Source organism: Amphibalanus amphitrite, unplaced genomic scaffold (assembly GCF_019059575.1).
Source record: "Amphibalanus amphitrite isolate SeventyFive unplaced genomic scaffold, NRLGWU_Aamphi_draft 001116F_arrow, whole genome shotgun sequence".
Taxonomy (NCBI): domain Eukaryota; kingdom Metazoa; phylum Arthropoda; class Thecostraca; order Balanomorpha; family Balanidae; genus Amphibalanus; species Amphibalanus amphitrite.
Window position 1 is genome coordinate 14,960 of NW_024882610.1, and position 122,958 is coordinate 137,917.

Consider the following 122,958-nt stretch of genomic DNA (forward strand, 5'->3'; position numbering starts at 1 on the left):
CCTCTCCACTCAGCAGAGCAATGTCGCTCGAGACCTCCAATAACCTGCCAACGCTACGCCCAATTGCTAGAGCTTTTTAACCCTCGCCCTGGCAGGGGGGGGGTCGATGCGACCCCCCCCTAAGGTTTTTCGAAGATAGCGTAAAAACGGCGGCGCGCAGCGCCGCCAAATTTGGCACAGCCTATGGGGCAACCTTTTTACATATGACCTGAAAATTTCAGGTCCAAGTGACCTTGGGTCAGGTCACCAGGTCAGAAAAACCGGTACAAGGTCATGGTCAAATTTCAATTTTCTTTTTGCACCTGTCCAACTCACAGTTTTCGACTGATTTCTTTCAAACTTTCAGGATGTGCTAAGTTCACCGAGTTGTATAACATATATTCCGGCTTTTTTGAGGTCACTGACCTGAGGTCAGTTAGAGGTCATTACGTCGTAATGTTAAGCCTATGGGAAAATACTAAATTCGGAAAATACTGGAGATATCCGCTTCGTTCTATCACTTTTGTGCTTTGAAACCACGTTACTTAACAGCAGGTCACTTGGTGCTTCGTTTTTTGGTGTACTTATCCATGGGTCAGGTCAAATGAGGTCAAGTGAGGTCAAATGACGTTTTTGCCAATAACTTGGCACATAATGACGCTAGAGCTTAAAAAATGGTACCATTGTGTTCCTGGTGATCAGCCGAATCGAATGATATGCGATATGATGCAGTTTGGTTAACTTGAACTTAATTTATTAATTTAAGTTTACTTAAAATTTAAGAAAAACTTTAAGTACACTTAAGCAAGCTAAAAAGTATATCATTCGACGCGCCTTGACGTGCTGAGTTCACTGGTGCTTTTCTTTTTTCTCTATCTTTATTAGATCAAAAGTTGTAAGCGAAAAACTTTTGGCCTGTTTTTAGCGAAATTTTTACATTTATACCCCCCAAAACCCCCCTAAATATTGACCTAGAGCAACCAAATTTGCACAGGGGCGAGAACTCCAGGGGGCCCACCTACCTACCAAATTTGGTGTTTCTAGGTGCCATAGGAGCCAATCGCGAGGGGGGGGGGGTCGCATCGACCCCCCCCCCCCCCTGCCAGGCCGTGTTATGAAAAATGCCCTGCCAGGGCGAGGGTTAAAGCATTACTGTCGGATAGTTATCGCACCAAGATAACTGAGGCTAAGGTCACGAGGTTATGAAAATGGATGTATTTTTTGTGTAATTAAAAGACTTAAAAAAGTCTAGGTATATAAAGACTTTATGAAGACTTCAAGGGCTTGGAATTTGTGTGTTTCAAAAATATCGTTATCGATTTTCGTATCCGCACCGCACTTGAATTAACTGGTCGACTCGTCTTGCTGAATTATTTCATTCATTCGCCATTCATATTCGTTCATCTCATCTCGTCGTTTCGTAATCGTATCACGCATCAATTATATTGGTCATCTCGCTCAAATGTTTCCAGCAAATATAAATATCCATCATCGCTAATCGTTTCACCGAACATTTTTGGTCCTCCGGCTCGTCGATTCGCTGTAACACTGCACATAACGCATAACGAATACATGTATATAACAAATATTATAAGGAGGATATACAGTAACATGAATCCCTAAACCCGGAAGCTACATTCTGCTTACCCGCCCAATTACATCATACGAGGTGCGCCCCAGGTGTGCTGAATTCCGATCTAGCACAATGATATTCAACGTCACGCGGCACGTCACTCCCGATACTCTCCAGTCTCCCCTCGTTTCGCCGTGCCAGCATTGGACATTGAATCGCAGTTGAAACGGTTGATACTAAAACGGAAATAATTGCCGGTTTTTGGAGATAATTTTCGAGCAAAATAAGTTTAAAATGATCCGCAAAATGATCCGCCGTTGAACTAATCAATATTTTGCCATGCAACGCTTCTTCCAATCCAAGGTCACGTTGCATAGGAACTGAAGTTTTCAAGAAAAGGTGATGATGCCAGCACCTGAGAAACACGGACGTGAAATCCCCCGAAATGACAACATTTATGAGTTTCTTCTCGGCGTTCCGTACTAACCGCTTGCTGATAATTTAGGCATTTGAAACGGCTCAGGAGTAGCTGGATACTGATACGGTACTATTTCAAGCTCGTGTAAAGAAGCACACTGCACAATGGCCACCTCACCTATACATGCTAATATTATGTTGCTTACTTTGAACACCGTTCGGTTATTGTCACAAATAGTTAACTAGGTGACTAGGTGACTAGGTGCACGTTACATGAGTACATGCTCTGTGATGACATCCACGCTGACACACCAATCGTTTACACTGTGAATATCATTAGTGAGCATTAATTTCATCCATCAAAACAGCTGATTACACCCTCTCATAGGGGTTGCTGAATCCAGCGATACGAACGATACGCTGGGTTACCATGAAAAGTCAACACCAAGTGGTCACACATGCGGCCAAACATGCTTCCTCCCACGTGCGCGAGGACTTCCAGGGCAGAGCAGAAGACCGTCGGCGCCCTCTGAACCCCCACAGACACTGACCTGGCTCTGCCTTCAGTCCCAGCAGCAGCAGCACCAGCAGCAGTGCCGTGCGGAACATCACGAGCGCGCTCAGAGCCGCGCGCATTTCGGGGCTCCTCGGCGGCCCACTCGCGCCAACCGCGCCCCGCGCACCGCCGGCCGACACTGAACGCCGAGACGGGGCCGATGGGTGGCTGGGACCGGAGTCGGACCGTGGCCCTGAGAGCCGGGCAGTGCTGGCTCCGTCGGCCGCCGCCTCCCGGGCGGCACCCAAGCGACTGGTGCGACCTCTTGTACGGAGACAGGTGGCCTGAAAACGCCACCTGCCGCTCCACTGCAGGGATTTTGTCCCTCCTAACGATTACGCGACAAAACATTATAAGACAAAAGATCGTATGGAAAAGATCGTAGGAAAATGATCGCAAAATGAAGATCATATGCTGTAAAAGATCGTACGACAAAAGATAGTACGTAAAAGATCTTAAAGAAAATGATCGTGTGAAAGGATATGGTAGGAAAATAACCGTAAGATAAAGATCGTGTGTCGCAAAAGATCGTACCACTAAAGATCATAAGCAAAGGGTCGTATGACAAAAGATAGTTTGGAAAATATCGCAGGAAAAAGATCGTAACTCAAATATAGTATGTCGCAAAAGATCGTACGACCAAAGATCGTAAGCCAAAGACCGTAAAGCAAAGGATCGAACGAAAAAGATCGTGGGTAAATGATTGTAAGATAAATAATTATGTTGTAAAATGTCTTACGACAAATGATCGTAACGCAAAACTACCGCAAAACAACCGCACAGGTGATCTGAATTTATGGCTAATAAACATGATTATCATGGAACGGTTTGCTTATGAACATCGGTTTCTGGCTTTATTCCTCTTCATTTTGCATTTCCCAGCTTTAGAAAATAACAATGCAATAACAAAACTTGGCAACAAATCAGATGTGCCCTTTCGGCTTATACATGAAAACGGCTGCACATACCTACATTCTTTTATTCGGTACATATAAAGCGCGCTGCTTTTAGGTGCCTGTATAACACAACATAAATGTATGATCGAGCTTACGACGGCCACTTACGACGCGAACACAGAAATTGATAAGCTTTGTATGCGCTGGAGTTGGGTTGCACCATGTGAATACCATATATTGACTAAACGATCTTTATCTCATACGATCATTTGGCGTGCGATCATTTACCTTGACGATCTTTTGCGAATACGATATTTCGTCCATAGGAACTTTATACTGTACGATCTTTATCACATACGATCTTTTGGTACACAATCATTTACACTGGCGATCTTTTACGCACACGATCTTTTGTCCATACGATCATTATGCCGCACGATACTTATCCCAATGCGACTTTTGACATACGATCATTTACCTTGACGATCTTTAGCGAAAACAATCTTTTGCCCATACGAACATTATATCGTACGATCTTTATCCATTATGATCTTTTGCATACGATCAACTTCCTATGATCTTCTGCCTTACGATCTTCTGCTTTACGATATTTTGTCCGATTACCCTCCTAGCATGGATTTACGAGCATTCACATCTCGTACTGCGCTACTCTTTTCAGTGATTTCACCCTTGCCCGTATTGGTGTTTTGCCAGCGTCTAAAGAATAAGGGGAGGGGGGGGAGGAGTTGGACCTCTGCCGTTCGGTCCTTGATCGAACTAAAGAAAAAGAAGGTGTTGCCCGTGATGAGAGGAAGGTGATGATTACGGAGCGAGCGAAGCGAGCGTAGTCTTTCCTTAGATTAACGGAAATTTCTGAGTATGAGCGGCCGGCCGGCCGGCCGGCCGTGCGGACGCTTTTGCGAGGCTTATATCTCAGCAACCACTTGACCGATTTACACGGGGTAATTTTTGTAGGGTAGCTTCATTCCTTCTACCAAGTATTGGACTATTTCCGATGCATGTGGGTGACCCCTTATGCACGTGCCACGCGCAAAACGAAGAGGTGCCAGTTTTGTAATTGTTGCAATATCTCGGTAACTACTTGGCCGATTGCGCTGAAAGTTGGCATGTAGGTGGCACCCACTAGGCACTGCATATCCATGTGCCAGAGTTGGGGTGCTGCTGCACATGCGCACGTGCAGGGGTCGTTTCCAGATCTCGAGAACGGCTGGACCGATGGCGCTCAAATTTGGTACACGGTTAGGGACAAGTTAGTAGGGTGCCATGCACAAGTCAGTTGGGACCCATTCTGCACGTGCGCACGTGCAGGGTGCCGCTTCCAGATCTCGAGAATGGCTGGGGTGCTCAAATTTGGCACATCGCTAGAGACCGGTTAGTAGGGTGCCGTGCACAAGTCAGTTGGAGGTACCCCCTCGAAATTTCGCACGTGCAAGGCTCACCCTCTCGCTCGCTCCGTTAGTCGCCCCAAAAGGCGCTATACTGGTACCTAATTTTAACCCGGCAGTTCCTGGGGTATTTCGCCACCCACCGTTTGCTGGGGGGGGGGGCGTTAAACGCCCTCAGCCGATAACTCGAGAGCCAATAGGCGCAGCGAAACGCACGAGGCGGCAAACGAAAGAATGCGACGAGACGCTCCAGATGAGTACTTTAAAGTTGAATTTTGAGGTCACAGGTCGGGTCAAGACTCAAGGTCAGGTCAAACACCTGAAATTGGGCTTTCAGTAGCATGGACTTCAGGACTTCGCAATGGGCGCCTCTCGTCATAAACTCTGTCAAAACGGTGCACAATCCTTCATATAAGGCCTACAAGAGTGTCAGCTCCATGTAGGGGTCAGTCAAGCATAGGTCAGGGTCAAGGTCAGGTCAACCGGGTAGGCACATATCCCCGAAAATCAAAACTGATATTCGCAGCCTGTGACACATGTTTTATGGGCAATTTTGGGCGTAGAACACGATGGTGACATTAATTTTATCATATGTGTACGTGTTTGGCTCAAAAAGTTCAATTTTAGAAATGCATGCATCATGGTCGTAAAGTAGTCACGAGAAATTGCCAAGATTCAGTTCAAGATTTTGGAAAAGCGGAACGATAATCAATAATCGAAGATAGCCATTTGATTTTTCATGGTATTGACAGTCTAAAGGCGTTTACGGCATGTCTGTGTCTATTCTATGATTTTATATGTTTTTTGAGCATATGCCGTGCCGTTTTTGGTCGAAAACTCAAAAATCATGACGTCACTAAAACCTCGATATCTCTAAAATTTTCCGACCGATTTTTTTTAAAACTTTGTCACAATAAACTTCAATCAATTCCCTACAGGTACCCAAATTTTGGCGCGCCTGCGGCGCCCCGTTTTTATGCTATTGCGCGGCGAAAAAAGTGGGGGCGTTTAACGCCCCCCCCCCCCCACCAAGTCGCGGGTTAATGTCGTAAGTCATTGGTTGATCTTCTAAAGTCAGGTCGATGACCAAAAATCGGGAAAATTAGGACCTGCTAGAACTTTGTAAATTTAGGTTAGTAACTTTTTCGGGATGCTGATCACGAATTTCATGTTAGTTTTGATCACAGGTAATGAAGATCGTAGGAAGTTGATCGTGTGCAAAAAATCGTAATGGATAAAGATCGTACGATATATGTAATGTTCGTATGGGCAAAATATCGTTTTCGCTATAGATCGTCAAGGTAAATGATCGTATGCCAAAAGTGGCATGGGATAAGTATCGTGCGGCATAATGATAGTATGGACAAAAGATCGTATGCGCAAAAGATCGCCAGTGTAAATGATCGCATGCCAAAAGATCATATGTGATATAAAGATCGTACAATATCATATGTGATAAGATCGTACAATATAAAGTTCCTATGAACGAAATATTGTATTCGCAAAAGATCGTCAAGGTAAATGATCGCACGCCAAATGATCGTTTGAGATAAAGATCGCACAGTCAACATATGGTATTCACAAATCACAAGGTGCAACCCAACTCCAGCGCATACAAAGCTTATCAATTACTGTGTTTGCGTCGTAAGTGGCCGTCATAAGCTCGACCATACATTGATGTTGTGCTATACAGGCACCTAAAAGCAGCGCGTTTTATATGTACCGAATAAAATCAGGCGTGAGAGGTGACAGCTATGATAAAAAGTAAAAACTGATGCCAAAAAGTTGTCGAAACGATAATTTTTTTTTTTAATTTTGAAAGAAACGATTGAAAATATAACCGTATCGGCGCATACGTTCATAATCATATAGGTATATCTAGTCGGTTATACATTAACCGTCGCATGTGTAGGGGGGGGGGGGTTCGGATGGACCCCCCATGGTTTTTCGCAAATAACTCGCGTAAAAAGCGGCCGATCGCGATGAAACTTTCAGTACCCTCGCATTGATTAATTTTACACCTACCCTGAAAATTTCATGACCCTGACCCAAATGACCTTTGACCTGTGACCTATTTTCCGAGACCATGTTTGGCCGGAATCGCGATTTCGCGTATATCGGCTCGCATTAGCCGCGCGTTTGCAAGCTTTTCGTGGTTTCAAACGTTCAAACATGTGATTTGATGTTTCTCCCATACATAAGGGAGGGTGTCAAGGTCACCTGAAGGTCAGGTCAGGTCATTGACCTTTGGTGACCTCGTGTGACCTCGGCTCACTTTTTCGAGTATTACATGTTTCTAGGCTAGTTTTTGGAGCTGAATTCGAATTTAGCAACCATTTGAACATTTACGAAGTAGTTTTGGTGACTTCGTAACATGTTACGAAGCTGTCAGAGGCGGTTGACACGTACTACGAATACCCGTCACGACGCGTACTGGTTGACCTGACCTGACCTGACCCGACCTGGTCTAAATGCTTAAAGACATCATCTGTGATAAAAACTAACACGATATTCGTGATCAGCACCCCGAAAACCCCCTTAGCAGCAGCCACAATTTACGACTTTCTAACAGGTCCCGATTTTCCCGACTTTGGGTCATTGACCTGACCTGGAAGGTCAACCAATGACCTAGGACCTTGAACTTGGGCATCATCGGCTTCCTCTCGTCACGGGCAACACGCTCGTTTTTCCGCGAAGCTCTAGCTCGATCAGGGGCCAAACGGCAAGGGGGGGAGTCCAACCGACCCCCCCCCCCTACACATTAGAAGCTGGCAAACGCCGCACACATGCGAGGGTTAAACGTTTTCGTTGCACTTTCACAAGCATACGGACTAGAGATGTCAATCGGATACCAACTTTTTGGTATACCGATACCAAACCGATACCAACTTGGTATTTGGTATGCAAGGCGAATGTATTTGGTATTTTGTTGGTATTATGAACCCTCTCTTATGTAAAAGAGCCTGAGAACTTGGTAAAATGTTGGTATTTCCCTTATATTCACAAGCTGGTTCGGTTTCGATATTTTTCCATGTGTATTGTTGGTATTTGGTTTGGTATCGGTATCACGATTTTCCGTAATTGACATCACTAATACGGACACATGTTAAGTTGTATAAAGTTGTACACATGTAAAAAACATCACGATTTATATCTACATTTATTATTCATCCAGCCTGATTAACATTACCTATATATATTTAAGTAAGCCGCAATGACATATTTATCCTGCCGGGGTGTATCAGTATGCTTTCCGTCTCATTCGCTTAGCCATGTTAAAGTATAGGGCGCAATTGGATTCTAATTGCGCCATCCCACTGGCGCATTTACAGCAGTTGTTGGTAAATGCGCCCTTTTGCATGTTTCTGAAAAGCAGCTGTCAGAAGCAAACGAAACATTCTTAATTGATCGGGAGGCTTTTAAATCGTAGCCAATGAGTTCCTCTTTGAAATGGTTAACAGTAGTCGTGTTTACATAGGGTTCCCTTAATCTTCCCCTATTTCTCCCCTATTTTCAGATCGAATTTTAGGCATCATAGCGCTCGCGTGTAACGTTGCTATGGACGCTATTGTTGTTAGAAGCATACTAAGCATCGTTTATGCTGTAAACAATATAAATTGGGCTTATTTAATACTCGAAATTCATAAATTCATATTTTGAAGTAATTTTATCCTGCCCTTCAATTCCCTCTTTAAGCGACAAATAGGGGAGGATTTGGTAGCGTAGCGCCTTTCCAAAAGCTGCTACGCTACCATATCCAGTGGTTCTCAAACTATCACATCACAAAAGCGGCGTGCTGATTGGCCGGCAGTTCCGAATCGTCCGACTGGTGGTCCCCGACTCGACAAGCGCACGTGCGCCGACTGAGGATTTTTAAGTGGCATTAACGCATAAACGGCAGAAAGTCAAGGCGGAAATTCGACAGGTGCGGTGTTCTGATATTGCCGTGGATGTGATTACACCTACTTGAATAATAGCTCAGCCGTTTAAAGTATGTTAAATGCCAGATAGTTTTCTGATTTTTCTTGCTTTGAGCTTTCATGTGCTATCACTTTTACCTCAGTGTCTAGTCTGGAAGCTATTTGGGAGAGCCCTAAAGGTAAGTAACAATTGCAAACTGCTTCTAGAATGACTTAGTTGCGCCATATTTGTAGTGAAGCGAGGTAAAGGAGACAGAGGATTCCTTTATAAGGGACATTTAAGAGACAAATAGGGGAAGATTAAGGGAACCCTATGTAAACACGGTTAGTGTATGCTTATATCTCCAGCGGTTTTCTTACAATTAGCGTTTTTCGTTAAGGGGGCGCAATTCACCCTCTTTCCCCGAAATGTTATTGTTGCAAATAATCAAGCAATTTATATTGTCGAGAAAATGCAGCACAGCCAAGACGTTTAATAGCAGTACAGCACGCCTCCACCGAAGTGTACCGCCGAAAGGCTCCAATATCGTGACGCCCCAATATCGGTCTCGGTGCAGACCGCAATACTGTCGTGCCGATGGTCGCGCGCGATTAGCCCGGCCACAGTCTCCCACAATTACACATGCAGGTGGAAAAGACGGCGTGCCTGGCGTACCGGTGCGAGCCACTGCTTCAGGGGCGACCATTCATCATTCAGCGCCCTCGGCCGCTGGCACGACAACAGGGTCAACACGGATGGAAAACCGACACGGCCGTGGGAGGGAGAAGAGCAGTGATCATAGGGATCATGTGAACATCGGTCGTTATGTAAGGCGAGAGGCGCTTGATTGGACCGATGCTCATTGGCAACGCGTACACAAAATCAAAAAGATATATATGGTTGAGGAATTAAAATCATACCTACGCACTATAGCTGACAAATTCAGAATGTGAATTTGTACATTAGTACCTAAATTGGAAATGAATCAATATAGAATGGTATATTTATCATATTGCATCGAAAAGGTCGTAGAATTGGACAGGTCAAAGTTTAAATATGTCGTGATGCAGAGCATCCGCCCAAATGCAACATTAGTCTCGGTTTTTAACCCTCGCCGGTCGCCGGACCTATTGGTTTCTAGCGCCTCGCGAGACTCGCGGAACGAGCGACCGCCGTTATGAGACGCAGCGACTGGTACCCGATTTCAAGGTCTCAGGTTAACCGATGACCTCTCAGGCCAGGTCAAGTGGCCCAAGGTAAGGGTTCGGTTTTCGGTAAAACCGAAAACCGCAAACGTCGCAACAAACGTCCGTAGAGCCGCGATTTCGGCATCATCGTGTTTGCCTCGCTCAGGCGCGTCGAATGGTACACTTTTAAATTGGGTGAGGTCAACTTAACCCTCGCCGGCACAGGCCATTTTGCGTCCTTCGACGGCACAAGGGGGGGGGGGGTGGTACGATCCCCCGCCTCGCGTTTGGCCCCTGATCGAGCTAGAGCTTCGCGGAAGAAACGAGCGTGTTGCCCGTCACGAGACAAAGCCGATGATACCCAATTTTGAGGTGCTAGGTCATCGGGTGACCTTCCAGGTCAGGTCAATGACCCGAAAACCGTGAAAATCGGGACCTGTTAGAAAGTCGTAAAGTGTGGCTGCTTTGTGGTTTTCCGGGGTGCTGATCACGAATATCGTGTTAGTTTTGATCAGAGATGATGTCTTTAAGCATTTAGACCAGGTCGGGTCAGGTCAGGTCAGGTCAACCGGTAGGGGTTGTGACGGGTATTCGTAATACGTGTCAACCGCCTCTGGCAGCTTCGTAACATGTTACGAAGGCACCAAAACTACTTCGTAAATGTTCAAATGGTTGCTAAATTCGAATTCAGCTCCAAAAACTAGCCTAGAAACATGTTAAACTCGAAAAAGTGAACCGAGGTCACCCGAGGTCACCAAAGGTCAACGACCTGACCTGACCTTCAGGTGACCTTGACACACACCCTAATGTATGGGAGCAACATCAAATCACATGTTTGAACGTTTGAAACCACGAAAAGCTTGCAAAGGCGTGGCTAATACGAGCCGACATACCCCGAATCGCGATTTCGGCCAAACATGGTCTCAGAAAAGAGGTCACAGGTCAAAGGTCATTTGGGTCAGGGTCATGAAATTTTCAGGGTAGGTGTAAAATTGATCAATGCGAGGGTACTGAAAGTTTCGTCGTGATCGGCCGCTTTTTACGCGAGTTATTCGCGAAAAAACTTAGGGGGTTGCATCAACCCCCCTGTGCCGGCGAGGGTTAAGGTGCTGACCTCGGGTCACGGTCAGGTCAGACCCTCCCAGGTCACGAAGTTAGGCGAATGAGGTCATGTTGCATACCATTCGATTCGGCAGGTCTCCCCAAGTCCATTGGTGGCTTTCCCAACTCGCTACCTTAATTTGATCAGGAGTTATTGACGAAAAACTCTTACGACCCTAGTGACATAATATGTCAATGACGTCACGCAAGATCAGCAATGCAAAAGTGAAGCATCGAAACTTGCAAGGAGTGCATGAAACCACGATTCCGTGTGGTTGAAATAGTTTGAGATCGTTCTCAGCGCCAAAATAGCAGTTTTCATTTTTCCCCATTGACTTATCATGGTGAGGTCACGTGACCGACCTGACCTCATGTGACCTTTAGGAAACATTCGAGATATACAAGCTGTGAGAACTCTGAAGGATACTAGATCCTGTAACTTTCATCTCACTGTGAAAGCTTCTCTGTCACTAGGCGTTGCGAATTAGCGACATCTGATGAGTTGATGACCGTGCGGAGGTTCACTCATGACGTCATAGGTCAGTACCTGACCTGACCTGAAAATGGGGTTGGTGTCACAAGATCCGTCTTGAATCAAGGGTCACGTATGACAAGTTTCAGCTCAATCGCCAGCGTGTTTGGAGCTATCGCAATAAAAAAATATGGGGGCGACGGCCGGCGATGGTTGACCTTCACCAGGGTATGGGGGGGGGATGGCCACACCTGCCAGTTTTTTTGCGTGTATAAAAAAGCACGTGGCGCACGACACAGCGAAACATGGTGCAGCTTATAATTCATCAATTTCGCATTGCGTGTAAATTTTTAACCCAGGTCACATTAGGTCAGGTCACCAGGTCAAGTTTAGTAACCACTCCTCTAAAATTTGTGATCCTGTCATTCCTACAGTTTACGTCCTAGAAATTTGAAACTTGGCTAATGTATAAGAACACAGTACCAGCAATTTGTTAATCACGGAATTTTGATTATCGGTGACCTATGGTCAGGCTCAGGTCATGTTCGCAACCTCCCCTTTATAGGTAAGTCAAACGGAGAAAATTGAAATGCTCTTCTGTTGAACGAAAACACTCTCAAACATCGGAATATAATTAAACATGACACACTGAATCGGGAAATTCCGATTCATCTGTGATTCCGTCTATGCCCCTGAGGTCATTTCAGGTCATTAAGCGTCTCCAACAGTTTTTTTTACTATGACTTTAGATAGAAACACGTTAGAGCGCTGAAAACACCATGGATGCTTTCAGCTTAGCGATACAAATCGACTTATATGGAACATCACCTTTTCGGTGACATTGGCCTGAGGTTAATTTTTACGGTCAAATTATAGTTCATTTGACGCGCATCGACGAGAGAAATGTGATGCAGGTAAAATCAACGTAATATGTAGGTAAGTATAAGCTTGGTGTCAAGTTATTACAGAAAAACGTTTTCCGCGAAGACATCAAATTTTGATTTTTTGCCCTCCGGAGGCTAAACCGTTGACCTAAAATCACATCTGACAGCATAATTCAGAAAGAACTTTGAAAGAGCTATCGAATGCGCTTTTACGCGGCGCTCTATAGCTCTATTGCTTCTCGATTTATGCGCCAATTTGTGAAAAGTTGTCAAACTGGGGAACCAAAATTCGTGATAATTTTACTTTTGGCTATCTAGTGACCTAAGCCATGACCTAATAAAAATGACGTGTTAGATTCTGAAGGAACTTAAAGCGAGCCATCTGTTACCTTTTCCGTGTCTTTCTAGCTTCCTTAATTTCCGAGATAAGCTGGTGTGGCCATAGGCGTAGGAACAGGGGGGGCCAGGTGGGCAAGTGCCCACCCACTTTTCGAGGTGGGGGGGCCAACCATGTGTTTTGGCCCACCCACTTTTTACTCGAGGCCCTTCGTCTCGATTTGAGAGGACGTCGTCACCTTCCAGAATAAACAAACTCGGTAAAAATAAGTTCCACGAGTCCCCATGCACGGAATCCAAGGGGCCGTGATGGATCTAAGGAGGCCCTCTGTTCATACTTGTCAGTCGAAGCCCCTGAGACTGATGGCCTGAGAGGCCCTAGTGGATCTGAGGAGGCCCCAATATCCACACTGGTCTGGGGAGGCCCCTGACACTGGCGGTCTGGGAGGCCCCTGTATCCACACTAGTCAGAGGTCTGAGACTGGTGGTCTGGGAGGCCCCTCCATCCACACTAGTCAGAATAGGCCCCTGACACTGGCGGTCTAGCCGAGGCCCCCTACCCTCACTAGTCAGAGGAGGCCCCTCTATCCTCAATAGTCAGAAGACTGTGACTGATGGTCTGGGAGGCCTATCCATCTACACTGTAGTCAGAGGCCCCTGAGACTGATGACCTGAAAGGCCTTTATAATCACACCAGTCAGAAGAGGCCCCTGAGACCGATGGTCTGAGAGGCTCTTATATTCATACTGGCCACAAGAGGCCCCTGAGACTGATAGTCAGAGAGGTCCACTCCTAATGAATCTGAGGGGGCCCTCTATCCACATTTACACTTTTCTAGGGAGGCCCCCGAGACTGATGGTCTGAGAGGCCCTTTTATTTATGCTGTCCGCAGGAGCCCCTGAGATTAATGGTCTGAGAGGCTCTTCTATTTATACTAACCAGAGGAGGCCCCTAGGATTGATGGTCTAACAGGCCCTTCTATTTATACTAGCCAGAGGAGGCCCATGAGACTGATGGTCTGAGAGGCCCTTCTATTCAAACTAGGCAGATGAGGCCCCTGAGAATGATAGTCCGAAGAGCCATGCGGCGGCAACTGGCCGTGGTAATATTTCGGCTCGGTAGGGCCCCACAGAGCTCATGAGAGCACCTCAAGGGCTCCTAAGTAGACACGCTTATCCCCATAAGGGTGCCACGCCGGCTTCTGAAGGCTCCTTGTAGGCATCTAAGGGCCCTTTCCGGCCTCTAACGACTCCACCCGCCTGTGATGGCTCCACACCAGTGTTTATGAGTGCCACACAGCGGCGCCTTTGAGGGTCATACTAGTGTCTCTTAGGGCCATATATCGGTGGCTCTGGTGGCCCCACACCGGCGCCTCTGTGGGCCACCACACCTGTGCATCTCAAGGCTCTATAGCAGGGGTCGGCAAATGGTGTGGAATGCCCCCTTTGGGGGTAATGGAGCCCTTTCGGTGGGGGTAATGAGGGATTCTGAGAAAGCCTATCTTTTTAGAGTTTGTAGCTCCAGTGATGGAGCCAACGTGACTGTTGCATCCCAAGGTTCAAAGATTAGCCCAGGCCAAAGGCACAGCACACATTGATTAAATACCAATTTTCATGTACCTGCTCGCCTCACCATCTCACCCCTCCGTGCAGTCGTACAAAAGCAGCTGCAACTTTTAACCGTCGCCCGTCTGTTGGCGTTTTAACAGCCGCTTACGTAAGGGGGAGGAGTCGATCGGACCCCCGCGGCCTCTCGGACTCTGAGATGGAGCTGTGCATAAAAAAGACGAGCGTGCTACCCGTGACAATAGGAAGCCGCTGCTGCCCATTTTTAAGGTCCTTGGTCATTCCGTCTCATTCAAGAGGGTAATGACAAGTGTCGAGAAAATCGGGACCCGCTATAACTTCTTGAAGTGAGATTTTATGGCTCAAGATGATCTCCAGAAAAAGCTCATAAGCCAACGGTCATTATGGGTCCAGAGGCCACTTTCACCAACAGAAAAATAGCCGCCTGCCGGAATTTTTTGCCTAAAGATCGTTTCACATATGGAGCGTAAACGGTAAAGCCCTATCCGCTTACGAGCCCATCGCGCTTACATCGCGATACACAAATACCCAAAGAGTTCCAGGACGGTATGGAATTTCAGTAAACTTGGTTGTGTCAGCAATGGGGTCTGGTAGGTGGGGGTATAATGGCCCTGCCTGGCGCCCAAAAAGGGGGCACGACCCCGAATGACCTGCCGACCACTGCTCTATATAGGTACATCTGAAGGACCCACACCGACACCTCTGAGGGCCCCACACCGGTATCTCCGAGCTCTGAAGGCCCCACACCGGTGACTGAGGACTCACCGGCTCCTGAGGGCACCATGTTGATGTCTAACGGCTCCCCTCAAGGCCACTGAAGGCACTACACTGTACACAAGCTCTCACTTAGCTCTAATGTCCATGTACCGGCCTCTGAGGGATTTAAGCCAGCGCATTCATAGCTCCACACCAGCAATTGTAAGGGCTTCACACTGAAGTATCTGAGGGTTCCACACCGGTGTCTCTAAGGGCCACATACCGGCATCTCTGAGGGCCCCATACCGGCGTCTCCGAGGGTCCACATCTGGCAGGCACCCATCAGCGACTGAAGGTCCCACACTGTCGACTCCGAGAGCCCCATCTGCGTCTGGGAGCACCATGCCGTCTCTAAGAACCACAGCGGCTCCTCCGTACGAAAGATGGGCGTCTGCATGCCAAAAGGGAGCGGTTCTGAGACAGTAGGGCACCTACGTGCAATAGAGGGGCGCCTATGATGCCCATAGAGGCGCCTCAATGCGAAAGAGGGGCGCCAGTGAGGCCTACATATATGGGTGTCCACATGCAATAGGGGTCTGCAATGTAATTGATCAATGCCGGTCCCATAGCTCAGTTGGTTAGAGCGTTGGACTCCGCGTGGTGAGAGCACGCGTTCCCGGTTATGACAGTCCGGGTTCGAAGCGCGACGGGCGCTCGACATTTATGGGCCTCCTGACAGGTATGGTTGCGGTTGGTGGCAGGCCGTAGCCAGGCGAAGTCAGCGAGGGGACCGGCCGTGCGCGCAGGCGCGTAACCACAAGTCTGAAGTTACTGGGGACCACATGGAGGGCCGTGAAGACCAAACATTAAGTTTCAGGATCAGTCTTCGCCCGATTGGGGGGGGGGGGAGAGGGTGGGAGACGTTTTTGGCCACGCCTGCCAGTTGTTTGCGCTTTAAGGAAAACCGCGGCGCGCACCGCCGCGAAACTTGGTATAGCTTATGATACCTCATTTTCGCATCGTGTGTGAAAATTTGGACACCAGGTCACCTAAGGTCAGGTCAACAGGTCAAGTAAAGTAACCATGCCTCTCTAAAAACTTTGTGACTGTGCCATTCCTACAGTTTACATCTCAGAAGTTTGAAACTCGAGCTTTTGCATGAGAAAATCAGTATGAACAATTCGTATGCCTTTAAGTTTTCACCTCGGTGACCTAATGTCAGGTCAGTTTTGCGACTTCTCCATTATAAGTCGTTGGGAGAAAATTGAAATGCTCTTCTTTTGGCCGAAAACAAATTCAAACACCGCGACACAGGTAAACATGATACACTGAACTGGAAAATTGCACCAGTAACCCCTTTAATTCCCCAATTCCCCTGAGGTCATCTCAGGTCAGAAACATCTCCAACAGTTTTTTTTTACCATACTTAAGGTATAAACATGCTAGGGCGCTGAAAACACCATGGATGTGTTCAGCTCAACAATACCAATCGAATGACATGCAACATGACCTTTTCCGTGACCTTGACTAGGGATCAAATTTTCCAGTTGACCTTTTCAGGTCAACTTATAGACGCGTCTCGACGACTGACGAGACAAACGCGATGACGGTCAAACCAGCGTCATACAAGTTTTGAGTCAAAAGTTTTTATACAAAAACCTTTTTCGCAAAAACGCCAACCTGGAAGCCAAACCGTTGACCTCAGGTCAAATCTGAGAACATTACTCAGAAAGGCCTTTGAAAGAGCTATCGAATGTACTTTCCCGCAGGCAGCACTGCATCTCTATTGGTTCCTGACTCATGCGCCGATTTGTAAAAAGTTGTTGAAATTGAGGACAAAAGTTTGTGAAAGTTTTACCTTTGGTGACCTCCAGTGACCTCAGCGATGACCTGATCAAAAATGACATAGATAATTTTTTAAGATACTGTAGCGAGCTATCTGTTGCTTTTTACCGCATCTTTCTAGCTTGCTTACTTTCCGAGATAATCTGATGTGGCCAAAAAGTTGACCCACCATGGCGAAGTTGACTGAGAGGCCCACCCGGACGCTGGCTAAACAAAACATCCATAGTGTTGTCTTTCGTTGACTACATAGATATTACTATTCACGTCGCTTTAGAGACAATATTTGGCTATTTAAGCAAATTGAGAAGTTCGTCGGTGTTACTGGGGACGGTCCCCAGTAACCCAAAAGTTACTGGGGACCGGTCCCCAGTGTCCCCAGTGGTGGTTACGCGCCTGCGTGCGCGGCTTTGTGCGCACGTTAAACTTTGGACTCCAAATTCTGCCATAGAATCGGAATTGCGCGATCGGAGGGTAGAGGGCAGGGTCATCGCAACAAGCTTCGCTTAGCGGTGGCTCTGTCCTTGTGAATCCTTCCCATCAAAAGGTTCGGACTAAATTAAAAAAAAAAATGCCATGGGGGCGTATTCATAACAAACAGGGGCGCCGGCATGGCAAAGAGAGGCGCCTTCAGGCTTCAAGTGTCCATAAAAGAGAGACGCCTATGATAAGCGCACATTGTATGCGACTGTGGGACATATAGGGATGTCTCTGATGACTATACATAGGGCGCTTATATGCCAAAGAGGGCGCCTATGAAGCTAATGGTGGCACCTGGGGAACGAGGAAGACATTTGTGTAAGGGTTTTCAGGGGTCATGCGCCGTTTGCGGCAAATAGATTCTAAAAAAATCGGAGGGGGAATAAGTTTTAAAAATGGTGCGGACTTTCCGCTCTGTTCGCTTAAGCGGTTACGCCCCTGGGTACATCTGCCCGATCTCAGAAGCTAGATTTGGAGGTCATACCTACTTGAAAGCAGCCAGCAGGACGAGGCAAAAGTTGGAGGCCCCTGAAAATAGGAGGCCCCCTGGAAAAGGAGGCCCCTTGACAGGGTGGCCCACCCACTTTTCATGACGTTCCTACGCCCGTGGGTGTGGCCAAATACGCCCCCCTCCCCTATACCATGGTGAAGTTGGCTGAGAGGCCCACCCGGGAGCGGGTTAAACACGGCAAAATTTCATTCGTTCGCGCTAAAAAAATGTTATGCTTTTCTGCATATTCACACGAAGCGAAACGATGGTGGCGAAAACGAGATCATGATTATGTTGTGTTGTTGTGTCGTGTTCTGTAATAAAGCGAAAAACATCCCCAACAAAATTCAGGGTCGTACTGAGGAAGCTCATTATCAGTAGAAGCCACACCTGCCAATTTCCTGACCACTCGCCTGGTGTCCCGGTGACACCCTTGTGTGTTGTCTTGTGGTCGTTAGGGCAGCGTGGGAGCGCTCGGCGAGTGCCGTTCCGGCGGGGACAGGGGTCAGTCAGTTGAGAGCGGGCGGCTGGCCAGGCAGGCTCCGCCACTGCTGCGCCATGGTCCGGGTCGGCGGACCACCGCGGGCCCGCGGCACCGGCCGGTCCTGCGGGCCGCTGCTGCCACTGCTGCTGCTGCTGCTGATTACCGACCCAGGTCAGGCGCCTGTATTCGTCTATCAGATGTATAGGAGACATAAGCTAAATAAACACTTAACATAGTGTTAAATCAGCATTACATATTGCACATATAGCTGTCCGCAAATAGAACGAAATATGATTTTGCTATCGTAAATAAATATGTTCAGTTTCTTTACGTTCCTATGACATTTTTAAGCGATACAAATGCATGCATGGCAGCATATGTGAAAGATTCGTAGTCGTACCAAAACGGGCAATCTCGGGTCAAGATGCAACCACAAAACCGCTGGTTCGCGGCTTTAGCGTAATCGTAACCGTAATCGCAAACGAAACGAAATGCGATTGCGATATGTGAAAGCATAGTGTAATCGTATTACGCTATGACTTCCAGTTTGGTTTCGTGGTATGAAAAGGCACCCCAAAGAAAGTTTGAATTCGGATCCTTGGCCGAATTCGGACAAGCCGTAAACGGCGATATAAAGTCGTCAAATACCTTTTTGCGGGCGGTCTTTTTGTAAGAACTTTTGAAATAATGGTTGTTTGTTATCAATTTTACAGTCATCGCGTTTCTGTTATCAAAACTCGTTGAATGAAAATGCGTTAAGTGTTTTTACATATGCTTTTCAATCTGCCATGAAGAGCTTAGGTATCTTAACATTTTGCCCTAGGATCAAGGAAATGACCTCGTGAGAAAGGGTAGTAATGATTAGGTATAACATTAAAAGGTCACGCTCACGTTCACGATCATGTCCGACCACCGTTTTGTTCCAGGCAAGGTGGCTGTGCTCCGCACTCCGCACTGCGTTTCAACCGTCAGTAACTGTACTGTTCACTGTGTTTCACCCGTCAGCATCTGTGCTCTGCACGCACTCTGCAGTCCACACTGTGGTCCGTCAGCTAATTGTGTTGTTCACTGAGTTTCCGCCGTCAGTAACCGCTATTCATTGCGTTCCAGCCGGCAGCCTGGTTCCCAGTCCGTTCTGTCCGACCGGCTATCAGCGGCGCGGCTCCACCTGCTATGCCTACAACACCAGCGGTCGCACCTTCACAAACACAAAGAGCTACTGCTCCGGTCTGGCCAGCGGTGACATGGCGGCCACAAGAGACTCGGTAAATACACAGGCAGTGATTCAGAAACTGTGGTATATGTGCAAAAGTATTTTTGTATGCAGGGGAAGTTGGGGGAACGCCGAATACTTTTTTTCTGACGTCCGTAGCACGCAAGGTAGACAACATAAGCTATTCTTGTTGGCATCATTCGAGAGGCCAGTCTTTTGCCTTTCAAACATACCAGGCGCATTTGATGAATTCGCATACCGTTAAGCGCACAAACTAAAAATATCAAAGAAGTGACTTTTTCGGCGTTGCCCCGGACTGCGGGGAAAGCCGAAAATGGGAGAAATCATCTACGGGAATGCCGAAATTGATGTTTTGCTATTTTATCTCAAATTTTATCCAGAATTCGTCAAAGCTGACAGTTGACACGCGTTTTAAGAGCTTGAGGACGCTTGGTGCACACTGGAAGTTATCATTGTGTGATATAATAAGAAAAGGCCAGGTAAATCATTCATTATGGTAACAGGCCGTTGTGTCGGTTAAAAGTGTAATTTGTGTGACTAAAAATACGCGTTGCTATTCTACAGCGGTAAAGTTCACGTAGCATGCTTTAACGCGCGTAATTGCACGTTTTCGGCATTACCCCAGCCAGCCATACTTTCATTTGCAGGCCCATAACTTTTCAACGTGCTGCATAAATTTCAAATAGGCAGCACACTTATGCAAAGACGTGCTGAAGATTACTTGACCGAATTGGCCAGACAAACGGTAGCATAATGAGTAGGAAATGCAGCTTCGAAGACGCATGTAGTACAAAGGAAACGTACCTTGAAAACGCTCTTGGCGCCCTCACAGCCGAAGTATTCCGAATGACGACTGGTAACAAACATGCGATAATTGGTAGTCACTTAAGCTTCAGAGCATCACTGACAGGTGGCATCCATGTCGTAGGGTTTTCGAAATATCTCGAATTTCGGCTTTGCCCCGACCCCGGCATTGCCCCAACTTCCCCTATGCCATGCCACTAAATCACCAATGTATTATAACATTATCTGCAGAGCGATTTCGACCGATATTTTTCAAATAGCGCCAGAGTGTCATAAGTAAGAATTGGCTTTTGGGTAGAATTCGAATTGTCTTTCTGACCGAAAGGGCGATGTTGATATCTTAGGTAGGCCTAATGACACATTGTTTTCCTTATTATATACCTTAATCTTCTTTTACACATATAGCTATTGTTTCAGATCACGTGGTCAGATATTCGATATCTTTTGCGTAGTGTACCTAACTGTGGTTATGCTACATTAGCCCTCGAACATATTACCATTTTCACAGCAGCCAATGGGTGGGGGGGGGGGGGGGGGCGAGGTCTATCAGACTCCCTTCCCCAGCCCTTCGGCCCCAGACTGAGCTAGAGCATTGCGGAAGTGCGATACTCGAACGTATGGCGAACTTTGACTCCGGTTCCATTCTCCCATTGGTGCACAGACTGAGCTGGATGCGTTCTCCGAGATCACGGGCGGCGCAGCAGTCTGGCTGGGCGGTAAAGCTGCTTCAGTAGGTGAGTATAGGTGTAATTCCTATTACCGTGAGTTAGTGCGTCCGTCAAGAAAGTGCGTCCGTCAAGACTCAAGAAACATGGTTTATTGCATCTGATTGTGCCTGATGCATGCATGCTTTCAGGTCGAGTTCCGGACGTCAGACACCGTGCGACCTTGCGTCGTTCTTGGTGCACAGTCCATACAGATGATGCAGTCCCTACTTATCTGATACCTTTGAATCAAAATATAACAGCTTACACACACATTTTTTATATACCTACCCACTTAATATCTACACCTACTTTTTATTTACCAACCTATATTTAATATTTACATCAATCTTTTCAATATGAAAACGCCAACACACTAACTCAAAATTTGCCAACTCACCTGGCGTGTACCTACCTGCGCTCTGCATTCAATTACTTCGTTGCACCTTATCTGATCTGAAGGTGTCAGATTTCGTCAGCAGCATGCGCTATGCCTGCCTGTTCACAGATGCGCCCATGCAGTGGCATCCGCTGAAGTCGACCCTCGCAGGAGTTAACGCGCTCACTAACGGACCTATCTCTGAATGGGCTAACTCGACGATGCTACCGAGACAGTCTGGCTACGACTGTTTGTCGCTGCCGAGCCTCACTCCAGCCTCGTGCAGCACCAACAAACGAGCGCTGTGCGTCAAGGCGGCAGGTAAGGTGATCCCGCGCGGCTCAGGGTATACTGAGTCAGGCTTCCAGCATCGCAGCTTAGTCACAGTCCAGGCACACATCAGTCACAACACGGAATAAAGTATAAGACACTGTAGTTTGTTACATCAGGGGCACTTAACGTATGCTAGGGCACTTAACTATTATCAATAAGTACAAATGTCACGACTATAAAGTTCGATAGCACAGCACAATCAAAGTATAGCATAGTTTAGGTTAGTCTTGTTTTCAACACCGGATAGTTTTTCTACATTAGCTGTACAATTACGTGCTTTACAGTTTTCTTCCTTATTTTTCTTACCTACCCGTTTGAAAATAAGGAACCAGTATAACGTCTTTTGGGGCGACTAACGGAGCGAGCGAAAGGGTGAGCCTTGCACGTGCGAAATTTCGAGGGGGTACCTCCAACTGACTTGTGCACGGCACCCTACTAACCGGTCTCTAGCGATGTGCCAAATTTGAGCACAATCGGCCCAGCCGTTCTCGAGATCTGGGAGCGGCACCCTGCACGTGCGCACGTGCAAAATGGGTCCCATCTGAGTTGTGCACGGCACCCTACTAACTGGTCCCTAACCGTGTACCAAATTTGAGCGCCATCGGTCCAGCCGTTCTCGAGATCTGGAAACGACCCCTGCACGTGCGCACGTGCAGCAGCACCCCAACTCTGGCACGTGGATATGCAGTGCCTAGTGGGTGCCTACCTACATGCCAACTTTCAGCGCAATCGGCCAAGTAGTTACCGAAATATTGCAACAATTACAAAACTGACACCTTTTCGTTTTGCACGTGGCACGTGCATAAGGGGTCACCCACGTGCATCGGGAATAGTCCAATACTTGGTAGAAGGAATGAAGCTACCCTACAAAAATTACCGCGTGTAAATCGGTCAAGTGGTTGCTGAGATATAAGCCTCGCAAAAGCGTCCGCACGGCCGGCCGGCCGGTCGGCCGGCCGCTCATACTCAGAAATTTCCGTTAATCTAAGGAAAGACTCCGCTCGCTTCGCTCGCTCCGTAATCACCAGTATAACGCCTTTTGGGGCGACTAACGGAGCGAGCGAGAGGGTGAGCCTTGCACGTGCGAAATTTCGAGGGGGTACCTCCAGCTGACTTGTGCACGGCACCCTACTAACCGGTCTCTAGCGATGTGCCAAATTTGAGCACAATCGGCCCAGCCGTTCTCGAGATCTGGAAGCGGCACCCTGCACGTGCGCACGTGCAAAATGGGTCCCAACTGACTTTTGCACTGCACCATACTAACCGGTCCCTAACCATGTACCAAATTTGAGCGCCATCGGTCCAGCCGTTCTCGAGATCTGGAATCGACCCCTGCACGTGCGCACGTGCAGCAGCACCCCAACTCTGGCACATGGATATGCATTGCCTAGTGGGTGCCTAGCTACATGCCAACTTTCAGCGCAATCGGCCAAGTAGTTACCGAGATATTGCAACAATAACAAAAGTGACACCTCTTCGTTTTGCACGTGGCACGTGCATAAGGGGTCATCCACATGCATCGGGAATAGTCCAATACTTGGTAGAAGGAATGAAGCTACCCTACAAAAATTACCGCATGTAAATCGGTCAAGTGGTTGCTGAGATATAAGCCTCGCAAAAGCGTGACCACGGCCGGCCGGCCGGCCGCTCATACTCAGAAATTTCCGTTAATCTAAGGAAAGACTACGCTCGCTTCGCTCGCTCCGTAATTATAAGTATTTCTATAGGATTCTAAGTATTCAAGTACTTCAATAGAAAGTCGACAATATTTGGTAAGAGCTGTTTTTTTTATTTGAACATTAAATAATGTTACTTTGAAGTTATTTTCACCTGCGACTGAGCTGCGTTCAGTGGGTGCCGTCTACTGAGCTATTTTCGGTGGATATCGTTAAGCTCCGAGGGCTGCTCCATCCACTGACCTATGCGTTCGGCGGGGCCGCCAGACGCCGGCTGCCCGGCCGGTTTCCTGCGCTCGGGCTCGGCCTGTGTGTACGCCTCCATGGCGCCGGCGACGTTCTCGGCGGCACGCGCCTCGTGCGCCAGTCTGACGTCGGAGCTGTACGAGCCGCGCGAGCCGGGTCTGATGCTGCACGTGCGGAGTCTGGTGGCGACGATCAACAGCGGCGACCACTGGATCGGACTCCAGGAGAAGGTGAGCGCGCCGTGCAGACTTGCAGGTGCCAAGAGCGAGCTCTGCTGCCGCATTGTCCGTACAAAAAAAGCAAAGAAAAAATCCTACAAAATATTTCTGTTCCTGTGCAGGAATACAGTCAGGCAAACGTGCGATAGCCTATTTCAAAATAAACAAAACGAATAAAAATGGTACAAATAACCGAAACTATAATTTTTATGGTTTCAGAGATTCAGAACGAATCTCCGTTCATCTTATTTATGCTTCAAAGCTCATGTTGAGCATTATATCTAAATTCTTCCCTGCCCGTCCCGTCCTTTGCCGCAGTACCCGGGCGACTTCCGGTTCGTCTCGGACCACAGCTCGCCCCTGTTCTCGTTCTTCGACGAGTCGTCGGGCGTCGGTCCGATAAGCGACGGTAGTTCCTCCGGACCGTGTGTGAAGATGGCTGCCAACGGTCAGCTCGGGTCGTCCGACTGCGATGACCAGAAACACTTCATCTGCCTCTACAAGCCAAGTAAGACAAAAATCACCGACAGACCCCGTATTATGTCTGAATAACCCGTCCACATCATTGCGTTTCCGGGGTTTAGAACATGTCCCGGCCACTTTTAACACCGTTAATATTCTCAATTTCGACATTACGTACTACAGCCTCAACAGGAAATAGGCAACTATGGTTACAAAATATTAGGTATCTATGCTGACCGCTAGTCGTTTTCATTTCTACTTATTTATTTGCGTTGGGGCTGCACGGACCAATTATTTATTCAGGTACGATTGATTTAACCCTAAAGGAAATTTGTGCCAAATTTTAAACAGTTGTTTAATTGCGCCAGCATGAAACTGCCACCGGCATGTCATTTGCTTCCACATACCAATCACTTGTTGAAGCGCCAATGCAACTCCGTCGATTTAATTATACTAAACCCTAACCTCCCGTAATCTATCTCACATTTGATGCCTGCTCTAGGACCTCTGTGCCCGGCCGGGTTCGTCTCATTCGGAGAGACGTCGGACTGCTTCTACCACATGGTGGGCTCGGTGGAGCGGAGTGGCGCACAGGCGCGCTGCGCTGCGCTCGGTGCCGCGCTCGGAGAGATCCGAGAGACGGACACGCTGAACAGCTTCCGCACTTGGCACGGCAACACTGCCAGCCGTCTATGGACCGGTGTCACCGACCTGGGCGAGGTGAGCTCAGGAGATTTCGATGTTACTGCTGAAGTTGTTACACAGTTGGGTACAGCTTTGTGGTAATAATTTTGAACACAATAAACATCTTTTGATCTTTCCAATCCCCCACACGTTCCATTATTCAACGATTTGTGACGGATAATGTATGGATAAGCCATCACCTTCGGCTTATACATGTGCGAAACTTACATGTCTGCCGGCAGAACAACAAGTTCACGACGTCCGACGGTCTGGTTCCAACCCTGCTGCCGTGGGGTACCGGTCAGGGCGGCGACACCTCTCTGGGATGCACCTCTCTGGACAGGAACGTGGTGGCCGACTCAACCTGCGAGAGCAGCGCCGCCGACGGCTACCTGTGCGTCCACTCTCCAGGTGCGTACAGAGTGCGGTGAATCCTTGTGTTGGGATTAGAGTCGGGGCGTATAGCCTGACCGGCGGTGTCGTCTTCAGCACATATAAAACACCGTCCAGACGCTCTGTGTTCTTTGTTGTTGTTCTGTCTGTGTTCTGTGTTCTGTGTTCTGTGACGTTCTGTGTTCTGTGCGTTGACTATAGCATTTCTGATGTGGCAATCCTGATAGGCTTGTTGAGAAAGGTGTGAACCTGAGACGTTTTGTCCGTTGTCTGCAGCGGTCGGCCACTGCCCGTCGGGGTTCCTGGAGCTGGAGGGCCGCTGTTACCGCTTCTCTCCTACCGCGGCTACCTACGCGGCGGCCACCGGCGAGTGCCAGAAGCTGTCCTCGTCCCTGGCGACCATAGACTCAGCCGAAACGGCGGTAAGACCGGGAGTGGATGGGGGGGGGGGGGGGACGGTGTCAGTTGGGGGCCTAACTGGGTATAGATAAACTGATAGACGTGAAGAAACGCCGGCAGTAAGATCCGATCAAGCAAGATCCGTGGCTACTTAAATTGGTATTTTCACAACAAAGCACGATTAGCTGAACGTATCAAAATCATTATGTAATATGTATTTACTTCTAATCCTGCTCTCCCGATGTTCTATTAGAACATTGCTGTAGTAGGTTATGTCAACAAAATCTAATGAGTGATAGTGCCGCATGCATTGCTGGCTGATCGTGGCGCGTCCTGTTGCAGCTTCTGCTCTCATCCATTGAGTTGTGGGACAAGCCGTCATTCAGCTGGTTCGTCGGGCTGAAGCTCAACGCCGACACCGGTGTTTGGCAAAACTACGACCAGTCGACTCCCAATTCTGTAAGACATTATTTTCGTCAGCTTAAGCTGACGAAAATAATAAAAAAGCAACTTTTGCGAGGATTATGACCATCCGACGCAATTGCGTCGGGTTACGCAACTTTTGCGAGGATTATGACCATCCGACGCAATTGCGTCGGATGGTCATAATCAAGATACCTATAAGAAACAGGTAGATCCGATGTTTGAAAGTAAAGCCCCAGTCACAAATTTGACGCACCTTTGACATTTCCTGACACCCACGTGACTATTGTATAAACTTTTGTGTTTTGCGATGTTTTGACCTTATTTAAAGTACTGAAAGCTCAAAATGAATGATTATTGTTGTTTAAAGCAGCATATTAATAATTATGTTTGTAAATTATCGATAAGCTGCTTATAGCAGGTCACGTGATTGCTACCAGATTATGTGCTCAGAAAGCATCTTTTCAACTTCGATTTTGAACAATTTTTACCTCCTTTGAGGCCAAATGATGGACGGTTTGAGGCACACGATGAAATGCTGAATCTATTGATGCCAAAATTTGTTCGTTTTTTTGCATTTTTAGACTAGTATATCCTGGCTCAAACTTTGACCAGTTTGTGTGTAAACCCTATGGTGAAGGGAAAACTTCACGCCCAGCAGACGTCTTTACAGTGCTGCCAAATCGTGTTTGGTGGGGGTCGGTCATAATCCTCGCAAAAGTTGCTTTTTTATCCTTTCTCCTGTTCGAATTTTTTGAACCACTGTCACGCTTAGCGTTATCAGTGACAGTTTTTTCCTCTGTATCGTTGCTGGTTTAACCCGCGCGGGGCTGGGGTCTCCAGCCGAACGCGCGGGGCTTTGGGGGGGGGGGGGGGGTAAATTTTACCCCCCCCTGTTATCTCCCGAACTAATGGTCCGATTTGGAAAATTCAAGCGGCAATCGAAAGCTCTCATCGCGAACTACTAAAAACATGTACTTAATTTTAAGTTTAAGGTCAAGGTCAAGGTCAGGTCAAGGGTACAAATTGCAAGTTTCTACACTATCGGCCTTGCACCGTAGTTGCCGAAGAATGGAGTCATGGACTGAGACTGATCGCCCAAAACGTGTTCTTAGGCTACCAAGACAATATTCGTTGCATACAATATCATTCAGAGGTCAAGGTCAAGGTCAGGTCAGGTCAGGTCAGGTCACCAAAAAACAAAATATAGAAAAGGGCATATGCGACACATGTTTTATGGGTCATTTTACTCATAGAATTCAATAGGCACACTCAATAAGTGACATGGACCACCTCTGGATGAATTTCAGGTCGAGGTCAGGTCAAGGTCAGGTCAAGTGAGGTCAAATTTTGAAGTTGGTTGTTAAGGCCTAAAAAGGTGTCTATCTGATGCAGTTTTTCACGGCGAATCGAATGGTGCTATTTTTGTTTCCGTACGAAGTCTAGAACTTCCAAAAAAGTCATTTTTCAAAAAATTTGTGTGTCGTGACGTCATAAAATTTTGAATAACTCCCACATTTTTGAACCGATTCTTCTAAAAGTTGGTATGTAGGTGCACATAGACCACTTCTCTGGCATATATTCCGGTTTTTTCGATAGACTCAAAATTTTGGATTTTATAATGATTTTCCCAAAAAAGTCAAATTTTTGAAAAAATTTAGGTCAAAATCCAAAATTTTCAAAAAACCGAGATAGCTATTTGATAGACAAAGTAAAATTACGTATAACCTTTTTTGTTACGTCTTGATTCCTTTAAAAATGAAGATGTTAGCGGCGTTTGAACTTTTGCCGTTTTTGAGGCGAAAATGGCGAACATGACGTCACTAAAACGTCAATTTCTCAAACATTTTCCGACGGATTTCGCTCAAATTTTCAGGGAACGTGTCAAATTGATGTAAGAAAAGGTACTGAAAGTTTGGCGGCGCTGCGCGCCGCCGTTTTTGAGATATCGCAAAAATTCGCGAGGGGGGGGTAAAATTTACCCCCCCCAGCCCCGCGCGGGTTAAAGTTCGCTTGGCTGACGTCTGAACCTGTGATAGAGAAGACGAGATGTTATATGATACCCAAATATGCCTCTGTTTATCTTTATGCATGTTGAATTGTGTACATTTATTCGACATTATTTATTATCAAATCCGTTTTGCCTACGTAACCATTGATGATGGCAGGCTAACCCATCGTCCTAAGCGATAATCTGAACTGAGTCATCCCCACCTCACATAACCAGACACATTGCTCTGTGAATGCCCTCTGATTGCTGCAGAGTGTGTGGGACACACAGCCCACGAGCCAGGATTGCGCCGTGCTGGCCAAGTCGACAGGAAACCGGCTGCTCAGCCCCGTAGCATGCACCGCATCTTACAAGTTCATCTGCGAGTGGCAGCCAGGTCAGTCAAAAGTCTGCCTAATATGAAAACATTAGAACGAATATTGTCATGTGCTTACACTGAGGCAAAGACTTATCCTTAGAGTTAGACTTATTCTTGAAGGCGACAGGACGCGGAAATATCCGTTGATGTGTGACTTATAGACCATGCCGAGCAGAAATTGGCTCTGAGCCCCGTCTCTGACCAGTCTGTGTCTCCTCTCTCAGATATGATGAACGACGCCATCCCAGCCATGAGCCCCGACGGCGCCTGCTTCTTGGACATGCCCTACCCGGAGGACCCAGACTTCCGGGGTGAGCATCGAATCTGCCGATCGTAGTCCGACCTAAATTTCTCTATTTGATATCTTTTGACTTTTAGTACCTACCTATAAGTGTGGTACGAGCTATGAATTTAAGGGACGATTTAATGTGACATTCGATGACCACTAGAAAAAGTAATCGCGAAGGAAATGTAACTGGGTCGACCTGCCTAGTCCTGATGAGCTATATACAAATGTGAAATAATTATCAGATAAATCTTTTTTACTTGTTAAGAAGTAGTTTCTCTGCTAACCGAGAACCCGCCGTCTGCAGTGTCCCCGGGCGACTACGAGCCGACCAAGCTGACCCCAGACATGTGCTCGGCGCGCTGCCAGTCACTGCGCTTCATGTACGCCGGGCTCAAGAACGGCATGTTCTGCTTCTGCAGCAGCGTTCTGCGTGAGTGATCGCGTGATACCAGACCGGAGCCAAGCAATGCTGAGGGTTACTTCAGTTCCTAGTCATGACCACTATTACCGAGTAAGTGTCGGCAGCTATGCCAGTGGTTGCCGACTTTTGCGAGCTGTCGTATATGCAATCGGAAGCTACTGGTGACAGAGTAGGTGCAGCCACTGATCGGCAACTGATCGGCAACTGATCGGCAACTGTTGCAGATCCCGACATAATAGGGTCGAGCAGAGCCGATTGCCGCGACCTCTCCCTATCTGTAGCTAGCACGGTTTATTCGCCCACAGGCATTGAGCGGGCGGATGCTAGCTTCTGCAGTGAGCCATGCACCGGTGACCCGAGCCTGACCTGCGGCGGTATCGACGAGTATGTGCAGGTGTACCGCACCGGCGGACAGGTCAGTAGACACCCCAGGCAGTCACCGGCCCCCGCAGACAGGCAAATAACGAACTGCAAGATTCCAAACATTTCAGAAAATTTGTTCCTTGGTTGCATGTTAATTTTGAAGGTACGTACGTCCTCTTTCGCCATTTTCCCCGACCGATGTGTTAGTTTGGTGGCTGAATTTCCCCGACACTAAGATGACGGTCCCTTCTGCAGGCGGAGATCCAAGGCGCCTCCATAGCCGTGGAACAGACCACCATCCAGCCCGTGGACACCCTGTTCAGCTTCACTGCCAGCGTGGAGGTCGGCGAGCAGGTCCTCATCTCGTGAGTATCGCTGGCGGAGAACCGGCGTCTTCATTTCCTTCTACATACAAACATTTTTACAATGGAAAATCTTGTAACGCTTCTGGGGACCGGCATGGCATCCTGATTGGAGTCTATCGTGGTCGGTAACACCCCGTCCCTCGCCGTTCCCGTCAGGTACGATTTGGGCGACGGCAGTGACGCCACGCTGCCTTCAGAAGAGGCCACTGCCATCACCCACCAGTACAGCTTGCCAGGAGAATACACGGTCACGGCCATCTTCACAGACGTTCCGGGCGTCGCCAAGGTGGGAGACGGTCATGCTGTAGAAACGTAGCGGCTCACTTTTACGGCGCAATTTTACGTATTTTGTTCTTTCAGCTCCAAACTCCCGAAAAAGTTCCAATTTACATTAGCAAAATGCTGTTTTCGTTATCTTTATCAGTGCGGGCTTGATTGTTTCATCTTCAACAGTTCATCTTATAGTCTTCGGTTTTGCGGTTATTATCGATAAATCGTCACCGTCAAACCACTTTGCCGGTGACCAGTGACCAAGTTAACAAACCACTCTGGCGGCCAGTAACACCCTCCCTGTACCCCTCCCCCAGCCGCGGTACCACCAGACCACGGTGACAGTGGGTGAGGAGGTGGGACAGGTCGAGTTCGACTGTCCCGATCTCACCGAGCCCGGAGACGAGATCAGCTGCCAGTTGTGGCTCGTCACCGGGGCCCATCTCAAACTCACCCTCGAGATGGACAAGGGCTTCGTGGACGGAAAGGAGTACACGATTCCGGGTGAGTTGTAGGGCAGAGGAGCATTTCAAATGTTGATGACTGTACGGTTTGCCCTGCTGAATTGGCGGTTAACCTAACCTAACCTGAACTAACCTGGCTAGTTCAGAGGACCGTTTTGTTGCCACGCAACGAATTAAGTCGCTGTCCAGCGAATCAATCTCTCTTGCTTTTTTTAGGCATGAAGAACCAACTATACCTGAATAATTGAAGCGCCGCCTGCCCTTTTATGACCTGTCTATTACCGATCAGAAGGCATATGTTTTTTGCTGCCCATTTGTGGCCGTTCAGCTGTTGAGCTGACTGTTGTGATACCGTTTGGCGACAGACCCGGTGGTGTCAGCGCTGGGTCTGGCGCCCCCGCAGCACCCTACCGAGGAGCTACAGTCGGCCCTCCCTTCGTTCAGACTGGGCCAGCACGGCACGGCGGCCACCGGCACAACACACAGCCGGAGGCGCAGAGAGTACGTCATTCAGCTACAGATCGGCCTTTAATCATTTGCTGTGATAGGTCAATCGCGAAAGTTATGGAACAGGAGAGGACACACGTTCATTTTGTCATCAAGCCTTTGTCATCATCACTTTAAACTTTTCTATGATGAGCTAAGAGGTATTATGGTAGCATGTTAGCAATCACATTATGATAGCACTTGGCACTCGACATACTTTTGTGAATAATGACGTAGCAGTGAACAGGAGCAGGGCACGAGTGGCTGGCGACTTCATGGTGTGCCTGCTATCTTACAGAATCCGTTACGGAAATCCGGTGGACAGCTCTGCACACAGCAGTGCACAGGACGCCGGTGTCGCTGTGAACGCGTTGTCCTCCGGCGCTGCCGTCGGCGGCGTGCAAGGTGGGTACGCCACCACCAAAGCCCGGGTGGAACCATGCTCAGACTGGTTCAACAAACTGTCATCTAAGCTGAGAGGTAGTTAGAAGAGAAGAGAAGGCGTTTATTTGAGTTGACTTGAGTTTGTTAGATCCGTTCGTTCCGGCAAGAGCACTGCATGGTCATGGTACAACACAATAGAGGGCAACTGTGGGACCACGTGGATTTGATATCCCGAGTCTCGACAGCTGTCTTGAGTCTGTTGATTTCATGTCGCCAGAAAAACCTGATTCTATGCGGTTTGCAGGAGATACCTACGAGGCGACAACAGTGGTTATGCCCTGGGCCAAAGTCACGGATGCCGTCGTCCTGGTCGGCTTTGAGTACTACGCCACCAAAGCGGGAAATCTGAAACTGATGGTAAGCCCAAACTCATTACTGTGAACCGATATGTGACATGCGCAAGCTGCAATAGATCAAGACGGAGTGCCAAAACACGACGTAACGTCCCAGACAACGTGTGCCGTGCCCTTGCCCTGACGGATGCTCCAGTGGCGCCATGCCTTCGCCGTGACCCTTGACGCCGTGTGTGCTCGTCGTCAGGTATTTCGGCCCACCTGTCCTGGCGGCTCGTACTGCCACTCGACCGGCACCTGCGACGACGGGCTCTGTAACGATTTGGACCACAGCGCCGTGTCATGCCCGGACTCTAATCCGCTCTACGCTCCAATGCGGCAGTGCCAGCAGGTGAGAAATAACCCAGTCGCCGCGAACAAAACCAGACCAAGAGTACAGAGTGATGACCGCAGTGGCGGATGACCGAGCATAGAAACAAGTATTCAGTCATAATGCTTCTTTGGATTTCGTGTCGAATTCGGGCGATTAAGAAGCCCTGAAAAAAATTAGGCCAAAATTCTAAAAACTTTTTGAGATACGATACCGACCCAAAATGAGCCACCGGGCGCCCGCTCCCAGCCGCCGCGCCGCCTCCGCGGCCGGTGCGGGAACCGCCCCGCCCCGCGCCGATCGGTTGTCGTGCCACCTGACCAGCAGCACCTCCGACGTCCTGTCGAACCTCTGTTCGTAGCTGCCACGCCGTGACTTTGCCATCTCCTTCCTCTCGGTCACGGGACATTTGTCCAGTCTATTTTCCCTCACTGTGCCCGTCGCGCGTACTCCGCGGTCCTTCAGCTGCGCGAGGAGGCTTCTGGAGGTGAAAAGGTTGTCAAAAAAAAAGAATACCTCATGACCACCAGGATCCGACACCACGCTCAGCATGTCCATCACCACTCTCGTGCCCAGCGGCTGGTCACGCAGCTCAGGACGCTCTTCCTTTCCACAGTACAGGTCGAATTTGTAGCAGTATCCGTCACTGCCACAAACCGCCCAGAGCTTGTAGCCGAAACGAATCGGCATTTCTCGTATGAACTGCTTCAAGCTGTTGTGACCGTAGTACCTCACAATCATCTCGTCAACAGCTAGCTTGGACTGAAAAATACCAAACTGCTGGAATGACTTGTTGATGATATCCAGAAGCGGACGCGCCTTGAAGCCACGGTCTTTTGCCTCTTGCTGTATATTGTTGTCCTGGACGTGAAGGTAAGACTTGATTTTCAGGTAATCCGATCTCGTCATCGCTAGCCAGACGATAGGACGGGCGAGGTCGTCGTCCTTCGACCAGTATATTCGCTCGCTGGGGAGCGGCTTGTAACCGGAATAAAGCAGTATTCCAATGAACGCCTTCAGCTCATGGTCGGACAGAGAGAAGAGCGTCGTTTTTTACATCTCTCGCATACCGAAGGGTTTCCAGCTGGATGGGATGGAACACTTCAGGTGTGAAGATTTTCTCAAAAATCTCCACAGCCGTACTCCCACTCAGCTCGCTGGAAATCTTCTCCCGAGCTTCTTTCGATCCGTTAGAAGGCGCCTGCCAGCCAGTGTATTCTGGTTGTTGTTTACGCCAGGTGGGAGCGCTTTGATCCGTGCGTCGTTTTTTCTTCGGCGGAGGGGTGTCGTCTTCAGTTGGTGTCTCTGAAAATGAACTTCCACCTCGCCAGGCACGTCTACCACCTCGGCGACACCGGTGCATTCGCCATTGCCCTCATCCTCGTCACTGTCGTCCGGCGGAATGCTCACCACATCGATATCTGCACCATGGACAGAATCGAGATTGTTCATCACCATATCTACGGCTTCCTGTAGAGTCAAATACCGGTGCTTCCGCGGCCTTGTGCTTGTTTCGGTTCCACAGATGGAAGACTACAATCTCAAAATTGCACTATTTGCCCTCTCGCGACAAACTGACCGGCGTACCCTCCCCGTCATTAGCCCGTAGCCGCCGCTATCCGGGAATCCCCGCGCCCGCCACCAGCTGTGCGCGGGCCTGACCACAGGACCGGTGAGTCCAAATTGGTCGCTCAAAATTTCGCGCGCGCCACGCACCGCCGGGGCGTAGTGAGCCTGTTATCGCCAACGGATTTAGCAAAAGTGGACCTTCCTCTGTATAATATAAGCTTGCTGTCTCATTACTTCGATTAATGACCGAAATTCAGCCGTTTCACTGCATTCGTGTCGTAATATCGAGAAATCGCTAACTTTAGGACCCCACCAAATAAAGTTCTAGGGATTGTGGTCCTCAGTACCCAGAAAACCATCTACAGGTAACCTTTCTCATCAATCACCAGGGATTGACAGACCCCTCCGACGAAACCAGTCAACCGTGGCACCTTTCAAAGACACCGTCCATTTTTGATCCGCCGAGCGCTAATGGGTTAAAACGATCCTGCAAGTGTATGGAAGTCCATGTAAGTGTATCTGTGGCAGATACTGCTTGCTGTAATTTTGCCAGATGATATCAACCAAAGATAAAATTGATTAAAAGTGCATGAAGGGGATGAATGAATGGATGCATGGATTGATGAAATTGCCCATGCCATCCTCGCCTAAACAGCAGCGGTGACCGCAGGTCTACTGACCCCTATCCCTCTCCTCCTACAGTCGCTGTGTACCACCGGACCTACTGCCTCTCCGACCGTCTCTTCCGACGGCAACAGCACGTCTGTGCCGGGCGGCCGGCCCGGCTACAGCGCCGTGTACTCGGTCACAGAGCAGGTGGCCGCTGTCGGCTACGGCAAACTGCTGGTGGACACCAGTCTGGAGACGGCCACCTGGCTGCAGCCCGGCGACGTGATCGGATATGAGAGTGACGGCGCGGTCATCGGCTGGAGACCCGCCCGCCCGGGCCAGGAGCAGGATGGTGAGCGAGAGAGAAGTTCCGATAAGAATGCTTCTAATTTATTCGTGCATATTGTTATTGAACGGAAACGATCGCGCATTTTCTACGTCAACTAATTGACACGTAAAGAGTAACGGAAATGGTCGAATTTTTTTTTAGTGAAAGTAAGCAATAAAAACTGCTCTGGTTATACTTAATCACGAGTCCTTTGAAATCATTTTATTTGCACTGGTTCCAGTTAATTAATTCTCTTAACAGTTGAGACAATTCCGAACATGACGATGTGTCGGTTAGTTTGTGCGGGTGAAGTGTCTCGCTATTGTCCTGACACGCTGGTGGCTCTCAGCCCCGGAGCTGGCGGCGCTGGGGCCGCAGTGGCTGGATGACGACTCCTCGGGGTCTCTGGACTCACGTCACTACCTGCGCGCCATCGTGTCGTCGCCGCTGCAGCTGACCATCAACCACACGTACGACGTGGTGGGCGCGTACCAGGCGTTCGCAACCGTCTCCACCACGGGCGACATCGTGTCCGAAACCAGCGCCGGACAGGCCATCGACGTGCAGGTCAGCGGCCATCGACCAGCGGGTCAGCTAGGTGGATAGTGATCACAGCTCGGCACGGCATGGTGGCCATGGAGTTAATTCATCCTCCTCTAGAATATTTCCTCGCGAATACAGAGCCATGGCTAAATTTCTAATGTTGTGGTTGGGTCAACGTAATTGAGTCATGACGCTCCACCTATACATCTGCTCGTGGCCAGCAGCAGCAGTTTAAAGTTGCTACGGCTATCTTACCTGTTCAGTGGCTGTTTGTTGTAATCAGCATGACGTAAAAGGCAATGTCAGCAACGCGACTTGGATATGTCGCAGGCATCAGGTGAAATCCGGCATTTCTTGAAATGTCCAGGCTTTACGTGGAAAGCCTAGGGTTTTCATGAAATGCCGGATTTCATCCCATGTTTGGGTTGCATTATTTGGCGCTGGCTCAGCACCAAACCTAAACAACAACACCTAACCCGACCTTACCTAATGTAACCTAACCTTATCTAACCAAATTACTTTTCATATAACACGTAAGGCTAGGTCTAATGGTTTGATATGCTATGTAGGTGCAAGCAGGTTCAAGGTTAGGCATTTCATGAAATGCCGGATTTCAGCCGATGCCTACGACAGATATATAATTGACCCAGCCCCGCGCTTTCAGGTTCCCATCACTGGCTTCAAGGTTACCCTGGATCCTGAACACGTTACAACCAACAACAAGACCAACGCCACCGTCCTGATCAAGACGGGCAGCTTCGTCAAGATCACGTTTGACTTCGGCGAAACTCACCTGGGCGCAGCGAATGTTATCGAGGAGGCGGACAGTAAGTGGGGTGAAGTACATTCGACAATATTTGAATATATTCGGCGCTTATTTTGACATTTTCCTGCATCTATCTTTTACTTCAGTAGCATCTCTTGTCTGGCTATCGAGATTGTCAGCTTAATTACTGCAGCTTAATACTGTCACCTGACTGATTCAGTCAAGATTCAGTCAGCATGACCAAATTGTTTTTATTAGAAAAGTAGAAATTCTTCACGTGACAAACCAATATTTTTCTTATTTTGTCTTTTTCAGCGATTGAAAACGACGGCTGGTCGCAGATCTACTGGTACAAGCGGGGTGAACCCGGGCCGCGCTACGTCATCATTACTGCTGAGAACAAGTGGGGTCGGGAGACGTACCGACACACGCTGTACGTGCAGCGGGCCGTCACCGACAAATGGTACCTGGTGGACAACGCGCCCGTCCTCTGGCCCATTCCCGGTGAGTAGCCTCTACCTGAACCCTGGTCAGTACCTGGTGGACAACGCGCCCGTTCTCTGGCCCATTCCCGGTAAGTGCCTCTCTGACCTCTGGGTAGAGGTCCTCTGTCCTCAGGTAAATGGCTATCTGCTCTCTCTGGCTGTATGCAAGTGGCCGCTGTTTACGATTCGCTCAAAGTCGGATCCTTGACTGAAAATGCGTAGCTAATAGCTTGTTGAACGGTTCAGCGAATGCGATTAGCAGCGCCTAAGGAAGCTGTCGGAATTGGGATTTTTCTTCCCATTTTTTTTTGGGGGGGGGGAGGGCTCGCAAGTAGCGTTAGTATTAGTTCGGCGTTTTGTCCCTGGTGACATCAGTTTCATGGCGATGTTCCTCAGGTAACGTCAGTTTCAGTTCGATGTTTTGCCGCAGATGTTAGTTTCACGATGGTATTTTCTCGCAGGTGACGTCAATTTCACGGTGGTGTACCCGGCGGGGCTGCCGCTGCCCACCATGGCCTCTGCCGAGCTGTATACCGGCGACGGTTACGTGTTCGAGTGGGAGATTCCCGAGGAGCGCGAGGCAGGCGAGATCTACGAGATCGGATTCAACAGGTCGGCATAGTGTTATTATTACATACACAGGCGTCTTAGTTAGTTCATTAACAAAATTTTTCACCTCCAAAAATCAAGAATGCAGGTGAAAATGTTGTTCTGAGTGTCATTCACGCTTATGCGAAACTTGTAAACATTCTGTATGTTTCTCCGGAAATGACCCATATTTGTAGAATGAGGACGGAAGTTGATGCGATTGTCACTGTTTCGTATTTATTGCAGATCCTACGACATCCAGGGGTCGTACCGTGCTAAACTCCGCATTTTTAACCTGGCCTCAGAGTTCGAGATGATAAACAGGGTACCGGTGTGGGCAGAAATTCAAAATCTAACGACGATGGCCTACTACTTGCCTTTTCTGCCAATAGGTAAGTAATTTACATCGTTATGCATGGTGATCTGTACATATGTGCGCATTCTACGCTTTCATTACGGAGCGAGCGAAGCGAGCGGAGTCTTACGTAGAATAACGGAAATTTCTGAGTATGAGCGGCCGGCCGGCCGGCCGGCCGGCCGGCCGTGCGGACGCTTTTGCGAGGCTTATATCTCAGCAACCACTTGACCGATTTACATGCGGTAATTTTTGTAGGGTAGCTTCATTCCTTCTACCAAGTATTGGACTATTCCCGATGCATGTGGGTGACTCCTTATGCACGTGCCACGTGCAAAACGAAGAGGTGTCAGTTTTGTAATTGTTGCAATATCTCGGTAACTACTTGGCCGATTGCGCTGAAAGTTGGCATATAGGTAGGCACCCACTAGGCACTGCATATACATGTGCCAGAGTTGGGGTGCTGCTGCACGTGCGCACGTGCAGGGGTCGTTTCCCAGATCTCGAGAACGGCTGGACCGATTGCGCTCAAATTTGGTACACGGTTAGGGACCGGTTAGTAGGGTGCCGTGCACAAGTCAGTTGGGACCCATTTTGCACGTGCGCACGTGCAGGGTGCCGCTTCCAGATCTCGAGAACGGCTGGGCCGATTGTGCCCAAATTTGGCACATCGCTAGAGACCGGTTAGTAGGGTGCCGTGCACAAGTCAGTTGGAAGTACCCCCTCGCAATTTCGCACGTGCAAGGCCCACCCTCTCGCTCGCTCCGTTAGTCGCCCCAAAAGGCGTTATACTGGTTTAATTCATATAGATATGCATTATAGCATGCCTCCTCCGGTAGGATTGATGTCCATACACCATTACTGCGTCCCGAAGGTTGAGACTTTGAATTGTGAAAAACGCCCGCCCGCCGTAGGATTGATGTCCATATAACAATTGGCAACCAATAATTGATTGCAGAACTCCCACTTAAATAACTTTGTAGTATGGTTATGAAGCTCTAGATATTATTTATTTTTATCCATATTTTTCAGTGTCTTTCTGAACATTTACACGCGTCTGGTTCTACCTACGTTGCATCCAGCTGCTGTTTGCTGAACAAGTCCTAAAGTCACCTCTCGATTTTCAGGCGGCGACACGTATCTTACCGGCCATGGCCCCGAATACGACTCTTTCCCGATCGAGCGAAACGTGTCATTTTTCCTGAACATGACACAAGGCATGATTTTCCAATACATTTTGGAGATGGACAACGGAACCTTCCTGACAAACTCGTCCACATCGCCTGTGAACTACATCTTCCCCGAGGTAAACTAAACATCTAAATCTTTTATGCATTTTTTTAATTAATCATTCCTCTGTTTCGATGTGTTTATGATTCTCCTATGTCTCTTGAAAGCAGCTCCTGCATGATTACCCGCTAGATAGAAGCGTGTTTAGCGCGAATACATACATTCAAGTCATATTGTACGTAAAATTTGTCACCAAAGTCATGATAGATAACTGTTAAATGAATCATGAATGTCTGTGAGAATATAAAGGCAACATAGCACAATCTGTTTTTGGTAGAGTTGCATTTCGTTTTTGATTTCTTATTGTTACTTTTAAACTTGTTGTATAATTTCGGATGACATTTTCGGAATTGTTGTATAATTTCGGACGTGTTTCACAGCCGGGAACATACAGTGTGAGCCTGTACGGCTGGAATCCTCTACAGGGCCGCTCCATTCCCGTCAACATTACCGTCAAAGGTGAGAGAAAACACGGACCCGCCAACTGGCAAGAGGCACAGTAACTTCGGCAGTGTAACGGCTTTGTAATATGGACCAGAGTTTGGACCCTGTTGCACACTGATGCTGATTTCTGTCGCCCCATTTGCATTGGTACCGAGCCCACCGTCCGCTGACCGTCGCCACTCCCGCAGTGCTCGAGTCGCCAGTGAACGTCATCATAGACGACTACCTACTCGTGTCGGAGGCCAAGTCAGCCAAGGAGTTCGAAATCCGCATGGACTCGGTGGGAACGTACACCTGCCTGATGTGGACTCCCGGTGACGGATCTAGTAAGTCGGCTTTTCACTGAGGAGTATCCCTCAGATCGAGATTCTGCAATTGCAAAATGCATACAGTTTTTATGATGTGATCAATGGGAAACCGTGGAAAATCAAAGGTTTAATTTATTTGATCAATATGGTATGTTCCATTTGCTTTGGGTGACGCGTCATCAATTTATTTCAGAGATTCAAGGCTGGGGCGACCGCGACACGTGTGACAGCGTGAATCCGCCGATCCCCTACATTTATCAGGGCGCGGTCATCGAGAACCCTCTGAAAATGACGGTGAGCTGGCTTAGCTGACGAAGGAAGGCTGAACTGCTTGGTCTGGCGAGTGACGAGCTTACTAATATATTGTGACTTGGGTAATCATCCGGTAGTAAAGTGTGTCACGCTGTCAAAATTAAGTCTTTTTTTTGCTGACATTCATGTGACGTGTCGTGGAATGCGATCGGACACATGCTGCGTGAGCTCTATCGCTTGACTTTCTGTCACCTGCGTCATAAGGCTTTTTTAGCAGCTCCCTTCTTTCACTTCTTTATATGACGAATGGCAGATAAATCAAGGCATTTGTATATTGCACATAGCTGGGATAGACGTGACGCTCACGCTTGTTTAATGCTCATATATGCATAAAATGCAGGGGCGGTCGCAGACTTGGAGTTTGGGGGGGGGCCAACTTGTCAAAGGGGCCCCTGCGCTGACCCGGGGGGCCCGGTGCAAGCTTAAAGGGGCCAACGGACGTAGTGCACGGGTGCAGAAATCCAGGCCATGGCCGGTGAAGCGGGGGGGGGGGGGGGGTAGTGAGCGGCACCCGAGAGGAGGCTCATTGCGAAATGCGAGCTTTGAGGGTGTACCATGTCGAAAAGGTACCGATAAGTGCATTTTGAAACATTGATATTGTCAATAATTCACGCAACTGTGAATGGACTATCGCAAAAGTAAAGGCGTAAAGTAAAGTAAAGGCGCGGCTGACTTTGCCATTTTCTAAGATCATCGTGCTAAAAGTTTTGACAATGGGTCATCGGTATCTGTTCACTGTTCAATCACATGTGTTCCGTTTCATCTTTTTTGTTTTTACTTGAGCACAAATGTAAGTTTTGAAGGCCATTACAGTAGCCAATACTTCGGAAGATGGATAGTGGGCCAAATATCCTAAATTTGTCGTGCTGCATGGAAAGTAGTGTTGCTGAGAAAAGGGGGTTTTGTTCCAGATTACTGTGGATGCAGAATACATTGTCTGCACCCACTGCAGAATTATTGTTGGTGCAACTGCGCCCACTGCACCCATGGTTCCTACACTTATGGGCCCGTCGATAGCGCTTCGGCAATAGGTACCTATCGCCTAGAGGCTGCAATGGGGCCCTTAGAGTACGGTGTCAGACCCCCCCAGAGGCCGGCGTTGGACCCAAGGGTCAGCGAAGGGCCTCAAAGGCCCCAGGTAGGGCCCCAGAGGCTGATGTGGGCCTTCAGAGGCAAGTGCGTGACGCCCAAAGGTAAGGCTTGAGCCCCCCCCCCCCCCCCAGAGAACATAATAGGGCCATCAAAGGCCGGTGTGGGACCTTTAGAGGCTGGTTTGGGCCCATAGGGGCCAGTTTAGGTCCGTCAGAGACCAGTACAGGGCCTGCAAAGGGCAGTTTGAGACCATCAGAGACCGAATTGGGCACTCAAAGGCTAATGTGGGTCCTTACAGGCCAGCATGGAGCCCTCAGAGGTTACCGTGGGGCTCTAAAAGACCGACATGGGCCGGCGTTGGACCCCAGAGGCCAGTAGAGGGCCGTCAAAGGCCAAGATGGGCCCTCAGAGACTGATGCGGGCCCTTAGAGGCCGGCATCGGGTCTTCAGAATCCAGTATGCGGGGCCCTCAGAGGCTAATGTGAGCCCTTACAGGCCAGCATGGGGCCCTCAAAGGTCAGAATAGGACCCTAAAAGACCGGCATGGGCCGGTGTTGGACCCCAGAGGCCAGCGGAGGGTCCTCAAAGGCCAAGATGGGCCCTCAGACGACAATGCGGGCCCTGAGCGGCCGGCATCGGGTCTTCAGAAGCCCGTGCGGGCCCTCAGAGACTAAGGTGGGTCCTTACAGGCCAGCACGGGCCCTCAGAGGTCAGTGTGGGGCCCTAAAAGACCGGCATGGGCCGGCGTTGGACCCCAGAGGCCAACAGAAGGCCCTCAAAGTCCAAGATGGGCCCTCATAAGCCGATGCTGACCCTTAGAGGCCGGCATCGGGTCTTATGAATCCAGGGGGCCTCAAAGGCTAATGTGAGCCCTTACAGGCCAGCATGTGGCCCTCAAAGGTCAGAATGGGACCCTAAAAGACTGGCATTGGCCGGTGTTGGACCCCAGAGGCCAGCAGAGGGCCCTCAAAAGCCAAGATGGGCCCTCGGGATGATGCGGGCCCTTAGATGCCGGCATCGGGTCTTCAGAATACAGTGCGGGGCCCACAAAGGCTAATGTGTGTCCTTACAGACCAGCATGGGGCCCTCAGAGGTCAGTGTGGGGCCCTAAAAGACCGGCATGGGTCGGCGTTGAACCCCAGAGGCCAGCGGAGGGCCCTCAAAGGCCAAGATGGGCCCTCAGACGCTGATGCGGGCCCTGAGCGGCCGGCATTGGGTCTTCAGAATCCAGTGCGGGAGCCCTCAGAGGCTAATGTGGGTCCTTACAGGCCAGCATGGGGCCCTCAGAGGTCAGTTTGGGGCCCTAAAAGGCCGGCATGGGCCGGCGTTGGACACCAGAGACCAGCGGCGGAGGGCCCTCAAAGGCCAAGATGGCCCCCAGAGGCCGATGCGGGCTCTTAGAGGCCGGCATCGGGTCTCCAGAATCCAGTGCGGGGGCCCTCAGAGGCTAATGTGGGTCCTTACAGGCCAGCCAGCATGGGCCCTCAGAGGTCAGTGTGGGGCCCTAAAAGGCCGGCATGGGCCGGCGTTGGACACCAGAGACCAGCAGAGGGCCCTCAAAGGCCAAGATGGGCCCCCAGAGGCCGATGCGGGCTCTTCGAGGCCGGCATCGGGTCTTCAGAATCCAGTGCGAGGCCCTCAGAGTCACTTAAAGTCTAGTCTTGGGACTCGAGAGACAGAAATGAGGCCACCAGAGGCCGGTGTGAGGCTCTCAGACGCCGGTTGGGCCCTTGAGACCGGTTTAGGGGCCCTCAAAGGCCAGTGGAGGGCCCTCAGAGGTCAATGTGGGTCCTCAGCGGTCAATGTGGACGCTTGACCGCCACTGAAGGGCCCTCAGAGGTCAGTGTAGGACCCTCAAAGACTGGTATGGGAGCTGTTAATAGCTGGCGTGGGTTTCTCGAGCCTCGTGACAATCGAATACGGGCCAGGGCCCCATACGGCCATGGGGGCCCATCGGTTGTTTGGGGGGGGGCCAAATGATATGATGGCCCCCCCCTGATTTGGCTTTGGGGGGGGGGGGCCATGGCCCTGATGGCCCCTCCCTGCGACCGCCACTGATAAAATGATACGCTCTAATTCGCGGTGTTCTGCTCTACGTCTTCAGTGGACATATATGAAGAAGGGGCAGTACAAGATGAGTGTTCACGCGTTCAACTTTTTGGCCGAGTCCAGCTACGAGCTCAGTTTCACCGTGTCGTCCATTCCGTGCCGGCCGCCGGACCTGATGATTCGGGATAGCTCAACTGCCTTCTGGATGCCGAAGGTGAGTTCTGAGAGCGGGACTGGGGTTGAGAGCTATGTGGTGATGCTAATTACATGTTTGCTGGTAAACTGACACGGCATAATCTGAGTTCTGACGTACATGCTTACATCTGAGCGAGGCATATGTGTTGCCCTTTGATCGATGACGTCGATTGTCCTTGGTGACAGATTACTTTGTGTTTGATTTATGTCAATGCATTTCAGCCATATTTCCGAAAGGACTCTTTCGAGCTGTTCACGGTGTGCAGCATTGACTGTAACGCCTCCCTGGACACAACCAAGACGTGGACGGCCCAGGCCATCGACGAGTCGTGAGTATTGACACGGGAAATGCTCCATCTATGAACCAACGCAATATGCTCCACAGATACTAATAGGTCTGTAATTTGCCTGCAAAATGAGAATTCTCAATGCCAGTTATGGCATGGTTAGGCTCCAGGACGACTCTTGCATGTGTCATTTTGGCTAATCATCATTGCAGATATATCCGACGAGTGAATTCCTACGATGCTACTTGTCTTTACTAGCTTCGATTTTGTGTTTCTTTTCATTGTGATGGAAGTGTCCTCATCATGTGACCTGTTTCGGGGAACATTCATTCTGGCCAGGGTTCATAATGTCCAGGGTACGATATGCCCAGTGTCGAAATGGCCAGTGCCTTGAATAGGCCAGAGTTCATAATGTCCAGGGATTGCATGGTCCAAATGCGGCCAACTGGCTGCAGATAGGGTATATTCAAAGAGGCCAGGATTCATAATGTCCAGGGCACGATGTGTCCAGTGTTCGAAATGGCCAGGGTTCATAATGTCCAGGACACGATGTGTCCAGTGTTCGAAATGGCCAGGGTTCATAATGTCCAGGGAACGATGTGTCCAGTGTTCAAAATGGCCAGTGCCTTGAATGGGCCAGAGTTCATAATATCCAGGGATTACATAGTCATTGAAAGTGACGTCATTATGTAAAAACACGGAACCAGCTCAATGCGAAGCAGTGCAGTGCCGAAGGCAATGCCTTAGGAGAGATTACAGGCAATAGTAAATCAAATATTTTTAGGTTAAGTGGTTATGTATCTGGCTTCAGGCCGAAGGCCTGAAGCCTGATGCATAACCACTTAACCTAAAAATATTTGATTTACTATTGCTTGCAATCTATTCATGCGAGAAACTATTTCCTTATCCCCGGTAGGCAAACATCATTACCTTAGGTTAGGTTAGGTTAGGTTAGGTTAGGTTAGGTTAGGTTAGGTTAGGTTAGGTTAGGTTAGGTTAGGTTAGGTTAGGTTAGGTTTGGTTTGGTTTGTTTGACTGTGTAATCCCTGGACACTATGAACTCTGGCCAATTCAAGGCACTGGCCATTTTGAACACTGGACACATCGTGCCCTGGACATTATGAACCCTGGCCATTTCGAACACTGGACACATCGTGCCCTGGACATTATGAACCCTGGCCATTTCGAGCACTGGACACATCGTGCCCTGGACATTATGAACCCTGGCCTCTTTGAATTTACCCTATCTGCAGCCAGTTGGCCACATTTGGACCATGCAAACCCTGGACAATATGAACACTGGCCAATTCAAGGCACTGGCCATTTCGAGCACTGGACACATCGTACCCTGGACATTATGAACCCTGGCCTAAATAATACGCACCCACCTGTTTCTGTGTCAGCTGGGGCAATATCACCGGCTCAGTGGATCTGACGTCACTCAGCTCGTATATGAAGTCAACTCTGTTCGTTCCTTCACGATTCATGGAGTACGGCACTTACAAGATGACGTACTCACTTCAGATATCAGGTTGGTAGCGGACGCCGCCACGTTCTAGCGTCACATAGTTACGTTACGTTGATTATACAACGGCATGAACAAACACAGCTCAATGTGTGATTCGATCCATGTCCCGAAGCTATGCAGTACACTCATTGAATTCACAAACCATTGCCCTCTAACCGCGTAACCGACTGTTGCCCTCAGGCGAAGGAATGGACCCGACCCAGCCGTTCGTCAAGCGGGTGTTCACCTACGTTAGGATCAATCGGTCGCCGCTGCTGGTGACGATGTTGTCGGGCGGCAGCTCGGCCATCCAGCGCGGATACAACCAGATGGTGGTGCTGGAGCCAGAGAGGTTCTCCCAGGACCCCGACTACCCGGACGACACCGTGAGTCGGAGGGATGCCGCATATGATCATGTCCCTGCAAACACGGACGGATAGCACAGTGGATCCGATGCCGCATATGTGGCGAGGCCACATGCTTCTTTGTCTAAAAAAAATATGCCGCCTGTGAAAGAGAGTGACAGTGAACACAACTGTCTAAAATGGCGCCATTAATCGTTTTTGATGAATGGTTGACGTGACCCTGCGTTGTACTGATGTCACTAGGAAGTGCTTTCACGAAATATTTTCTCATTCTCCGTTGCCGAGTGTTGCTGCCTTTTCTGAGAAACGCTCGTTTAGGGGAGAGTGGGGCAAAGCGGCCACCCTAACCCTTCTCACGATGCCAACGCTTGATTTTTAAACTTGGAAAGATTCTTTCTATACCAATGTGATCCCTATTAAGTTGCCTTTTATTTCAACTGCGTTTTATTTCCAAAGGTGTTAACATATGAAAGATATTGACAAAACTTTAAACCTATGCATATTGGCCACTTTGCCCCATACCCTGGGGCAAAGCGGCCACCGGCGTCTTCTCAAGTCCCGATATGAGAAACAAAATAGTTGCCTCGTGTACGACTAGGGTATTTGATGGTGACAAGGTTAAGCGAGGATGGATGTTTACTTTATCATCTTCCACCTGTAGGTAAACAAAGAAAAGATTTTTATGAAAATAAACATTTAGTTGCATTATTTGGTAACTCATGCAACTGAAAAGTGGCCAAGATGAATGCATGATGACACATTTGAATATAAATAATGTTTTTTATCCAGATGGAAGCCACTTATGGCCAATTGGGGGTGGCCACTTTGCCCCGGCCACTTTGCCCCGCGCATACCGTCCGAGACAAAAATATTACAGCTTAGCTATTAGTGGGGTAAAAAACATTAAAATTGGTAGAATACATGTACGATAACCATGCAATGCATGGACAAGAACGCTTATAAAAATTCCAAACGGTTATGGAATAACATAACATTTAAAAATTGTAAATGTTACAGGGAGTATGCGATTTCAGTTAGTTTGCAACGACCCTAGGGTGGTTGTAACCTCCCTGAACGATCAGTTTGTTTGCAACGACCCTAGGGACGTTACAAAATAACTGCTCATTCCGGGACGTTGTAACGAAACTAGGGTCGTTGCAACCTCCCTAGTTAGTATGCAACGAACCTAGGGTTGTTACAAAATAACTAGGGAGTTTAAGAATTCATCGAGTCTCGTTTCACAGGAGGGCCGTCAATAATCTTGTCCAATGAAAATCTTGTTCAATCTAGCTCATTTAAAAAGAAAAGGGGAACAAAATTTGAACATTCAGCTCAGGAGTATTTCACGACGGCCATCTATAGTACACATTTTGTGCAGATACGGTGCACATTTGGTGCAGATTTGTTCAAATTAGATGGACATTCGCCAGGAAGCCCTTCGTAAAAACGGCCATTATCCGCTCGTTTCCAGTCTTTTTAGACAATAGACAATAGACATTTATTTCGCACAAGATCCGACATTTCGGCTTTTCACGTGTACACGTCTGTTTTTAAAACACAATAAAAAGGAGTATAAAAGGGGATACAAGCCACTCTCACGCTATCAAAACAGAACACCATACAACATTCACACACCTAACCGGATTAAGCCCTCATGTTCCGATACAGCGCCGTCCTGAAAGACTCTCGAACACGTCTGTTTTGGCACACGTCGTTATACAGTTTCACTCCGCTGTACGCGAGTTGGCGCCTGCCAGTCTCCGTTCTAATGGCAGGGGGCCGCAGCTGGTTGTTGTGTCGTGTTTGATGTTCATGTCTGTGGTCTGTGGCAGCGATAATCGAGTACAATGTTTCTGGCAACTCCGATGACACGACTCTGCGAACCATCTGTGCCCGGTGGTACTGCACCAGCTGAGATGACGACAGCCAGTTGAGACTCTTGAGTACTTCAGAAATGTGATCAAACTTTTTCTTTCCACTGATGACTCTGGCACCGAAATTTATGATTTTTTGAATTCTTTGGAGTTCCGTCTTACTGCACGTGCCGTAAATCGACACACAATACCTAATGATGGACATGACCAGCGCAGTGACTATTGACTTCAATGATGCCCTCGGCAGAGAATGTCTCGCATGAGTCAGCGCCACTAGACTGCCGCTGCACTTTGCCACTACGTGGTCGACGTGGTCTACAAAGGTCATGTGCCTGTCCATATAAAGCCCTAAGTTTTTGACCACTCTCGATTCCTGAATCGTTGTTCCACAAAAATTTTTTGTGTCAAATATTTTTCAAATTTTTTTCTTTTTGTGATCGTAAACGTTCAAACATGTGAAATGATGGTGGTCCCATGCATTATGGTGGGTGTCAAGGTCACGTGAATGTCAGGTCAAGGTCATTGACCTTTGATGACCTTAGTTCACTTCTTCTGGGCTCATATATTTTTAGGCTAGTTTTTCGAGCTGATTTCGAATTTAGCACCCATTTGAACATTTACGAAGTAATTTTGGCGCCTTCCTACAATGTCACGAAGCTGTCAGTGTTGGTTGACACCTATTATGGACAGCTAGCAAGACGCCTACTGGTTGACCTGACCTGACCTGACCTGACCTGACCCGACCTGGCCTAAAAGCATCAAGACATCATCGGTGATCAAAGCTAACATGAAATTCGTGATCAGCGCCCCGAAAAACCTCGTATCAACTAACTCTCCAAAGTATGACCTGTTAAAGGTCATAGGTCCCGATTTTCCCGACTTTTGAGTCACTGGCCTGGCCTGGAAGGTCAACCAATAACCTAGCCCCGCCTTTTGCGTTTGCAGCTAGCAAAACACCAATAAGGGCGAGAGTTAACCCCGCAGGACCTGTTGGTTTTCTACATACGCGCCGGCCGGGGGGAGGGCTGGTACGACCCCCTCGTCGTTTTTCGCCCCCGTTGGATTTAGAGCGTCGCGGAAAAAACGAGCGTGTGTGCCGTTTGGAGACACAGCAGCTAGTACCCGATTTTAAGGTCTCAGGTCAACTGGTGACCTCTTAGGTCGGGTCATGTGACCCAAGACACGGGTTCGGTTTTTGATCAATAACTTTTTTAAAAACAGTTGCAGAGCGCGATTTTAGCATAAACGTGCTCGCCTTGCTCAGGCGTGTCGAATGGTATACTTTTTGTTCGGATGAGGTCAACTTGAGGTGTTGACTTCGGGTCAAGGTCAGGTCAGAGACCCCTAGGTCGTGAAATTGGTCAAAAGAGGTCATGTTGTATTTTATTCGATTCGGCAGGTCTTCCTCAGTCCATTGGTGGCTTGACCGACTCGCTAGCTCAGTTTGATCGGGAGTTATTGACGAAAAGCTCGTATGACCCTAGTGACGTCATAATCACGCAACGTCAACAATGCAAAATTGAAGCTTCTAACTTTTGCAAGGAGTGCATGAAATCACGATCCGTGTGCTTGCAATAGTTTGAGATTGCTCCCGGCGCCAGAATAGCAGTTTTCATTTTTCTCAATTGACTTATAGTGTTGAGGTCACGTGACCGACCTGACCTCATGTGATCTTTAGGAAAAATCCTGAGGTACAAGTTGTGAGACTTCTACATAGGAGATGCACGTTCTGTAAGTTTCATCCCCTGTAAAAGCTCCTCTGGGACTGGGGGCGTTGCACAGTTGCGGCATCTGAGGACCGTCCACTTATGACGTCATAGGTCAGTAACCTGACCTGACCTGAAAATCTGGTTGGTGTCACAAGATCCGGCTTGAATCAAAGGTCAGATATGCCTAGTTTCAGCTCTCTGTTGCTGGCGTGTTCGGAGCTATCGCGAACAAAAAACTAGGGGGCGAGGATTAAGCTAGGCTGGTTTGGGTAAGTTTGGGTCAAGTAGTTATAGGCGTCCCACCCGCACCACCTATTTATAGCAGCTGTACCTAAACCACCAGCGACAGCTTCGTAGCAAGTTGCATTGGCACCACAACTATACGTGCTTCTCAAATGTCTCAACGAATGCTGGATTCGAAATAAGCTAGAAAAATCCTTAAAATCGTACAATTTGGAACAGTCACCTGAAGTCACCAAACGTCAATGACCTTGACCTGGCCGACAACTGACAAGTCAACTTGAAACCCATCATGATGCATGGGACAACCATCAGTTCATATGTTGGCACGTTTATATGTAATCACAATAGAAGTCTGGAAACGCAATTTAGTGTGCGCTAACATAAACGGCAAATCATTTCGGTCTGCCATGGTCTCAGAAATCAGATCAAAGGTCAAAGGTCATTGGTTTCAGGATCATTTACTGTAGGTATAGGGAATGTGTAACCAGTAACGTAGATAAGTTCGAGGACACTCAAAGTTTCGTCACGATCGGCCGCTTTTAGCGCGAGATAATCGCGAAAAAAAAACGAGGGGTTTTATCCGACCCGCACCCCTAAAAGTGTGAGGGATAACCCGCACACGGATAGCGACGGATATCCATCACACCTACCCCAGTAACTATTTTCTACATGTAAGCATATGCTGGCGATATAATGCAGCCAAAATTATCACAGTTACGTAAGTACCTTGTCCCGGGCACCACAATACTCCTGAGCTGAATGTTCAAATTGTATTCTCCTTTTCTCTTAAGCTGAACTAGATTGAACAAGATTTTCATTGGAAAAGATTGTTGACGGCACTCCTGTGAAACGAGACTCGATGAATTCTTAAACTCCCTAGTTATTTTGTAACAACCCTAGGTTCGTTGCATACTAACTAGGGAGTTTGCAACGACCCTAGTTTCGTTACAACGTCCCGGAACGAGCAGTTATTTTGTAACGTCCCTAGGGTCGTTGCAAACAAACTGATCGTTCAGGGAGGTTACAACCACCCTAGGGTCGTTGCAAACTAACTGAAATCGCATACTCCCTGTAACATAAACATAGTAGGTAACCTGGCAAGAAATGCTTTTCCGTGTTTCACAGAAAAATGGTGATGGGCCTGAAACCCCGGTCTGGCTCATTCGAACGACCGTGAAGAGAAGTATAATTGGAAACCATAAATTGGAACTGACGACAGCTATGAAGGGCTAAAACGATGGGTGGCCGCTTTGCCCCGGGTGGCCGCTTTGCCCCACTCTCCCCTACGTAAATAACGCCACCAGTGTTCCTAATGCCAACATAAATGCGGGTTGATAGGACCAAAACTGGATCCCTGGAGAGACAGCGCCTTACACAGAGTTATGCTCGTGTCGTCAGAACCTGGTCTACTCGTGGTTCTGTCGCCGTCTGCCGGATGAGAAGTTACCGCGCACCAAGGCCGGCTGGCTAAAACATACGGAGCCGCTTCAGAACCCCATCATGAACGCCACCGTGGAACTGTACGACTGGGTGTACGACAACGTGACCAACGCCACGTACGAGGTGGAACGGCCCGACCTGGGCGGCTGCTTCGGACAGGGACCAGGTGAGACGGGCGGCTGCTTCGGACAGGGACCCGGTGAGAAGGCGGTCCCTACCTACCGAGAGACAGGGACCAGGTCAGACGGGCGGAACATACCTACCGAGAGACAGGGACGAGGTCACAAGACAGTCCCTATCTAACGTAACGACTAACGAGCGACGTGGACTAAGTCAGAGGGCAGTCCCTACCTAGCCAGGACGTGGTCAGAGGAGGCTCCCTACCTAACGAGGGAAGTAAATGGACAGGGAGTGAGTCAAAGGGCGGCTCCAGGGCTGACTGAGATCAGGTCAGTGGGTGGTTTCCGATATTTGACAAAGGCGCCGGCCAGAAGGCGGTCCGGGTTCCGAAATGGTGGCTTGCAACATGCTTTCATGTCTAAAGTTGTTTGGAGACAAATGCTGCCGTAAACACTCGCGTTGCTGGCCGGTAGGAATGCTGAACATCACCGGCGGCCGACTGGAGCTGAACACGCTCCAGTTCCGCACCAACAACGCCACGTACGAGATCAGCGTGCAGATGCGGAAGGCGGACCGGACCGACCCGCGCCTGGCCACCGGCACCACGCTGGTGGAGGTGGTGGCCGGATCGCCGCCAATCGTCAGCGTCATGTGAGTCGGCGCACGTGATTTGGAGCACACACACAGTGGCAGGAGTTCGCAGAGAGCGAATTCAGGTGGCAGACCAAGGCCGTATAAGAGGCACCAAGGTAGCAGACAGGAATAATTAGGTGTTGAATGACGGACATGTTTCGAGTGCCAGATGAAAAAATGTGTCGGCAGGTGCTAGCTGGTGTTGGGTGATGTTCGATGGCAGACATGTGTCATTTTTAGTTGGTGTCAAGTGTAGCCAGTATATGTAGCGAAGCACATGACGTTATATGTACATATGTCGATAGGTCGGCCTTATTTCGGCAAGTGTCAGGTGACGGTCATATTTCGACAGTTGTCAGGTGACAGTCTTATGTCGACTAGGTGACAGATGACGGTTATATGTCGACAGGTGTCAGGTGACAGGTGACAGTCGTATGTGGACAGGTGTCCGGTGTCAGGTGACGGACTTATTTCTACAGGTGTCAGGTAGCCGACATATGTCCGGTGTATGTGACGGCCTTATTTCGACAGGTGTCAGGTAGCCGACATGTGTCAGATGACGGCCTTATATCGACAGGTGTCAGATAGCCGACATGTGTCATGTATCAGGTGACGGCCATATGTCAATTCCAGGTGTCAGGTAGCCGACATATGTCAAGTGTTAGTTGTCAGGCTTCAGGTTACGGTTATTGTCGACCGGTGTCAGGTAGCCGACATGTGTCAGATGACGGCCTTCTATCGACAGGTGTCAGGTAGCCGACAGGTGTCCGGTGTCAGATGACGGCCATATGTCAATTCCAGGTGTCAGGTAGCCGACATGTGTCGCGTCACCGAGAGTGGCTCCATCATCAACCCCAGTTCGCGGGTGGCGCTGGTCGGCACGTGTCAGGAGCTCTGTGACGGTCGACTCACGTGGGCGTGGCGCGTCTTTTACGTACGAAACTTCACAGGTGAGTGGGCAGGTCACTACAATGAGTGCCGGGTGCAATACAGGTTAGATGGTGTCTGCTGAATGCCGGGTGTAAACAAGTCACACAGAGTTTGTTAAGTGCTGGGCGCATTAAAGGGCTACACGGTTTTCCACCGCTGTTTCCTGTGCTGCAGAGTATCGAATTCAAGACGGCGATAAGTACATCATCGGTGCCGGGAAACCGTCGGTGGCCGTGAAGAAGGACCTCTACTCTGATTACCCGGATATCGTCGAATTCAGGGTTAAAGTCAGCGTCACCCGACTCAATGTGAGTGTTGGATACGAGTGATAGGAAAGGTATTGCTATGTATACTCGCCTGTCTCCGACGTCTTACACAAAGATAATACAGTTGATTGGATTTCCTAGCCACGTGTTTTTGCGCTGTTTCTCTTTACATTTATGAGGAAGCTGTGCTGCCTCCGCCATAAACCATGAATGTCACAGATATTTTGGTTATAGTCATAATCATGCCTACATAAATTTCACGCCTACAGAATTGTTCTTGCATGGACGTCGGCTTTATTCCGCCTACTAAATGTCATCATAATTAGTTGGATATTCTATGTGTGCGGTGAGTGTGACTTCTAGCCGATCGCTGGGCCGACAGGACGGAGAGACTGGGGTGGCCACCATGTACCTGCTGCTCAACCAGGCGCCCATGGGTGGCACGTGCACCGTCACGCCGCCCGAGGGGCGCGTGGTGAACCTGCGAGCGCACGGCGTGGTGGCCGCAGAGGACTCGGCACAGGCGGCCAACGACACCAGTGCCGGTCAGTTGCGAGCCTGGGAGGGGAGGGATAGAGAAATGAGAGAGGGCGAGAAATGAGAGATGTCAAGTTCAAATTGACTTCAAAGGTACGAATATACTTTAATCGTTGAAAGGGTTGAAAGCAATTTTGCGGCCGATCTTACTGTGGTGGAATTAATAAATATTTCCTTGGAACTCGGTGCTCTTTTCAATCCACTGCTTTACATACTTGTTGCAGATGTTGCATTGGCGAATCTTCCGACGCCTGGTAGAGCTCTGACCGAAGATTGGTATGTTGAATGCATCGACTTCAAAGATCCGGACAAGGACAAAATCGGAAAATACGTATTCTTCAGTAAGTTGGTGAAAATGAGCAACAACTAGCTGCAATGCAACGAGGCATCATTACCTTGATCAACGATCAGCTCTAAAAGAGAAATGTTTGGCTTTTGTTGCTGAGCTTGGTAGAAGGCAAACGAACTCAAACTACGCGTTTTATGTTACTTAAATTAACGTGCTTTAATTATGCTAATTATGTGAGCTCAAATTTTGTCCGTATGTCATTATGTGGCCAAGAATTCAGGTTAGCGAATGTCAATATTTCAATATTATTTGTAAACATTTTCTTACTTTTTTCGTCTGTTTCTTTCTAGTTAAACATCCGATCGAAGGATATATTATCATCATGAAGTTCGGAAAAGACCGGAAGGGCAAGTTCGTCTTTCCATATGGCGATTGGGAGTTATGGATGACCATATCCGATAACTATGACGCTTCCCGTGACATCTTCATCGATCATATAACGGTAAGATCAGATAAATGCAATTAACAAAAGTAAGCTTACTTTGATCATCACAATAATTAGTTTGATACTCTGAATTTTAGTTATGCTTGCGCTGATATTATTTCCTCACACGTTGAAATGTGGTCGAAGTCCTACACGTGAAGAGTGGCTGTGCTAATGTGTCCTCTCGCTCCTCTCCCCAGACGTCGCTGCCAACTAAGGGCGAGTACGCCACCTGGGAGCTGAAAAAGGACGTGCCCCGGGCCATGGGCGAGGGCGACCAGCCGCGACTGAGCCAACTGCTGCAGGCCCGCACGTCTCTGGCCGATATCGAGCTGCCTGACGACCCGGTGGGTGCCGGGAGCGGCACCTGACTGGCAGGGGGCCGGGAGGGGTTCCACACTGCATATTGCTGACATTTTACAATCGAATGCTGGGAAATGGTAGTAACTGCAACGAGCTATAAAAGCTCTATATTGTAAATCCTGGAGCACTGCTGTCTGTTGATAGTATTTTCTTGGAGACCCTGCAGAACTGTGTCTACAAAAGCCTGACCGATCCCTGGCAATGAACACATACAGTGCGCAATGGTCCGTAAGGGCCGAAGCACCTTCTCAACTAAATGAAATGAGAAAAAAATGATCCCTGACCGTGGCTGACAGACGGAGGCCACCACCACTCCGGCCTACGACTACTACGACGAGTCGGTCGAGACGGAGACCATGGACCCTGAAGAGCTGCTGGAGATACAGGCTGAACAGGAGCGAAAACGGCTCGAGGCACTCGACAACAAGGCATTGGTAAGAGGCGTTGGGAGATGTATAGAGCATTGGACCAGAACTCGACCGGTCCGGACTATCCTAAACAGCCCCGGCTGTATGTACAATTCAGTATACTGACTAGTACCATTTCGGACCATTTGACCATATGACCATTTCGGACCAACTCTATCGTTCCTGACCTGCCATCCCACTCGGTCGAAACATTGGGTAGGTATTGTGTTTTTACCAGGGATGCGGAGCCGTGGAAATTTCAGACGGCTCCGGCTCCGGCTCCGGCTCCGGAGAAAAAACTCGGCTCCGGCTCCGGCTCCGGCTCCGGGTGAAATGTTATGGCGGCTCCGGCTCCGGCTCCGAGTAAAATGGTCCGGCTCCGGCGGCTCCGGCTCCGACTCAGTACATCCCCTACGCAATCAATTAAATACGGGTGGAAGAAAAATTGGATTGGTTATACGCGTTACTCTTTGCCATGACCGGCTCACCGCGTCCCCGCGCAAACGCACCTAGGAGAGAACTGGCAGAACAAAGGGCTAGGAAGCGATGGCATTGGAAACGCAGTCGCCGCGAATCGGAGTTCAGTGAACCATCGTAAGCTGACACCCGTCTCGGCTGCATTGGGGGGTGAGGGGTGGGGGGTGTGTGGGATGAGACGGTGCTGGGAGTCGCAGTCCACTGCACTGGTTTGAAAACAATGGCCGTCACCTGATGACTGGTCCTCATGTTCTGGGGATGCAGTAGACGTGGGGGGGGGGGGGGGGGGAAGAGCAAACAGGAAGTTGTTTGCGTACTGTGGGATACTGGGGATATTCGGATTTTTTCATTCACTTGATGGCCCATGACGTAAGTACCATATGTTTTACTGCCTTGTACTGTCAAACCGAACTAGGTCAATTATTTTTTTTCCTCTTCAAAAAATAAAAAGGAGCCGGAGTCGCACCCTTTTTTGGCGGCTCCGGCTCCGGCTCCGGCTCCGGGCTATATTGTTTCACGGCTCCGGCTCCGGCTCCGGGCAAAATATGCCGGCTCCGGCGGCTCCGGCTCCGATTCCGGCTCCGGCTCCGCATCCCTGGTTTTTACCTAATTATTCTATCGGTGGCCCCCTTATAAAACCGTCATGTGGAAATGTGATTTAAGGTGCTGAGATTACTGGTCAAGTAAGAGAGATTATAGTGAGGTGCTAAGAACGATTTCAATGTGAGTAGAAAAGTCGCGAGCTAGAAGAAATGCGTTGCTCAGTATGACGTTTGCACATTGCACAAGCAGGAAAATGCGAACATGATTGTGAATATATATGGATGCTGTTTTTATGAGTAGGGTGATCATCAAATGTTGACTGTGTTGTAATGTGTGCAGGAGAACCGTGAGATGCTGAGCCAGCTGGATAACCTGAACCAGAACACGCTGGACGACTGTACCATGGTGCTGGGCACCACCGGAGCCATCGCCGGTGACGGGAAGGCCCTCGACTCGGCTGGTGAGGCTCGTACTGGCGAGCATTGTGGAATATTTGACGGTGGCACGCAGCATAAATACCACGGGCGGGAAGAGCACATTGCGTGAATCCTGAAATTGGGCGCTGGTACCTCGGTGCCTCCGATGAGCTTTTTGCGCGGTGCAAGTTTCAACTTTGTAACTATTGTACATACCTCTTACTCCCAATATTTGATCAGTTTTATTTTCCTGTTCATTGGAAGAAAATGCCTATTTTTCGCAATCCCATGCCCAGCCTGATATCGTCGTTTGATGTAATTTCCGTCATATCTCTGATACAATGTTATAAATACGCACTCTACTGTCACCAGTCTGTGTCAGAGACGTTAGCCCGTTCGCTGTCGCCCGTGCCACAGGTAAGGACGCGGCCATCGGAGCGATTGGTGGCACGTGCCTGCAGTCGGTGCTGCTGAACGGCACGCTGAACGACCCGCACCAGGCGGGAGGCATGGTCACCAGCAGCCTGGGCAGCGTCACCGCCGTGGGCAAGGTATGTGTCCTCCGCTAGTTTACACAAGGACACCGACAGTGATTCACTGCATGTGCGCCATATAGGTGACTCGAGCCGCGGAATATCTAGTTCCCATTAAAAAGGTTCAAATGTAGTAATTGAAAAAATATACCTATTACCTAGTCTTCTAGTTGCTTCGATACAACTTTCGAAAGCTTCTTCTTGTTGACGTGCATGACTATGCTTTGGAGTATTTTACCGAATAACTTCCTTCAGAACTTCGCATGTACAACTAATTTCCATACCGAGTAGGGCGGCTGTGTCGTCGCGATTGTCCTGAGCCCTCCCTTCCACCTCAGGGTATCGACAACACAAACCTGAACGGCGAGCTGGTGCCGTCGGACATGGCGGCGGCGCGGCGGCGGCGGCGCAGTCTCGACATTCCCGACTACCCGCTCTGTGAGGAGGACGAGGAGGCGGAGCCGACCACACCCGACCCCGACGATCCTGACGCCCTGCCCTGCAAGACGGCCAAAGAACTGGCGCTGCTGGTAAGGGGACGTGTAGCGTCAATGTAGGACGTGTAGCGTCAATACGTGTAGCTGACCTTAGTTGCCTTAGTTTTTAGCGGGGAGACGGAATAGGCGGCGGGGCAAGTGGCCTAACTATACCTTTATCATTGGCGGTAAATTGGTATGTTGAAGTGCTGCCTGTTGCCAACATTTGCTGTCTGCCCTGACTTTTCCCTACCTGGCTTTCGCTTGGTTGTGTCTGAAGTAAAATATATTGCTCTTCGCGCCAGATTGATTTCTACTACCTAGTGTACTTCGTTTAAACGTAAGCAGTGCAAGAAGCACGAGCGCAGCGCTGACCCTTCATATTACTCCACCTACAGGACCAGAAACGCAAAGCGGCGAGCCAGGTGCCAACGATGCTGGAGTCAGTGAAGCAGATGCAGGACAAACTGATGTCGATCGCGCTGCCTGGTGAAGACCCGTTCACTCTGAAGACGCCGGACGGTCTGGAGATGACACTGGTCATGTGAGTAGCCACTGTGCTCAGAGACGCTAACAGAAGCCGCTGCACCGCGGCCTCTGCCGAAGATGTTTCTTCTGTCTTCTATCGGAGTTTCCGTCAAACGCTACTGACGTATCCGACCGGACGTTGCAGGCACTTCGTATTGCTCCTGCCTGTTTTGTAAAGCAAAAGCATATGCCTACCGCTGTCGAGTACTGACCATCCCCATTCTCACGTCTGGCATTGTGCGTCACCAGGATGGAGGGCTGGGCGCTGGCTGGATACCGAATGAGGCTGGGAGAGGCCGAGTATCAGTTCCCCAGCCTGTGCGCCGTCCTGCATGAGGAGGCCAACTGCAGCGCTGCCTACAACATGACCGTCGGCCTGCAGGCCATCAACTGGCCCACGCTGCTCTATGTGAGTGGAAGCGGTTCGTCATATCGGAGTTGACCGTTCCCAATCACTTACTTGTTTGAATTATTTGGTCTGCAAATCCCCATCTTTCCCGTTAGTGGAGCGCTTGTCTTTTCCAACTAGGTACCACAAATAAAGCAAAATGCAGATATACAAACGCTGTTTACTTGCTCAGTATGGGGAACGATACGGTAACTTTACTTGGTAAGGAAACTCAGTTGAGGTCGATTGACCTCAGTTGACCCTGTTGACCTCGATTCCCGGCGCCGTCAGTCGTACGGCGATGGAACGGACGCCGTCAGCAAGGACTCTTCGAACCTGCAGCTGAAGCTGGTGCAGCAGCTGCCGGGCACCACAGAACTGGAGCAAGTGCCCGTGTACGACCTACCCAGTCACCAGCGGGTGCGCATCACCGTCCCGCGCGGCAAGAAGGGCGAGAAACCCGTGCTGCCAGGTGGGTGACGATTGGCGCGGACCGGTGCAGGTACACTGGATTTCTTTTTTTTTTTATTTCTCGTCCTCCACACGGGATATGTTTTCCCATTTATGGGAGGGCTCCTGCTCCTCCTCAGGGCTACGGTGCAAGGCGGGAGCCCACCCCACCCCCCAGTGACACAGTTGGGGACGCCAGTCCGGAAGCCGGGCGGCACCGGGGATCGAACCCGGGTCCTCCCGACCACAGAACCGACGCCTTACCAACTGCGCCACTGGAGCCGCCACACGGGATTTCTCAGTTCTCACCAATATGCGCCACAGCGTCAATAAATGTCATTGTAGCTAGATAGGCGATGTCAACGGAAATTGTTTTAGGGGACACTCGTGCTGATTGATTACGAGCGAGGGAGCGCAGCGAGCGAAGTGAGTCTTTTCAATATAACGGAAAAATCTCAGTATGAGCGGCCCGGCCCGGCCCGGCCCGGCCCGGCCTGTAACGCTTTTAAGAGGCTTATATCTCAGCAACCGCTGGACCGATTGGCCTGCGGTCTTTTTTGTTGGGTAGCCCCATCCCTTCTACCCCGTAATTGACTACTTTTGATACATCTCAGTGACCGTCGTGGCACGTGCCACGTGAAAAGTCAAGGGTGTTCAAGCTGTTTTGCAAAAGAAGTGATTTTGAGAGGCTCATATCTTAGCAGCCGCTTGGGCGATTGACTTGCGGTAATTTTTGTAGGGTAGCAGCATCCCTTCTACCCAAAATAGGATACTCTCGATCGATGCATGTGGGTCACCCCAAGTGCACGTGCAAAATACAACAACGAGAGATGCCAAATTTGTTCCCATTTCAGTAACTCGGTAATTACTGGGGCGATGTCGCTGAAACTTGGCATACAGGTAGGCACCCACCAGGCAATGCATTCCCATGTGTTGCGGTTAGGGTGCTACTGCACGTGCGCACGTGGGGGCGTTTCCAGATCTCGAGAACGGCTGGGCCGATTGCGCTCAAATTTGGTACATGGTTGGGAACCAGTAAGTAGGGTGCCGTGCAAAGGTCATTTTGGACTCCGTTTGCACGTGCAGAATGCCGCTTCCAGATCTCAGGAACGGCTGGGCCGATTGCGTTCAAATTTGGCACACCGCTAGCGACCAGTTAAAAGGGTGCTTTGCGCAAGCCCGTTGGAAGCACCCTCTCGCCCTTCCGCACGTGCAGGGCTCACTATCTCGCTCGCTCGTTCTTCGCCCAAAAGGCGTTTTACTGGTTTTTAAAATGTTCCTTGAAACTTAATCTGACGAGGGAAGTTATGGTTGAAACATGGACGATCACATTGTACCTATCTGAAAATCGCCAAACTCACTCAACGAAAATTATTCTGAACAAGCATATGACTGCTTTAAGAAATAGCTTATCCAAGAAATTTGTGATTAGGCGATCTCATAATAACGTTTGTCCCACATTTGTGTCGTTTTTGACAGACCCGACGTTCGTGGAGCCGCAGCCGAACCCCAAGGAGATCATGGTGTACCACTCGTTCAACGTGACCCACCCGTACGTGGCCATCAACGTGGAGGTGTCTGTGTCGCGACCGGACGCACAGTTAGTCGTCTTCATGAAGCGCGGCAACAAGCCCAACCTGACGCACTACGACTGGGTCTGGAAGGTGCAGCTGCCCGTCAACTTCACCGTGGACAGTGAGTAGTGTGGACAGGTGGTAAAATGACACGGGAAGGAGCAGCTGACCGTCAACTTTACAGTGAATGGTCAGTGGTGGACTAGTGACGGCCTGGGCTCGGGTCTCCCTTGCTGATTAACTGCTTTAAACGAATAAGCTATGCATATACATCCTCCTTGCATATGTTTCCTGGCATCCTTACATGGAAAGGGCGATGGAGCCCGGGAGGCAGTCATTTAGTTCTCGGAAATTGCGGGGCCGTATAGACTAGTGCAAGTACCTTTTTCTCAAATTGGAGTTGACTGAACACAGCTGAATGTTTCATGCTTCACGCATCAATGATGACATTTGGCAATGCTTCTTTTTTCAGTTTCCCAGGAGCCAATGGAAGAGCCGATTCCAATCACGACAGCTGTTCCAATGACCACCATAAGAGGTAGGTGCTGACTCGTCCATCAGCCAAAGGGGAGTTGATGACGTAACCGATTTTTTTGCACTGCCTCCTTGCGATTATAGCAATTACCGTAACGGAAGAACAGACGTAACGAAGATAAATCACCGTAGTAGATTTGTCCAGCTTTGTGTAAACAACATCAGCATTTCATGATGCGTATCAAACACAATGCGGTGTCGCATGTTTTCCGTTCACGCGCGTCTAACGACCGGGCGGCCAGTATGCGACCTTGCGGCGCAGCATAGGTTCAGGCGTAGTCCACTGCTGCCATCTAGCGAGAGCGTTCGAAGTTGCAGTCTGATATGCGGTACAGTATAGCTTGAGGCGTAGACCACTGCTGCCATCTAGCGAGAGTTTGAAGAGCTATAGTCTGCTTTGCGGTGAAGTATATCTTCAGGCGTTGACCACACTTGCCATCTAGCGGTAGGTTTGAAAAGCTGCAGTCGGCTGTGCGGTGCAGCATGAGTGCAGGCGCATACCCCTGCTGCCATTTAGCGAGATTTCAAAGGTGTGGTCTGCTATGCGGTGCAGCATAACTTCAGGCGTAGAGTACTGCTGCCATCTAGCGATAAGGTTCAGAGCTGCAGTCTGCTGTGCGGTGCAGCATACCTAAGTGCAGGCGCAGTTTATTGCTGCCATATGCCAGAGTTTTAGGCTTTACTGTCATGCGGTGCAGTATAGCTTCAGGCAATGATCACTTCTGCCATCTAGTGAGTGATAAGCCGACTGCCGCCGGGCTTGAGCACAATAAAGGTTATAACTTATAAGTACTCCTAAGTTTATTTAAGAACATTATTTTTAAATACTTTGAGGCTTCTCATGCCATCATACTCGTATGTATTTCCACCTTCGTTCAAAAGTTATCGGCTGAAATAGAGAGCTCAACGCCATCACAAGTAACGGTCATCGAAATGTCGCAAGGCAACTGCCAGAAAAAAGCAATTTTCATTCAGTATTTTATATCTGGCACTTGAAGGTGTGGTTGCCGGTCGGGTAGATAAATCTAGCAAAATATTGTCTTTCTATATAACAACGTGTGCTTCCAGGAAAAAAATCAGGATTATGTACTAAAGGCGCTTATTTATAACCCAACTTAGCGCACAAGCGTTCACGTTTACTACCTGATGTGGATCTTTGGCTGTTCACAGTGCCCACCTGTGAGGAACTGGAGGGTGTGAACGCCACACGGGGTACCAACCAGACCTGCATCCCCGGAGCGGTCACCGAGCGTACGTACACCAACCAGCCCTGGCACATAGAATATTTAGAACGTTAAACGATGGGTTACTGATTTGCTGCAGTTAGGTGTGCTGAGCTGTGAGCTGTAACACTGTTTCTCAAGTGTCGGTGACGTGCGATCTGTGTCGGTATCTCTTCAGCGTCGATGATGTTATGACGTTGTCTCTCCAGCGGCGTCACTGATGTGTGACCTGTGTCAGTATAGCTTCAGTGTCAGGTTAGTTACTCGCTGTATCCGTATCTCTCCAGCTTCTGTGATGTGTGAGGAGGACCTCATCACGGTCGGCTCCACCACACCGGCACCGACGACCACAGCCGAGCCGATGCTGGCCCGTATGCGGGGAAACGGACAAGGGCAGGGGAATGGAGGCGGCGGTCAGGACGTCACGTCCACCACAGAGGACCCGACCACGCAGCAGACGGACGTGCAGTGCACGCCCGTGCTGGTGACACCGACACCCACTGACGGATCGCTGCCTGACGCAGAGCCCGTGGAGCCCACCAACTACATCTCGGAATATGTCCGGCTGCGGGTCGGTGAGTCGCCCGGCGGACCCAACCGCACGCTGATTACCCCATACTGGCCTTGAGTTATAACAAGCCTGCTCTCCACGGCTCCAGCCGGTCACTAGCGGCTGGAGGCCAATAATGACCCGATGCCAAATAAAACACCACACTTGCTTATGGAGACACCAGCTGTCACTGCTGCTGGTCTTTTTTCACTGCTGCTGGTCAATCTACAGTGAACCGAGTGTTCACCGGCTGAAGTGTTGAACCAAGTTCTGAAGTCGTATGGCCTGTTTGTCACCGATTGTGCTCGTTTTCAGTGCCGAACCGCGCTCTGGAGCCGTACGACCCGTACGGTAACGACTCGCTGCTGTACTCGTTCCCGCTGTACGACATCTTCGTACCGGACTGGTACGTGGACAACATGACTGGTGAATACTGGATCGGCGTGGCAGAGTTCTCCAACACCACAGACGACGAGGTGAGCCAACGGCGACACAGCATGGGAGTGAGGAATGGAACATCGGACCACGGCACGGCAGCCTGAAATCGCGGAGCCCTACGCAAAAATCTGATATGAGGTAGCACGGATAGATGCCAGGAGATATCTCTAAATAACACATGAGCTCTGAAGAATTCATGCAATGGTGTAAAACCAGTAGAACGATTGGTTGCATTACTGGCTTTGACCAGATTGTACATGATTATTTCTCGTTAGAAAACGTAAAAATAAAGAAGATGTTGAGTTAAGCAGCAGACTGAGCATATGCTGGGCAGCTGATGCCGTCAACATTTATCGAACGCCTCATCAACGCCACGTTGCTATCCTCAGATGTTCTTCGACGACCCGACCTCGGTGAACCTGACCATGTCCAACATGACGCACATCTACTCGACCAACTACACTGTACGGGTGTACACCTCGGGCTGCCTGTTCTACAACACGCTCAGCGACACATGGGACAGCGACGGATGTACGGTGAGATATACCTAGTGTGCCATACGCGGGCAAATACAATTACACACATTACGCTGGTGGTTCCGATGCTCGTTGTTAATTGCATAAGCGCCTCTAAGGAAATCAAGGTATCGACGATGGATTTTTTATGACGCGTAGTTAAAAATGAATGAATGAATGAATGAATGAATGTGAGGACGAAAAGGGCTAACAAACTGACGTTGCGCGTCGTTTGTGGTGCCTCGCCCCTATTTCTGTGGTTGCAATTTTAGCCTTCGTGTCGCCAGGTAACCGACGCCAACCACAAGGCAACGATGTGTTCCTGCAACCATCTGACTTCGTTCGGATCAGGCTTCTTCGTGATGCCCAACGCCATCGACTTCGACTACGTGTTCGCCAACGCCAGTAAGTTTTCGTAGCCCTTTTGTATCAAAATTCAGTGTGGTCGTTGTAACTTGTTTTCCAATAGGATAAGGGAAGGGGCGACACCGCATACGATGCTCGAGTTAGACGTTTATCGCGACGCTTTTCTCTTTTGCAGGTTTCGCCGACAATCTTTCAATATATCTCACGCTGATTATATCGTTCGCCATCTATCTGATTCTGATGTTCTGGGCGAGATGGAAGGATAAGAAGGATGTTCAGCAGGTTGGCGCCACACCACTGCCCGACAATAATCCTAACCACAAGGTAAGCACGTTGCACGTCCATCGACACCAGTTTTCTAGCATCGGTCAATGAAGCCAAGAGCATTGTATTGTACAATTTAACCGTCGCTTGTTCCCGTTACGAACGCTGATGCTGCTGCCGCATCATTTAATGGCATGGTTCGTCACATATGTTCCAAGCTAGCCTCCCTATGGAACTTGCTTTTATCTATCGATAAGTGAAAAATTTCGCCTGATAATTCGTTGAGCCAGAGCCCAGAATCCTTGAGTTGTACTAAGGAGACAAAAGAAATGAAACTGGATTTGACACTACGTTTCCATGACACGTCTAAATCGATTGAGCGAAATTTTACGAAATTATTCAAACGAAAATTATTCACGAAATTTCACGAAAGTATTCAAAGTCCGTGACTACAGTCTACAACTGTTTTCCTTTTGACAGTACCTTTACGAGATACTCATCATCACCGGCAACAAGACCAACTCGGAGTGCGACAGCAAGGTGCAGTTCATTCTGTCCGGCGAGCGGGACGAGACGGACGTGCGCACGCTGGCCGACCCGCAGCGTCCGATTCTGCGCCGCTCAGCCACCGACAGTTTCGTGATGGCCACGGCGCGTCCGCTGGGCCAGCTCAGCTACCTGCGCATCTGGCACGACAACTCGGGCAAGGGCGGCGCCGCCTCCTGGTACCTCAACTTCATGGTGGTGCGCGACGTGCAGACCGGAGAGAAGTGGCAGTTCATCGCCAACAAGTGGTTCGCCGTGGAAGAGGGAGACGGACAGGTGAGCGGGAGAGGGTGTAATAACTCCACTGGGCGAGTACGGGTTGGAAGTGAGATGGAAGAGGAAATGGATAGACGAAGAGGGCGCGAGAAGTTCACTGGGGAGGCGAGTGTGAAAGTGAGATGGAGGAGGGCGGCAAACTATGTACAACTTGACACAGAGACGATGTAGACTGTAGGGGTAGGCCTTAAAGTGGCTCAACTCCTTATTGACTCGGTTGAAAACAAATGCAGTAAAATAAGTGTGACGGTAATTTGGCATCTGACAGGTTGTGGCGCTAGGAACAGTCCTGTCACTGAGGGCGACGGTTCTGTTGCAGATCGACCGTCTGCTGCCGGTGGCCGGCCGGGAGCAGATGCTGCAGTTCCAGCACCTCTTCAACACCACCTCACGCAGGAACCTCTCCGACGGCCACCTGTGGTTCTCTGTGTTCATGCGGCCGCCGCGCAGCCGGTTCACGCGCGTGCAGCGCGTCTCGGCCTGCATGGCGCTGCTGTACCTGTCGATGCTGGTAAACGCCATGTGGTACGGCCTGGTGCCGCAGCAGCCGGGCACCGGCTCCATCTCCTTCGGACCGTTCTCGCTCAGCCCGGAGCAGATCGGAGTCGGCGTCATGTCCAACCTGATCGTGTTCCCGCCGTCCTTCCTCATCATTCTGCTCTTCAGGAAGTCGCGCCCGCGCCACCTCAAAGAGAATCGAATCGAGAAGGCCATCGAAAGTCAGCGTGAGTGTTCAGCAACTGCAACGAACGGTGTCGATGTTGCAACTCTGTGAAGCTGTGCCGTACTTATGATTGCCTTTTGAGCTTTCACAGACCATTCACCTGCGATATTTGATTCCTGGTCTGTCCGTATCCTGGATCTTCACCATCCATTTACCGACTTGTTTCTGTACCATTCATGCTGCTTCCCGTTGTTTTCAACAAAGGACCTCTAGCCGTCTAGTAGTTCGTTGCAGCGTAGTTCATTGCAGCCCTCTGTGCCCCAAACGGCTTCGGCCTGACTGCCGTTCTTATACCGCAGGAAAAGAGCAGCGCGCGTCGGGCAAGTTCCCGGACGCGCCGGAGTCGACTGGAACGCCCCGCAGCGCGGCTCGCAGTGCAGACAGCGACACGCGCAGTGTGGGCAGCGAGTCGCTGGCCGACACAGCTGCCAAGAAAAAGAAGCCCTTCACCCTGCCATGGTCAGCAGTAGTCACCAGTCTCCTCTTGAGCGCGAAATGGCGACGACAGGCGTCTCTTAAATTTGCTTGATGAAATCAACGATTGTAGGTTTACAGTTGATTTGAGGTGCATTATAGCGGTTTGGGATTCTCCAAAAAACATGAGCTCCAAAGATAACTGGTGAAAAAGGTTTACCACAGTCCATGGAGCCAATTTAACTCCCTTGGTTCCCAAACATCAATATAAGCAAACAACGATTAGACGATTCTGAACGACGATGCTGAACTGTCGCTCTCCCTGTCGTTAACCTCGTCAGGTGGTGCGTCTTCTTCGCCTGGTTCCTGACGTTCGCCAGCATGGGCGCCTCCATCTTCTTCCTGTGGGCGTACGGCATCACCTTTGGCAACGAGAAGACCACCAAGTGGCTGACCTCACTGATCATCTCTTTCTTCTCGTCGGTTCTACTCACCCAGCCAATCAAGGTATGCATCAGCTGGGTACTTGTCTATCAATTCACGTAGCTTCGTTTACAAAGCGATGTTTTCGGCGATGTTCCTAAATACGTTACATAGGGACAACTAATAATGCGCCAAGAATGTCTCAGTTGGTCGATAACTCAGCGTCCAGGAGCTGCATCAGACACTGCTGTGGACTCGGCAAGTTCCCGGCACTCAATGGACTTCACTGGGACCTATCCATCCTCAGGTGCTGCTCACGGCTGTTCTGGTCTCGGCCGTCTGTAAGAAGCTGGATGACGGCCACGACGATCTGGACGATGACGAACAGGAGCCAGCGCTGAGCAACGACGAGGAATGGCTGCACGCCGCACGTGAGTTGTGTTAACCCGGAATCGGGCGTCGCAGACAGGCAGATATGGTCCTTCCGTCGGTCTTGATCAGCCATATTGTGGATTAGCATAAGCTATAATATCTATAAATAACTCAATGGTTCATCGAAAAATCAACAATGTCATACATCATTAGTAAAGGCAGGATCTCTCATCTTTCTTCCATGACCCGCAGCAACTGGCAAAAAGAAGAAGGAACGAAAGATTGAATACAAGCCGGTGGATCCAGCCAAAATCGAGGCGGCCAAGCGCGAGCGTCAGAAGGAGGTGAAGATGTGGGACATCCTGCAGGAGATGGCCGCCTACGCCTTCTTCCTGTGGATTCTGCTCACCATCAGCTACGGCTCGCGCGACCCCAACTGCTACCTGATCCGAGAGTCGCTGGAGAACCACTTCCTGCAGCCGGCAGATCCGTGGCTTTCCTACCGGATGGTACGTGTGCTCTTACCCGTAGGCATGTGAACTTTAGGAAGGTAAATTGCCGCAGACAGGTAGTGCTGCGGCAATGAGTGCTCCTATCGGAAGGGAATAGCGAGCCTGACGAGGAGTACCTATGTGCGATCCTAACGGGAGGCATCTGAACTCTTTTCGGGTTCAGATGAGGTATGTAACGCCTCTATCGGGAGGATGAACGATTTTAACCCGGCAGTTGCTGGGGTATTTCGCCACCCACCGTTTGCTGGGGGGGGGGGGGGTCGAGAACCAATAGGCGCAGCGAAACGCACGAGGCGGCAAACGAAAGAACGCGACGAGACGCTTCAGATGAGTACTTTTAAGTTGAATTTTGAGGTCACAGGTCGGGTCAAGGTCAGGTCAAACACCTGAAATCGGGCTTTCAGTAGCATGGACTTCAGGACTTCGCAATGGGCGCCTCTCGCCAGTAACTCTGTCAAAACGGTGCACAATCCATCATATAAGGCCTACAGGAGTGTCAGCTCCATGTAGGGGTCAGTCAAGCATAGTTCAGGGTCAAGGTCAGGTCAACCGGGCAGGCACATATCCCCGAAAATCAAAACTGATATTCGCAGCCTGTGACACATGTTTTATGGGTAGTTCGGGGAGTAGAACACGATGGTGACATTCATTTTATCATATGTGTAGTGTTTGGCTCAAAAAGTTCAATTTAAGAAATGCATGTATCATGGTCGTGAAGTAGTCACGAGAAATTGCCAAGATTCAGTTCAAGATTTTGGAAAATGCGGAACGATAATCAATAATCGAAGATAGCCATTTGATTGTTCATGGTATTGGCAGTCTAATGGCGTTTACGGCATGTCTGTATGTTTATTCTGTGATTTTATATGATTTTTTGAACATATGCCGTTTTTGGTCGAAAACTCAGAAATCATGACGTCACTAAAACCTCGATATCTAAAAAAAAATTCCGACCGATTTTTTTTTTGGAAACTTTGTCACAATAAACTTCAATCAATTCCCTACAGGTACCCAAAATTTGGCGCGCCTGCGGCGCGCCGTTTTTATGCTATGGCCCGGCGAAAAAAGTGGGGGCGTTTAACGCCCCTCCCCCCCAGCAACTCGCGGGTTAAGGGGACGGGAGGTATGTGCGCTTCTACCGGGATTTGCGGGCGCTCCTGTGGGAACGGAACAGCGACCCTTATAGGTTAAAGGGTTACCAATGTAGTAAAAAGAAAATTCCCCTTTCAGGTACGTAATGAGACGCGTTTCTGGAACTGGACGCGTTCAGTGATGGTGCCCGAGTTGAAAATCGATGTCGACTATGCTGGTGAAAAGCCAAAGGGCAAGGAGAAGAAGCTCATCAGCGATAGGGTGCATCTTCTGCTCGGCAATGGCGTGATGCGTCAGGTCCGCATAAGGGAGAAGAGTAAGTACTGTTGGGCATTCGTCAGCCTCACTCCACGGACAGATAATCCGCGATGGTGCCATTAGTGCACTGCTGGTTATGGCCAGTTTCGGAGATGAGCGTCTTGAGCGGTGATTTGTTTTCCACGATGAATGAACTGCGTCCCCGGTTCGGTCTTACGACTTTCACTATAATTTCAGACACATGCCGCGTGCCCAAGGTGATGCGAAATGTCACCCGCGACTGCCACAAGTTCAGCAACTTATTATATGAGGAGAGCGGAGACTTCGGCCTCGGCTGGAACGCCTCTCTGGCCAAAAAGCGGCCGTTTAACCTGAAGGAGTACCGTCACAGGAGCGCCTCCAGCCTGGACTCGTACCCGTTCTGGGGCGACCTCGGCTGGTACGGCGGAGGAGGGTAAGTACTCTGAAGCAGACTGGACAGGGGTACGAAGCGGAACTATGAAATATGGATAGATCCTTCTTAGCCGTGCGACTCCGTGTTACACAGTAAGCAGCAGAGGGAATGTGTTTTATGGCGTAATGAAATTCAAAAGCAGCACGTCTCACTGTGTGTGTAAATTTGTGTTTTCAGATACGTGGTGGACCTGAAGGGCAGCCGAGCTCGTCTCATCAGCGAGATGTGGCGTCTCCAGGAGCAGCGCTGGATCGACGAGAAGACGCGCGCCGTGTTCATCGAGTTCTCGCTGTTCAACCCGCAGGTCAACCTGTTCGTGGACTGCACCATCGTGGCAGAGTTCAGTCCGGACGGTACGTGCGCAGAACGCGGGGCCAGTCAGGGCGAGGGATATTTCATACTCACTAGCGAGCCAGTGGTTTACGGTTCCGCAACAGGGAGACATGACTTGCGATGTGACCCCATCCTGGAGTAATCGAGCCATTTGCCAGTTCCCAGCTGCCAGATTATGAAATTGACATGCTTGTTACAGGGAGTTTGAGAAATCCGTGAGTTTGCAAACTCCCTAGTGAGTTTGCAAACTCCCTGACCCATCAGTGAGTTTACAAACTCACTAGGGAGTTTACAAATTCACTAGGGAGTTTGCAAACTCACTGACCGGCCAGGGAGTTTGAGAAATTTCAGAGTGATTGGGCCAAATAAAAACAAGTGTGCAGCATGTGGGTGGCATACGTGCCGTCCGTGATGTTAAAACAAAGGAGGCTAGCTCTAAGGTCTCGCACGCTGACAAAAAGCTTATAGATCATATGCACACCATAATACCTTTTTTATTTTAAACTGCTCAGTGATTTACCCGTGCATGTACCGCCGCTTTATTTAGTTATACATTTATTTAGTTCACGTCCCAATTAGACCCGTTCCACTCAAGTGTGGCTATTCCAGAGTCAGGCTAAATATATCAAAGTAGAAACAGCTCACTGTTGGTCACTTATGCTAAAGTACAGGCACACGCATCAATTCACGCCCATTCCCACTCCGCCATAGACGTGTCATCGAGAGCCGGCGCTGCTGGCAGCCTGCCCAGCTGCGACTGGCGCACGCTGCTTGTTTGTTTTTGTTTTGTTGGGTTAGGCCCTTTCGGTCTGACAAGACCATTTCAGAGTCGGACGAATGGTAGGAATTATAGGGGGAGACATTGGTCTGGGCAGACACCCTATATGCAGAGTCGCCGGGGCTGAGCCCGTCCGAATTGACAGACCGACCAGCCCCCCAAGCACTCTTTGCACCCGGCTACGGGGTGCGCTCCCTCGGGAGCAGCGCTGCCGCTCCAAGGGAGCAGCCCGCATGAGATAAAGGTGTCCAGCCCAGAGTGGGGGTTTCGGCGTGGACGAGAAGGATTTCAGTATCCTGATTCCTGAGGATGGAAACGACAGAACGGAGGAGCACGTTGCTCCGAACCTCCCCTTTACATAGCCGCGAGTAGCATTTTTTTTTCGGTAAAACAATGAAGGATCTGTAAGCTTTTTGTCAGCGTGCGACGGTTATATAGGCCGTACCACTAGTCGCTTTTGTTTTAACATCACGGACGGCACGTATGCCAGCCTCATCTTACACATTTGATTTTATTTGGCCCAATCGCTCTGGAATTTCTCAAACTCCCTGACCGGTCAGTAAGTTTGCAAACTCCCTAGTGAATTTGCAAACTCCCTAGTGAGTTTGCAAAGTCACTGATGGGTCAGGGAGTTTGCAAACTCACTAGGGAGTTTGCAAACTCATGGATTTCTCAAACTCCCTGTAACATACTTACTCATTTCAATGACGAGGACAGTATTTCTTTGACATTTATGACTTGCCGATTTCAGGTGGAATAACTCCCTTCTTCAAGTTCAAGCCACTGAGACTGCTGAATTACAACTCCGGCTTCGGTCTCTTTGTCCTCATCTGCGACGTAAGCCAATTCTGAAGGCTCCAAGTTGCACTCTTGTATGACTCACGCTTCCCATGTAGCGACTTGTAATTATGCACTCTTATCGCATTAATCACCATAAATTGTTATAGTATCTTTACGTCGCTTTTTAAATCTTATCTCATATTCACAGGTAATTTCCATTATGCATCTTGGGTCACGGGTGTGTGATAACCGCCACCTGTCGTTCTAGGTGTCGTTTGTCATCTTCATCATATACTACACGGTGCGTGAAGTGAAGAGGGCTAAAAAGCAGAAGGGCGAGTATCTGAATGACCCGTGGAACTACCTAGAGCTGACGGTTATAGTTCTGGGCTACACGGCTATCGTTTTCTACCTGTACAGGTAAATGGTTTCCAGCATTTGTACTATATAACTATGTAAGGGCAGAAAAGATAACCTCAAATATAAGGCATTCCCCATGGAAGAAAATGAGAGCGCTTTATCACCCGAACATAAATTGCACGTATTCGTTCTTCACAAATAATCATTTTTAAGAAAGTATCAATATTTATAAAAGTCGCTGTTTGACTGAAATAATCATTTTTAAGAAAGTATCAATGTTTATAAAAGTCACTGTTCGACTGAACTAAACATATTTGTTAACAAATTGTTTCGCATGTGTATGTACATCTTACCAGCATAATTTGATTTTCAGGATGTTCCTTGCGAACGGAATCGTGGACACCTACGATAAGACGAAAGGAAGAGGTTACATCAAGCTGCAGCAAGTTTCGTATCTTGACGAGGTGAGAATTAGTGAGAGTTGCTGTTTGAAATTGAGGAACGTGTAAGGTCGATGAACCGTGGACATGGTAATTGGTAGGTACTCGACGATACTTATAATTATAACCAAACAGGCTTGCCTTATATTTTTTGTCAATTTTGGATTAAAGTACTGGGAAAACAGCGATGCAGATGAATTAATGCCTAGTGATTCTGATGAACTTTATTATTATTACAACGATTTGTGTAGTAAATGTCAGTACGAGCTCCGCGTTAAATGTATATTTCAATGTGAGTGATTGAATGTTAAAAACAACTTAACAAGACGCAAACAAACTGAACAAACTTAACGCAAACTGAACTAGTGCCTTTCACTTTTCAGCATCATCGCTCTCATAGGCCTCATACCGTATATCAGGTCATCTAGGTCTGTTATAGCTTCGCTCACTAGTTCCCTACTTCAGGCTTTCATTCCGTCATCCTTGTCGCTCTTGCCGCACAATCGAATTCTATCCTTTGTCGACCTTTCCTCAAATTTCTATCAACTTCCCGTCTTTTCATCGTTTGGAGATTATGTTTGCAACTCTTCAAAGGTGACAAGGCACGCATTCGTGATTCACCTCTTGACAAAATGTTGGACAATGTCGATGGGTAGCGGGAAAATTATTGTAGAGTTCTTTTCAGCGGCGATGGCGTTTAGCGTCTGCAGGTAGCGTAGCTGAAGCGCACTGGGGCTATCGGACATCACCTCGGCAGCCTCCTTCAGGGCTCGGGACGCGGTCAGCTCGCCCTCTGCGGCGATCACCTTAGCGCGCGCCTCGCGGGCCGCCTCGGCCTCGGCGGCCATGGCGCGCTGCAGCTGCACGGGCAGACGCACGTCCTTGATCTCGACCCGGTCCACCTTGACGCCCCATGGGTCGGTGGCCGTGTCCAGGCTCTCCTGCATGTGAGCGGCGATCGCCTCCCGGTCGCTGAGGATGTTGGCCAGCGCGCGCGTGCCCAGCGTGTTCCGCAGCGTGGAGGCCGCCAGGAAACGGGTCGACAGCGAGAAGTCGGTGACGTTGGCCACAGCCATCACTGGCTTGGAGACGCGGTAGAAGACGACGGCGTCCACGGAGACGGTGACCGAGTCCCGGGTGAGCAGCTCCTGCGGCGGCACGTCGAACGAGACGACGCGCAGGTCCACTAGTCGGTATCTTTCGACCCAGGGGATGAGGAAGAACCAGCCGGGCCCGAGGGCGCCGCCGGAGCGCAGCCGGCCCAGCCGGAACACCACGGCCCGCTCGTACTCCTGCACCACGTGGATGCAGAACCACACGGAGACGGGCAGCGTGGCCACGATCAGCACCCAGGCCACCAGAACGACCACCATCGTGAGCGGGTCGTCCGAGTCGCTGCCGACGACGCTTGGAGGAGGATCAGAGGCCGCCGGCCGCACTTGTCCAGAACTCTTGCCCATGTCGACAACTGTATCATCACGATCACCGGCGAGGTCTTTTGCTGAAGACTGCTTCGTACTCACAGATGCCATCGGATGTCAATGACAAACGCCAATTGCTTTGCTATGCTTGACCTCCAGGCTCTCGAGCTCTTTAGAACTTAATTTATAAACGTCTCTCTTTGAACTGTTGGGTTGAAATTTTGCGATGAAGAATTTGTAATTATTTCGCTGTCCTCATTTGCATTTTTCTCCCCAAAAAGAGGTACAAATGATGTGATTAGGAACACATGTTTACGGATTTCTTCTACGTGGACGCAGAACGGAAAGTTTTAACCTACTGTTACCCGGATAAGCCGGGACCGAAATAAACAGGTCTCGGACTTGGCGCTGGGGGGCCTGGATCAAAGTTATCTAGAAAACGAGAAAACCGTTGAGGACATTTTATCGCTTTGGGATGACCTATTTTGATCCCTTTCTTCTGCTCGTGCTATCATTGCGCTGGAACCAGCATTTTCACAAACATTCGTCCAAATTTAATTAGCAAAAAAAAAAAAAAACGCCAAGTGATCATGAAACCTCTTTTACGGATTGCATGAAACATAAAGCACGAAATGGCGCGAAGGACGGCACCTTTTCACACAACACTGACACCTCTGCCCATTTGTGTTATAGACTTTCGGCTACATCATCGGCTTCTTAGTGTTCTTCGGCACACTGAAGTTCATCAAGCTGCTCCGCTTCAACAAGCGAATGGGATTCCTGACATCGACACTGAAACAATGCGCTGGCGATCTCTGGGGATTCATCATTATCTTCTTTGTGGTAAGCTAAAAGAAAAAATAGCCGCTGACGTTTGCAATTCATGTCCCTTCAGGCTTACGTGTTAGGTGGTACACACATTCTTCACGAAGACGTTAAAACTACTATCCTAAAAACCCACAAAGTAGGCCAAGTACGTATACTTAGTGCTGTATATACCTGCCTGCAACCGTTTCATTTCATTGTCAACTTTTCTTTGCAGCTGTTTGCATCGTTCAGCTTTACATTCTTCCTCCTGTTTGGCTTCGCCACAGAAGATTTTGCGAACGTCATCATAAGCATTGAGTCATCCTTCGCTATGATGCTAGGTGAGTGCGCGTGGCCGTGCACTTTAACTTCTCAGCACTACTTATCGTTAATCGGCGACGACATAGGTACTTATAGGGGAGAGTGGGGTAATTTGGCCGGTGGTGTAAATTGGCCGCCCCCACCTGTACGAAAGCTGATAAAAGTGAATGAAATATCTTAAGTCTCTATTCATTTGTCATCGGTAGAACTAACTTGAGAACAAATGTCAAAATTTTCCCCCTCTTAGTTTTATTCAAAATTAATAAAAGGTGAACTTCGTTAGAAAATGGTAACTTTTACTTCCCTTTAAAAATTTGTATAACATGTAGTATTTGGGCTTTAAACGAATTCCAACATTATATCGCCATTTTTGAGGGTGTTCAGCGGTTCCAAGAGCAATTTCATCTAGTTCTGTACAGCCATGACGACTTTATAGACAAAAATTTTCATAATGGCAATGTGGGGTTATTTGGCCGGTGCGCTCGGAGTCACTATGCTGGGACGGCCGAGTTGTCATAGTCAATTATACCATAAAGGACATAATTCATGACCAACTTTGACTACCTTGATGCCATATTTCCTATTGGACAGCTGTAAGGGCATGTGACGTCATCAAAAGTTACCTAACGCTTTTTTGCTAATAAATTCTTACAGAAAAAGATACAGCCGCGCAAATGGTCTCATTGTGTTCAGCTCGTCAAGGCGCATCGAATGATATACATGATGACCTTGAACTCACGTAACCTTGAGGTCAAGCGACCTGAGGTAGCGTGACCTGAAGCCAACCTTTGACCTTGACCCCTCGAGGTCAACACATACATGTTTCGATGCGGAATGACGAGAGAATTACGATGGTACTTTTAGTTTTGGCCTAGCTTGATTACTTCAAAAGCTATTCGTAAAAAGCTGTCATCGCATCTAAAGCCGCTATTTTGACTATTTTCGACCACTGTGACGGCTGAGTCAACCTCCAAAATGCTTCAAATGCGTCGTAGGACACACGTCATTGCTGAAAGTAAAGCTGACTCGCCTATAACAAAAATCATGGCCTCAAACTAACACCGGCCAAATTGCCCCACACCCCCGGCCAAATAACCCTGCTAGTGGGGCGATTTGGCCGCTTTGCAGACCTTTGTAATACATCACAATTTCAATATAAATAGTTAATCTATCATTTCAAGTTTACTGTCCAAGAAAGTAAAATGTATGCCACACCTGTCAGCGTTGAAAAATGCAGAAATGTGTTGTCGATTTTTAGTTACATCGTTTTCTAAAACAAGCGGCCAAATTACCCCACTCTCCCCTATCTCATCTATGCATGATATGACTTATGGGGACAGATCAATGCACGCTATACCATAACTGATATTGCGAAGATAGTTCTGACTGATTGGACAATATTTCAGGGAAGTTCAACTTCGCGGAGATACAGCAGGCGAATGCGGTGTTCGGACCCGTGATGTTCTTCACGTTCACCATTTCTATGACATGCATCTTCATCAACATCTTCCTCACCATCATTATCAAGAGCTTCCAGGCCGTGAGTTATTATGCAAAATGCATTATCTGCGTAGTTGCGTGTGTAGTGTCGGTAGCCATCTACTATGGAGTTTTCACTTGCATAATGCCTCAACCGATCAACCACAATTCTATTGGGATTATGTCGCGTGCGTTGAAAGATTGGTCTCCTAATTAGGTACTACAGAGGATGAGAGGAGCATGATCTTTGCTGATACCTATTTGCTAGAAAATCCACAATATGATATTAGCTGGAAAAGGTCGCAAAATCCCAATTAGTTAGGTACCGGCTTTGGAATGTAAGAAGGCTACTCCGCACAGTACCTATTCCTTTGCGAACTGCGAACGCAACGCGGTAAAATGCTTCAGTAGCAAACAGCGGCAACGATACTTGAATAACTAACTTGGATCTTCTAGCCGCCAACGTTATTCGCATCACAAGCTCGGCTACTGTTCCCTTCAAACACCACAGACCAGACGGCGACATGGTTATGGACTGTTCACAGGTGAAGAACGACCTGGTGAAGCAGGGCAACGAGTACGAGGTCATCGACTTCTTGGTCAACCGCATGAAGCTGATGACCGGCATCGGCAAGCCGAAAATCAACGCCATCGGACCGCTGTCGGCAACGGACGGCGATGGAGACGCGGTGAGTACGGCGATCATGAGGAGCTGAAGTGTCTGAGGTCGAGCCCAAGTCGGTCGGTCGTCCTGTCCTCCCCGGATTGTTCTGCCAGCGTTATTTGGATCCTAGTCGCCGGGCAATCCTGCCTAATTCATCTACCTTTTTGCAGGGCAAGGACCCATCGGCTCAGTTTCCTGAGAAGGTGGACCAGCTGCTCAATCACGTCAACGACTTCTACTTCGACGGCAAGATGAACTTCAACAACAAGGCCTGGCTGAAGAAGACGCTCTCGGTAAGCACTGCAGTCTCCACTGAGCGCAGAGCTGCTTTGGTCCAGTGTATTGGTCAATCTAATGAAAACTTGCGAGCAGTAGGTAATGGAAATACTTAGCGCTTACACCCATTATATTTCTCTTTTCTTTTGAATAATGTTTGTGGTGTGCTCTCTTCCAGGGATCTGGTGACGATCATAAGTCGCACCGCCCGCAGGAACCATCTGATGAGTAGGAGCAAGTGGCCAGAACAGAGATCCTCACGCCTACCGATATCATGCAGACTCAGGACATGCTCAGGATATGACGAACCGTGTGGTTATGTACGCGTGTGCATGCGGATATGCAAGCCCGTGTAAGTTTTTGTGCCTTTTATTTATTATTTTTTTTCTCGTACAACTATTTATTTTGTCATTAACCCGGCAGTTGTTGTGGTATTTCGCCACCCACCGTTTGCTGGGGGGGGGGAGGGGGCGTTAAACGCCCCCAGCAGATAACTCGAGAACCAATAGGCGCAGCGAAACGCAAGAGGCAGCAAACGAAAGAACGCGACGAGACGCTTCAGATGAGTACTTGTCAAACACCTGAAATCGGGCTTTCAGTAGCATGGACTTCAGGACTTCGCAATGGGCGCCTCTCGTCATAAACTCTGTCAAAACGGTGCACAATCCATCATATAAGGCCTACAAGAGTGTCAGCTCCATGTAGCGGTCAGTCAAGCATAGGTCAGGGTCAAGGTCAGGTCAACCGGGCAGGCACATATTCCCGAAAATCAAAACTGATATTCGCAGCCTGTGACACATATTTTATGGGTAATTTGGGGCGTAGAACACGATGGTGACATTCATTTTATCATATGTGTACGTGTTTGGCTAAAAAAGTTCAATTTAAGAAATGCATGTATAATGGTCGTGAAGTAGTCACGAGAAATTGCCAAGATTCAGTTCAAGATTTTGGAAAATGCGGAACGATAATCAATAATCGAAGATAGCCATTTGATTGCTCATGGTATTGGCAGTCTAATGGCGTTTACGGCATGTCTGTATGTCTATTCTGTGATTTTATATGATTTTTTGAACATATGCCGTTTTTGGTCGAAAACTCAGAAATCATGACGTCACTAAAACCTCGATATCTCAAAAATTTTCCGACCGATTTTTTTTTTTAAACTTTGTCACAATAAGCTTCAATCAATTCCCTACAGGTACCCAAAATTTGGCGCGCCTGCGGCGCGCCGTTTTTATGCTATGGCCCGGCGAAAAAAGTGGGGGCGTTTAACGCCCCCCCCCCCCCCCAGCAACTCGCGGGTTAAATGCCTATGAATATGTTGTCTATTTTGAATGTCACGAATAAAGCATTGCACTATGTTTCTTGTTTCTTTAGCTGAGTTTGAAGGCGATCACACTTCCGCCTCCCAAATAGCTGGTTGGTCGATGCTCAACAGGCTTATCAGTAATCATCAGCCATCGCCTATTGGCATATGGACGGAATGGGGGACGGCCAGGCAACGAGGCGACCTCTTCTGGAACTCGACAGCGACATGGAGTCGAAAGATCCGTGCACTCTGCAGTCCGTGTGTTGTATCGTGAGCCTGGCTACGCGTAGTTCAGTTAGCGACCGCCAGGTGGAAACCGGTCGCCGGTTGTGCGGCAGTCGGCCGCCGGCCCGCGCAGGGCGCGGATGTGTTTTGCTTGGCTGTGCGCCAAGTGGGCGCGCAATCGCAGACGCGGAATAAAGAACTCACATTATATCAAATTGGCGACGAGGATCAGATCAAGGTGAAGCCTTGGAGCTGTGATTGCGAGTGATGGCGAAACGGACCGGTGATCAGTGCGCGGTGGTCAGCGAGGGCGGACAGGCCACGGACGGTGAGGGCGCAAGCGTTGCTTAGTACGAATGCTTAGTGCTTAGTATTGCTTAGTATTTTTATTTTCGCGCTGCTGCTGGTAGTCTGTCTGTCGCGCGGCGGCCGTGGTCGTGGCAGGATTTCCATGTGATCGCCATTTGTGGCGGCCATGATGCCTCGGCAGTGTGGTGTGCGTGGCGCATGCGTCGGCGTGCTGCACGCTGATTGGTCGGCCGGGGGTGACGCGCAGCTGTGGCAGCGCGTGTGATTGGCCGATTGGTGCGGCGGGGAGGGCCTCAATGCGGTTTGAGGTGCCTGGTCCCCAAGCGGATAATTTCGGCGGGAAGCTGGCGCGCGGCCGGGCGGTTCGGGACGAGTGCGCATGCGCGCGCGGTGACGTGCGTGTGACGTCACTACCACGTGACTCCCCCGTCGAGTAAAGCGCGGGAAACCGCAGCCGGCAGCGCCAAGACGGGCGCAGGGCGGCGCGGTGAGCGGTGACGGTCGGCGTGAGCGGTGGCCGACCGGCGTGAGCGGTGGCCGACCGGCGTGTGCGGTGACCGGCCGGTGTGAGCGGTGATGCCCGGGGCGGGCCGACCGGTGGAGCGGCGGCGGGCCGACCGGTGAAGCGGCGGCGGGCCGACCGGTGGAGCGGCGGCGGGCCGACCGGTGAAGCGGCGGCGGGCCGACCGGTGAAGCGGCGGCGGGCCGACCGGTGGAGCGGCGGCGGGCCGACCGGTGGAGCGGCGGCGGGCCGACCGGTGGAGCGGCGGCGGGCCGACCGGTGGAGCGGCGGCGGGCCGACCGGTGGAGCGGCGGCGGGCCGACCGGTGGAGCGGCGGCGGGCCGACCGGTGGAGCGGCGGCGGGCCGACCGGTGGAGCGGCGGCGGGCCGGCCGGAGGAACGACGCGCTGGTGAGAGCACGGCAGCGTGATGGATCCAACGGGCATGCAGCTGGTGTCTGCGGGGCCGTACCGGGCAGGCACGGACTTCGAGAAATGGCTGCGAGCGTTGGAGCGCTACATGGTCGCCATGGACATCCAAGGGCCTACCAGACGGTGCGCCGTGCTGCTACACCTGGTGGGGCCTGACATAGCCGATGTCAGCGACTCCCTGCCGGAAGAGGAGGCAGAAGGACCGGAGGAAGACGAGTTCACCCGGCTAAAAAGGAAGTTGGTACGGTACCTGGTGCCAAGGAATAACGTCGTGGCTGAACGAGGGAAATTCCAAGGAATGACAATGGAGCCGGAGGAAAGCCTGGAGGAGTTCCTGGCCAGGCTACGGACCCAAATCCTGCGCTGCGGCTACGAGCCGGCGCAGGTGAACCGGGAGCTGCGAGACCGCTGCGTCCTGGGCAGCCGAGGCGAGCTGCAGCGGAAGCTGGTGAGGGAAGCGGCACTGAAGGGCGACGAACTCAACCTGGAGGATGTCCGGCGGACGGCACGCGCCCACCGGGACGTCATGGACCTGACGACTCGGTTGTCAGGGGCGCCGGTACCGGCTGCGACGGACGGGGAGGCAGTCCAGGTGGTGAGACGCCAGCGGCGGGCGGAGACGGCCAGGCCGGCCGAGCGCCCGGGACCGGGCTCGTGCTTCGGCTGCGGAGGCCGGGGACACTGGCGGCGGGACTGTCCGACGGCCAGGGCGGACTCGGCGCCGGAGAGGGCGCGCCCTCCGGTGGCAGGAGCGGTGCAGCAGCGCGGAGTGTCTCGCCCGCCCGGCCCGGCAGACGGCGGTCGGCGAGACAGCAGACGCGGCGGACCGCTCGAGAAGAGGAGGTGCTTCAAATGTGGCAGAACTGGACACCTGAAGCGGGACTGTCCAGGAATCGGACAGGTGGCGTCCGTGGAGGAGGATGTCGTGATGACGGTGGCGCAGCTGACGAGCCAGGACCGGCTGCCACTGGTAACTCTGTCTGTCAACGGCCGGGAGACTGAGATGCTGGTTGACACCGGGTCACCAGTGTCGATCGTGGCGGACGGCAGCATCCCGGGACTGAAGCTGAGACCGTCCAAGATGCAGCTACGCTCGTTCACGGGTCAGCCGGTGCCGGTCCGCGGCGAGGCGACCGTGCAGGCGGAGTATGGCGGCCAGCGGAAGCGGCTGAACGTGGTTGTCAGCGGTCAGCTCCGACACCACCCGCTGCTGGGGCGCGACTGGCTGCGTGAAATACGTCTGGACTGGCGGTCGCTGCTGCAGGTCAGCGAGGCCAGCAAAGTGAGCGGCGGGCGGACGCTGAGCTCAGTGACGGCGGCGCACGCAGCAGTGTTTGCAGGGGGCCTCGGCACGATGGAGCAGCGCGCGCACCTGACCCTAAAGCCGGACGCGGTGCCGCGGCGGCTACCACCGCGACCAGTACCGTACGCGCTGCTGCCGCAAGTGGAGGCCGAGCTGGACCGATGGGTCAGAGACGGGATAGCAAGAAAGGTCGACCCGTCCGAAACCAGTACAGGCTGGGGCACGCCACTGGTTCCGGTGCCGAAGCCGGGAGGCGGGGTGAGGCTCTGTGCGAGCTACAACCTCACAGTGAACCCGCAGCTGATCGTCAAGCACCACCCGCTGCCGAAGCCGGAAGATGTGTTCGCAGGGGTGAGTGGCAAGCTGTTCTGCAAGCTGGACCTAAAGCATGCGTACCAGCAGATGCCGCTCGATGAGGAGTCTCGAGCAATGACGACCGTCAGCACTCACAAGGGCGAATTCGTCATGAAGAGACTGCCGTTCGGGGTCGCCAGTTCCGGTGCCCTCTTCCAGGAGGCCATGGACCGGGTCCTGGAAGGACAGGAGGGATGCCGGTGTTACCTGGATGACCTATTGGTGTTCGGAGCGGACGAGCAACAGCTGCTGCAGCGGCTGGACGAGATCCTCGGAAGACTGGAGCGGCAGGGCCTGCGGCTGGCGGCGCAGAAATGCCAGCTGGCGGTGCCAGAAGTCGAGTTCCTGGGGTGGAAGGTGACGGCTGAGGGCATCGCACCGACTGACGGCGGTGTAGCAGCAGTGCTGCAGGCACCGGAGCCGACGGACGTCAGCCAACTGAGGTCGCTCCTGGGCTCCATCACCTACTTCGGGCGTCTGCTGCCCGATCTGTCGACAGTGCTGGCGCCGCTCTATCAGCTGACCAAGAAGGGCGTGCCGTGGGCATGGACAGAGCAGTGCGCCAAGGCGGTGGAGAAGGTGAAACGGATGCTGACTAGCCCGCCGGTGTTGATGCGGTATGACCCGGACCTGCCGCTGAGGCTCGTGACAGATGCCAGCAGTGTGGGTGTCGGCGCGGCGCTGGTTCACGTGACACCGGACGGGGCGGAGAGGCCGGTGATGTATGCGTCACGGACGCTGACGCCCACAGAAAGGAAGTACCCACAAGTCGAGCGCGAGGCAGCGGCGGTGTCATTCGGGATAACCCGCTTCCATCGGTTCCTGTACGGGCGGCCTTTCACGCTCGTGGTGGATAATAGGGCTCTATCCCGGATCCTGAGCCCGGACAGAGACCTGCCGAGCCTGGCGGCTGCCCGCCTCCAGAGGTACGCGCTGCAGCTGGCGGCGTACAGCTACGCAGTGGAGCTGCGCCGGTCCGAGCACATGCACATGGCCGACAGTCTGTCGCGCCTGGCCATGCCGTGCTCGGGTGTCGAGCGAGAGAAGATCGACAGAGAAGGAGCCGACGTCAGCTTCCTGTGCTACATGGACGGCGCGGCGCCGGTGCTGACGGCAGAGGCGCTTGCGTCAGCAACGCGGCGCGATCCAGTGCTGGCCAGGGTGCTAACGTTCGTCCGGTGCGGTTGGCCGGCTGAGGTCGAGCCGGAGCTGGTGCCTTTCAAGCGGCGCCAGGACGAGCTGTCGACGGATGGCGAGTGTCTCGTGTGGGGCGGCCGTGCTGTCATCCCACAGCAGCTCCGGGCGCGGGTGCTGCGTGAGCTGCATGAGGGGCACCTTGGCAGCTCAAAAATGAAAAACTTGGCTCGGCGATATGTGTGGTGGCCGGGGCTGGATGCAGAGCTCGAGGGCGCGGCACGCGATTGCGCAGAGTGCATGGACAAGCGAGGAGCGCCGCCCCACAGTGATCGGCACCCGTGGGAGCCGGCCGGAGGCCCGTGGGAGCGTATCCACATAGACTATGCGGGCCCCTTCCAGGGCTTGAACTTTCTGGTGGTGTGCGACAGCTATACCAAGTGGCTGGAGGTGATCCCGATGCGAGAGACGGGCACAGAGAGCACTGTGAGAGAGCTGCGGGCGATGTTTGCGCGTTTCGGCATCCCCCGCCAACTCGTGTCGGATAATGGTGCTCAGTTCACCTCTGCTCCGTTCGCTGCATTCCTGAGCAACAATGGAGTGCGGCACGTCAGGGTGGCACCATATCACCCAAGCAGCAACGGAGCGGCGGAGCGGGCGGTGCAAACGGCCAAGAACGGACTGAAGGCGGCCCTGCGGGATGGTGGTTCTCTGTCACAGCGGCTGCAGAAGTTTCTGCTGGCCTACCGGGCGGCACCGCACTCGGGCACGGGACGATCGCCAGCCGAAATGATGTTCGGCCGGAACGTGCGGACGCGGCTGGATACGCTGCGGCCCGATCCGATGGACAGGTTTCGGGATCAGCAGCAACGGCAACGGGAGGCGGCAGGCGGCCGGCACAGGGAGCTGAACATCGGAGACACGGTGTGGGCTAGATGTTACAGCGGCCCGCAGAAGTGGAGACTGGGGACGGTGGCCGCACGGACCGGACCGGTGTCGTATGAGATAGCTGTTGCCGATGCTCTCTGGTCGCGGCACGTCGATCAACTCATCAGCGCGGAGCCAGTGCGGACCGGCCAGCGGGCGGCCGCCGCCGGGACGGTCGTGCCAGCGGCGCTCGGCGAGCCCGGTGCTGGCGCCAGCGGCGGCGCGAGGACGGCCGTGCCGGCGCCGCCCGGCGCTGCCGGCAGGATCTCCAGTGAAGGCATCAGGTCGGCTGTACCGGGGGCGATCGGCGGGGCCGGTGCCGGCGCCAGCGGAGGCGACGGTGGAGACAGCCGAGTGGTGACACCCCCAGCGAGCGGATTCACAGAGTGTAGCGGCGACGCAGCGGATCTGTATCGGGCTGGTCGCCCTCGGGCGAGCGGTGGAGAGACGGTGAGCGAGGCCGAAGGAACAGGTTGCGCGCGCGGTGGCGCTACTGACGGACCGCCGGCAGCGGTGAGCGGTGCTGGTGGGACCGGCGGCGCGCGCGGTAGCAAGCCTAACGCTTCGCCGGGAGTGGTGAGCGGCGCCGGTGGGACAGGACATGGCGCGCGCGGCGGCGATTGTAAAGGACCGCCGGCAGAGGTGCGGCGGCGGTTATCCGTGCGTCACTCTCAGCCACCGAGGAGGTGGATAACTGAGATGTGATCGGGTGGGAAAATACGTGATTTTACGGAGATGTGATCGGGCGGAAGGATCGAGCGGAAGAATATGTGATTCCGTGTGTCAATAGGTGCCACCGATAAGGTGGATAACAGATGTGATTGGCCAGGGAAAGTGTGGGTCAATTTGTACCGCCGAGAAGGGTGATGACTGATTAGTTATTATCGTTTGGAAGTACAGACTGATAAGCAGTGTAAGGGCAGACGTGCGCGACTCTAAAGTCAGTGAATTTGTAGTTATGTTCGTATCGCACGGATGTGAGCGATGTCAGTGATCGCACTAAAATAGGCGGCAGTGTTGACGCTGTAAGTGACCGGACTGGATTTGACTAGTTTGTGGTGGCTCGTAGGTTGAGTAAGTTATGTTTGATAGTTCGATGTTCGAACTCAAATCCAGGGGGGCAGGGTGTTGTATCGTGAGCCTGGCTACGCGTAGTTCAGTTAGCGACCGCCAGGTGGAAACCGGTCGCCGGTTGTGCGGCAGTCGGCCGCCGGCCCGCGCAGGGCGCGGATGTGTTTTGCTTGGCTGTGCGCCAAGTGGGCGCGCAATCGCAGACGCGGAATAAAGAACTCACATTATATCACCGTGATGGCCGAGAGTAACACGAACAGTTAACTGTTGTGCTGCGTTTATTTCCTGTGCGTGGGAGACAGACGACCGGTGAATCTATGCTACGTGACCGACACGTCCTATCCCTCGGTTCTGAGTCCAATCTCAGCGTGGCAATGGACCTCGGGCAATGGACCAGACTACCTCCATGCCTTTTAAGGACAATCAAAAACATTAAAAATACAAACATCAGGCGGTATACAGTTAGTCCTGTATTTGTTATTAACTGTGGGACATGAGGTAAAACATGCACACGTAATAACATACGCGGAACCAAAAGAATACCCTATGCGTTAAAACGACTTGGGTCCTGGCACAAAAAGACAACGCCATTTAACAGGAACGACAATATTGCAATCAATGACCGCAACAGCGAGGAAAGACATGATGCTGCACGATACCCAGTACCCACTACAATGTGAGTGAAAAACTCGAACACCGACCCAGACATCGCTGACACCGTGGTCGGAACACTGGCCACCGCATCGCAACCAACATGGTCCTGCAGTTGGCCCCGGTTGGTGTCTGCTGTACGGTGACATTGGCGCCCATGGAAACACGAACGGCCCTGCCCATCAACATTGTGTCAAATCAACAAAAAGACTGTATGCACTAGGCGAGCCTGAGACTACAGCAAAGCTAGTCTTAGACAGCAGCGCTGTTTATCACATTGGTCGACTCCGCGTTTCCACGCATCGCCATATAACCATCAACTTGGCGTGTTCCCTTTCCCTAGTCCCCTGTTCATCTGAGTGGCGAAACGTAGTCTTCCAGGTCTGTGCCGGAGCCCAGCTGGATTTTGACGGAGCGCCCGCCGCCGGGCTCGGCCGCCCGGTCAGAGACGGTGACGAACACGGCACAGCCGGGAGTCAGCTTCTGCTGTTCGTGGGCCTCGGCCAGCTGGTTCACCACCTGAAGGCCGACACGGGGCAGTTTCAACGGGTTGGCCAGAACATGCCAGGATGGCGGGTATGCGAGATTCCGGCACGGCGCATATTGGTGGCCACATCCTACTAAACAATACCTTCAACAGTTTTTTTTCACAAATTCGAAGTTGTATTGGAAACTATCACTGCGGGTATTCCACTAAGTTGCAATCACATCAGCGACAACTGAACAAATGAGCTGCAGGAGGAACGTACTGTTTGGGTCGCTAAACAGCCATTTAACAAAACTATGAAGCAATGAATTCAGCAAACCAATCAAAGAATAAGGGACCACAAGAAAACGTATGTCCAGCACATCCCTTTTCGAGAATGATAAATGCTACAAGGGGGACTCAATGACTATAAAAGGACTCTATAAAAGGCAAGTTAATTATTATACACTTGTGTGAGCGTATTCAAAGATAAGTCCGAAAGGAGGCATCGAACAGTTTGACGTCTACACTGGCTTGCGTGTTCATGCCTATAACAAACATGCACTTATACATAGGAGTAATACATACATGGCAGCTCACCTGTCGCTCCACCTCGTGCTTGATCGACCTGGCGCCGTAGTAGACGTTGTAGCCATCCACCAGCACGTCCAGCACGCGCCGGTCCCACTTCAGCTCGATGTCGTGCTTCTTCTTGGCTCGGTCCGCCCAGAATTGCAGCTCGCGAGTGACTAGCTGACGCAGCTCAGGTCGCGAGAACGGAAGAAAATAGACCACCTCGTTGATGCGACCTAGGAACTCATCACGTAAAAAGTGACGCTTCAAGATCGGCTGCACCACAGAATCCTTGAAGCACCGCGAGATGTTGACACGTTCCGTGAACTCCACGTCGTCGATTTTGCCCTCGTAGCGTTCCCGTGCGAGCCGCTCGGCCTCGCGGCGCAGTTCCATGGCGTGGTCTGCGATCTCGTTACTGGCCAAGTTGGACGTCATGACAAAGATGGCGTCCTTGCATTCGATGGTGCGGCCCTTGCCGTCAGTGAGGCGGCCCTCGTCAAACAGCTGTAGCAGGACCGTCAAAACGTCGGCATGCGCCTTGTCAACTTCGTCAAATAGAACCACGGCGTTAGGGCAGCCGCGCAGTCGCTTGGTCAGCTGCCCGCCGTCATCATGTCCAATGTAGCCGGGAGGCGAGCCGATCAGCTTGGCTACCTCGTGCTTCTCCTGGTACTCGGACATGTCCAGCCTGATAAAACCCTTGTTGTTGTTTTTGTGGAGATATGCGGCTATCTGTTTAGCTAGCTCTGTTTTGCCGATACCGGACGAGCCGAGGAAGAGGAACACGAGCGGGTGTTCTTCGTCATACCACCCATTTTCTTTGCGGCGAATAGCGGACGCTACAGTGGCGATGGCACCGTCCTGGCCCACAATCTTCTCCTTGATGCGTTTCTCTAGCGGAAAGCGGCGCCGCTCTTCGGCTTCGCGGGCTTTCTGTTCGGCTTCTAGCTTCTGCTCTGCAATGGTCAACAATTGCCGCATTTCTTCATCTCTGGCGTAGTCGATCGGTGAATGCCCGCTGTCGTTGCGCGCGACCGGTGAGGCGCCAGCGCGCAGGAGGGCCGCCGCCACATCGTGCCGATCCATCAGCACGGCGTAGTGCAGCGGCGTGCATCCGCGGAACGACACGCGGTTGTTGAGCCGGTCGCTGAATTCGTCTTCGCGGCGTACTAATACGTTCAACGAGTTGATTCTCTTCTCGCGGGCGGTCGAGAAGACACTGCAGAATTCGTCGCCACTATCGACATGTGCGCCGACGTCGAGGAGCGCCTGGACCGCCTCCAGGTGACCGCGGACGGCAGCCACGTGCAGGGCCGTCCAGCCCAATGGGTGGCGCTGGTTCACGTCCTCGCCCGCCGCCACTAGCTGTCGGATCTCCTGCGCGTCACCAAAACGAGCTGCCATAAATAGTCTGGACTCGTCGTCCATAACTGCCCACACGCTGGCCAGAAGGCCGGTGGCCAGCACCGGTAGACGAGGCCAGCGGCCGGAGCGCTCTTTGCTGCTGGCGCCGGCGCAGCTGCCGATTGATTGTGGCGTATGTCGTCGGGCAGCCATCGGGGGGAGTTTTTGTGAGATACAGTCAGTACTTGTAGAGACGGTCGCAGGTAGTGGCGACCGTTGCATTAAATGTTGCAGAGGTTGAAGCTCAGAGATGGCTTCCAACGACCGCTGGTAGTGGCAGAACATCTTCCTAGAAACACTTCTCGAAGCTGCAAATAAGGAAAGTGGTAACAATTTATACAATCGCTAGCAACTTGCGATCCTTTGTTTCGTTTATGTGCTTGAATGTAACAAGTACAGCCAGCACAACCGCACAGTGAAACCGCGAGCCTCGAACATAAAATCACACATAACACATCAACGGGTCATAATGTATGGGTCGAACATGTGAACAGCAACAAACACTGTCAACGTGGAAAGTTCATTAGCACACAATTGAAAAAGCACACCTTAGTCTGTACAGCCTTGGTCTGTACTCTGTAGGTACGCTCAAAAGTATCAACGAGCTACAAACACGTAAAAAAAAAAGAACAAGAGCATTGCGTACCTACTTATTTCATCCTATCTCACATGTAGCTAAAGCCTTATTCCTATCTTTGAAGAGAGTCCCTATCTAAGATATGTAAACTCTGATATTTGGCAGCATAGACCTCAATACACTGTAAAGTAAACAGGAATCTATGTTAGAAACAGTTATGCTTAAAAAATAGACCTATAAATCAAGTTTTCATGGACTGTTTACTTTAGTGTTTCCCATCAAAGTAGATAGCAGGCACAGTTTGCCTATAAATTTTGAAATGGTAGCAAAAGTTGAACTACAATGATAGGTAGGTATATCGCAAAATCTAGTCTTAAATAACTTCAGTATTTCACACCAGATGCCAGTGCCCCCTTGTCCTGCTGGGCAATGCATGTGGCATTGCCACCATTCTGGTTAGCACCTGGTCCACTGGATATGAGCCTAACACAAACCAACCAACTGACCTCCCTGTCTAGCAGATGGTTCACAATCAGCTGATCCACAGCTCATATTGGCTGGTTGACTCTCCTTCCTGGGCCCTGTTTCACCGGTGATAGCAGCATGCTGGTATTACACGTGTCAATTTGGGTTTCCATGGAAACATCAATAAACCATTACATCTTCAATCTGTGTGATGTCATCAAATATTGCTGCTAACATCCTCACAGCCGTGCGATCAAACAAATGTATCAAACACATTCAACGAGACAGCAATCCTGTTCCATACATAGCTATGAAAAAGCTCACAGATTACACGAAACATCATTAGTGTGACATCATCACATTACGTCAGCTCGTGCAAGTTGATAGCGGCGTGCTGCTATAACCGGTGAAACAGGGCCCCAGCTAACTTTTTGAATCCATTCTAGTGTTGGTGTATAGGACTTACCGAAATTGAACATCATGATTACACAATAAATCTAGCTTGGCAGAGAAGGTAAACTTCTTTCAGCTTTCTTAGTTTCTTTGTGTAGTATTTCTGAAAAGTAGGACACGGTTCAATTTTCAGCTGGCCAGGATAAAAGCTATTGAGACTTAATGCAGGACCAGGCGGCAGGCAGTGAATAAATGTGTGCCTAATACAGAAAATGCGTTACAGTGCGACTCATAAATTATGTATCCATTGTTTTATGTGAAAAGCTTACGAAAAAGTAAAGAATATACAGAAATTACATTGATACAATGCCGTATATCATTGATATTCTCTTACCCCATATATTTATCTCATGTATTTATTCTTGTATTTATTTATCCTCTCTCCTCCGTCCTCGCTCACCACTTTTGTCTCGGTCTCACAATAACTGCCGCAAATTCACTACAGCAAAACAATTAAAACACGACCACAAAAATAAAGTACGTGTTGGACAATATTAAAATAGTGCCTTTCAAAGCTAGTGTAACGCCAAAAATAAAAACAACAAGCCATTGTTCTACAACAAAAGTTCTGTAAAAATACGTGATTTTATCTGCTTCAATGCAATGGACAGCTTGGGTCACGGCATAAACGTGATAGACTACCAACACATGCCTGCAATCGGGAGTGATAGGGAGTCTGGAAGAGGACCCCTTTCAAACAAATATTGTTACGATTACTAGAACTTTATTAAACTTAATTTAAACACGAAGGTAGCACTGTAACCGCTTACTAATGCTCAAAACTCTCGGCCACACAAGCCGGCCGCCCGCCGCCACACAGGTCCGTCGCGAGAAGGACAAACAGCGCCTCTGGCGGCCGGCCGACAAATTACGATCAGCTGATCGACAAAACTGGGTCACCGGATCGGCGCGCGACGGCCGATCGTCAACAGCGGCAGCTGATCCACAACATCCTCCCCTTCAAAAAGTACGGACACCTAGGTCACAGGTGCACACCCGAGGCCTAACCTGGCGAATACGGTTGCGGGCGTCGCACTGGGCGGCCATAGCGGCTAACAGCAGTTGGCGGACGGATGGGGGTTCCGTCCGGCTCCGAATCCGAACTATCCGAGTCCGACAGAGCACATTCACTTTCAGCGCTACTCGGCGACTCCACACGACCGGAAACTTCATCGGAGCGGACCGCCAGCAATGGCCCGACAGCGGTCCGACCTAACAGCGGAATACAGGCACCGAGGTCCGGTTCCTCGTCAGACATACTGACAGTGACAGGAACCGTCACACATGTCGACCGTTCTGAATCGTCCCGCACAGAACTTTCTACTTTCTTCAGGTTACTACCATGCACAAGCACCTGCTTTCGTCCCCGCTTAATCCTATAATCAGGTCGCTGCACTTTGACGACTACATATGGTCCAGTAAAACGAGCGGACAGTTTCCTGCTCTTACCACGCTTCACTGCCTGCACTTTTAGCATCACCGTATCGCCTACTTCAATGTCACTCGTTCCAGCCACAGACGAGCGCGACTGGCTGTCCTGCAGTGACTGATGGGCCTGGTCGCGGTCCACCTCGAGACGGCGCTTCAGGTCACTCACATAATTCGCGTAAGTGTCACACTGCAGCTTATCTGCGTCATCAATGATCTCACTCACAACGGGCACACGCGGGTAAACACCATACACCAACTCGAACGGCGAATATCCTGTCGTGGTGTGCTGTGAGAACCGATAGGCTGACACACACACACTGACCCACCGGTCCCAATCAGCCTGGTTCTCACTCACATAATGGGTGAGCATATCGCACAGAGTGCGGTTGAACCGCTCGGTTTGACCATTCGTTTGTGGATGGTACGACGTGCATCGTAGCTTTTGGATCCCCAATAGCTCACAAATCCGCTTAACTAGCGCGCTTTCGAAGTTCGTGCCCTGATCTGTCAGAATGCTTTTCGGCACTCCAAAACGAGCAAAGAGCTCCACGAAACAGTCGGCCACGGTCGTGGCCTTCTGGTCAGGAATACAATAGGTCTCCACCCACTTCGTGAACAAGTCCGACACGACTAGAACGTACCTGTTCCCAGCATCTGAACAAGGCAGTGGTCCAAGAATATCTGCCGACCACTGGGAGAACGGCTCCCCTACGACAGGTACACTACCTACACCTTCTCGGTGAGAACGGTTCGGCCTTTTCACCCGCGCGCATCCGAGACATGCACGGCAGTAGTCGCGCACGGTCACTTTCAGGTTATGCCAGTAGTAATGACGCGTGATCTGACTCATCGTACGCTTCAACCCGAAATGCGCCGCCATTGGCACATCGTGAGCAAGGCGTATCACGTGACTCTGCATGCCTAACGGCACGATTATCTGCGGCTCACGGTCTGAAATGGTCTGTCGGTACACGAGGCCATCGCGAACAAACAGGCTGTCTCTATCACGCATATAGAACGTACCGACGTCACCAAGTCTCGCATCGTTCGTGCTCCCAGTCCGTAGTCAGTCCATGACAACTGACAGCACCGGGTCCTCCCGCGTCGCCTGCTGCAGCTCAGGCAAGCTGAGCCGGCTAGACGTCGCCTCCGCCCCGACAGCAGCTTCGTCAGCCGCCGAGCTTTTCAGCTCCACAGCTCGGACCGTCGCCGGCACGTCACCTTCGGCCAGCTCACACGAGTCACCATTTGGCACGCAGCCAACACTGACACTAGACAGTCCTTGTTTTGGCACGCAGCCAACACTGACACTAGACAGTCCTTGTTTTGGCACACAGCCAGCACAGCCACCAGACAGTCCCTGTTTTGGCACACAGCCAGCATCACCAGACAGTCCTTGTTTTGGCACACAGCCAGCATCGGCAGACAGTCCTTGTTTTGGCACACAGCCAGCACTGTCACCATCACCACAGTCCCTGGACAGTGCGTCCGCGTGGGGAATCGCAGTCCCCGGTCGGTGAACCACCGTAAAGTCATACTGGGACAACTCCATGACCCAGCGAGCCAGCCGACCAGACGGATCCTTTAGGCTCCAGAGCCACTTGAGCGCCTGGTGGTCCGTCACGACGACGAACTCAGTCCCGAGGATGTACCATCGGAACCTGGTCACGGCCCGAATCACAGCGAGCAGCTCGTGCTCAGTCGTCGTGTAGCGCGACTGACAGTCCGTCCATTTTCCCGAAGCGAAGGCGACTGCATACTCGCCATCACCATCACACTGGCTCAGAGTCGCGCCCCAGCCGCGCGAGCACGCATCGGTCGTGATCCGAAACGGCTGCTCCGGGTCCGGCGGCCGGACCACAGGGAAGGCAGCCACCGCCTTCCGGAGATCCTGGAAGCTCCGCTCTGCTGCCTCCGTCCACTCGAACGAGTGCCGGCGAGTCAGGTCAGTCAGACCCACCGCGCGCACACTGAAGTGAGGAATCAGGTGACGGAAGTAGCCCGCCATCCCCACGAATCGCAGCACCTCCTTCACGCTGCTCGGCCTCTTGTAGGCCGTGATCGCAGCCACGTTGTCGTACGCCGGCCGGATACACCCCTCAGAGATCACGTGGGACAGAAACGTGACCTCAGACTGTGCGAAGCGGCACTTCTGGGGGTTCAGGCGGATCCCGCTCCGCTCGAGCCGCTCGAATACCTCCCTCAGAACAGCGACATGCTGCTCTAGAGTCTCCGTGAAGATGAGTACGTCGTCCAGATACACGACCACTGACTGGTGCAGCAGGTCCTTCAGCACCGTCGTCATCATCCGCTGGTACGTTGCCGGTCCATTGCACATACCAAAGGCCAGGACTTGGTAGCAGAATTGCCCCTGATCGGTGACGAAGGCTGTCTTCTCTTGTGCCGATTCGTCCAGTTTCACTTGCCAGTACGCAGCCTTCTGATCGAGCTGCGAGAAGACACGGCATTTGGGACCGATCGACGCCAGCAGCGACTCTATCCTAGGTAGAGGAAAAGAGTCTTTCACGGTGCAGCGGTTCAGCTCCCTGAAGTCAGTACATACTCGAAAGCTCTTGCTTCCCTTCTTCTTTACAAGAAGCACCGGGCTCGCGTACGGGCTGGCACACTCCCGTATCACGCCCATTGACAGCATGTCCGCGATCTGCTGGTTGGCAGTCTCTCGCAGAGCCGGCGGAATCGGGTACGGCTTCTTTTTCCGCGGCTCCTCCATCAGCTCTATGCGATGTTCGACAGCTGTGACTCGTCCGAGCTGCCCTGGCGAGCTGAACACGTCCGACTGGTCCAGCACCGCCTTCAGCTTCTCCTGATCCACTGTTGACAGGTGAGACAGGTCAGCCTGTGCCTTCACCTGGTCCAGGAACGGCATCACCTCTTCATCCAGACTGTCCTCGAAGTCCTCCACCGCACCATCTGTCACCACACACCGGCACACGGTGGCGGCCGGCTCTCTAACCTCCTGTCCAAAACATGAGAGCACACCGGTACTGAAGTTGACAGCCACTTCAGCCGCCTTTAGAAAGTCTGTGCCGAGTAGCACACAGTCACTGCACTCGGCGACCAGGACCTCCATGGTCACCTCACCTGCAGTGCCTGGCACATGCAGAACCACATCTGCAGCTCCGTGAACATGGAGACTTTCCTGTCCAGCTCCCACCACAGCCTTTCGGCTGTGTCGCAGCTGCAGCTGACACCTGTCGGCCGTCGATCGCGACAGAAGCGTCCGCTCACTGCCGCTGTCCACGACTGCATCCTGCACTAGCCGTCCATTCACCGTCACGTCCAGCTTCAACGTCGAACCGACAACCACTCGCCTGTTGGCCGTCACAGCTCCTGGTCCTGCACCACTGGTTCCACCACTGGCACCCCCCATGGCACCACCTCGGTTACCACCACTGGCACAGTATCGACTGATGTGCCCCACACCTCCGCACTTATAGCACTTAATGCCCTTTGAGCCGCCTGACCGGCTCCCTCCTTTGCACTGTTTGGCAATATGTCCCATCTGGCCACACGAATAACACTTTCGACTCACAGATCTTCCAGTCTCCTGGCAGCGCCTCGCTGCTGACCTCTGCTTGCCATGGAGCAGAGTCATGTGAGTCACCAGCTGGTCCAGCGAGGACAGGTCGCCCTCTCCCAGCTTGTGCGACCAGGCCTCTGGCGCACCCTTAATCGCCTGTACGATGGTCATGCGGTCCAGAGACTCTACTGTCAGCTCTGGCATGACCTGCTGAATCTGACTCTTCAGCGCTTCTACGTACTCCCGCGGAGTTTCGCCTGGCTGCAGACGACGCTGGTCCAGCCCTTGAAGGATCTGACCCTTCATCACCTCCGGCGTCAGGAGATGCAGCACCTTTTCTTCGGCAGCACTGACTGTAGCATCCCGTTCAGCAGCCTGTACTTCCGCCTCAACCCGGTCGGCCACCCAGGCCGCCCGCCTGCACGAGCCGAGGGCATAGCAGATCAAGTCCAGGGCCACCACGCCCGACAGGTTTTTCAAGCTCGCATAACGCCGAAACTGCTTGAAGAAACGCCGTGGTTCGGCGTACTCGAACACGGGGAGGGGCAGGCTCAGTGCCCCAGTCGCCCCGGCACTCGTGTCCACCGAGTTATCCATCACCGGTCCCGTATCACACAGATTATCCGTCCGGTATCCGTTCACTCAGTTTATTTACATCATCACACTGGGCGCCGCCATGACACACCTGACCGGTGGCGCCACTCGCGGAATAGTCCCGAAGCTTCCCTGTGACGTCACGTCCGGCTAGCGCTCTTCCCGCTGCCGGCCGACGCCATCTTCGATGAACTTCGGCACACTGATCGGTTTCGCTCACGCCGACTGCGGCACGCGGCGCCGGTTATAATCTCACCGCTGAATGTTACGATTACTAGAACTTTATTAAACTTAATTTAAACACGAAGGTAGCACTGTAACCGCTTACTAATGCTCAAAACTCTCGGCCACACAAGCCGGCCGCCCGCCGCCACACAGGTCCGTCGCGAGAAGGACAAACAGCGCCTCTGGCGGCCGGCCGACAAATTACGATCAGCTGATCGACAAAACTGGGTCACCGGATCGGCGCGCGACGGCCGATCGTCAACAGCGGCAGCTGATCCACAACAATATATTTCCAATCATCTTGCGAATAAATGTTCCGATTGCCTACAGCTCCTAGTCTGCGAACACCTGACCAACTTCCGCGGTTGTCTCCTCCCCTTGCCCTCGTCCGTAGACCGTAGTGATGTTTTGCCAGCCGCGAACGTATATAGGGAGGGCCGAGGGGGTCCGTTGGACCCCCCCCCCCCCACACACACACCTTTGCCGTTCGGCCTGTGGTCGAACTAAAGCTTCGCGGAAAAAAACGAGCGTGCTGCCCGTGATGAGAGAAAGCCGATGATACCAAATTTTAAGGCCAGTTGGTTGACCTCCCAGGTCAGGTCAATGACATAAAAGTCGGGGAAATCGGGACCTGTCAGAACTTCGTAGTGAGGTTTCATTGGGTTTTCGGGGCGCTGATCACGAATTTAATGTTAATTTTGATCATGCATGATGTCTTCATGCATTTAGGCCAGGTCGGGTCAGGTCAGGTCCCGTCAACCAGTAGGCGTCCTGCGGGGTATTCATAGTTGGTGTCAAACACCGCTGAGCACTTCGTAATAACCGCAGGTTGGTTTGAAATAGACAAACACTATTCGTTAGATATGCTACGAAGGCACCACAACTACATACTTCGTAAATGTTCAAATGGCTGCTAAGTTCGAAATCAGCTTCAAAACTAGCCTAAAACATGTACAACTAAAAAAAGGAACCAAGATCATCAAAGGTCAATGACCTAACCTGACCTCCACGTGACCTTGACACCCACCATTACGCATGTTGTGATGGGACCAGCATCATTTCACATGTTTGGATGCTTAAAACCACAAAAAGACCGCAAACACGCGGATAATATGAGCCGACGACGAATCGCGATTCCGGCCGAACATGGTTTCGAGAAGAAATAGATCACACTGGTCATTAGGTATAGGCAGGGTCATGAAATTTTCAGGGTAGGTGTGAAATTATAGAACTCGAAGGACCTAAAAGTTTTGTCACGATCGGCCGCTTTATGCGCGAGTTATTCGCGACAAACCGTGGGGGGGGGGGGTTCGTTCCCACCAGTTCCCTTCCCCATAAGTGCGAGGGGCCGGCCCCGACTGGGCCCGGCGGTGCATATAGGGCAGAGAAGGCACCGTGCCTAAGAAGATAAGAATCTCGTCCAGTTCCCGGCCATATTGACATCCTGGTCCTGTCAATCTTCCACCAGCCCCCTAAACTGTCCCCGTCCCCCATCCGGTCCCTCTAGATGACCCAAATACGGACCGGCGTGCGGGGGTCGAGCAGGAATAACAACACGGACGAACGGCGTGATGCTTCAGTCGAGGAGGAGCTGAGAAGGCCGTGTCAGGTGAGCTGCTGCAGTTTGGTGCACCAGGGAGTGTTTGGAGCTCTCGAGGGCTGAGCTGCTGGTTTGGTGCAGTGGTTGGAGCTCGAGAGAGGTGAGTTGCTGGTTTGGCGCAACAGGGAGTGTTGGGAAGTTCTGGAGGGGTGAGCTGCTGAATCAGGGACCGGAGAGGGGGCAGGAGTTGTTGGACCGAGGGCGAGAGTTGAGACTGCTTTGATATATGATAGTGTGAACGTAAATTTAATAAGAGTGGAAACGGCCGCTCGGGCAAGTTGCAACCGTGTTATTTCATGATATAGGTAAAAAGGATATGACACAAATCGGTTTATTTTGGGTAGCTGAAGCCTGAAATTTGGGTTTATCTAGGTATAGCCCACTATGGTTCATCCCGTCTAAAGGCATAAACAAAGCAAATGTTGATAGTTAATACAACGGTTTTGACTGTGCAAACTGCAATAACACACGTAGTTTATCACATCGCACTCACAGTACAATGTATCTAGCCATTCACGGTTCCATTCCAGGTTCAATCTGATGTCAGGATTCATCCCGTTACAATCTGTAGCGTGACGCGGTCGACGTACGACGGTTTGTTTCAGAATGCGACCCCATCCGTCCCCCCTGCTCCTGTCGGCGCTGCTACTGTTGGTGCCCGCGGTGACCTGCGCTGACCCAGCTCAACGGATCGCTGCGGCGTCCCGCAGACCTCCCGCCAGTCTCAGTGGTCGGACCGGACGGTTCCTGAGCCTGTCCCCGCCACCTCCGCCTCCGCCGGCCGCCGTGCCCGTCTACAGCGCTCCGGCGTTCGCCGACGGCGCCAGCGCCGACCAGCTGGCCGTGTACGACTACTCGAACGTACGGAGCGACCTGGCGCACTACTCGCGCACGCTGGACACGGCGTTTGGCCTGCTGGTGGCCCTGCTGGGCGTGCTGCTGCTGCCGCTGCTGGTGCCGCTGCTGGTGGCAGCGGTGGCGCCCTGGCTGCTGGACACTCTGACACGTGCCCTCGCCGAGTATTAGCCACTGCCAGAGCTTTTCAAATGTAGAACTGATCATGTGAAGTGTGTTCACTGTACAACTTATTTATGCAGAAATACAAAGTATGCTTTTAGTGTTCATTTGCGGCTTTATTTGTCAAAGCTACATATACAGCGAACATGCTTGAAGCAAGTTAGTAAGAAGAACATTTATTTGCCCAAGTGTTATTGACATTTCAGTAGCAACTCCGTATAAGTTCTCAGAACGTCATCATAAAGCATTGTCTTCATTGCCTTTAAGTTGCGTCATGCGATTCCATTCCATATAATATCCACTTAGAAATATATCAGGTTAAGTAGCCATTAACGTGGGCTCTTTCGAGAAGTTATTCTTGATTAACTCTACATTTTACACTTTTTTTCTTAACTTCGTGGACATTAACGTTCTCGGTTTTACCGGCTGCCTGGTAGGATGACATGACACTCAGGCTAACTTATGTCCGTGAAGTTAGCGTCAGCAACAGCAACGAATACAGCGTCGGATTCAGAATCGCTTCAAAAACTGCTATCAGGTCAATTGGGGGACGGGGAACACGAATATGGCATTTATTTTGCCCTAGCTCCCTTCCTTCATCCCTTAATCGTCCCTTAAAGGACGGGGCGCGTCAAAAGTGCCCCAAGGCTTCGTCTGATCGCCTAAATAATGGTCTCAATCGATTCCTCGGGTCAATATCTAACCTCAGTCGAAGGTTCCAGACCTGTGGCTCCTATCCCTCATCCCTTAATCGTCCCTTAAAGGACGGGGCGCGTCAAAAGTGCCCCAAGGCTTCGTCTGAGCGCCAAAATAATGGTCGCAATCGATTCCTCGGGTCAATATCTAACCTCAGTCGCAGGTTCCAGACCTGTGGCTCCTATCCCTCATCCCTTAATCGTCCCTTAAAAGACGGGGCGCGTCAAAAGTGCCCCAAGGCTTCGTCTGATCGCCAAAATAATGGTCTCAATCGATTCATCGGGTCAATATCTAACCTCAGTCGAGGGTTCCAGACCTGTGGCTCCTATCCCTCATCCCTTAATCGTCCCTTAAAGGACGAGGCGCGTCAAAAGTGCCACAAGAATTCGTCTGATCGCCAAAATAATGGTCGCAATCGATTCCTCGGGTCAATATCTAACCTCAGTCGAAGGTTCCAGACCTGTGGCTCCTATCCCTCATCCCTTAATCGTCCCTTATAGGACGGGGCGCGTCAAAAGTGCCCCAAGGCTTCGTCTGATCGCCAAAATAATGACCGCAATCAATTCCTCGGGTCAATATCTAACCTCAGTCGAAGGTTCCAGACCTGTGGCTCCTATCCCTCATCCCTTAATCGTCCCTTAAAGGACGGGGCGCGTCAAAAGTGCCCCAAGGCTTCGTCTTATCGCCAAAATAATGGTCGCAATCGATTCCTCGGGTCAATATCTAACCTCAGTCGAAGGTTCCAGACCTGTGGCTCCTATCCCTCATCCCTTAATCGTCCCTTAAAGGACGGGGCGCGTCAAAAGTGCCCCAAGGCTTCGTCTGATCGCCAAAATAATGGTCTCAATCGATTCCTCGGGTCAATATCTAACCTTAGTCGAAAGTTCCAGACCTGTGGCTCCTATCCCTCATCCCTTAATCGTCCCTTAAAGGACGGGGCGCGTCAAAAGTGCCCCAAGGCTTCGTCTGATCGCCAAAATAATGGTCTCAATCGATTCCTCGGGTCAATATCTAACCTCAGTCGAAGGTTCCAGACCTGTGGCTCCTATCCCTCATCCCTAAATCGTCCCTTAAAGGACGGGGCGCGTCAAAAGTGCCCCAAGGCTTCGTCTGATCGCCAAAATAATGGTCGCAATCGATTCCTCGGGTCAATATCTAACCTCAGTCGAAGGTTCCAGACCTGTGGCTCCTATCCCTCATCCCTTAATCGTCCCTCAAAGGACGGGGCGCGTCAAAAGTGCCCCAAGGCTTCGTCTGATCGCCAAAATAATGGTCTCAATCGATTCCTCGGGTCAATATCTAACCTCAGTCAAAGGTTCCAGACCTGTGGCTCCTATCCCTCATCCCTTAATCGTCCCTTAAAGGACGGGGCGCGTCAAAAGTGCCACAAGGCTTCGTCTGATCGCCAAAATAATGGTCGCAATCGATTCCTCGGGTCAATATCTAACCTCAGTCGAAGGTTCCAGACCTGTGGCTCCTATCCCTCATCCCTTAATCGTCCCTTATAGGACGGGGCGCGTCAAAAGTGCCCCAAGGCTTCGTCTGATCGCCAAAATAATGGTCGCAATCGATTCCTCGGGTCAATATCTAACCTCAGTCGAAGGTTCCAGACCTGTGGCTCCTATCCCTCATCCCTTAATCGTCCCTTAAAGGACGGGGTGCGTCAAAAGTGCCCCAAGGCTTCGTCTGATCGCCAAAATAATGGTCTCAATCGATTCATCGGGTCAATATCTAACCTCAGTCGAGGGTTCCAGACCTGTGGCTCCTATCCCTCATCCCTTAATCGTCCCTTAAAGGACGGGGCGCGTCAAAAGTGCCACAAGAATTCGTCTGATCGCCAAAATAATGGTCGCAATCGATTCCTCGGGTCAATATCTAACCTCAGTCGAAGGTTCCAGACCTGTGGCTCCTATCCCTCATCCCTTAATCGTCCCTTATAGGACGGGGCGCGTCAAAAGTGCCCCAAGGCTTCGTTTGATCGCCAAAATAATGGTCTCAATCGATTCCTCGGGTCAATATCTAACCTCAGTCGAAGGTTCCAGACCTGTGGCTCCTATCCCTCATCCCTAAATCGTCCCTTAAAGGACGGGGCGCGTCAAAAGTGCCCCAAGGCTTCGTCTGATCGCCAAAATAATGGTCGCAATCGATTCCTCGGGTCAATATCTAACCTCAGTCGAAGGTTCCAGACCTGTGGCTCCTATCCCTCATCCCTTAATCGTCCCTTAAAGGACGGGGCGCGTCAAAAGTGCCCCAAGGCTTCGTCTGAGCGCCAAAATAATGGTCGCAATCGATTCCTCGGGTCAATATCTAACCTCAGTCGAAGGTTCCAGACCTGTGGCTCCTATCCCTCATCCCTTAATCGTCCCTTAAAGGACGGGGCGCGTCAAAAGTGCCCCAAGGCTTCGTCTGATCGCCAAAATAATGGTCTCAATCGATTCATCGGGTCAATATCTAACCTCAGTCGAGGGTTCCAGACCTGTGGCTCCTATCCCTCATCCCTTAATCCTCCCTTAAAGGACGGGGCGCGTCAAAAGTGCCACAAGGCTTCGTCTGATCGCCAAAATAATGGTCGCAATCGATTCCTCGGGTCAATATCTAACCTCAGTCGAAGGTTCCAGACCTGTGGCTCCTATCCCTCATCCCTTAATCGTCCCTTATAGGACGGGGCGCGTCAAAAGTGCCCCAAGGCTTCGTCTGATCGCCAAAATAATGACCGCAATCAATTCCTCGGGTCAATATCTAACCTCAGTCGAAGGTTCCAGACCTGTGGCTCCTATCCCTCATCCCTTAATCGTCCCTTAAAGGACGGGGCGCGTCAAAAGTGCCCCAAGGCTTCGTCTTATCGCCAAAATAATGGTCGCAATCGATTCCTCGGGTCAATATCTAACCTCAGTCGAAGGTTCCAGACCTGTGGCTCCTATCCCTCATCCCTTAATCGTCCCTTAAAGGACGGGGCGCGTCAAAAGTGCCCAAAGGCTTCGTCTGATCGCCAAAATAATGGTCTCAATCGATTCCACGGGTCAATATCTAACCTTAGTCGAAAGTTCCAGACCTGTGGCTCCTATCCCTCATCCCTTAATCGTCCCTTAAAGGACGGGGCGCGTCAAAAGTGCCCCAAGGCTTCGTCTGATCGCCAAAATAATGGTCTCAATCGATTCCTCGGGTCAATATCTAACCTCAGTCGAAGGTTCCAGACCTGTGGCTCCTATCCCTCATCCCTTAATCGTCCCTTATAGGACGGGGCGCGTCAAAAGTGCCCCAAGGCTTCGTCTGATCGCCAAAATAATGGTCTCAATCGATTCCTCGGGTCAATATCTAACCTCAGTCGAGGGTTCCAGACCTGTGGCTCCTATCCCTCATCCCTTAATCGTCCCTTAAAGGACGGGCGCGACAAAAGTGCCCCAAGGCTTCGTCTGATCGCCAAAATAATGGTCTCAATCGATTCTTCTGGTCAATATCTAACCTCAGTCGAGGGTTCCAGACCTGTGGCTCCTATCCCTCATCCCTTAATCGTCCCTTAAAGGACGGGGCGCGTCAAAAGTGCCACAAGGCTTCGTCTGATCGCCAAAATAATGGTCGCAATCGATTCCTCGGGTCAATATCTAACCTCAGTCGAAGGTTCCAGACCTGTGGCTCCTATCCCTCATCCCTTAATCGTCCCTTATAGGACGGGGCGCGTCAAAAGTGCCCCAAGGCTTCGTCTGATCGCCAAAATAATGGTCTCAATCGATTCCTCGGGTCAATATCTAACCTCAGTCGAGGGTTCCAGACCTGTGGCTCCTATCCCTCATCCCTTAATCGTCCCTTAAAGGACGGGGCGCGTCAAAAGTGCCACAAGGCTTCGTCTGATCGCCAAAATAATGGTCGCAATCGATTCCTCGGGTCAATACCTAACCTCAGTCGAAGGTTCCAGACCTGTGGCTCCTATCCCTCATCCCTTAATCGTCCCTTATAGGACGGGGCGCGTCAAAAGTGCCCCAAGGCTTCGTCTGATCGCCAAAATAATGGTCGCAATCGATTTCTCGGGTCAATATCTAACCTCAGTCGAAGGTTCCAGACCTGTGGCTCCTATCCCTCATCCCTTAATCGTCCCTTAAAGGACGGGGCGCGTCAAAAGTGCCCCAAGGCTTCGTCTGATCGCCAAAATAATGGTCGCAATCGATTCCTCGGGTCAATATCTAACCTCAGTCGAAGGTTCCAGACCTGTGGCTCCTATCCCTCATCCCTTAATCGTCCCTTAAAGGACGGGGCGCGTCAAAAGTGCCCCAAGGCTTCGTCTGATCGCCAAAATAATGGTCTCAATCGATTCCTCGGGTCAATATCTAACCTTAGTCGAAGGTTCCAGACCTGTGGCTCCTATCCCTCATCCCTTAATCGTCCCTTAAAGGACGGGGCGCGTCAAAAGTGCCCCAAAGCTTCGTCTGATCGCCAAAATAATGGTCTCAATCGATTCCTCGGGTCAATATCTAACCTCAGTCAAAGGTTCCAGACCTGTGGCTCCTATCCCTCATCCCTTAATCGTCCCTTAAAGGACGAGGCGCGTCAAAAGTGCCCCAAGGCTTCGTCTGATCGCCAAAATAATGGTCGCAATCGATTCCTCGGGTCAATATCTAACCTCAGTCGAAGGTTCCAGACCTGTGGCTCCTATTCCTCATCCTTAATCGTCCCTTAAAGGACGGGCGCGTCAAAAGTGCCCCAAGGCTTCGTCTGATCGCCAAAATAATGGTCTCAATCGATTCCTCTGGTCAATATCTAACCTCAGTCGAGGGTTCCAGACCTGTGGCTCCTATCCCTCATCCCTTAATCGTCCCTTAAAGGACGGGGCGCGTCAAAAGTGCCACAAGGCTTCGTCTGATCGCCAAAATAATGGTCGCAATCGATTCCTCGGGTCAATATCTAACCTCAGTCGAAGGTTCCAGACCTGTGGCTCCTATCTCTCATCCCTTAATCGTCCCTTATAGGACGGGGCGCGTCAAAAGTGCCCCAAGGCTTCGTCTGATCGCCAAAATAATGGTCGCAATCGATTCCTCGGGTCAATATCTAACCTCAGTCGAAGGTTCCAGACCTGTGGCTCCTATCCCTCATCCCTTAATCGCCCCTTAAAGGACGGGGCGCATCAAAAGTGCCCCAAGGCTTCGTCTGATTAAGGGATGAGGTTATTCGTACGATTAAGGGATGAGGAATAGGAGCCACAGGTCTTGAACCTTCGACTGAGGTTAGATATTGACCCGAGGAGTCGATTGCGACCATTATTTTGGAAATCAGACGAAGCCTTGGGGCACTTTTGACGCGCCCCGTCCTTTAAGGGACGATTAAGGGATGAGGGATAGGAGCCACAGGTCTGGAACTTTCGACTGAGGTTAGATATTGACCCGAGGATTCGATTGAGACCATTGTTTTGGCGATCAGACGAAGCCTTGGGGCACTTTTGACGCGCCCCGTCCTTTAAGGGACGATTAAGGGATAAGGGATAGGAGCCACAGGTCTGGAACCTTCGACTGAGGTTAGATATTGACCCGAGGATTCGATTGCGACCATTATTTTGGCGATCAGACGAAGCCTTGGGGCACTTTTCACGCGCCCCGTCCTTTAAGGGACGATTAAGGGATGAGGGATAGGAGCCACAGGTCTGGAACCTTCGACTGAGGTTAGATATTGACCCGAGGAATCGATTGCGACGCTTATTTTGGCGATCAGACGAAGCCTTGGGGCACTTTTGACGCGCCCCGTCCTTTAAGGGACGATTAAGGGATGAGAGATAGGAGCCACAGGTCTGGAACCTGCGACTGAGGTTAGATATTGACCCGAGGAATCGATTGCGACTATTATTTTGGCGATCACACGAAGCCTTGGGGCACTTTTGACGCGCCCCGTCCTTTAAGGGACGATTAAGGGATGAGGGATAGGAGCCACAGGTCTGGAACCTTCAACAGAGGTTAGATATTGACCCGAGGAATCGATTGCGACCATTATTTTGGCGATCAGACGAAGCCTTGGGGCATTTTTGACGCGCCCCGTCCTTTAGGGGACGATTAAGGGATGAGGGATAGAAGCCACAGGTCTGGAACCTTCGACTGAGGTTAGATATTGACCCGAGGAATCGATTGCGACCATTATTTTGGCGATCAGACGAAGCTTTGGGGCACTTTTGACGCGCCCCGTCCTTTAAGGGACGATTAAGGGATGAGGGATAGGAGCCACAGGTCTGGAACCTTCGACTGAGGTTAGATATTGACCCGAGAAATCGATTGCGACCATTATTTTGGCGCTCAGACGAAGCCTTGGGGCACTTTTGACGCGCCCCGTCCTTTAAGGGACGATTAAGGGATGAGGGATAGGAGCCACAGGTCTGGAACCTTCGACTGAGGTTAGATATTGACCCGAGGAATCGATTGCGACCATTATTTAGGCGATCAGACGAAGCCTTGGGGCACTTTTGACGCGCCCCGTCCTTTAAGGGGCGATTAAGGGATGAGGGATAGGAGCCACAGGTCTGGAACCTTCGACTGAGGTTAGATATTGACCCGAGAAATCGATTGCGACCATTATTTTGGCGATCAGACGAAGCCTTGGGGCACTTTTGACGCGCCCCGTCCTTTAAGGGACGATTAAGGGATGAGGAATAGGAGCCACAGGTCTTGAACCTTCGACTGAGGTTAGATATTGACCCGAGGAGTCGATTGCGACCATTATTTTGGAAATCAGACGAAGCCTTGGGGCACTTTTGACGCGCCCCGTCCTTTAAGGGACGATTAAGGGATGAGGGATAGGAGCCACAGGTCTGGAACTTTCGACTGAGGTTAGATATTGACCCGAGGATTCGATTGAGACCATTGTTTTGGCGATCAGACGAAGCCTTGGGGCACTTTTGACGCGCCCCGTCCTTTAAGGGACGATTAAGGGATAAGGGATAGGAGCCACAGGTCTGGAACCTTCGACTGAGGTTAGATATTGACCCGAGGATTCGATTGCGACCATTATTTTGGCGATCAGACGAAGCCTTGGGGCACTTTTCACGCGCCCCGTCCTTTAAGGGACGATTAAGGGATGAGGGATAGGAGCCACAGGTCTGGAACCTTCGACTGAGGTTAGATATTGACCCGAGGAATCGATTGCGACGCTTATTTTGGCGATCAGACGAAGCCTTGGGGCACTTTTGACGCGCCCCGTCCTTTAAGGGACGATTAAGGGATGAGGGATAGGAGCCACAGGTCTGGAACCTTCAACTGAGGTTAGATATTGACCCGAGGAATCGATTGCGACCATTATTTTGGCGATCAGACGAAGCCTTGGGGCACTTTTGACGCGCCCTGTCCTTTAAGGGACGATTAAGGGATGAGGGATAGGAGCCACAGGTCTGGAACCTTCGACTGAGGTTAGATATTGACCCGAGGAATCAATTGCGACCATTATTTTGGCGATCAGAGGAAGCCTTGGGGCACTTTTGACGCGCCCCGTCCTTTAAGGGACGATTAAGGGATGAGGGATAGGAGCCACAGGTCTGGAACCTTCGACTGAGGTTAGATATTGACCCGAGGAATCGATTGCGACCCTTATTTTGGCGATCAGACGAAGCCTTGGGGCAGTTTTGACGCGCCCCTTCCTTTAAGGGACGATTAAGGGATGAGGGATAGGAGCCACAGGTGTGGAACCTTCGACTGAGGTTAGATATTGACCCGAGGAATCGATTGCGACCCTTATTTTGGCGATCAGACGAAGCCTTGGGGCACTTTTGACGCGCCCCGTCCTTTAAGGGACGATTAAGGGATGAAGGAAGGGAGCTAGGGCAAAATAAATGTCATATTCGTGTTTCCCGTCCCCCAATTGACCTTATGGCAGTTTTTGAAGCGATTCTGAATCCGACGCTGTATTCGTTGCTGTTGCTGACGCTAACTTCACGGACATGGCTAACTTAGCGAGATATCCTCAAAGATGACAATGGTCTGATCCTGAGAATCATGAGGACCGATTATTTATTGTTGAAGAGCGCTCGAATAACGCCTTCCACTGTGTGGCCTTCTTGCTAAATCTTGATAGCTTTGAGGGTGGGATCCTAAATAACACATTATGCAGTGCCGACCGCCGACGTCTCCCCGACCGATACAAGGCGATCTAACCCAAATGGCGCATTCAGCGTTACTCTTTTTCAAAATGAAACTGCGCTGTGCTCTGTATAAACGCTAGTGCCACGCCAAAGTCATCGATATGAGATGCGGCTCGGCCGAGGGGCAGACATCCTCCAAACGCCGTCACTAGATGTCGGGCCAGTCGTCGACGGCGTGGTGCGTCCGGCGCCGGTCCAGTCGGCGGCGGCCCGCGCCGGTCACCCTCGGGTCGGCGACGCCGGATGGCGGGCCGACCTCTATCTGCCACGTCCGGCCGAGCGGCGTCCGCAGCACCAGGAAAGACGGCGCCCGAAGACCACCACGTGGCCTGCAGGGCCTATCTCCAGCACAGAGACATCCGGCATCCCCTCCGCTGAGGGGTGCAAAACCGCCGACCAACTGTTGAGCAATGAGGTCTTCACTTTGAACAAGATCCTCGCCGATCGGAGGTAAGTGAGACGATCTTGAGGCTGAATTTTGAAACACCATGCTCCACCAACATTGCTTTAGTTGCCAAAGTTGCATCCATTTTCGGTTTCAAATGTCTTGTGAATGATAAGGTCGGGGCTTAATCGTAATCTGAACTTAAGTTCTAATGGCACTTATATTTTCCCTCGACTTGACACGAATTGTCCGTCTTTCTATCTGTATGTCGGGCCAACTAATAGATGAACTGGCGGTTTGTTCGTCACTCCGCCGTAGCCTGTATGTATGTAGATCTGGGACTGTTCACTCCGCTGACTACCCATTCGTCCGTCCGTCCGTCCGTCCGTCCGTTCAGCCGTTCTGTCCGTCCGTTCATCCGTTCACCGTTGGTCCGTCCGTTGGTCCGTGCCGTCCGTTGGTCCTTGTGACGTTTGTTCATCCGTCTGTGTATCTGTCCCTTCAATTGCCTGCCAGACCCTTCATCTGTCCTTCTGTCCGTCTATCCGCCTATTCGTCTGCCTTGGTCTGTTTGTCTGTCCGTCCGTCCGTCCGTCCGTCCGTCCGTCTGTCTGTTCGTCCGTCCGTTTACCCTTCGTCCATTCGCTTGTTCGTCCGTCTGTCCGTCTGCCCGTCTGTTCGTTCCTTCGTCCGTTCGTTTGTTCGTCCGCCTGTCCGTCTGTCCGTTTGCCCTTTGTCCGTCTGTCGCGGTCCGTCCGTCCGTTACGTTTCAATGTGACATGTCAAATTGACCTCAGCGTCGTCTCTGCCTAGTCTCCGTCTTTGTATGTTGCCGCTTATCTGTTTATGCATATCCGTCTGCTTTTTGTGGAAAGCACGGAACCAGTGAGGTTGTGCTGGGGCTAAGATTCAAATCATTCGACTTTAGACCAGAGAGCATCTGTTTCATATCCCTTCAGCGGAAATGAAACATGTCCTACGCCTCTACAAGTGCATACTTCTATGTTACCTACCATGACCGTTATAAAACGCAACAACAAATGTATATTGATGACATATGTCACCAGCCAGATGCGTTTCCTGCTCAACTTATCCCTTTCCCTCCGTTGTCAGTCCGCGCTCTGGTAGGTAGGTGTTCTGTCGTCGAGAATCTACCCTTGCCGTTCCACCCGGTGCCGTCTGCAGCGCGGGCTGTCCCTCCGAGCGGCCGGCCGGCCGGGACCGCTGCGCCCGCCCGGCCGGCCGGCACCCCCAGCGCCGGACGACGCGACGCGCCCAGATGGCCCGCGCTCTGTTTACGTTTCAACGGCCGTTTTTGGGCGCACCACTGGCGGCGACTCGGGCAGAGCACGTCGTCTGGGGCCGCCTGTGGCCGGCGGGCCGTCCCGTCTGGTGCGCCGCCCCCTCTCTCTCCCTGTCGTGCGGTCAGCGTCGCGTCACCGCTCGGGTACCCGGCTGCCGGCCGTGCCATGCCTCTGCCGCACCCCTCCCCACCGACTGAGGATCGACTGGGACCGACGCGGCCAGCTGGCGGCCGCCGGAGGCGGGTGTCGGAGCCACGCCGCTCGCCGGCCTCACCGACGCGCCCGTTTGAAATTAATCCAGCGCGCCCTTCAAGATGGAGGGTCGAGCAGGGCAGTCCGGCGTGCTTCTCCCGGAGTTCTGTAAACGGGCGTCCCCAGCCGCGGCTGTGTCACCGCCCGCCAGCCGGCCGCGCCGTGTCCTGGAACTGCAGCTCTGGGTCTGTGAGTCGGACTGGCGGAGAGGCCTGGAACGGCAATCCGACTGGTGGGAGTCATTCCGATTCATACCGAGTAGGTGATGGGCTGCAGAGAAGGGGTAAGAAGCCGGCCATCTACAACAGGGTGAGTCATTGCCTGGCTATCCAATTTTCTTAACTTTAATGTTTGGGTAGTAACCAAAGGAGAACAAAGGCCAAAAAGGATTAAACGTTTTTGGATCAAAACACCGCTATCGTCTAGCCCTTTTTTGTGAAACATTGTTTTCACCATGTTTCACAAAACTTCTCTTCACAAAACTTTAAAACTGCACTATATTTCATTGATCAGTGGTCAGTGGATTACTTTTAGGCTACATACTTATAGTACTTACTTGTGGATTACTTCTCGCTCAGTCTCATCAGATTTGACCTCGGGTCAACAATCTAGCTTTCAGACTTCATAAACAAGAATTTATCTCTTTTTTCGAAATTATATATAACTCATCTGAGTTTCTAAAGCCGTCCAAAATCGTAACTTTCACCACGGGGTTTCTTCACTTCTTTTTCAATGTTTCAATGTATATGCTACGAACCGCTATACGACCAATTGGCCCTCGTGTCCCGCCGAGGTTTCGCGGGGGTATTGACGTGTCTCCACGTGGCGCGGCATGGCGCCCGGCCCGTCTGGGCTGGCGCTCATCTGGTCACCGGGTGCTGGCCATGTGTTCGCCGCTGCTCCTGCTGAGAGCCGGCCACCATCCTCTGCCCCTCCTCCCCGTGTCCCGAGCACCCCTCCCCGTCTGCGCCGACACCGACTCTGGCGGGGAGGAAGGTCAGCCAGCCGGTGGAAAGGGGAGGGGGAGGGGACGATGAAAGGCCACCGTCCCCATGGGGGCGCGCGCGCCTGTGCTTGAGCAAAAACACGATTATTACTGTGCAAAAAAAAAAATGTGGCCATGCCTTATCAAAGTCAGTACTCAAGCGCAAACTTTCAAACTTTTTGGTTACACTAATTTTTCTTTCGGTTGATCTCTCATTGCCGGGATTGTTATTTGCTCGTGCAAATTTTACCAACTTATTAGGTTTAGCCCTTGCTGGCCGAGGGAGAGGGGGTGGGTGACGCCCTCAAAATATTTTTTCGTGATTGCTCGGAACACGCCGGCGATAGAGAGCTGAAACGTGCCATACATGCTCTTTTATTTAAGCCGGATCTTTTGGCGCCAATCGCATTTTCAGGTCAGGTCAGGTCACTGACCTATGACGTTATGAGTAAACCTCTGCACGGTCCCGAAATGTCGTAACTTCGCAACGCCCTCAGTGCCAGAGGCCTACTTTCACAGGCAGATTAAACTTTCAATACCTAATATCCTCAAAAGTCTCATAAGTCGTATATATTTGATTTTTTCCTAAAGGTCACATGAGGTCAGGTCAGTCACGTGACGGTCTTTCTTAAGTCAATGGGAGGGGGGAATGCAGAAACTGTTATTTTGGCGCCGGGAATGATCTAAAAATATCTCAAGCATGCACGGAACCGTGATCTCTTGCACTCCCTGCTTGGTCCGATGCTTCACTTTTGCATTGTTGACCTTGCATTGCTGACCTTAGTGATTAGAGATGTCAATTGGATACCAACTTTTTGGTATACCGATACCAAACCGATACCAACTTGGTATTTGGTATTTCAAGGCGAGTGCATTTGGTATTTTGTTGGTATAATGAGTCCACACTAATGTAAAAGATGCTGAGAATTTGGTAAAAAGTTGGTATTTTCCTCATATTCCCAAGTCGGTTCGGTTTCGGTATTTTTTCATGGATATTGAGGGTCATATGAGTTTTTTGTCAATGGCTCTCGGTCAACTTGAGCTAGCGACTAGGGAAAGCCACCAACAGACTCGGGAAGACCTGACAATATGACCTCTTTTGACTAGTTTCATGACCTGAGGGGTCTGGCCTGACGTTGACCCAAGGTCAACAGACACCTTAAGTTGACCTCAGCCGAACAAAAAGTATACGATTCGCCGTGCCTGAGCTAGAGAAACACGATGAAGTCAAACTCGCGACTCTGCGACCATTTTCGGAGAAGTTATTTACCAAAAACCGAACCCGTGCCTTAATCCACTTGGCCTGACCTCAGAGGTCACCGGTTGACCTGAAACCTTAAATTCGAGTGCAATCACTGCGTCTTGTAACGGCGCACATGCTCTTTTTTCCGCGAGGCTGTAGCTCATTTACGGACAAAACGGCGAAGGAGGCCGTACTAGCCCCTCCCTTCGGCCGGTGCGTATGTAGAAAACCAGTAGTTCCGGCGAGGGTTAATGGTTGAGAATGGGTGATTTTCTGACATAAATATTTGTGCTGGCCCGTAACAACAGCAGTGACACAAAAAGGTCGTTAATCCTCCCCAGTTGAAGGGCAATCGAACCTATCTATATTTTAATCCACTTTATTTTATTTTTTTGTCATTTGGAGCTCGTGGGCCGGTCAGGACCAGATCAGTAAATGGACTGTAAATGGATCAGTAAATGGACTATATTATCTTAAGCCAATAGTGAAATGCTGAAATGTCTCATTTTCCCCTAAATATTATGCCTGACTTCAAACTTGTGGTTTATGATGTTCTCAATCTATTGAATTATCTACTAATTTGAATGTCAGTTTCACAAAATTCACCCTACATTCGCTCATGATAAGTTTCCATTCGCTTATCGATGTTTTTCGTCATTAAATTATTTTAATTTGATTTTTAATACGCGGGTAGGTAGACAAACTACCCATATGGCCGTCTTTAAATGCCAAATTGATTTAAACTGCAGTGCGCCGCGTATTTAACGTGTATCATGGTAGATAACACTATGAAAACTGCCAATGTGCTCGTACTCAGCTGCCCAGTCGACTGGCATACCACATGACCTTCCTTTTCAAGCATATGTATGCGCACCCGACCATATTTCTACTGAACGTGACCTAATGTAAATACCTTCAAATTAGCTTGACGTTTTCTAAAGCAATGGTTGAACACAACTGGACACAACAAACGAGACACGCAGAATTAGCACCACAAACACCACCACCTCGCACACCAGCACCAGCAGGCTGTCACCTGTCAGGCCTGTCAGGTGCCTTGGAGGGGCGTTTACCCAGTTGACGCTCCGCTCACCGCCGCCAGACCTCAACCGAGCGTCTCCTCGCGGCCGCTCAGAATCCGCTCTGAATGTGACAGCTCGACGGCCGTCTGAGTCTGGCCAGACCCCAGAGGCTGGCTCACAGCGACCAAATGCGTAAATGTTTGTGTTTGGAGTCTGACTGTTTTTGGTGAAATCCAGTCGGTCGCGCCGCTCTCCGAGCGGCGCGGCGCGGTGGAGGCGGAGGCGGGTTGAGGAATTAGCCACGACCAGTTGGAGCTAATGCGACGACCATGCCCTGCACTACTCGAGCACGTCAAACATTGGTCTCTCTAAATGGTCATTGGCCTCGAAACGATCGGCCGCAGGAAAAGTCCAACATTTGTACCAAAAGACACGTGGCTGGCGACCAGAACAAGTATCGCCTCGAGTGCCCCCTTTTGATGCCTCCTCAGTCTGCCATGTCCGTTCTGGCTATCGCCTGGTTCGTCAGCGGGGTGGCCAGAGGTTGTCGGCTGTGGTCAGGCTGGGGCCCGAGTGTCGGCATCGGAAACAGTGGCAGTGCCCCCCACTTCCTCGAGGATGCAAGGGGAACCAGATCGCCAGCCCGCATCCTGTCAGAATGCAGAGCAGCGAAGGCGCCAACTCGACAAACGGATGGTCATGATTTTGAATTTGAATTATTTGCGGTCCCCAAGGGGAATAAATGAATGACTCCGTCTCAAGCAGTGCTAGTTGAGCAGAGATGAGCGATACGACCAGTAAATTGGTAACTCTTGACCTGCATTTTTTTGTTAACTTTAACCCTCACCGGACCTATATTGGTTTTCTACATACGCGCCGGCCGAGGGGGGTACGACCCCCCCCCCGCCGTTTCGCCCCTGGTAGAGCTAGCGCGTCGCAGAAAAAATGAGCGTGTGCGCCGTTACGAGACGCAGAGATTGGTACCCGATTTTAAGGTCCTAGGTCAACCGGTGACCTCTGAGGTCAGGTCAAGTGCCCCAAGGTACGGTTCTGTTTTTGGTGAATAACTTCGCAAAAAACAGCCACAGAGCCGCGATTTTAGCAGGATCGTGTTCGCCTCGCTCAGGCGCGTCGAATGATATACTTTTTGTTTGGGTCAGGTCAACTTAGGGTGTTGACCTCAGGTCACGGTCAGGTCAGCGCCCCCAGGTACGAAGCTGGTCGAAAGAGGTCATGTCGCATATCATTCGATTCGGCAGGTCTTCCTGAGTCCATTGGTGGCTTTCCCTAGCTCAACTTGATCGGGAGTTATTGACGAAAAACTAATATGACCTTGATGACGTCATAAATGACGTCACAAATGACGTCATAAATGACGTCACGCAAGGTCAACATTGCAAAAGTGACGCATCTAACCTTGCAAGGAGTGCATCAAATCACGATTCTGTGTGCTTGAGATAGTTGGAGATCGTTCTCGGCGCCAGAATAGCAGTTTTCATTTTTCCCCATTGACTTATAATGGTGAAATCACGAAAATGACCTGACCTCATATGACCTTTAGGAAAAATCCAAGGTATGCAAGTTGTGAAACTCGTAATTGATACTAGATCCTGCAAGTTTCATTTCCCTTTGAAAGCTCCTCTGGCAGTGAGGGCGTTGCGAAGCTGCGACATCTGAAGACCGTGCAGAGGTTTACTTATGACGTCATAGGTCAGTGACATGACCTGACCCGAAAATGCAGTTGGTGTCAAAAGATCCGGCTTGAATGAAAGGTCAGGTATGCCAAGTTTCAGCTCTCAAATCCTATGGGGGGGGCGCACCCGCTCCCCCGCCCCCCTCAGCCGGCGAGGGTTAACGTAACATCATTCTTTTTTAGAGCCTTTAATCGCATTTATCGCATAATCGCATCTCATCACTTTCAAGACCCACAGGACGACACTCCAACACCTCATCAACGTTTCATTGGTTGGCTGGTGATGGTCGACTGGTAAGCTATCGGGCCAATCTTTTCTGTTATGTTGGGCCGTTGGCCATACCCAAGGGAAACATAATTTTCCAAGGAATAAAAGTCTCTTTGTCGTTACGTGGCGGTCTTCGTTAAAGGGACCCTCCCACCTTAACATTAGTTTTGAGTTGAGATAGCCGAGTTTGCGGCCAGGCTCAGAAACCACCATTTATCCTGGTCGCAACCCCCGCAGCTTTATGGTGTTCAAGAAATTTCTTCCCTTTACTTGCAGGGTGGGACCAGCGTGGTCCCCATCTCTTAACCATTACGGGAATCTGATGACGTCATCAGGCTTTCGAACGTCCGTTAAATGTTTGACTAAAACGTTTTGTAGCACGCGGTGGTATATGCTGCTTTGCGCGCAAGAAATGCCGCACTTTCAAATAAAGTCGCTAGGAACAGCGGAGATCCCAAAAAGTAAACAAAAGTAAAAGTCTAATATCTTGAAAACCGGTGAATATTTTTTGATGAAATTTGGTAGATATTCGTTTTTGCTCTTTCTGAACCGAGCGACATCACTTTCATGCCAATTCATTAACTTTTTTGAAGGTGGGAGAGTCCCTTTAATGTTCACATTACCAGCTTCTAAGAACCATAATACAGCGGAAAGTTATGCCTACACTCTTTTGCAGTCGGTGGTGGCGAATCTGTGAAATACGTGACCAAGTGCCAGGCGTCTTCAGAATGTCAACGGCCAGTCTTTTACCCATCCATAATCTGCATACTATCCCATAAAACAAGCCAATATGCCCGATGGGCTGGTGATGTGTTCTGTTTGACTGTGCGCATCGGCAGGATGTTTTGCCGCAGCTGGCAGTGCGGTAATCTGACCCTATTGTTATTTGAGGCTCTGTGCGAGTGACGGCAGAGGCGCCGGTCGCCGCAGAGGTCCGGTTGGAGCGCTGTCGCTGCAGGAGGCATGGTGTCACATCCGCGACGATAGCCCTGCCGGCGCTGCGCCGCCGCTGGGGCCACCTGCGCCGGATGGAGCGCAGATAGTGACCGGATGTCAGCGACGCCGCGGTCCCTCTCTTGTTGGGCGTCGGCGCGTCGGCTCGGCAGTCGGCGGCCGCTGGCGGCACTGGCTGCTCGGTCGTCAGACGATCAGCGACATCACGACTTCATCAACATCGCGACTTCAGTCAACATCAGTCAGGTAAGTCGAGGTCTTCTGCTGTGCTGTCCCGCCATCCGCTGGCCCCAGCAGCTACTAAGGTCAGTCAGGCTAGTCGAGGTCGTCTTGTGGGCCATCCGACCACACCGGGGGACCCCGGCAGCTTCTAACATCATTCAGGCTAGTCAAAGTCGACCGTGGTGTCGTCTGCCGGGCCTGCCGAATTCCACTTGAGGCCAGCGGCTTCTTACAACAGTCCGGTCAGTCGGGGTCGACCACAGTACCAGCATCACCGGCGACATTACTCTGTGAGCGGCCATTACCGTGGTAGCGATCGGACCATCAACCGGCCTCGATTCAGGACGTTGGGTACTTAGTGACGAAGTCAGACATTAGTGCATATACGTCGTGTTTTACGAATCTTTTTAATGCTCAATTGATGGATCATTATTAAGGAAAAATCCGATATCAAAACATATTCGTACCGACCAGACAAAGGTCTTGTACACCGTGGCTGGTGTTCTCCTATGATGGGTGTTGTAATTCACTTGGAACCATTTTGCAGGTCTTTTTAGATGGCAGCGCACTGATTGCTGCGAAACTGGCAGTGTCCGCTGCAGCAACTCTTCGAAGACGGAGGGAGACGCGGGTGGCTCAGTTCGAGCTGTGTGCTGAGTCGCCGCCCTGCAAAGCCAGGGAGGGCGACAGCTGGTCCGGGACAGCCTTTCAGTCGGCCGTGTGCCGTTTCTGACTGGTAGCTGCCCACTGAAGGGCTGTTCCCACCGGTGTTCTGCGAGCACATCAGACTGGAAGCTGTCAACTAAACGGCTGCTCTCGCCGATGTCCTTCGAACGCATCAGACCGATCAGTGTGTGACCAGTCGTCTGCACGCCGCATGGCCTCCGATCATCGCGGCAAAACGGAAATCAACAGCCGCTCCTCAACGATCCATGTTTTTTTACAGACTTCGGAGCACTTTCGAGCTTTGAGTGTCCTGCGTGTGGCACGACCTTATTGGAAATAAAGATGTTGAGATTTATGAATTCAGAATGGGACCGGTTGGGTATAATGAAGGCTTACAGATTTGTAAAAATTAGGTTTGAACATTTTCGAGCTTCCCATTTTAATACGTGATGTTAGGTAAGGGTGGGGAGAGCTGCGCAGCAGAAGAGACGTGGAACATCTGTAACATCTGATCGACTGCTCAGAAAAGCCATCTCTATTTCACGTACTTGTGTTTTCAAAGTATACTTGGCGCACGCCACTATCGGGCTCTTTCCGGATGAGTGTTATCGAGATATTCGGGATAGTTCCATTTTTGCGCTATGCAGTGTTTCGATTTGCCATTTTCAACAAAGCGATCAAATTCTTTCACCGTTGGGTCTCAGAGAAGTTTGTCTCTCATAATATAAAAATATTCCTGAATTCTGAAGGTTATTTTGAACGCACTTCAAATAAAAACGGCGACGACGTAACAAAGATTGTCTCATCTCACCGCTGTACCAGCTTCTGTGAAAAATTTAGTTGAGGAGAAGCAATTTATAAACGAGTGAAAAAATCATCAAAGGCCATTACGGAAGTAAGACCTTACAAGAACATTTCCAAGTTGTTCGTAACGGGATTACTTACCTTATTTTTAATATTTTTGATTAAGCGTATTACATCTATTTAATATCATTTACCTAACGTACTTGATATGTCATTCAAAATGTACAAAACGCCAGCTTTGTGTATTTGTAACGGGAGCTTTCGAGAAACGAAAGACCACCACAAGGAGACTGCAAACGTACAGAAAATGTGCGCTGACATGGTACACCGAACTGCTATTCCTTCCTGACATGTTCTCGTGAAATAGTTCGCAGGTCAAAGGTCATTTTAGTCAGTCAATACATTTTCGGGGTGCCGTGTACCTAATATTGAATAAGTCGTGGGTATGTACTAAAATCACCATCACCATTTCGGTCTTTTCAATTGCTAAAATAATACATTTGTGCCATGTTAATGATAAATTTCTTTCCCATCTTACTTATGTATTAATTAAAAGTTTCATTGCGATCGGAGGCTTTTTACGTGAGTTATTCCTGAAACGTCAAAGGGCTTCGTTCGAAACCCCAAAAGTGCGAAAGTTATGAAGTGACCTTTTATTTCAATGTTACTTATTTCATTTTGATGATTTATTTTAATTTGAGAGTAAAAAAGTATACGAAAATAGCCTTAGGCTAATGACTTACTCGCGCTCCAATGGGGTCTGCGTATGACACGCCCTAGTGGGGCATGTCATACGCCCCAGTAGTACTCCTAACTCCGAAACTATACTGGGCCGATCGTTAAAATTCAAACGGCGTCTGATAGCCCTGGAAAACTGTCGAGCGCAACCTAATTTCATTAGTCATATCAGGCCTATTTTTGGTTTATACACTCGTGAACAGATGCTTTAGATACCCCGACGGAACCAAACTTGTACTTTGATTTTCAGGTCAGGTCATCACAGGTCGCGGAAATTTTATATCATGCATCGGTCGTGTGGCACATGTTTTATGATCCATTTAGGCCATATATTTCGAGTTCGATGTCGTTTATGTCATTGAAGGTCAGTTGGAGTTTAATTTAGCTTAGGTGAGGCGACTTTCAGGTCAGAAAAGGTCAAATTTTAAAGTTGAAATTTTTCAACAAAAAAGGTGTCTATTGGATGCAGTTTAAGCTCAGGAACACGATGGTGCTTTTTATATTGGTGTATGTACGTATTGAAAAATTGATTTGACAAATTTATAATGGCGAAATTTTTGTTATAATGCGCATAACTTGGCTATTTTTTAAGATATCTGGCTACAACTTGCTAGAAGGAATCATAAGCATGTGCTCCATCACATAGGTTCCATTTTTCGAAAAGTAATAACTTTTTGAAAAATAATAAAATATAAATTTTGAAATATGAAATATGAATGTACGGCCCTCTAGCAACAGAGTGGTCGGTTAGCCTATGTGCTTCTTGTGTAATAACTTTGAATGACAGACACACTCCTGTAAAATGACTCAATAGAAATGAGAAGAGGGTTCGTGCACACACTTCGGCAATGGTTTTCAACAGCCATTAGACGTATTCATCAATGCAGATCGTTTATTGTGATGTTGGCAACCAACCACTAAATACCTGGAGGGCCGTACCTAATGTATGAATAATTTTCAAAATTTTCAAAAAATCGAAAAATCCGAGATACCACTTTGATAGCGCAGCCCATTGTGAGCCCTTTTGTGCAAATAAATTGGATCTATGCTTAAAGATTGAGCTCTTGAGAGCGATTGCCATGTTCAATGTTTTGCGTCGTGAAATCGGCCGAACATGACGTCACTCTGACGTTATTTTCGGTCGACCTGTAGTAGCTATACGAGGTTCATATTTTAACAAAAGGTGTCAAATTGATACAGCCGAAGGCACTGAAAGTTTGGCGTCGATGAGTCAAGCGGTTTAGAAGTTGTATTGCAGAAACACGAGAGGGGCTATGAATAGCCCCCCCCCCGTGGGGCGCGGGTTAAAGGGAGATAATGAGCTTTCTTTTTTCTTTAATAAAAATTACTCGACATCTATACTATTTCTACTGTAGTTTCTATAAAATATGAAAATTTCCTAGCACATTTTCGTATGTGAAAAAGGTTTTTATTTTTGCAAAAAAGAAGCAGTACTTGCCAGGGCCTCGTCTAAGGAATTTTCACTGGGGGGGGCACAGACTGAAGGAGCCAAACCTAGGGTACCCCCAAATCCTGTTTTCTCACCGGATTTAGGCCACTTGTTTTTCGTCACAGCCCTGAGACCATGATTTTTTGACAATTTTCTTTTTTAATTTGATTTTTTATCCCGCGCCGGGCCGGGGGATTTTTGAACACCCCCCTGCGGTTTTTCGCAGATATCTAAGAAACGGCGGCGTGGAGCGCCGCCGTTTTTGGCACACCTGTTCATGCATCTGTTCCGCACGTGTTGTGAAAACTTCAGACCCAGGTCACTCAAGGTCAGGTCACCAGGTCACGTCAAGTGACCTCACCTGAGAAAAAAGTTAGAATCCTCGTCATAGCTGCACCGACCGAACGATCACCTTAAAACTTTCAGCAATTGATGAGAGTAACAGTATATACAAAATGTATATCTCGGAATTTTGATATCGGTGACCTAAGGTCAGGTCAATTTTGCGACCTCTCTATTATACCTAAGTCAATAGGAGAAAATTGAAAGGCGCCTTTTTGGACGAACGTCATTCCAAACACTCCCAAGCATTGTGTTACAGGTAAACTCGACAAGCTGAACCGAAAAATGGCACCCGTGACCTCTCCTTATGACCCTGAGGTCATATCAGGTCATAAAAGGTCCCATGAGTTTTTTTTACAATAACTTTTGATAGACATGCTATAGCGATGAAAACACCTCAGATGTGTTCCGCTCGACGATACGGATCGACTGAGTGTGCAACATGACCTTTTCCGGTCAGGTCATGACCTTGACCTGAGGTCAAATTTTCAAAATACCTTTCAACGTCAAATTATAGTTCATTCGACGCGTCTCGACAAGAGGAACGCGATGCTTTCAAAATAAATGTCACTTCCTTGAGTCAAAAGTTATTGCAGAAAAACGTTTTTCATAACAACGGGTATTTTTTTTTTATTTTGGCCTCTGGAGGCTAAACCGTTGACCTGAGGTCAAATCGGAGGACACACCGGCGAAAGAGCGTTAAAAGAGCTATCGAATGGGCTTTTCCTCGGCGCTTTAACTCTATCGGTTCCAGAGTTAGCTGTTGGCAGTTTCCAAAATTGTTGAAATGGACAAAATTTGACCTTTGATGACCTCTGGCGTCGGCGATATCAACTTTGACCTTCCAAAAAACATGACTGAAGTGTTTCCGTCATTATTTTTGACGCTCTTTCGAATGCCGCTTAATGCGTGTCACTACGTGGCCCAGGAGCGGAGTTAGAAGGGGGGGATTCAGACACCCCCGATCCGGCGCGGAAGTCGCGGAGCACCGGCCCGGCGCGGTGTGTTACCCCCTCACCAGACAGTGATAAACATACTTATCCGTGTTGGGCGTTTGATTGTGTGTGTGTGTGTGGGGGGGGGCAAACACGAGTTGGGTCACTGGCCAGCTCTGCTAATTGACAATTTGCTAATTGGCGCTCTCAGCTCTGAAAATCACAAAACTCTGGCTTTTCCCGTAGCCATGAACAGTTATTGAACAAATCATTTAATGTTTCTCGTTAAATCCATGTAAGACTCCTAGCAAAACGTATTGCCGATAAGGTAATTTTGTGAGAAGTTCACGTGTTGACTGGCCAGACTGGGGGGGCAAATGTTGGCCACTGGGGGGGCAATCCGCTCGACTGGGGAGGCAATTGCCCCCCCAGTTAACATGTTAGACGAGGCCCTGGTACTTGCAGTACTTGTAACACCCACCGAAATGCGTTGTCCTTCTTGTCCTTCTCTATAAAAAAGTCGCAGTATATGGCGCTTTTTTTTCTCAGATAGCAAAGGATATATTCAAACACATACTTGACAGGTCACGCATTGTACACAGTGCAGTAAAAAAAAAAACGCTCCCATCTCCATTCCCCTATTTGCTCCCTTTGCCCCCACGAGACAGGTATCTCGCTAGTTCAGGGTCAGACATAGGGTCACGGTCCAGGCCCTGGGCAATAAACTGTGCCCGCATTTCCTGATAGAGCTCGCGATACTTTTTCAGAAGGTCTGTCGACCTAGGAAGCTGCTCCGTCTCTATCATCAGAGAAGGGGTTTCGGTATCTGTTAGGATCGTGGCGAGGTCGTTCACAGCAATATCGGAGCCTTTGTCGTCATGCGTATCGAGTAAGCATTCGTGGTCGTTCCTGTTTCTCGATTCACACGAGTTTTCACTGCCCCCAGCTTGCCAGTTGGTGTCGTCCTTGTCGTTGGGCTCGATGCTGCTACCAGTTGTGTGGGCTGCTCCCATGAGGATTGACGTGGCGTTACCACGGAGCACGGCAAGCGACACTCGCTGAAAGAGGTACTCTGTAGCCCTCCTGTCGCCGCTTTCACGTGCTATTCGCCGACCTACGTCCTTCAAGAACTGGACAGTGGACTGTCCCAGTGAGCCACTCGTTTCGACGGCGATGGGCTGGAACTTGAAACGCCTTTCCAGCGCTCCATAGCGGCGCCTCTTCCGGCTTTCGGCGGCTTCTGCTGCAGCTCCTGCATGGACCGCCGATTTACCGATGATGTAGCTGGCGTATGTATCGACGCAGGTGCTATCCCATATAAGGCACTTGCCTTCGGTGAAGGGGAAGGTGGTCATCCCATCCGGGCGCCGGCCGTCGCCGCGATCAAGGCCTGTTGGTTCCAGCACTGATGGCATGCCTGCGCTGTGCAGGGCGCGTTTTATGACATCATTCAGCGCGGAGTGTCGCGGCAGACGGCCCGCACTCAGTTGGCAAGACAGCGAGTGCAGCCCCAGGGTGTCGACGGTGGATCCGCACCGGCAGCGGTGAGGAGCACATACCGGAGCGCCGACTCGAAGAGCAACAGCTACTCTGAGAGTTTCATGGTCGAGAAGTGTTCCGAGACTGGGCACAGGCAGTGCGTTCAGCCATGCACCGGAGTGCGGCTGCGCTGCTGCGTGAAGTCGGGCACGGTGTCTGTCATCGGGACTAGCCTCGAGCAGCTTCGCAGCTTCAGCGGCTGCCGCGGTTAGATCCCAAACGCGCTGCCGTCCCTGTTCGGAGGCGTCCGGGAGCTCGAGCCCAGTCTCCACTTTCCACCGTTGGTGCAACGATGTCTCGAGCCGATCGATGCTCTCTGCCATGCTGGGGATGATGTCCATGATCAGGGGAGCGGAGGATCTTAGCGATGCAATATATGCTGGAAGAGCTAAGTCAGAGACCCTCCGGATTCCAAGTCCACCCAGACTCACAGGTAGAGTAGCCTGTCGCCATGATTCACCTTGCAGTGCCACGTTTGTGACAGCCGTGATGCCTTGCCGAACAAGCTCGTCAATTTCTGAGAGGATTGTTGCACTACGAAATGCAGGAGCGCTGCGGAGAAGGTACAGGAGACGTGGTGCGCACACATAATTTTTCAGGAGATAGAATGCTTGATGCGCTTCTTCGAGACACTGCACTCGGCTCACGAGTTTGTTGACGAGCTGCTTCCCGGTCAAAAGCTGTGCCTTCACTTGATCGTCGCAGATTGGTGCGCCAAGGAGCTGTAGTTCCTCGGGACGCGTCAGACGGATGTCAGGCAATAGCTCTGTTAGTCTGAGCAGCGCATCTGAGCAGCATAGTCTGGCGCTTTTGTTTCAAACAGCGACGCTTGGGTTTTTGTTTATGTTATCGCCTTGTCGTTGCTTGGTTGTAAGAATTCTAATTTGAATTAGAGTTAATTCGGTTTAGAATTAATTAGATTCGTACATAGTGCCTACTCTTCTTTGTTTCCAAGTATTATTTTGCGCCACAAATGAACGGCATGCGCCAGAAACGCAGCCAAATCTTGCGATTGCGACTACGAAATTCATTATTTTGGCCTCAGAGCCTGAAGCGAAAAATACAAGCATATTTATTTCAAAAAGACTTCAGGTTTGTCGAACGGTGTTATGAGAATTTTGATAAAAGTACTGCATAAGTTTTTCAGTGATGCCGCAAAAGTGTTGTATCTATCTTCTTTTATTGTGCAGTCGGCGGGACCGATTCAAAATTGAGTCGTTGCTACTAAAATAGCAGCATATGGCCTCAGATGATGAACAGGAAAAATAGTTGCGTAAATTTAGACATAAACCACCCCCAAACCATGAATATCTTTTGAAGGCACTATAGACGACCATTAACTAACTAGATGTGATGAAGATCAAATGTAAGGAATACGCTCATTTTACAAAATTACATGCAAGTACCAAAAAGTGATGTAAGTACTTATTCAACGGTCATTTTCAGCGCTCCCCGCTAACGTGACTTCAAGTTGAGATATTTGCGGCAAGGTACCGCATTGAGCAAAATGGTTTTAATTTACATTATAACTTGTTGTGTTTTGTCAGAAAATGATCCTAACTCAGATTTTGTGGAAAAAGGTCATTATCTCCCTTTAAAGGGACCCTCCCACCTTAACATTAGTTTTGAGTTGAGATAGCCAAATTGGTGGCCATGGCCTGAAAATACCGGTTTGGGCACTCACAACATCGAAAAATGCTTTAATTCGGAGATATGGAATTTCAAACTTGCAGTTTTCGGATTCTAAGGGGCTAATGCATTGGTATGCCCCCTTAGAATTTGTGACGTCAGCGGAGGTCTAACGATTTTTAAATCTTTTACTAAAACGTTTGGTAGCACGCGGTGGTATATGCTGCTTTGCGCGCAACAAATGCCGCACTTTCAAATAAAGTCGCTAGGAACAGCGGAGATCCCAGAAAGTAAACAATAGTGAAAGTCTAATATCTTGAAAACCGGTGAATATTTTTCGATGAAATTTGGTAGATATTCGTTTTCGCTCTTCCTGAACCGAGCGACATCACT

At 50.4% G+C, this 122,958-nt stretch overlaps 6 protein-coding genes across 10 annotated transcripts; 4 read left to right on the top strand and 2 right to left on the bottom strand.

Moving 5' to 3' along the window:
* Window positions 1-19,186: 19,186 nt before the first annotated feature.
* On the top strand, window positions 19,187-25,456 carry LOC122370267 (macrophage mannose receptor 1-like). The gene is made up of 8 exons (XM_043345723.1): window positions 19,187-19,211; window positions 19,396-19,550; window positions 20,985-21,057; window positions 21,536-21,727; window positions 23,683-23,891; window positions 24,198-24,387; window positions 24,844-25,061; window positions 25,268-25,456. The coding sequence occupies exons 1-8, from the start codon at window positions 19,187-19,189 to the stop codon at window positions 25,454-25,456; spliced, it is 1,251 nt and encodes a 416-aa protein (XP_043201658.1).
* A 3,750-nt stretch (window positions 25,457-29,206) lies between these two features.
* LOC122370269 lies at window positions 29,207-78,130 on the top strand. The gene is made up of 64 exons (XM_043345726.1): window positions 29,207-29,328; window positions 29,625-29,734; window positions 29,938-30,047; window positions 30,204-30,333; window positions 30,635-30,821; window positions 31,147-31,282; window positions 31,566-31,672; window positions 31,956-32,068; window positions 32,252-32,395; window positions 34,646-34,904; window positions 35,230-35,447; window positions 36,088-36,250; window positions 36,505-36,693; window positions 37,136-37,286; window positions 37,509-37,654; window positions 38,745-38,923; window positions 39,288-39,366; window positions 39,540-39,677; window positions 39,853-39,953; window positions 43,168-43,326; window positions 43,530-43,636; window positions 44,998-45,125; window positions 45,303-45,487; window positions 50,691-50,931; window positions 51,326-51,503; window positions 52,287-52,435; window positions 52,590-52,723; window positions 53,064-53,226; window positions 53,443-53,559; window positions 53,858-54,009; window positions 54,192-54,338; window positions 54,651-54,788; window positions 56,121-56,241; window positions 56,615-56,748; window positions 57,069-57,260; window positions 57,605-57,750; window positions 57,984-58,143; window positions 58,414-58,594; window positions 60,052-60,267; window positions 60,619-60,684; window positions 61,851-61,931; window positions 62,191-62,478; window positions 62,769-62,929; window positions 63,281-63,427; window positions 63,694-63,811; window positions 63,948-64,096; window positions 64,517-64,858; window positions 65,178-65,583; window positions 65,882-66,041; window positions 66,338-66,503; window positions 66,727-66,850; window positions 67,044-67,300; window positions 68,534-68,711; window positions 68,891-69,107; window positions 69,285-69,460; window positions 70,970-71,055; window positions 71,267-71,418; window positions 71,732-71,822; window positions 73,913-74,062; window positions 74,262-74,367; window positions 75,754-75,887; window positions 76,372-76,515; window positions 76,661-76,783; window positions 76,945-78,130. The coding sequence occupies exons 1-64, from the start codon at window positions 29,244-29,246 to the stop codon at window positions 76,996-76,998; spliced, it is 9,969 nt and encodes a 3,322-aa protein (XP_043201661.1). The 5' UTR covers window positions 29,207-29,243; the 3' UTR covers window positions 76,999-78,130.
* LOC122370268 (band 7 protein AGAP004871-like) lies at window positions 72,067-73,715 on the bottom strand. Its single transcript, XM_043345724.1, has one exon. The coding sequence runs from the start codon at window positions 73,328-73,330 to the stop codon at window positions 72,416-72,418; it is 915 nt and encodes a 304-aa protein (XP_043201659.1). The 5' UTR covers window positions 73,331-73,715; the 3' UTR covers window positions 72,067-72,415.
* Window positions 78,131-79,543: 1,413 nt separating the features above from the next.
* On the top strand, window positions 79,544-83,655 carry LOC122370270 (uncharacterized protein K02A2.6-like). The gene is made up of 2 exons (XM_043345727.1): window positions 79,544-83,262; window positions 83,649-83,655. The coding sequence occupies exons 1-2, from the start codon at window positions 79,544-79,546 to the stop codon at window positions 83,653-83,655; spliced, it is 3,726 nt and encodes a 1,241-aa protein (XP_043201662.1).
* Window positions 83,656-84,791: 1,136 nt separating this feature from the next.
* On the bottom strand, window positions 84,792-89,712 carry LOC122370273 (caseinolytic peptidase B protein homolog). 5 transcript variants are annotated; one of them, XM_043345735.1, is made up of 4 exons: window positions 89,697-89,712; window positions 88,940-89,029; window positions 86,040-87,739; window positions 84,792-85,504 (listed from the first exon to the last, which is right to left on the bottom strand). In XM_043345735.1, exons 2-4 carry the CDS (start codon window positions 88,953-88,955, stop codon window positions 85,337-85,339), a joined length of 1,884 nt encoding a protein of 627 aa, XP_043201670.1. In that variant the 5' UTR covers window positions 88,956-89,029; window positions 89,697-89,712; the 3' UTR covers window positions 84,792-85,336. The 5 variants fall into 5 exon arrangements, with proteins under 5 accessions (XP_043201670.1, XP_043201672.1, XP_043201669.1 ...); XM_043345737.1 differs by lacking the exon at window positions 89,697-89,712 and adding an exon at window positions 89,261-89,339 and having other exon boundaries at window positions 86,052-87,739; XM_043345734.1 differs by lacking the exon at window positions 89,697-89,712 and adding an exon at window positions 89,261-89,322.
* A 6,600-nt stretch (window positions 89,713-96,312) lies between these two features.
* LOC122370266 lies at window positions 96,313-97,441 on the top strand. Its single transcript, XM_043345722.1, has 2 exons — window positions 96,313-96,417; window positions 96,923-97,441. The coding sequence occupies exon 2, from the start codon at window positions 96,924-96,926 to the stop codon at window positions 97,341-97,343; it is 420 nt and encodes a 139-aa protein (XP_043201657.1). The 5' UTR covers window positions 96,313-96,417; window position 96,923; the 3' UTR covers window positions 97,344-97,441.
* Window positions 97,442-122,958: the final 25,517 nt, after the last annotated feature.

Bases quoted from the DNA above. Each gene is read 5' to 3' on its own strand.
- LOC122370267 (XM_043345723.1), top strand. From the start codon at position 19,187: ATGTCCGACCACCGTTTTGTTCCAG. The intron at 19,212-19,395 runs GCAAGGTGGCTG...ATTGCGTTCCAG, and splicing joins CGACCACCGTTTTGTTCCAG to CCGGCAGCCTGGTTCCCAGT. The intron at 24,388-24,843 runs GTAAGACAAAAA...TGCCTGCTCTAG, and splicing joins CATCTGCCTCTACAAGCCAA to GACCTCTGTGCCCGGCCGGG.
- LOC122370269 (XM_043345726.1), top strand. From the start codon at position 29,244: ATGTGCTCGGCGCGCTGCCAGTCACTGCGCTTCATGTACGCCGGGCTC. The intron at 32,069-32,251 runs GTAAGCCCAAAC...GCTCGTCGTCAG, and splicing joins CGGGAAATCTGAAACTGATG to GTATTTCGGCCCACCTGTCC. The intron at 50,932-51,325 runs GTGAGAAGGCGG...GCTGGCCGGTAG, and splicing joins CTGCTTCGGACAGGGACCCG to GAATGCTGAACATCACCGGC.
- LOC122370273 (XM_043345735.1), bottom strand. The intron at 85,505-86,039 runs GTATGTATTACT...GTCGGCCTTCAG, and splicing joins AGCGACAGGTGAGCTGCCAT to GTGGTGAACCAGCTGGCCGA.
- LOC122370266 (XM_043345722.1), top strand. From the start codon at position 96,924: ATGCGACCCCATCCGTCCCCCCTGCTCCTGTCGGCGCTGCTACTGTTG.
- LOC122370270 (XM_043345727.1), top strand. From the start codon at position 79,544: ATGGATCCAACGGGCATGCAGCTGGTGTCTGCGGGGCCGTACCGGGCA.
- LOC122370268 (XM_043345724.1), bottom strand. From the start codon at position 73,330: ATGGCATCTGTGAGTACGAAGCAGTCTTCAGCAAAAGACCTCGCCGGT.